The sequence below is a fragment of the Engystomops pustulosus genome, chromosome 5 (genome assembly GCF_040894005.1).
Source record: "Engystomops pustulosus chromosome 5, aEngPut4.maternal, whole genome shotgun sequence".
Classification (NCBI taxonomy): domain Eukaryota; kingdom Metazoa; phylum Chordata; class Amphibia; order Anura; family Leptodactylidae; genus Engystomops; species Engystomops pustulosus.
The window spans coordinates 84,202,777-84,346,955 of record NC_092415.1 but is presented as its reverse complement, the minus strand read 5'-3'; the positions used below and the strand labels follow the sequence as shown (position 1 = coordinate 84,346,955).

Here is a 144,179-nt window from a genome sequence, read left to right as displayed (position 1 = left end):
TTTCCGAGTTTTTTTTTTACGTCGTTCACCGAGCGGGTTCAAGATTGATTTAGATTTATTGTACAGATTGATACGGACGCGGTGATACCAAATATGTAAATTTTTTGTGTGTTTTTGTGATTTATATACTTTATTTGCATTTTATGTGTAACTGGGGACTTTTGGGACTTTTATTTTATTTATTTATTTAATTATATAATTAAATAATTTTTTTCAACTTTTTTACATTTTCTACTTCTTGGCTTGAACAAGCGATCGTCCGATTGCTTATTCAAGCCTTTACACTGCAATACACTTGTATTGCAGTGTATAGTGAAAGTTACTTACAGCCAGGTCCTGCCAGGAAGGCAGAACCCGGCGGGTAGAGGAGCTGGAAGCCCCGGACACTCGTCGGAACCCGGGGCTTCAGCAGGAGGGATCGGATCCCCCGGTAAGGGGGGGGTCCGATCCACGCGGGACACGCTTACACGCCGCGGTCATGGAGTTTTTCTGATCCCGGGTGTTAGTGCCGGGTCTGGGCTGTGATATCACGGCCCGACACCGGCACTTGCAGGACCCGATGTCCCGAAATCTTCTTCTGACACGCCGCCGTAGAAAGGCGTGCGTGTCAGAAGAAGTACCCTTAATGACCGCCGTAAAAAGCCGATCATTAAGGGGTTAATTCATTATGGAAAAATTCCTAAGTTCCACAACGAGTTTAAGAAAAAAATACTTATAAGTAAACTGTACTTACCCTGCTTCAGCTCCCCATTCCAGATTTGTGGCTATTGGCGGACACAGGACCATTGTGGCCTAGCAGTAGCCGCTGCAGGCTTTCATCCTTCTCTTGTGCTGCAGATATCTATTAAATAACTGTCTAAAATTATAGAGCTCATTGCAGAAGTAATGTTGCCTAGTAATGATCTGCAAACAGGTAATAGCAGGATGTATTATTCTATGTTGGGGCGCAATGAACAAGCCAGTATAGTGTAAATCAAAAAACTTTTAATGGCTAACTGAAGTATAAGATGTAATAATCAAGCTTCCGAGATTGCTAAGGTCCCTTCATCAGGCACGTATAACAGCCTTACTGAAGTGACACAGATCTTATACACAATGAACAGAGAAGTAATGCAAAATAATGTAAACAAAAGGACAATAGCAATAACAAAATTGAGGCAAGAGGTCCTTAACCCCTTAAGGACGCAGGGTTTTTTCGCTCATTTCTCGCTCTCCACCTTCAAAAATCCATAACTTTTTCATTTTTACGTGTACAGAGCTGTGTGAGGGCTTATTTTGTGCATAACAAATTTTACATTCTCGTAATGTTATTTATTTTAACATGCCGTGTACTGCGAAGCTGAAAAAAAATTCCAATTGTGGAAAAATCACGTTCTTGTGGGCTCAGTTTTTACGACTTTGACTGTGCGCTCCAAATAAGACCTCAGCTTTATTCTTCGGTTCGGTACTATCGGTACAAATTTATACAGGTTTTATTGTGTTTTTTGCCATCTTCTGACGCTAATAGCTTTTTCATACTTTAGTGCACGGAGCTGTATGAGGTGTAATTTTTTGTGAAATGAGCCGATGTTTTCATTGCTACCATTTTGAGGTCTGTGCGACATTTTGATCATTTTTTATTCCATTTTTATGTCACATTTCGGACATTTTGGCACCATTTCCCGTCTCGTAGGTCACCACCGGCTGTAACCATTTTTATATTTTGATAGATCTGGCTTTTTGAGATGCAGGGATACCTAATGTGTCTGTGATTTTTACTGCTTATTATGTTTTATATCAGTTCTAGGGAAAGGGGGGTGATTTGAATTTTTAATATTTTATTAATTTTTTTATTTTTTAAACTTTTTTTTTCTTTTTTTTTCACTATTTCTTAGACCATTTAGGGTACATTAACCCTAGATGGTCAGATCGCTCCTACCATATACTGCAATACTTCTGCCCAAGTAATCTTCTGTATTGCAGTATATGGCATTTTTGCAGCTCATTCATTACAATGAGCCACTGCCTCATTGTAACGAATCTGCAGAAGCCAGGTAGCCTCGGGTCAAACAAAGACCCGAGGATACCATGGCAACCGATTGACGCCCCCGATGACGTTTGGGGGAGCGACGATCGTAATAAAGATGGCGGCGGCAATGAAAGGGCTAATAGCCGTGATCGGTGCAAGCACCAACCGAGGTTATTAGCGGTGGGGGTTTGCTGCAATATGCAACAACCCCCACGATTAGGTAGACCACATGTTTCATGTTGCACTTCTAATATTCCACTTCTGTTTTATGTTCCACTGGAGGCAATAAAACATTCACATTGCCCAAGTAATCTTATTAACCCCACGTGACTAAGCCATTTTAGGGCTATAGGATTTTTTTAGGATCTCTGTAACACTTTAGCTTTTTCAGGGCATTTTGAGATTGTTTTCTCATCATACATGGTACTTCAAATTAATAGAAAATTTTGATGATATCCTCTGTGTTTGGCTATGAAAACCTAGATTTGACAAATATTTCTAAAAATTATTCATTTTCAAAGTTCTAATTTATTTGATTTTCAGGCAGGTACTCATTGGACACAAATAACTAATATTTTCCAAATGACTCTCTTTCTTTTTTCTAGGTGGTTAGGAGGTTCAGAACTTTTGGTGCAATATTTCTCATTTTTATGAAAATTGACAAAACCCATATTTAGAAGCACCTGCTCGACTTTAAGTGACTTTGAGAGGCCTAAATAAATGTAAACCCCTTAAATTATGCATTTTTAGTAACTAAACCATTTAATGTATGAAAAATCTACTTTAAAAAGTATGTTAACTAGAGATGAGCGAGCACTAAAATGCTCGGGTACTCGTTATTCGAGACGAACTTTTCCCGATGCTCGAGTGCTCGTCTCGAATAACGAGCCCCATTGCAGTCAATGGGAGACTCGAGCATTTTTCAAGGGGACCAAGGCTCTGCACAGGGAAGCTTGGCCAAACACCTGGGAACCTCAGAAAAGGATGGAAACACCACGGAAATGGACAGGAAACAGCAGGGGCAGCATGCATGGATGCCTCTGAGGCTGCTTAATCGCACCATTATGCCAAAATTATGGGCAACAGCATGGCCATGACAGAGTGACAGAATGAAGCTAGATAGCATCTAAAACATCCAATAATTGACCCTGACACTATAGGGGACTTCATGCAGAGGCAGCGGCAGCAGCGGCAGGCTAGAGAGTGGCATGGCGACATACCCTAAATGGACTCAGGCTTAAAACCAATGGGTGGCAGACAGGAACCAAAGGAGGTGAGCAAGAAGCGCTCAAATAATATCGGTACATGATAAAAGTTTGCCAGTATATTTTGTGGATTACACAGCAGGGTGGCGACAAAGTTAACATGGAAGCCATGAAAACAACCCAAAATTCTGCCTGACAAAGCTCGTTTGATAAGGGGACCATGTATGGAGGCAGTGAACTAGTAGTAGATTAAAGGTGCTGCAGTTAAAACTATGTTAGTTGGATCTTGGCATGGAGCTGGCGCTCCGCTGCCAGGCGAGCTTTCGCCAATCCAAGCCCGTGTCTCTAGGCTACTCCCCAAACAGCACTTCTAAGAACCTTTTGTATAAGATCAAGTGTAGTAGCGTTCTTATAAGTTTAGGATATGGCGGGTGAGGGGAATGTAAACAGAAGCGCAAGAAGCGCTGAAATAATATTGGTAAATGATAAAAGTTTGCCAGTATATTTTGTGGATAACACAGCTGGGTGGCGACAAAGTTAACAACTTTGATGTGGAATCCATGAAAACAACCCAAATTTCTGCCTGACACACCTCGTTTGATAAAGGGACGATGTATGGAGGCAGCTATATGGACGACTTTTGGAGGTAGCAATGGAGACAACGTGTGGAGGCTGCTATGGAGACAATTTAATTTGGATAGTGCCTGTATGTGGCAGTCCAAAAAAGTTTTCAAACCAGAGGAGCAGGTAGGTGGCCCTCCAGAAAAATGAAATAGATTGAGTGCCTGTATGTGGCAGTCCAAAAAAGTTTTCAAACCAGAGGAGCAGGGAGGTGGCCCTCCAGAAAAATTGAATAGATTGAGTGCCTGTATGTGGCAGTCCAAAAAAGTTTTCAAACCAGAGGAGCAGGTAGGTGGTCCTCCAGAAAAATTGAATAGATTGAGTGCCTGTATGTGGCAGTCCAAAAAACTTTTCAAACCAGAGGAGCAGGTAGGTGGCCCTCCAGAAAAATGGAATAGATTGAGTGCCTGTATGTGGCAGTCCAAAAAAGTTTTCAAACCAGAGGAGCAGGTAGGTGGCCCTCCAGAAAAATGGAATAGATTGAGTGCCTGTATGTGGCAGTCCAAAAAAGTTTTCAAACCAGAGGAGCAGGTAGGTGGCCCTCCAGAAAAATTGAATAGATTGAGTGCCTGTATGTGGCAGTCCAAAAAAGTTTTCAAACCAGAGGAGCAGGTAGGTGGCCCTCCAGAAAAATTGAATAGATTGAGTGCCTGTATGTGGCAGTCCAAAAAAGTTTTCAAACCAGAGGAGCAGGTAGGTGGCCCTCCAGAAAAATGGAATAGATTGAGTGCCTGTATGTGGCAGTCCAAAAAAGTTTTCAAACCAGAGGAGCAGGTAGGTGGCCCTCCAGAAAAATGAAATAGATTGAGTGCCTGTATGTGGCAGTCCAAAAAAGTTTTCAAACCAGAGGAGCAGGTAGGTGGCCCTCCAGAAAAATGAAATAGATTGAGTGCCTGTATGTGGCAGTCCAAAAAAGTTTTCAAACCAGAGGAGCAGGTAGGTGGCCCTCCATAAAAATTGAATAGATTGAGTGCCTGTATGTGGCACTCCCAAGAATTGTTTAAAACAGAGGACCGGGTCGGTGGCCCTCCAGAAAAATTAAATGCATAAAGTACTATAGCTAGAGCCAGTGGGCCCTGTCAAAAAATAGCCAGTTTCCTCTGCTTTACTGTACAAAGAGGAGGAGAAGGAGGAAAATGAGGAGGAGGAGGAGTGGATAAATTATTCAGGTTGAGCTTCCTTCACCTGGTGGAGATTGGAAATTATGAGAAATCCAGGCTTTATTCATCTTAATAAGCATCAGCCTGTCAGCGCTGTCAGTCGACAGGCGTGTACGCTTATCGGTGATGATGCCACCAGCTGCACTGAAAACCCGCTCGGACAAGACGCTAGCGGCAGGGCAGGCAAGAACCTCCAAGGCGTACAGCGCCAGTTCGTGCCACATGTCCAGCTTTGAAACCCAGTAGTTGTAGGGAGCTGTGTGATCATTTAGGATGATGGTATGGTCAGCTACGTACTCCCTCACCATCTTTCTGTAAAGATCAGCCCTACTCTGCCGAGACTGGGGACAGGTGACAGTGTCTTGCGTACGTGACAGCGTACCTTTGCCAGTGCTGGACAAGCTGCCTGCTCGCCTACTCTCCCTCGCTACTTGTCCCGCAGAACTACGCACTCTGCCGCTAGCGCTGTCAGAAGGGAAATACTGTTTCAGCTTGTGCACCAGGGCCTGCTGGTATTCATGCATTCTCACACTCCTTTCCTCTCCAGGGACGAGAGTGGAAAGATTTTGCTTGTACCGTGGGTCCAGGAGAGTGAACACCCAGTAATCGGTGCTGGAATAAATTCTTTGAACGCGAGGGTCACGGGATAGGCAGCCTAGCATGAAATCTGCCATATGCGCCAGAGTACCAACGCGTAAGAATTCACTCCCCTCACTGGCCTGACTGTCCATTTCCTCCTCCTCCAACTCCTCCAACTCCTCTTCTTCTGCCCATACACGCTGAACAGTGAAGGACTCAACAATGGTCCCCTCTTGTGTCTCGCCAACATTCTCCTCCTCTTCCTCCTCATCCTCCTACACCTCCACCTCCTCCGATATGCGCTGAGAAACAGACCTAAGGGTGCTTTGGCTATCAACAAGGGAATCTTCTTCCCCCGTCTCTTGTGACGAGCGCAAAGCTTCCAACTTCATGCTGATCAGAGAGTTTTTCAACAGGCCAAGCAGCGGGATGGTGAGGCTGATGATGACGGCATCGCCACTGACCATCTGTGTTGACTCCTCAAAGTTACTCAGCACCTGACAGATATCAGACATCCACGTCCACTCCTCATTGTAGACTTGAGGAAGCTGACTGACCTGACTACCAGTTCTGGTGGAAGTTGACATCTGGCAGTCTACAATCGCTCGGCGCTGCTGGTAAACTCTGGATAACATGGTCAGTGTTGAATTCCACCTCGTGGGCACGTCGCACAACAGTCGGTGAGCGGGCAGTTGGAGGCGGCGCTGCGCTGCCCTGAGAGTGGCAGCATCTGTGCTGGACTTCCTGAAATGCGCACAGATGCGGCGCACCTTCGTGAGCAAATCAGACAGATTGGGGTATGTCTTGAGGAAACGCTGAACTATCAGATTTAACACATGGGCCAGGCATGGCACATGTGTCAGTCTGCCGAGTTGCAGAGCCGCCACCAGGTTACGGCCGTTTTCACACACAACCATGCCTGGCTTCAGGTTCCGCGGTGCCAGCCACAGAACAGTCTGCGCCGTGATGCCCTGTAATAGTTCTTGGGCGGTGTGCCTTTTATCGCCTAGGCTCAGCAGTTTGAGCACCGCCTGCTGTCGCTTAGCGACGGCACTGCTGCTGTGCCTAGAACTAGCGACTGATGGCGCCATGCCCATGGATGGTAGTTCGGAGGTGGAGGAGGAGTGGGAGGAGGAGGAGGCATAGTAGGCCTGAAAGACCTGGACCGAGGTAGGCCCCGCAATCCTCGGCGTCGGCAGTATATGACCAGCCGCAGGGTCAGACTCGGTCCCAGCCTCCACCAAGTTAACCTAATGTGCCGTCAGTGATATATAGTGGCCCTGCCCGGCAGCACTCGTCCACGTGTCCGTGGTCAGGTGGACCTTGTCAGAAACGGCGTTGGTCAGGGCACGGATGATGTTGTCTGACACGTGCTGGTGCAGGGCTGGGACGGCACATCGGGAAAAGTAGTGGCGGCTGGGGACCGAATACCGAGGGGCGGCCGCCGCCATGAGGTTGCGAAAGGCCTCGGTCTCTACTAGCCTATAGGGCAGCATCTCCAGGCTAAGCAATCTGGAGATGTGGACATTAAGGGCTTGGGCGTGCGGGTGGGTTGCACTATATTTGCGTTTCCGCTCCAGCGTCTGGGGTATGGAGAGCTGAACGCTGGTGGATGCTGGGGAGGATCGTGGAGGCGACGATGGGGTTTTTGTGGCAGGGTCCTGGGCAGGGGGCTGACTATCAGCTGACACAGGGGAAGGAGCAGTGGTGTGCACGGCCGGAGGTGAACGGGCTTGTTGCCACTGAGTGGGGTGTTTAGCATTCATATGCCTGCGCATACTGGTGGTAGTTAAGCTATTAGTGGTGGAACCCCTTCTGATCCTGGTTTGGCAAATGTTGCACACCACAGTCCGTTGGTCATCCGGTGTTTCCTTAAAGAACCTCCAGACTTCTGAAAATCTAGCCCTCGCCGCAGGAGCCCTCGCCACGGGAGCTTCACTAGTTGACACATTTGGCGCTGATGCACCAGGTCTGGCCCTGCCTCTCCGTCTGGCCCCACCACTGCCTCTTCCAACCTGTTCTGGTCGAGGACTCTCCTCCGTCTCAGAAGCACTGTGTTCACCCGGCCTATCAACCCAGCTTGGGTCTGTCACCTCATCATCCTCCGATCCCTCAGTCTGCTCCCCCCTCGGACTTCCTGCCCTGACAACAACTTCCCCACTGTCTGACAACCGTGTCTCCTCATCGTCGGACACCTCTTTACACACTTCTTCCACTACGTCAAGAAGGTCATCATCACCCACAGACTGCGACTGGTGGAAAACCTGGGCATCGGAAAATTGCTCAGCAGCAACCGGACAAGTGGTTTGTGACTGTGGGAAGGGTCCAGAAAACAGTTCCTCAGAGTATGCCGGTTCAAATGCCAAATTTTCCTGGGAGGGGGCAGACTGGGGGGGAGGAGGCTGAGGTGCAGGAGCTGGAGGAGTGCCGATTTCGGTGACATGGGTGGACTGCGTGGAAGACTGACTGGTGGACAAATTGCTCGAAGCATTGTCGGCAATCCACGACATCACCTGTTCGCACTGTTCTGGCCTCAACAGTGCTCTACCACGAGTCCCAGTAACTTCAGACATGAACCTAGGGGGTGTAGCTCTGCGGTGTTCCCCTGCTCCCTCATAAGCAGGTGGTGTCTCACCCCGCCCAGGACCACGGCCTCTGACCCCTGCAGTAGTTGGACGCCCACGTCCCCGCCCTCGTCCTCTACCCCTAGCCCTCGGGTTAAACATTTTGAAAATGAGAGTTATAACTTTAATTTTTTTTTACCTTTTTTAATGTTTTTTGGGTTTTTTTTGTGTTTTTTAGTTTTTAAAACCAAACGATGCTATCCTATTGCTATGGCTATTTTCTAGCCAAGTATGAAAGCACACTGCTATGCCAGATGAGATGACGCTGAGTTATTAAAAAAATAAACGTAAAATAAAAAAGGAAATGGCAGACTGTGCCTAATTGAAATCCAACCCCTAATAAATTTTCCCACTTCGGTCTTTGCGATGGATATGTGCGTCACTAAGCGCAAAACACAGCGGTCGCAAGTCTCACTACAAATTGCTCACAATTTGCTGGTAGATGCACTGCAGCAAGTACAGCCACCAGCAGATCAACCAGAAATCAAATATATATAACGCTACTGTATGCGTAAGTAAGCCGTTTGGATTCTCCTATGGCTATTTTCTAGCCAAGTATGAAAGCACACTGCTATGCCAGATGAGATGACGCTGAGTTATTAAAAAAATAAACGTAAAATAAAAAAGGAAATGGCAGACTGTGCCTAATTGAAATCCAACCCCTAATAAATTTTCCCACTTCGGTCTTTGCGATGGATATGTGCGTCACTAAGCGCAAAACACAGTGGTCGCAAGTCTCACTACAAATTGCTCACAATTTGCTAGTAGATGCACTGCAGCAAGTACAGCCACCAGCAGATCAACCAGAAATCAAATATATATAACGCTACTGTAGACGTAAGTAAGCCGTTTGGATTCTCCTATGGCTATTTTCTAGCCAAGTATGAAAGCACACTGCTATGCCAGATGAGATGACGCTGAGTTATTAAAAAAATAAACGTAAAATAAAAAAGGAAATGGCAGACTGTGCCTAATTGAAATCCAACCCCTAATAAATTTTCCCACTTCGGTCTTTGCGATGGATATGTGTGTCACTAAGCGCAAAACACAGTGGTCGCAAGTCTCACTACAAATTGCTCACAATTTGCTAGTAGATGCACTGCAGCAAGGACAGCCACCAGCAGATCAACCAGAAATCAAATATATATAACGCTACTGTAGGCGTAAGTAAGCCGTTTGGATTCTCCTATGGCTATTTTCTAGCCAAGTATGAAAGCACACTACTATGCCAGATGAGATGACGCTGAGTTATTAAAAAAATAAACGTAAAATAAAAAAGGAAATGGCAGACTGTGCCTAATTGAAATCCAACCCCTAATAAATTTTCCCACTTCGGTCTTTGCGATGGATATGTGCGTCACTAAGCGCAAAACACAGCGGTCGCAAGTCTCACTACAAATTGCTCACAATTTGCTAGTAGATGCACTGCAGCAAGTACAGCCACCAGCAGATCAACCAGAAATCAAATATATATAACTCTACTGTAGGCGTAAGTAAGCCGTTTGGATTCTCCTATGGCTATTTTCTAGCCAAGTATGAAAGCACACTACTATGCCAGATGAGATGACGCTGAGTTATTAAAAAAATAAACGTAAAATAAAAAAGGAAATGGCAGACTGTGCCTAATTGAAATCCAACCCCTAATAAATTTTCCCACTTCGGTCTTTGCGATGAATATGTGCGTCACTAAGCGCAAAACACAGCGGTCGCAAGTCTCACTACAAATTGCTCACAATTTGCTAGTAGATGCACTGCAGCAAGTACAGCCACCAGCAGATCAACCAGAAATCAAATATATATAACGCTACTGTAGGCGTAAGTAAGCCGTTTGGATTCTCCTATGGCTATTTTCTAGCCAAGTATGAAAGCACACTACTATGCAAGATGAGATGACACTGAGTTATTAAAAAAATAAACGTAAAATAAAAAGTAAATGGCAGACTGTGCCTAATTGAAATCAAACCCCTAATAAATTTTCCCACTTTGGTGTTTGAGGTGGATATGTGTGTCACTAAGAGCTAAACACAACGGTAGCAAGTCCCCCTGCAAATTCCTCACAATATGGTACTAGCTGCAAATAAAAAAAAAAAAGTATAACGTTATTGTAGCCCTAAGAAGGGCTGTTGGGTTCTTGTAGAATCACTCCTGCCTAACAGTAAGCTAATAGAACACCCTAACACTTTCCCTGACCAGCAGCAGCTCTCTCCCTAGCGGCATCCAGACACAGAATGATCCGAGCAGCGCGGGCAGCGGCTAGTCTATCCCAGGGTCACCTGATCTGGCCAGCCAACCACTGCTATCGACGTGTAAGGGTACCACGTCATGCTGGGTGGAGTGCAGAGTCTCCTGGCTTGTGATTGGCTCTGTTTCTGGCCGCCAAAAAGCAAAACGGCGGGAGCTGCCATTTTCTCGAGCGGGCGAAGTATTCGTCCGAGCAACGAGCAGTTTCGAGTACGCTAATGCTCGACCGAGCATCAAGCTCGGACGAGTATGTTCACTCATCTCTAATGTTAACCCTTTAGATGTTTCACAGGGGTTAAAACAAAATGAATGTGTAATTTACAAGCTGTAATATTTTTTAGAGAATACAAAAATTAAACCGTCACAATCTATTAAATGACGAAAAACACCTCAAAAGTCAATTCCTGAATATGAGGATCCCCCATATGTGTTGGTAAACTGCTGTAGGGGCGCACGGCCGGGCATAGAAGGGAAGGAGCACCATTCAGAGCAGAGCAGATCTGCATTATTACATTTTACGGGCTATAAAATGTTAATTTATGGGGATTATTGCGGATGAGATCCACTTTTTAGGTACATCATTTAGGGAGGTTCAATAGCTAATAATGATATTTTATTAACTCTTTCTTGTTGGTGGTTAAAAAAAATCATTAATTCTTGTTTGTGGTTTTTAGCATTTTTTCCGCCCATTCACCGTACCATAAAAATAACACGGAGATACCTCATTTATATAGCTTTTTCTTACAGTATATAGAGCTTATTTTGTGGGAAATTTGCTTGCTTTTGCATAACCATGTATTAATGGGCATAACATTTTTATTTATTTCAGTTCCAAAGCTGTTTTAGGGCTTATCTTTTGCGGTACAAGTTGTACTTTTTTCCTGTCGGGGTAAATGTTACTTATCTATCACTTTTTATCCTATTTTGTCCTGTCAGATCTGACAATTTAATTTTTAAAAAGTGATTTTCACTTTTTTTATGTTGTATTAAATTTTTATATGGGATGGGGCATGAGGGAACTTCTAATCCGTTTTAATAATTGTTTTTATTTTAATAATTGCATTATTTTATTTGATTTTTTTTTTACTTTTTTGACTGTTTTACTTTGTTCCAGGGTGGGACATGAACAAGTGATAATTTGATCACTTGTTCATTGAAATATACTGCAACACTAATCCTTTTTTTTATTATGACCTGCGTTTCCTTAATGTTGGATACCGTTATACAATATTTGTTTGAATTTGCTACTGAATTTGTGTCTCTCTGCACAACCTGAAGTGCTTGAATAACAGTGTTTTTGCAGCAGTGTATTGTAACTGTCAGTCCTTTACTGTAGTAAAAAAGGCAGCAGCACTTCCTGATAAAGATGATAGACAAGAAAGTGTAATTGTTCATTAGGCCTTGAGACGTTTCAACTTTTGAATGTTAAAAAGCCACCATGCTTGGTCTGGAGTGCTGATGCCCGTTCTGATCTGTGGAACCTGGATTTACGTGCTTCCATTTCAATTAACATTGTTACTGGCTGGTGCTGTTTACTTTTTGACTGTGTCAGTTCTTTACTGACAATCTGCCTATTGGACCCAGCTCCGGGCTGCCCTAATAGGCCTTACTTTGCAGACCAACCCTACTGCAACTCATGTCCCCACATTTGTTTGATCAATGTTGTTAAGGGGTTAACTGCCATATCAAGTGTTACGGCTACTATAATAACATAAAACCTTCATTAAGATGGGGATAGAGCCCAAGACAACTTGTTTATTTATTTATTGTGGTCATGGTTTGGTCATTGTTGGATTGAATTGGTTGTTAGTTATTTCAGTGAGCAATTATAGTGTTTGGACTAATTTTCTGAATATGTTAAAGCTTAGCCGTCAGCATGTTGAAAGAAATACGAGTTATAGATAAAGTTATTTTTGCAAGTCAAAGGAATATGTGTTTTATAATGTACTTAAGGAATGTGTACCAGTAGACATCCATAGAGAATTTAAAGGAGATGAATTCTGTATTATGTGATGAATAAAGTATGCCCTTAGGCACTAACAAACAGCACAATGACTTTCTGAAAAATGTCTGCTATCCAGGGACCATTTATTCTTTTATACAGGTACAAGCAATTATTCGAATTTATCTCAGCATAAATGTACAATAATGAATGATTTAAAACGCACTGGCCCACGTTTATTAAAGTGTTTGTACCTTATCCTAAACGTAAAGAGACGTTTCGGTGCCATTTGAACTGGGCGTCAGGTTTATTACTGCAAGTCGTCAGAATTGTGTCACACGCTCTATGTTAAAGGGGCCCCAAAAAAGTTGTTGCACATTTCCTGAGCAGTGCAGGGGGTGCCGGTACTCAATAATCTGGTGCACTCTACACTCTACACTCATGGTGCAAATATACAAAAAGAGGAAAGAAGGAGCACTCACCAAATATCGTGAAATATATTCTTCTTTATTCACACCAAGTGGTACACAGGGAGGCACGCAGTGCCGCTAAGTCAGTCTACACTCATGGTGCAGTTTGCATTACTTTTGATAAATGTGTGTCATTATTTTTGTTCAGTGTAAACAAATACAAAAGGAAGACAGACTTCAGATGGCAAGCAAGAGATAGGTTGGAGAGAAAGAAAAATTTAAAATAGAAAAATCCTGATAGCTTTACAGACAGGAGGAGTGAAAAGAAAGCAGGCCTTCATCTTTATCAACCAAGGCATAAACAGTGCACAGCAAGTTCTCAGCTTTTGGTGAAAACTAAGAGAATAATCTAGCACATTTTGCTTTATAAGTTTTTGTATAAGTGTGTTGGAAGGTATCTTAAGGAAACCAATGGTAAATAGAACAGAATGGAATAATTGAAATCTTTTTCAGACTTGTGCACTTGACCTAAACCAAATAATTTCAAAAGGAAAATAAATTTTACTTGTCACATAAGGGGGAGAGTGAGCCCTAAAAAATGGTCACCCCCCTACTGCTGCCCACTCCCCCCCCCTACTTGACAACCTACCTAATGATGCCAACTGGGTGGTGTTCCCTTTGCTGACTAATGTGATGGAAAGTTAGAAGGAAAAAACAGAATCAAAGCCAGCAAGGTGGGACAATAGAAAATAAAGTAGCCAACTAGTATTCAGGTCAAGCAGAAATAGGCAATAACTAAGGGAATCCCAGTACCTAATGGAACTTTATAGCTGAGTAATGAGCTGTCTGAAAAACCTCTTGCATAACATTGCCAACAGAAGAGCTGCCAGCAATATTGCAACTGTCACCTTGTATATACATGGCTGGTCTTAAAGGGGTTTGCCCATGAAAGAAAATTTTCAAATTAATTCTCACCTAGTGATGTTTACACAATAAAGATAATTTAACCCCTTACAATTTTACTCAGTTTTTTGCTGTTTTAGCTCCTGGTCAGTGTAAAATTCCAGAGCGTGGGAGGGGACTCTCTAACCAGACACTTGATGATTCCTCCAGTTCTGTGTGCCGACAATGTGGTTAGATTATCAGTGTACAGGTTTTTATACAATTTCATTTAGCTTCTGAACATTGTACTAGTATCTGACACTTGGAAAGAGAGAAGTGACAGATCAGAGATGAGAGATGAAGAGATCCATGAGATGCGTATTACACATGAAATTCTCTCCTCGGCTAACACAGCTCTGCTATATGCCTCCCTCCCTCTCCCCTGGAAAGAGATCTTATCTGCCTGTAGCTTCTAGCTTTACTCTCCTCACGATGTTGTCATTTGCCGGCAAGTCTCAGAGTTTTCTGTGTGAGCGCTTCCTGGAATGCAAGGGTGGGGGCTAGAGACAAAGAGCAGCTCAGTGCAGCTTCAGACAGAAGAACAACATGTCTGTCAACCCTAAAGTGAGCAGATCCAGGGTCAGGTCCAGGGGCAACCAAAATTGTGTACACTAGGACTGATAGAGATAAGTTGGAATTAAATCTGTGAAATGCTGTGTTTTTGTTAATAACATTGAATTAGAGGGTATATCCCCTTAACATGTGTTTATACTCAGATGCAAGTAATGTAACAGAGGTTTAACATTGGTTTAACAAACTCACTCTGTTACCACAACATGATAGATATAAAAAGTGATTAAAAAAATCACATGTTCTCCAAATATTTCCAGGTAAAATAAATCATACATCTTTCCGAGGATCATCGACATGACAGCCTTGGCTCTTCCGAAGAGCCGAGGCTGCTTCGGGTTAACCTATTCATTACAATGTGCTATCAGTAAAATCCCCATATACTGCCATACCGTGTTAGTATGCAGGTTTCTTCTACTTTGATCTTTGTTATTCCCCTCTCCATAGAGATGCACGGTCATGCACACAGGGAAAGATAGGAGTTGTTCTATCTTCTCTCCGTGTATGGAGCTTTATGGTGCCGCACATGTGAAGCACCGTATCACTGCATAGCTACATACTATTGCCGTCAATGGGGGATGTATGTACTGCACCAAGCTTTCAGCCTTATATACACTCACCGGCCACTTTATTAGGTATACCTGTCCAACTGCTCGTTAACACTTAATTTCTAATCAGCCAATCACATGGCGGCAACTGAGTGCATTTAGGCATGTAGACATGGTCAAGACAATCTCCTGCAGTTCAAACCGAGCATCAGTATGGGGTGCCAGAAGGGTTGGTCTGAGTATTTCAGAAACTGCTGATCTACTGGGATTTTCACGCACAACCATCTCTAGGGTTTACAGAGAATGGTCCGAAAAAGAAAAAACATCCAGTGAGCGGCAGTTCTGTGGGCGGAAATGCCTTGTTGATGCCAGAGGTCAGAGGAGAATGGGCAGACTGGTTCGAGCTGATAGAAAGGCAACAGTGTCTCAAATCGCCACCCGTTACAACCAAGGTAGGCAGAAGAGCATCTCTGAATGCACAGTATGTCGAACTTTGAGGCAGAAGACCACACCGTGGTCTACTCCTTTCAGCTAAGAACAGGAAACTGAGGCTACAATTTGCACAAGCTCATCGAAATTGGACAGTAGAAGATTGGTCTGATGAGTCTCGATTTCTGCTGCGACATTCGGATGGTAGGGTCAGAATTTGGCGTCAACAACATGAAATCCTGGATCCATCCTGCCTTGTATCAACGGTTCAGGCTGGTGGTGGTGGTGTCATGGTGTGGGGAATATTTTCATATATTTTCATATGTCCATCCCTTTATGACCACAATGTACCCAACATCTGATGGCTACTTTCAGCAGGATAATGCACCATGTCATAAAGCTGGAATCATCTCAGACTGGTTTCTTGAACATGACAATGAGTTCACTGTACTCAAATGGCCTCCACAGTCACCAGATATCAATCCAATAGAGCATCTTTGGGATGTGGTGGAACGGGAGATTCGCATCATGGATGTTTTTGGTTGTGTCTCTAATTTCTACTTGTATATTAAATATATCATAGTAATTACAGCAGATACACAAAAATCCACATCAACAAAGATGGTACAACATTCCCTATCTTTTTAATAGAAAGCTAAGCTTTTTAATAGAAAGGGTTAAAAAGGGGTGAAACAGATAAAAAAATACAAAACAAAAACACCCAAATATTACAATATTCAGATTGAATTTCATTTTATTGTTAAGCAAATGCAACTCATGCAGTCAGTTATATTATTAATAGGCCATTTCTTGCGGATTAGTATATTATTATTATTGTGATAGACATCATTGCTAATATGATTTAAATTGCATTTTCAGTACTTCATACAGTGTAGATTATTGAACAATATCCAAACAATTATGCTAAATATTGTCTACAGTCTATGAAGGATAAGGGTAGGTATGCAAATTTACAAGAAAACCTTTAAAACAAAAAGCTTTATTACATGTAAGTTTAACAGGAAGTATAGGCTGTTTAATATCAGGGAAATAATTAAATAATTAGTAAGATTGTATTAAATAATTGGAATATTTTACAGTACAACTGAAAATAAGAGAACCCCAGAAAATAAGACCTAGTACAATCTTTTCTAGCTTAGAAATATAAAGCCTCACCTGAAAATAGAACCTAGCAGCAGTCATTGCTACAGCTACCCCCAAGCTGTAAATTAATATTTGTGGATATTTTAGATTATGCAAGAGGCTGTGACATGGGTGAAGAATTCATGGAGTTAAATCACTGACAGTTGCGCTACGAGCAGCTACCTGGACAAGAAGGGGTCTTTGAAGGAAAGTGCTATTACTATACATTAGAGATTTGAACATTAGGAGTAATCTAGGGAGTACTGTCTTCTCTGACATTGTCACCACTGATTGGACGGTTTCAGAGAACATTATCATATACAAATGCCCCCCACCCCTGCTGCAGCACCTCCTCTCTGATGATCCGGTACATTGAATGGTCAAAGAACAGTGCTCATATCTCGGTAACTGTGGGGGTTAGGAATACAATTTAAAGTGCCCCTGAATCAGTGAGCAAGTCCCTGCATGGTGTGTTAAAGTTTGGGTGGTGAAAGGTCCTCTATAAGATACAAATAAAGTGCATATAAGAGGTTCCTAAAAGATTGTGGGTGTAATAGGGTTGTTGCTCAGGTCTGGGATCGGGTTCAATACTTGAATTTCAAGTGCCCCTGAATCAATGAGCAAGCCCCTACATTCTTAAAGTAGCATCAATTTCACCTAGGTCACTGGTATTTCATCACCTCATCAGTGCCAGTGTCTTATTGGGCTAAATATGCCCATTCTTTTCTTGACATACACTAATTTTTAATTATTTACAGAAGCTATAAATAAGAGATAATTTACTTACCTATAAAAGGTGATTCACCAGTACCTGATGTGAATATTATTACACCACAAAGAAAAAAAAATGATTTTTACCTTCCTTGGATTGTATATGTGCATTGGCTTAATCTTGAAATCTATTACCTTTGACCCTGTGCACTATAACTATGGACTGGATATGAACATTAATGTATCACAAAGATATTTCCCCCTTTGTACTATTGGATAATCCCATTGTTTTGACCTTTCAACCTGTCAAGGGTACTCCTGTAACCCATGTCCTGGGTCACAGGTGCACCCGCGCTCCTCCGTGCTCCCCAAGACCCCTGCTGGCTTATTCACACGTCCTCACTCCTTTCCCAGTCCAGCGGCCGTGCGCGCTTCAGAAGATTTAAAGAGCCGTTAATTGGCGCTGGATATTTCCCAGAACCCCTTATACTCCAGCCTCTCCCTGCACACCCTGCCGGATCTTTGTGCCTTGTGCCCTAGAGAAAGCTTTATCCTATGCCCTGTGCTATTATTGTGATTTCCCGTTGTGACCCTGGTTCCGTTCCCGACTACGCTCCTCTGCTGCCTGCTTTGACCTATTGCTACATCCCTGACTCTGATCCCGTGCTGCCCGTCCTGACCTCCTGCCTGTCCCCGAATACTAATCTGCTCAATGTCTCTGTAATTTGCCTTGGCTGCCACCGCGGACAAAGTCGCACCTGTGGAACAACCTGGTGGTACCACGCCGCAGTAAGTCCAACCCGCTTTGCGACAGGCTCTGGTGAAAACTGGGTACCACTTAGATTCCGGTCCCAGGTGTTGACTTATGTTATTGTCTGCGGTGGTCCAGTGGGTCCACTACCCCTGGAGCCTGACACCACCTATCACTTTCATGGTTTCGATGTGGACATTTATGTATTACAAAGAATTTGTTTATCCTTTGAGTACTGATAGTCCTATTGATTGGATCTGAAAATATCTTCCATGGTTGAACTCTGGTTGTTGCTTCCTGGATTTCTGTGGCCCACTCTCTTGGTAGAACCTTGCTGGATTCGGCGATGAGTGGATTACTGATCTACTGTTAAGTCATTTTGTGTACTGATAAAAAATTGTGTGTGAACTTGTATTTATATTATGATTGGGATTACTAAATGTCTAATGTACAACTTACTATTTCTGTTTGTATTGTTGCACTAGGTCTGTTCTATTGGGAGACAGCTGTATTTGTTTGCACATCTTCCATTCTCCTTCTCTCCTATCACTCCTGTGTGGCTTTAATGGTTCTCGACAATTTTGAAAAGGGTATTTTGATATCCAAGAGAATGCTCTACCTCTGGTCCCGCTATTGGGGGAATACCCATCCAACAACTAATGCTCTCTTACTTTTATCTATGAACTATATATGGACATACTTACCAATAAATGGTCAGACTATGGATAGTATTGGTATTTTCCCTTTAAATCTATTCATTTATACATGAATTTCAGTCTTTTTTAGTGTGATATTGTTCCATGAAGGAATACTGTGTGGCGTTTAGATGTCTTTGCTGTATTTGCTATGGGGTCCAGCCTCTCCTAGTTAGAGCACTGCATTGCATAGACAGTTTTCACTTAGTATCAAAAGGTTTATTGTAGTCACATGTACTCACATGTAAAATGATAAAAATGCACATATAAAATCCATGATGACCCTAGTCATCACTGCCCGACCCTAGGTTTTGCTCCACTGCTTCTTCTGGGGCATTTATTTATGGAGTTCTTTTTTTTACACATGTGGCATTTGAGTTCCTTTGTTTCATTTTGGAGACTCTTTAAATTTTTGGTTTAAACTATCATATCAGTGTAAGCATTATAGCAGCTGTGATGTTTCCAATATAATATCCAATGTATATACTATCATACTTCTGATGCACTGGAGCAGTCACGGGTATGTACTATTTGCACCAAATGTCTAATCGATAATACTAATCAGCTGACCCGGTTCACATGATTATCTGTTTTAATTTTAACTGTTTAAATGTTGCCAACTGTATTTAAATCAATGCTGCCATTTTCGGGAGGATTGGCACACCCCATGACATTATTGAACAGTTAATGCATTACAAATGGTAGATTGAACCAGATCCGAACCCAGAAAACCGGAACCACCAAAGTTCGGCATTGGCCAGAAATGGAAAATTCAACACTAATAATGACAAAACATTTGTAGAATAGGGAACCTCAAAATACCCCATACAAAACCTAGATATATGAATCCTAGAACCAAACGCCACGGCACGCCTAGTCTGCATTACCCCCAATGCTAAACACACCCAGAGGGGGATATATTTTACCACCCCCAGTCAGGTCAAGAAATTCAGATTAAAAGCTTTTACATTCGTAACGCCATCTATGAAGTTTACTCCATCAAATGTCCATGCTGTCTGCTATATACAGTATAAACAAAATCACTCAGTCTGTCAGAGGTAGGAACGGACAACATAAATCATTAATTCACCTTAGGAATCCATTATTACCAATACCCTACTACTTAAATACAGCTAGGCAGATCTATCAGAAGTGTATGAGAGCAGAACTGCTCTAGTTGCCTTTGGCAACCAATCACCACTGTTAATCATTTTAAAGCCAAGCATTGATGCTTCTGATAAATCTACCCCGTTAATTTGTCACAACTAGAGATGAGCGAACACACTCGTCCGAGCCTGATGCTCGTTCGAGCATTAGCGTACTCGTAATTGCTCATTGCTCGGACGAATACTTCGCCAGCTCGAGAACATGGCATTTCCCGGCGTTTTGATTTTTGGCGGCCAGAAACAGAGCCAATCACAAGCCAGGAGCCTCTGCACTTCACCCAGCATGACGTGGTACCCTTACACGTCAATAGCAGTGGTTGGCTGGCCTGATCAGGTGACCATGGAATAGACTAGTCCCTGCCCGCGCTGCTCGCATCATTCTCTGTCTGGATGCCGTCAGGGAGAGATCTGCTGCTGCTGCAGGGATAGCGTTAAGGTGTTATATTAGCTTAGTGTTAGGCAGGAGTGAGTCTACAAGAACCCAACAGCCCTTCTTAGGGCTAGAATAGAGTTATATTTTATTTTATTTTTATTTGCTTGTGGCTGGGCTTGCTGGCACTAGTAGTGCAGCTAGTACCATATTGTGACGAATTTGCAGGGAGACTTGCGAACGTTCTATTTAGCTCTTAGTGACACACATATCCATCTCAAACACCTAAGTGGGACAATTTATTAGGGGTTTGATTGAATTAGGCACAGTCTGCTTTTTCTTTTCTTTTTTTTTCAAAACTAAAAGTCATCAGGCACAGCAAAAAATCCTGTTGTGTGCCGTCAGTGTAGGTTAGAAACTAGCCATAGCAATAGGATAGCATTGTTTTGTAAAAAAAACAATTTACAATTTACACTTTAATTTTGAAAATGTTGAACCCGAGGGCTAGGGGTAGAGGACAAGGGCGTGGGCATGGGCGTCCAACTACTGCAGGGGTCAGAGGCCGTGGTCCTGGCCGGGGTGAGACACCACCTGCTGATGAGGAAGCAGGGGAACGCTGCAGAGCTACACTCCCTAGGTTCATGCCTCAAGTTACTGGGACTCATGGTAGAGTACTGTTGAGGCCAGAACAGTGCGAACAGGTGATGTCGTGGATTGCGGACAATGCTTCTAGCCATTTCACCCATGTCACCGAAATCAGCACTCTTCCAACTCCTCCACCTCAGCCTCCTTCCCCCAAGTCTGCCCCCTCCCAGGATCAGCCTCCCCATCCCGCTGCTTGGCCTGTTGAAAAACTCTCTGGTCAGCATGAAGTCAGAAGCTTTGTGCTAGTCACAAGAGACGGGGGAATAAGATTCCCTTGTTGATAGGCAAAGCACCCTCAGGTCTGTTTCTCAGCGCATATCGGAGGAGGTGGAGGAGGATGAGGAAGAAGAGGAGGTGAATGTTGGCGAGACAGAAGAGGGGAGCATTGCTCACTCCTTCACTGTTCAGCGTGTATGGGCAGAAGAAGAGGAGTTGGGGGAGGAGTAAATGGACAGTCAGGCCAGTGAGGGAAGTGAATTCTTGCGAGATGGGATTCTGGCGCATATGGCAGATTTCATGCTAGGCTGCCTATCCCGTGACCCTCATTCAAAGAATTCAAAGAATTTATTCCAGCACCGATTACTGGGTATTCACTCTCCTGGACCCACGGTACAAGCAAAATCTTTCCACTCTCATCCCTGGAGAGGAAAGGAGTGTGAGAATGCATGAATACCAGCAGGCCCTGGTGCACAAGCTGAAACAGTATTTCCCTTCTGACAGCGCTAGCGGCAGAGGGCGTACTTCTGCGGGACAAGTAGCGAGGGAGAGTAGGCGAGCAGGCAGCTTGTCCAGCACTGGCAGGGGTACGCTTTACAAGGCCTTTGCCAGTTTTATGTCACCCCAGCAAGACTCTGTCACCTGTCCCCAGTCTCGGCAGAGTAGGGCTGATCTTTACAGAAAGATGGTGAGGGAGTACGTAGCTGACCATACCATCGTCCTAAATGATCACACAGCTCCCTACAACTACTGGGTTTCAAAGCTGGACATGTGGCACGAACTGGCGCTGTACGCCTTGGAGGTTCTTGCCTGCCCTGCCACTAGCGTGTTGTCTGAGCATTTTTTCAGTAGAGCTGGTGGCATCATCACCGATAAGCGTACACGCCTATCGACTGACAGCGCTGACAGGCTGACGCTTATCAAGATGAATAAAGCCTGGCATTTCTCAGGATTTCCATTTTCCACCAGGTGAAAGAAGCTTAACCTGAATAATGTATACACTCCTCCTCCTCATTGTCCTCCTTCTCCTCCTCTTTGTACACTAAAGCAGAGGAAACTGGCTGTTTTTTGCCAGGGCCAACTGGCTCTAGCTATAGTACTCTATGTATTAAATTTTTCTGGAGGGCCACCTACCCGGTTCTCTGTTTTAAACAATTTTTGGGAGTGCCACATACAGGTCCTCTATGTATTTAATTTTTATGGAGGGCCACCCAACCGGTCCTCTGGTTTGAAAACATTTTGGACTGCCACATACAGGCACTCAATCTATTTAATTTTTCTGGAGGACCACCTACCTACTCCTCTGGTTTGAAAACTTTTTTGGACTGCCACATACAGGCACTATCCAAATTTAATTGTCTCCATAGCAGCCTCCACACATCATCTTTATAGCTGCCTCCACATGTTGTCTCCATTGCTACCTCCACACATCATCTCCATAGCTGCCTCCCAAAGTCGTCCATATAGCTGCCTCCATACATCGTCCCTTTAGCAAACTAGCTGTGTCAGGCAGAATTTTGGGTTGTTTTTATGGCTTCCACATCAAACTTGTTAACTTTGTCGCCACCCTGCTGTGTTATCCACAAAATATACTGGCAAACTTTTATCCTTTACCGATATTATTTCAGCGCTTCTTGCGCATCTGTTTACATTCCCCTCACCCACCATAACCAAGCCAATTACTTATAAGAACAGTGCTACACTTGATCTTATACAAAAGGTTCTTAGAAGTGCTGTTTGTAGCCCCCGCCTGCTTTGAAAACTATACTTTTTTCAAAGTAAACGCTTCTGACCCCTAGGCCCATTGTGGGTGGGGAGGAGCCAAGAGACAGGGGCTTGGACAGACAAAAGCTCGCCTGGCAGTGGACCGCCAGCTCCATCCCAAGATTAGGCAGCCTCAGAGGCATCCATACATACTGCCCCTGCTGTTTCCTGTCCATTTCGCCTCCACGATCCTCCACAGCGTCCACCAATGTCTCCATACGCAACTTTCAACTGTCTATACCCCAGATGCTGGAGCGCGAGAGGATATACAGCACATCATCCCCTTATCAAACGAGCTGTGTCAGGCAGAATTTTCAGGTGTTTCACCAGATACATAATGGAACTCGGCCCATCTGTCGCCGTGCTGGAGACCTGAAGTTGCAATCATAGCAGCACAATATGGATGCCCCAGACTGTCGCTCTTAATCATGGAAGTCGTCTCCATGGCTGCCTCCACATGTCGTCCCCTTATCAAACGAGCTGTCAGGCTAATTTTTCGGGTGTTTCACCAGATACGTTATGGAACTTGGTCACTATGTCGCCGCCATGCTGTGTAATCGACTAAATATACCGTAGGAAATCATTTCAACGCTTCTTGCTCACCTCCTTTTGTTCCTCTCTGCCGCCTTAACCAGGCAAAATACTGATACATACAGTGCTACACGTTATCCTTGCAAAAAGGAATTTTTAAAATTGGTTTGAAGCCTGAGTCCATTTGGGGTATGTCACCATGCCACTCTCTAGCCTGCCGCTGCTGCCGCTGCCTCTGCATGCTGTCTTCTATAGTGTCAGGGTCAATTATTGGATGTTTTAGATGCTATCTAGCCTCATTCGGTCACTCTGTCATGGCCATGCTGTTGCCCATAATTTTTGCATAATGGTGCGATTAAGCAGCCTCAGAGGCATCCATGCATGCTGCCCCTGCTGTTTCCTGTCCATTTCCGTGGTGTTTCCATCATTTTCTGAGGTTTCCAGGTGTTTGGCCAAGCTTCCCTGTGCAGACCCTTGGTCCCCTTGAAAAATGCTTGAGTCTCCCATTTACTTCAATGGGGTTCATTATTCGAGATGAGCACTCGAGCATCGGGAAAAGTTTGTCACGAATAACGAGCACCCGAGCATTTTAGTACTCGCTCATCTCTAGTCACAACTAAAATTTCATGTATTTGAGGAAACAGGATCCAAATGCTGAAAAAAGGGAGGCATATATATATGAATATGATATTTGACATTGATTGAAGTAGGATTCCCATCCTGAACAATTGATACCAGAAAGGTGTGTGATCAGAATATTCTTCTCTGTACTGTAGGTAATGTAAGTTGTGATGTCAAATGAGCTAAACTGATTGAAACACACTTGAGCTATTAAGCTGATAGATATGGTATTAGTTGTAATGGATTATTTTTCACAGTTGTCCTGGTATATCTATGCTGACTTTGTATTTTATAGTTTGTTGATGTATTCAATAACTTAAATAGGAAATATTTTGTTTCAAAGTTGAGAGTGCTCGACTCTTCAAAGAAAGATAGTTTTATTGCAGGATAAATCTTGACACAATACTTTCAGCAGTCCGCTCACATCAATATCGCTTTGCACAAAATGTTATGTTACTAAACATCCACTAAGCCCCTAAGGCTGTTGTCAGTTTTAGCCTTGAGAACATTGTAATTTTTTCTGCTATTTATATTCACAGTCTGAAAACCTTAATTTTTAAAGTGATTTATTTTTGCATCACCAAGCTTATCATAGATTAAGGACTTTGACGGTCAGAAAAACATCAGGTTGCTTGCTATGTACTGCTTTTAATTCTGTCTATGTGACAAATAGAGCTAGATGTTGATTTTGCAAAGACCCTTCTTCTGAGGTGTTGTTCATGTATTATCGTGGGACAAAGAGGGGACTGTCCATTTGGTATATGAACCGAGTTGTGAGAAGATATCTTCTGGTGTGTGAATTTAGCAGTGTATAGGAGTAACATTACATTTTTTGAAGCCAGAAAGACACAGAATATTCAGGCTATTTTGCACTGTCAGATGCTCTCCAAGATATCACTCTTGTGGGCAAGCAAAGGAGGAATAAGATAAGTTTAGCAGACTTGTTAAGAGTCAGACAGCCCTGCAGATAAGAGTTTCTCAAGGAGCTATGTATTACACTATCTGTTCTGCACACTGCAAATCACCGGCTAATAAACTACTTCTAGCGAAAAAGGACTCTCAATTATGTAACTTCTTCTCCTGCTGACGCATATATCTCCATGACTGAATTAATTTCACATGTTTAAGTCTCTGTGGAACACGGGAAATGAGAAATGATTCTTACATTATAGCCATAACCGCAGAATGATTATAAATTATAAAGAAACAATTAGAACCATATTTTACATTCAGCACATAAGAATGCCTTCTGACAAATTGATGTAGAGGGCCACAATAGAAATATTTTCATACTAAATGGTATAATGTGTCATTGGATGAAGTATATGGTTCAAAAGATGTATAGCGTTCAGCCCTAACATTTTCTTTGCTGCTACAACTAATGTCACTTCAAATGTCTACTTACTGAGTCACACTTGTTGTATACGCTTTCAGCATTCGACAGCTCCTTAAAGTCCCTGTAAAATTATAGAATTGACTTCTAGCTAGTGGCTTCTACTAGAACTTGTATAAAAATGTCAGGCTGTATAAGCTTGAGTAATCCAACTGTGCAACCAATAAAAACATGTAAAAAGTTCCAAAAAACTTATATCAAGGATTGAAAGGATTAAGGGGTTACTTCTGTCGCCATAAGGGGTCTCCAATTCAACGGCTGGATGTTAAAGCCGAATTTGTAGATCCTGGGAGAACCAGGGCCAGTTATTGCTGTTGCTGCACTACTGCATGTTTATGGCAGCTTCTTAAGGTCCTGTAAGGTCTGCATACCCCAATATTCTTATATAAAAATGAGGAGTAATTGAATGCTTAGTGGTATGGTCTGCTTTAAAGGGGTTATCCGGGTTTTAAAAACTAGTGAGGGCCAGGCTGGGGAGGGCTATTTAAACATAATAAACATCCACTTACCTCCTCCGGCGCCGCCGATGTCCAGCACCGCAGTCCCTTCGATCCGTGCCCTAGTTTGTTTACAGGGGCACGGAAGCCGCGCACAGGGAGCTTCCGGTCCGCAATGTGGCCGGTTCCTCCCATCCGTCCCTATCTCTCAGCGTTGTAAGCGCTGGGAGATGTTGTCGGATGGGAGCTTCCGGCCAGACGGAAGCTCCCTGTGCGCCCTTGTAATGTAACCGGCTCATAGAGAAGACCGGCCGTGGCGCTGGACATCGGCAGCGCCGGACGAGGTGAGTACATGTTTATTATGTTTAAATAGCCCGCCCCAGCACTGCCCTCAGTAATTTTTAAAACCTGCATAACCCCTTTAAAGACTCTCTAAATTCAAAAAGCATTGTTTATATTTTTCTTATTTTGTTGTACAGCAAAATGGTTCAGGGAAGAGAACTACCAATAATTCTATTACAATAGATGATGATAATAATAATAATATTGATAATACTTTTTTTTCTACAATATAAAATGCATTTGGAAAGTCTACTTGCCCTTTCACCTTTTACAATCTGTAGCACTTAGCATCCTGCTTTTGCCAGCAATTGTAGCTTCCCGTATTTTTAGGGAGCGATTCCACAAAGTTTGTACTTCTGGGTGGGAGATGTTCAATAAAGTTAAGTCTGGGATCTGGTTTAGCCAAATAAAGACATTCACATTGATGTCCTCCAGTCCTGTGTTGACTAAGCTGTGTGCTTAATCCCTTAAAGGAAATCTACCACTATAATATTCTAAAACTAAATTAAACATACTCACCTAACTTCCGCTTCATCTTGAAAAAAAGACTTGTAAAAAGCAGGCCAGAGTGCTGGGACATGATATCCGGTGCTCTGGGCTGCTTATTATTCATGCCTTCTACGTGACATCACGGCCTCTCCAACATCAGAGATGTTGGAGGGAGGTGGTAAGGAGCATGAATAATTAGCAGCCAGGAGCATTCCCGCCGTCCGGCCTGCTTTTTTAAGTCTGTTTTTCAAGCAATTCTAGTGTGTCAAGCTTGAAGAAAACCACCGTCGGGATGGAGATGAAGAGGAATACTATAGGTATTTTTTGTATTCTCCATTTTTACTCTACACATTCCAAAAGCCATAACTCTTTTATTTTTCCATTAACTTAGCTATTCGGGGGCTTCATGTATCTATGGAATAGATTGCAGTTTCTTCTAGTACAATCTAATATACCATGCAATGTACTGAAAGCTGGAAAACAATCCAAGTGCAGCATTAATTGAGAAAAAATGCAGTTATATACTATTCAAGTGGACTTCATTTTTGTGGCAGTTTAAATGACACATCCCCTTTTTTCTTTGCATCAGTAAGATCAAAGGGATACTAAATATACTTAGTTTCTGTTATGTCTTAGTTTCTCCATTTTGTGGAACTCATTCAGTGTCTAGAGCCATTTTTGTGTCATTTCCAGCAGGACATTTACATTTACATGTACATTTTCATTTATTCCATTTTAGGGACTGTTCAATCTTTTGTTCAATTTTTGTTTAAATTTTTATGGTGACGAAATGGTGAAAAAGTAGCAATTCAGCCATTTAGATGTTTTTATCTTTCAATAGATTTTTGGACAGGGGAATACCCAACCTGTTTTTATTGTGCTACAACAGCACTGTCAAATTTACATTCTGCTGCTATTGTATACTTTTTCTGTCTTTCTGCTTTGCCATCCTGTTCCCTGCAGAAATTTACAAGAATATTCTTGAAGGACCCTAATCAATCAGGATGTGGTCTTTAGGGTAACTTTGTAATTCCTTTTCTAGTTTGTGCAGTTTATGTGCAGTATCTGCCTGTACACATTGCTTTCCTTACTTTTTATAGATCAATGAGTTGTCTGTGTTCTCTAGATTGGAAAATGTTTGCTATCATTTCCCCTACACCTTCACTTAAAACTTCCTTTCTTGTTAATTTCTGCATTATACATTAGATGGAATTTCACAATATTAATGTATTTGTCAATCAATTATATAATGTAATGAACATTCTAATAATGCATTGCATTACATACACACTGTGAAGATCATCATCAGTGAATAGCGGAATGCTCCTTTAAGACCTTTTGAGAATGTAATTTTCTAATGTCCTGATATGTAAGCTATAAAATTGAAGAGATGGTTTACTCTTTTTTCCTGATGTGATATATACATTTATATAGTCCTCTCTTTAAGTTTGCATAAATTGTATATACAGTGATTTATAAAAGCACCATCCATAAATTGTATAGCAATAAATGTGTACAGCAGTAAGGTTACCCAAACAGTTTTGTTACTAGGTGACTCCAACAGATCCAACAAATTATACCACTGACAAAATAATCTCATTTCAAGCAAAAACACTATGTTTTTTTACTTTTTTATGATCAGTGTTTCCTTTTTACAGATTTTCTGAAATTGGAAATCAAAATTACCAAGCAAAATAAGATGATATTTCCAGATACTACAATAATTGACAGATTGCTTTCAAATCCCAGAACTTTTTAAACCTTTCACAATTGATGATATTTTTCAACTTTTTCCCATATAACATTATTCCAAATGTAATTTTATTATCTATTTACTTTATTACATATAATGAATACATTGGTGCGCACCAGCAAGCTATATAACTGGAAATTCCACAGCAGCAGACAGTAAGTTAATATTATTGAAAAAAGTAGCAGCCATGTGTTAAATTGTCTTTCTGTGGAATTTGTTATTCCTCATTCCAGTTGTGAAAATGCCATAAAGCTCTATCATTTATGCCTAAGAAACAAAGATTAGCACTAAATATACCCCCGCTCTGGTCGTGAATTAGACCTGAAAATAATGGCAGCACTGTATGAAAGTTCTGAGTTCTAGAAACATTTTCATTTTCCTTCATCTGTTACAAGAGTTATAAGTATCGTTAAATGGAGTCTGTCAGCAGGTTTAACTCTTTAAAACTGCTGGTCTGGCCGCTTTGCGTTCAATGTCCTGTTCTCTCTGCAAACACTTCAGAGCTGTATCCTTTGCCCTAAACAATGGCTTTTATGGTCTTTCAATACTCCAAAAGTGACAGTCTGGACACTGTTCAGCACAGGCCTCTGAGCCTTGCATATGGAAACCTCCTTTTCTTTACATAGTGCAATTAGCTTTTTTGAAGGGCCAAACTGAGGGGATCCTTAAAGGGTACCTGTCACCAAGTTTTTTCACAAATACAGCTAGTGGCAGGTTCCAATAGAGCCCTATTAATCAACTAACACCCTTCTTTAAGCTAAAAAAAAATTCCTTCACATCTTCATAAAATCAGAGTTATAAACTTGCCTGGTATCAAGGAATATCTAGAGCAAGTCAAGGGTGTGGCCTAATGTCATGTGACCAGGGTGACATAATATCAGGTCCTTTAGCCTCATAACATTAGTAAACTGTACACCATGCACATATCTGACTACATAAAATCACAGCAAGCCTGCATGAACTTCTAATCCTCTCAGTGCAAGCTGTTGTGATTTCATGTGCTCAGATATGGTGTACAGTTTGGTAATGTTAGGAAGCTAAAGGACCTGTGATGATGTCACCCTGGTCACATGACATTACTGCTGCATACTCAGAAAGCATGGGGATGAGCTGCAGTATTCATCCTGAGGAGGACACGCTCACCTTGACTCGCTATAGATATCCATAGATAACAGGTAAAATTATAAAGTTGAATATATGTGGATCTGAGGGAAACAGTGTTTAGCTTAAAGAAGGGCATCAGTTAGTTACTAGGGCTCTATGTGACACTAGCTGTATTTGTGAAAAAATGTGGTAACAGATTTCCTTTAATACAAGATCTAAACATTATGTTTGGCTGATTATTATAAGTTCTCTTTAGATCACCCAAAAAGTCTTATTGGTTACCCAGAGTGGAATTTTATCCTCCTTGAATACCTACTGTTGATATGTAACAGTGTAGATGATAACACTAGCTTATGATGAGAAGAGCAGACCTGATTCTGATTTTAAAAATCTGTTGGGGTCCAGGTAATGAAACGTGACACCCACCGGTAACACACGTATTGAGTAAATGCCTTAAATTATCTGGAGCGCCGCGCTGGAGCGACTTCACCAGCAGCATTTAAAGATTTAACGTCCCATAATCGGTGCCAGCTGGGGGAGGAATTGGGGATTGAGCTGAAACCGAACCTGATCATAAGCCTTTTCTTAGTCACCAGTGTCCATCTGCAACCAGAGCTTATGAAAATACAAATTGTGCCTAAAGTAGTACAAGACACCAGACAAAGTGGTGATAAATCCCCCACAATGTGGTGATAAATCCCACACTTCATATTTCACATTGCAACACCAAGACAAACAATTTAGAAAGATCATGAAGAAGAATTAAGTAACAGGTATCTCTAAAATCTGCAAATAATCACATTTTCAAATGTGTGGTTTTATTTTTGTAGCCACATAGTAGCTCAAAAATCTCCTGGCATTATGTTTGATGCTTCCTGTTGGTTAATGTGTCAGTTATCAACAATTGTTGCAAACCGAACAGGGACAGAAGAGAGATCTTGGTGTATCCCTCTTACAGATCCACAAGGCCTGTAAGATAGCAGCACTGCTCAATGTTGGGTGTCCCAGTGGGAGAACAATGATGAACTGGAATTACATGAGGCAAACATGTTTGATGTTTTTTTTTTGTTTCTTTATGTCCCATCCCTTCTTTCTCCTTTTATCTACTCTAAACCTTTGTGGTATTCAATCAATCCGTTTGCTACACTTGTTTTTTTTTATATAAGAAGATGTAATTTGCTGGCTTCCTGGTGAATAGTTGTCTCCCTTTTAGGTGGAATGATACCAAGTGATGATGAGCAACATCATGAAGAGGTTTTAACATTGGCTTATCATGAACATGTCTATTAATGTCTATTAAATGGTAAAATCACTCCATTTAAAAGCCATCGAAAAATAATGGAATAAAGCTTGAAGGGAGTCAATTTTCCCACAGATAAACAGTTATTCTATACTTATTTTTTTTGCTTACTTCTTTTCTATGCTTTGATTGTATAATCGATGTGTTTTAATCAGGGTATGACAAACAGTCTAACAGTACTTAATTATTATTCTTTCTATCTATCTATCTATCTATCTATCTATCTATCTATCTATCTAATATCTATCTAATCTGTCACTGCATTAGTGATAAGTAAGTATGCAGAAAGCACAGTATGTAATGCTACATGGTATCCATGCATTTATTCTATTAAACACAAACCTCTAAAGTATTTACAAGTGAAACAACAGTTTCTTTGTTTGTGTCCTATAATTATCATCTGTTTCTTCTTTTCAGGCAGGGACCATCTTTAATGGAAGACTATTTTGTAAGCTGCAAGCCATGTGATACTAATTAGTCATCTGGAATGGGTGGAGATCACAGAAAGGAGAAGCCAATGAAGCCATGGTGGGTGTAAGGGGTAGGAAGGGGAGGTTTCACTCATAAAGAGAATATTACAAGACAGTGTTAATTCTTATGGGAGCCAAAAACTAAAGCTACCAGTAGAAGACAAGGTATGAGCACTCTTTTACTATTAAAGTCAAGATATTAGAAGTTCATTAACTGCCACTAATTGTACTGACAAATATAAATGAGATTTTATGCTTTCTATTGTAAATTATTAAGATATAAAAAGTCACGGCATATTAGGAGGCCACAGACATGTGCATTTGTGTTCTTAGTTAACACTGCATTACCACAATTTTCTCCCAAACACTTTGTGATGAAGAACTCGGACACAATTCACCATTCATAATCATTTATAGCATAATTTAATAATAATAATACGGCATTACCAGCACTGTAGGATCTATTTTTAAAAGTAAGATTCTTTTTAATATTTGATTCATATGCAATACCCTTTTCTTTTTAAAAAAAATGATGTGTGAGGTATATTTAGCCCCTGGTTTGCAGTGAGAGGGACTGTCTTATCATCAGGTTGCATTCAGTTTTGATGGTGCTTTGGGTACAGATTATGATTTTTATCAATAAAACCGGTTGTGTTTCATGTTTAATTAAGAAATTGCACATTGCACCACATGTAAAAATAAATGCAGCTTTAAGGAATTAGAAGAGCCTTGTGTGAATGTGCCTTGCATTAAAATATTCAATTGTCCATAGATCTGTACTACCACAGAATCTTACCTAGAACAGATATAGCTCCCTAAAAGTCTCAGTAAAGATCAGGACTACCTTGAAGTTCAGCAGTCTCTGCATTTAAATGTGTTCTCATTCACTGACAGCAAACTGATATCTTGAAAACAAAGTTAAGCAGAAACATGGGGAACTTTTCATGTGTTGTCCAAGTTTTATTTCTATTAAACTATAGATGTCGACTAACTTTACTGCTTTTATTGATTTATACAGAAAAACATTCCCTTATTTGTCCGACTTTTACAAATTTAGTCTTTATTATGTTTCTATCCCAAATTGTTCTCATTCTAGCAATGTAAGGGTCATCTCCAGAATTCTAGAGGAAAGTATGCTCCAATAACCTTAAGCCTGAATGTTCCAGTCCAGTTTCCTGTGCTTGATGTGGAAGCTCAGTGACTGCTGTAGCCTGAATTCTTGGTTTATTAGAAGCTAGTTTCTGCTGTTTATTACCAGAGCAGTTTCTTCTCAGCTCACATGTTTCACATGAAAAGTTTAAACAAATGGTTCGGAAGGCTTTTATATAGTTATATACTGACACCGTGTTAAGTGAATGCATTCTGTAATTCTGAAACACACAGGAAATTTATGTGTCGAAATATTATTAAAATAAATTGCGACACAACCTGTTTGCTGCAGAATATTTGTATGTTTGAACTACAACCCACATTCAGAATGTATTTGTAGCAAATGCATTGACATTTCGTAGTTTGAAGTTATCACAGCTGCTGACAGTAAACGCTCTGAACAGTTGTCCTTCATTTTAGGCTCTGTTCTGACCTATGTTGTTTTTTTCCATTTTTGCTCAGTCATAACAATGAAACAGATGGCAGTAATGGATCCATTAAATGAATGTCAGTAAACTGTACCCAATGCACTATAATGGAATCTCATAATAATTTCCATCAATTGACGACAAATACAAAATACTTATCTGTAGCAGAGTCCACAAATGCAATCTCTGATGCAAATCCACACCGGCTTTATTTCTTTAAATCGTAACCACCACTTTAGATCATTTTTAATTAGTGTGTGGTGGGATGTCATGAACATTTTTCTAACATACCTCATCAACAAATTCTGCTTAGATAAAAAAAAAGCTTCTCCCTCCCATAGAGATGTGTGTTCCAGACTGTATAGTTTGGGTCTATGGAGGCCACATGAGCTCACATCTAATCAACCTGTGTGTGTTTTTAAACAGCTCTGGCAGCAATGATTAAACCTTTTTACTTTCAGCTTGATGTTTGAATATAGTGTTCATAGCATACTACAGTCAGGAAGAGAGCAGGAAGGGTTAACACTCACTCACAGCTGTGCAAACAGCAGGAGGAGAGAGACCTGTCTTCAATCCTGTAGATAGATTTGCCATAGCAACGTAGAAGTAACATTGTAAGGGGCACTTAACAGTCTGTTTCTTTAGGAGAATTTCTCAATAAAGTATATTTAAAAAATGTTCACAACACTCCGCCCACACACAGAATATCAAAAATCACCTGAAGCAACGGTTATGCTTCAAGTAAAAAAGTAAAACTGCTGTCATGCAAAACATATAAAGGTTCAAAATATGAAGTAGAAGGGTGCAAATAGGGATGGTGAATATGTACAAGCAGAAAGTGGAAATGGAGAACTTATGTAGTATCAATCTAAATACATAGAAATTTCAATTTTTTTAGGATCTCTAGTAACAAGTTTCAGGGGGTATCCTCCCTCTCTCCAACAGGGAGATCAAGTATTTCAATAATCTGGCGCAAACTGCATATAGTGCATTTTTCTTCACTAATAATAAATCGGGCCATATTTAAAGGGGTATTCCAGGAATCAGTATAATTCATATACAAATGGGTACTCAAAATATAAGCTAATGTGTAATTAGTTGTTATTTAAAATTTTGCTCCCCTTAGCAGAAAATGCTCATGACATAGACTATAATGAAGAATTAAAATGTTACTGGCCCTTTAATCAGTCCGTTAATTTCCTCCGCGCGGTCCTTTGCAGAGCATACACAGGACAGAAGATGGCCGCTGGTCACATGTCCACATCACATGTCCTGCACTTGCCTGGACAGGTCATGTGATCACCACTATGTTTGGCTGTAGTTGGTTGGTTGCAGTGCATCCAGTATGGCCAGTGTTGTGGTGATGGCAGTTACACATCATTACTATGGTAACAGAGCAAGAAAATCTGTTACATCATCTCTGGGAGCAAAGCATAAGATGGAGGAGGAGTTACTGAGAACTAAAGGATCATGGAACTTGTAGTTTTCAGTGGCGGCCATCTTAGAGATAACTCCACCTACTTTAGAGAGGCGATAAATTTTGTAAATCATAAAATCAAACTATTTAAGCTCCTTTTTGTGACTAATGACATTGATTATTGTTGTGCTCATTTATTTAAATCATCATGGGTTTTTGTGTCAGATGTTCATATTCCCGGAATACCCCTTTAAGCATTCCTCCAGAGTCCTATGCAAATGAGCAGGGAAGAGTCACTTTTTTCTTGAAACAAATCATTTTTAGTAGTCACTTTTAGAGGTTTTTTTATACCGCTAAATGGGTAAGATTTAAAATATAAGTGAGAATTCTAAAAAGGATATTTCATACCTTACCTAAAATATCAATACACTCTAATAAGAAATCCTTTTTTAAGTCAGACATACAATTCAAAATACAATTGCATTGTGTAATGCATTTTACAATTTGTTTTACTACACCTTGTGAAATGCCTATGCTTAAACAGAGCGTGGATTTGGTGGCAACAGATATACATGCATCAGATGACCTGGCCTTTTTTTGCATAAGCATAAGTAGGTCTGTATTTGTCCTAGAAAAAAAGTTACCAGGTAACTTAAGTAATGTATTCAACATCTGTGAACATTCTTATGAATAGAAAAGATTTTCTAGTGCTTTCTTTGCCTTAAGTGTAAAGGTTACTTCCAAGATTACTTACTAAAGAATCATTTAGGAAAAAATAGCAATACAAAATTACTAAATTAAGAAAAACTTATTTTACCTAATCAAGGATACGGATGAGAGCAAAGTTCACCTATACAAGCGGTCCCCTACTTAAGGACAACCCCTAGTTAAAGACGGACCCCTCTGCCCACCTTTGGTGAAGCTCTCTGGATGCTTTAATTTAGTCCCAGACTGCAATGATCTGCTGTAAGGTGTCTGTAATGAAGCTTTATTGATAAACCTTGGTCCAATTACAGCAAAAAATTTTGAAACTCCAATTTTTGTCCGAAATTACAATGATAAAATATACAGTTTCGACTTGCATACAAATTCAACTTAAGAACAAACCTATGGAACCTATCTTGTACATAACACGGGAACTGCTTGTTTACGCCTAGCATGAATGAGATTGGTCAAAACTCAGCACCTCCATCAATTAGCTGATTGCAGAGTCATAGGCACTGTACTGTGCCAGACTCAAAAAGATCCTCTACGTAGAGGCTTTTCCTTCCTATTGTGAGTTAGAAATATTTTTAGGAAATGTTGTAATAGATCAACTTTTTCACTTAAAGGAGCTTTTTTTCTTTTTATGGAGAAGGTTTCCTCCTGATAAGTATATAAATGTTATTGCTTGTAAAATAAAAAGTTATAAAATTTTCCAATGAACTTTATCTGCCAATTTCTATATGTCATTCTACAGGTAGCTTCATTGTGTACTACCAGTGGATAGAAATCTGTCCATGGTCATGTGATGTCACACAGGTGCACGACTCATTATAATACACAGCTCTGATTACTCTCTGTGATATACACAAAAGAGCTGTGCACCTGTGTAACATCACATGACCACAGAGATTTTTATCCACAGGAAGTAAACAGAAGTTACCTATAGAATGATGGCAAGCAGAGACCTACAAACCACTAAGGAATTAATACAGAAGGTATATTTGTTTCATAAAAGTTTCATTACACCTTTGATAACTGTTATATCTGTTAATTGTAGCCCAAGGGTAAAGTACAGTAAATTACCAACATCCAGAGGTCCATTTGTATCTAGGATTCTTCTGTAAATCGAGTGTTCTTAAGTAGGGGACCACCTGTAAATGAATGATCATAATATCTTTTTCAGATATGGTAGATTACAGGAACATTTGTTAGTTGTATGATAACTTTAACTAGTGATCACGTTTCAGAATTATGTTTGATGATTATAAAATGCTAGGACGGTCTGGAACTTGTGACCCTCACGTTTGTAGTGTCCAATATGATCTTACAGAAGTATAAAGTAGAAAGTTTTAAAAACATTTTGTCTTGAAGCCTGCATTCATTTTACAACGGTTTTTTAATAATAATCTTAATTTAATTCTACAGTGTCTGCCACAATGTCACAGCCAACTGAGACTAATACGGAGAAGGCAAAAGCTACAGCAATTAAAGGACGTTTTTCAGTTCCTCCCAACATATCCAATGCAGATGAAGATGAGATCCCCTTAATGGAGACATTTGGGGTCGTCCCAAGGACTTTTGATAAGAAAGGTGGGAACAAAGTTCTTATGTTTGAATGTGGGATTCTGTAGACTATGTAAGAAGCCATAAACCAATACTTGGAGTATGTTACATACATAATCAGAGTTCTTATGCAACTGCAGAGCACAAATAATTGCTGTTATTGAGCATGTCTTAATTTTTTCCATAAAATCCTAAATACTTGTGATATAAAGAACAAAATATTTACACAGCTGGCAAAAAGCAAAAGAGGAGCACAGATCACTAGATCACTCTTTCCAATCATTAGGGAAGTACAACATATGACATAGTGCTATTAATGGTGGCCACCATATGACATATGTGGAAAGTTTCTGTGCAGCTGGCACACTATACATGTAACCAGTGATTGCCGTATACCTATTACTTCCTGATATCATCATTCATATGTCAACAGTACTTACTTTGCTTCTATTTGAGATGTATTTTTGAAATTAGACATGACTCAGTTTGGAAAAGATACAAAGTTGAAAAAAAGTTCACAATCTTATAGTAGGCAACAAAATATAATGCAAATGTTCCATATATCATTAACCAATGTAATACAAACAAGAAAATAATACCATTAGAGATGAACCAATTCCTCAAGATTCGATTTAAAACAAACCAGGAAGATGGGAAAGCCATACAAAAAATTGGAGAGGCAGAGATCTGGACTGCACATCCATACATTATACAATCTATTGCTGCAAGGCTACATTAACAAAATAAAGTCATGGTTCTTTTGATTAGACCTGTCATCAGGTCTCTGCCACTAGTCCTGTCACTACTACCTGTTGGAGCAGCTCACAAGGATCCCAGCCTTTATCTAGTCATTTCATACATTAATTATTGTAAAATCATAATTTCTTTATTATGTAAATGAGGCTGGTCACATGGTCAGAGGCAGTGATGTCACCCCTGTTCCCCCTCCCCTCTCCTCCCCCTGCTCATGTCTGTGTGTAATGTATAGCAAAGCATAGTTAGTGCATCTGCTGACATGTTGCATCCTCCTAATACATATGTGTAATACACAGACATCAGCTACACAAGTACCTGACATGTTCTGCTATAACATGGCTGCCTGGAGCTGTTGTATCTCTCCTACACACACACACACAGGCTGCAGGGGGTGTGGCCACCAGCAAGCACATGTAGCAGCCATCACAGCGTTACACAGGCTGTCAGTCAAGCACTGGGGGTGTGTCTGTGCCTCCCACTCATGAATAAGCTGGACAGCTTGAATATGCTAATGACTCATTGGACATTTCACAGGTCATTTGCATACAGCTTTAGGACCTCATTGCTTAGGTTTACAGGCATGTAGAGGGACAATGAAGGGATAGAGACAATGCTTTCTAATGGTAGTTTATGAAAATCTATTTAGATTAGAGGGGTTATTTTACATGACAGGTTCTCTTTAAATTGCATAAGCCCACTAACAGTGACCTTATTTTACTGGATCCCTACACTAGTGTGAGCAACATTACATGGTGTCAAATGGATGCCGAGTTGTCAGACAGCATATAAAAGGTGACGCTATTCCTTGAAATCTGGAAGCCTAAGCACCCAGTTCCCCCAGGTAGTGTAAGTGTTTCAGAAGTTCTGGCAAGACTATGATGAAGCGCCATGCCAGAGACTTCTGGGTCTTGCCACGAAGCTTCAATGTTGTCCCATTTCTCTTGCCAAGTCCATGCTCAGGGTCTCTGCTGGTAAGTCTACAGTAGGCTAGATAGGTGAAACCGGGAGGTTGTGGAGCCCTTTCTATCATGGTCTAGTGCAGTGATGGCGAACCTTTTAGAGACCGAGTGCCCAAACTACAACCAAGTCCCACTTATTTATCACAAAGTGCCAATGCAGAAATTTAATTTGTGATTTATGCTCCCTGTCACAGCTTTCATTCATATCAGCACCCTGAGGACAACAATTAAGCAGAAGCTAGAAGAAATTTGGATGATCATTGTAGCTTCCCTCCAGGGTCCCATAAACAGGAAGAATTGTCAGGGCCGGAGCAGGGGCTACATAATGGTAATCCAGATCTGTTCACACCATCCAACTCCTCCAGTAGTCCCAGGTAGCTCTGTGCACAGCAAGCCCTGAGCTGTTTGGGACTGTAGGAAGATTCCTGGAGTCCTCTCTGGTGATGGCCTGGGTACCCACAGAAAGGGCTCCGAGTGCCACCTCTGGCACCCGTGCCATAGGTTCGCCACCACTGGTCTAGTGCCTCACCTTAGATACAACAATGGAATCTACCCCTAAAAGGTATGGAAAGAGGGATCTGTATGCTGCACATATGCAAATAACACATGAGAAGAGCACGAGGAACATATGTCAAGCAGCCAAAGATAATTGACAATATTTTATTAGAGTACAAATACAAACAGAAAACTGAAATAGACAGAAAATATAAAAACATTTAAAACATGAAAATGCATATCAACTGCCTTCGTGACTGAACATAGCAGGTGATGCCATACAATAGTGTCAAACCACCTGCAACAAGGCCCCCCAGAACACACCACAAATGATAGACCAAATTAATGCCACATACTGCACTCAAGCTGTAACAAGAAATATACTACACAGTGTAGAGGTCTGAGCAGAAGAAGCCCAGGTATGAGTCAACTCCATATGAACGTCACCAGGGCAAAAAAATGGTCAGCCCTGACGGTATAATATATAGTCCACAGAGTGAGAGATCACTCAGAATTACCAAATGCAGCAAAAAGACCCGGATAGCTATAGATAAAGCTCAAGGCAGAGTATTACCGAGTGTGTGGAGGTGGTCCAAGGGAGCCCAGGCATTGTTTTTATATTTTCTGTCCATTTGAGTTTTCTGTTTGTAGTGCCTCACCTTATCACAGTACGTCTAGAAGCAGGTGTTCCTGCCCCTCCCAGGGCAAGTCAGAGCTCCAAGAGGGCAGCTCCTTTTTGAGAACCTCCTGATCTTTTTCCTTAAAATTTTCCATAACTGGGTCAGCATGCCAGACCATGCTAGACAGGGCTTCAGATCAGTCACAGCTTCCCGAAACTCTCAGTTTCCATCCCGGAAATTGTGATTAGTGCAGAATCTTCATTTTCATGAAATTCAGATCAAATTCCACTTCGCACACTTGAAATCACTCATCTCTGATTACCATGTTAGCTCCTGTCAACAGGTAAAATGTACTTACCTTTTTTCTATGCCAAATTAAGTAATACATCCAATTTAATTTCCAACAAGGAATATTAAATCCAGTTAAGCTTTATAAACCTTATTTCAACTTCTGAAACCATGTAAAATGATTCCTATAATGCTCAAGCAAATAAACTGAGCAATTCAACTTGCCATTCCTAGTCTAAAGTTTTTCAACTAGTAACTGTAATTAATTAATTGACTGACTACAATCCATTTCATTCTCTTAATTTGCATAGATTACCTGGAAGTTGAGAATGTGGAGCTGTTCAAGCAGCAGTATGAGAAGAATAAGAGAGAACATCACACAGATAGATACTTTAACAACAAACTCATCATAAGACGTGGACAGACCTTCCAAATTAGAATCGACTTTAACCGTCCATATAATGCAGAAAAAGATCAGTTTTGGGTGGAATTTGTTATTGGTAAGTAACCAGAAAGTGTATATGTGTTGACATTAATATTTAAAGTATTTTACAATGCTAAGTTTATGCTATTAGTATAAGAAATGATGCTGCTCTGGATAAATCCAGGGCAAAGTGTATGCTGCATATTACTAAGGACAACATACCATTTTTCAATGCATCCAAAAGTAATCTAGTCAGCATGCTATTAACATATAGAAAAATCCTTTAATAGAATACAGTTACACAGGACCCAAGGTCAGCTTTGTACCAGTTGGCCTGTTTTATAGTTTTTACTTGTCACCAAGTGTCTTTGTCCTTGCCAGTCAGTAAGCAATTTTAGTTTAGCTGCTGCTTTACGATGAAATAGAACTTTTTCCATTATTCTCAACAGCTAAATAAACACAATGCATTAAAGGTTATCTATAAATTAGCCGTAGGCAGCTGAATTACCATATTTCCTATGATTTGGCCACATATATAATGAAAAATATCACTTTAAAACTGCCACTTGATCCTCAGAAATATATAACATATAGTTATATACACTCACCGGCCACTTTAGGTACAGCATGCTAGTTACGGGTTGGACCCCCTTTTGCCTTCAGAACTTCCTCAATTCTTCGTGGCATAGATTCACCAAGGTGCTGGAAGCATTCCTCAGAGATTTTGGTCCATATTGACATGATGGCATCACACAGTTGCCACAGATTTGTCGGCTGCACATCCATGATGCGAATCTCCTGTTCCACCACATCCCAAAGATGCTCTATTGGATTGAGATCTGGTGACTGTGGAGGCCATTTGAGTACAGTGAACTCATTGTCATGTTCAAGAAACCAGTCTGAGATGATTCCAGCTTTATGACATGGTGCATTATCCTGCTGAAAGTAGCCATCAGATGTTGGGTACATTGTGGTCATAAAGGGATGGACATGGTCAGCAACAATACTCAGGTAGGCTGTGGCGTTGCAACGATGTTCAATTGGTACCAAGGGGCCCAAAGAGTGCCAAGAAAATATTCCCCACACCATGACACCACCACCACCAGCCTGAACCGTTGATACAAGGCAGGATGGATCCATGCTTTCATGTTGTTGACGCCAAATTCTGACCCTACCATCCGAATGTCGCAGCAGAAATCGAGACTCATCAGACCAGGCAACGTTTTTCCAATCTTCTACTGTCCAATTTCGATGAGCTTGTGCAAATTGTAGCCTCAGTTTCCTGTTCTTAGCTGAAAGGAGTGGCACCCGGTGTGGTCTTCTGCTGCTGTAGCCCATCTGCCTCAAAGTTCGACTACCTTGGTTGTAACGGGTGGCGATTTGAGTCACTGTTGCCTTTCTATCAGCTCGAACCAGTCTGCCCATTCTTTTCTGACCTCTGGCATCAACAAGGCATTTCCGCCCACAGAACTGCCGCTCGCTGGATGTTTTTTCTTTTTTGGACCATTCTCTGTAAACCCTAGAGATGGTTGTGCATGAAAATCCCAGTAGATCAGCAGTTTCTGAAATACTCAGACCAGCCCTTCTGGCACCAACAACCATGCCACGTTCAAAGGCACTCAAATCACCTTTCTTCCCCATACTGATGCTCGGTTTGAACTGCAGGAGATTGTCTTGACCATGTCTACATGCCTAAATGCACTGAGTTTCCGCCATGTGATTGGCTGATTAGACATTAAGGGTTAACGAGCAGTTGGACAGGTGTACCTAATAAAGTGGCCAGTGAGTGTAGATTTGATAAACAGGCCATGGTTTACCCAAGCACTGTCATCCCACCTACCTTCTAGAAATATGGAGTTTGTGCAACTCTATACAAGCTTATGTATCATTTCCTAAAAAATACATTATTTTTGTATGTACATACATATAATGCTGCTTTCACACAGCCGTTGTAGGGGTGTATATCAGGCAACAAGTTTGCAGCCTAGAGATGGCTATGGCGCCCGGCAGTGGTACGATGGGCACACACGTTTGGCACTGTACCATGCACATGGAAAAGATAGGGAATGACTTGCTATGGAGGGGACGTAGCCAAGGCAAACATATAGCAGTGCACTGGAGAGGAGCAGCCTAAATGTATAGAACTATACAAATATTCATAACATACATTTTTTGCTTTTTTTGGCCTGCTATGTGTGACCATGTTGGGTGTGAGAAACATGTGGTGACCACATTTTTCAGACAAAATATTGTGCAGACCTGGGGTGGTACTTGGCCTGAGTGTTTATGCATTTCCATGCATGGGGCTGAGCATTGTGCTCTTTGCATTTGCATTGTGTTTTTAAATGCAATGTAAACTTATTGGGGCATATTTATTTACTTACCCATCCCATTGACGACACCGATCCGTCATGTCTGGCGAGGATTCGGAGCTGTCACGATTCACTAAGATCGTGTGTCAAATTTCCTGCATGTGTCGCTTCCCCGCTGAGATCCGCCGGAGTTCACCTTCTTCTTCCCGGTGCATGTGAGTGCTGATCTTGCGCCACAATTTGGTTTTTAAATTCCCCAGTTTGTCCGAATTAGTCGGGTTGTCCGACCGTCACGCCCCCCCCCCCCCCCGATTTGTGTTGCATGAAAGCCGGCACAATCCGATCGCGTGCACCAAAAACCCGGGGCAATTCGGCGCAAAACGGAAAAATTCGGGAAACCCGGCGTAAATGTGCCCGACGGACCCTTAGTAAATGTGCCCCATTGTGTGAACACAACGCTAAAATCAACCTCAGACACTCATTTGATGTCTTATGGCATTGCTTAATTTGAAAATGTCAAATTCCTGTGTACTTTCTTCTCCTCTCCTTCTTGGAAGATGTACACTTAGTTGAAATATAATGGGGCAGATTTATCAAACTGTTTACAGCAGATTTCTGCCATAATTTTCTTTGAAAACCATCCTCAATTAATAGTGCTGCATGTTTGAAGGTTTTTTAGTTTTTAGATATTTTCCGACTAGAACGACAAAAAGGGTATGGGTTTATAGGAAAAAGAGTGTATTCCATAAATTATATAAATGCATCAAAATAATAGTGGAGTTTTCTGGCATGAGTCCAATAATTAAAAGGAGATGCAAAGTAGAACCAGGCAGTTTTAAAAATGACTACACCAGATTTATCGACCAGCATAAGTCTAACACTTTTCAGAAATCTGCCCCATTATGTTTATGACATAGTCTGGTTGAACATTGGCCATGCTTTAAAACAAGAAATAGATTAGTCATATGTGCCTTACTAAACATTAAAGAATTTCCAAGTCTTGTTTTCATTTCCTGGCCATTTACTTTATACTGCATGATTGCTTGTTCAATTGCTTCTAAAATGACTTAGGGCAGTCTGACCTGTTGCATTTCTTATTCAAATTGCCATAATGTGTGGCATCATAAATAAGATACTATTTCTACTAATACATTTTTGTTTAATGACTAGCGATTACTCTATGTTGAGTGTGGAGCTGTCATGTATTGAATTGTGAAATCTATATGAAAATTATGCTTCATATCAAGCATATTAAACATATTAAAACATTAAATGAAGTTATGTAATTGAGTAATACAGTGCAACAACCTATTCTTACAGAGCTGTAGATTTTCCCTTTTGAATATAAATGTCCTAATAATGACAACAGGGAAATTTAGCGATTAGAACTGATAATGTAATTATCAATCTCTGTTCTAGTGACAGGCTGCTACAAACATTCATAAATAAATCCATAGCTGGTGTTCTTAATGGTAATATACAGTATCTGAATAAATCTTAAAAACAGCAGAACACAACACAGCTGATGTATAAAGAATGTATATATTAGTTTAGGTATAAAATCATTATGAACCACTTAGCCCTTGGTAGAGACCCAAATGCAATAGGCTTTTCTGAAAAGAGAAGATTCTGTGGTTGTCTTTTTGTTCGCTTTGTTTTGACTGAAGCAATACTTTGTAATATGATTCTTGTGGCCAGAGGAAATGCATTCCAATTGAAGCTCCAGTAGATAAATACCCTTAGTGATATTTTACAGCTGTCCATCTTTACTCCAACAATATTGACCAGCCTGTCAAATTCTAGAGAAATCCTGCATTGTCTGAAAATATATTAACCTGTTGAGGCTGAGGGAATCTGTGCAAAATGAGAATTCCCCAATAGAATTGATATAAAAGTTTTGATCCTGCTGTAAAGTATAACAGTCTGGAGCCACACATTATTAGTAAACGCAGTATTCAGGGGGATTTACGCCTCTGCCAACCCCTGTTCATCCCCTTCCCCACCAGAGATTTACAAGGCTTCCATGGCTGCCAAAAGCTGGGGGAAGGCATAATGAATATCCCCCAATGTTTACGGGTTTAACAGAGACAAGCACTGCACTCTCTTCATCTTTTTGCACTCTGTTCCCCTGTATCTCCCTGCATTGGCGCTAAATACAGATTGTAACCATATGTCAAAACAATCTCATTCCATCCACACTGGAAAAGAAATCAAGCCATATATGTCCATAAATGAAGTTATAGGTAATGAAGAGAGGTGATACAGGGAAAAGTATTGAAAAAAAGTCATGACACCAGCTGAAATCTGCAGTAATTAGAAAGCAATCCACCCACTAAGTAAAGATAACATCAGCTGGTTCACCCGATGGCCTCCAAAAGGGGTTTGTCATTAACAAAATAACATATGAGAAACATGTCATGATAGATAAAATCAGTGAGATGTCTCCAGTCTTTCACAACCTTATTGGTCTTGAGACAAGCATTGAACACATGATGAAAGAGAGTTGCAAAAAGCCATAGAAAGTCATGACCTCAGCTAAAAACAGTAATGGAAAGTAATCCTGCCACTTGATGAAGATAATAATGTCACTTAATGAAGATATTTTTGATGGACTCCAAAAAGTGGTGTGACATTAACCAAAATGCTATACATGTCATGATGAGTAAAATCAGTGAGATGTCTCAAGACCTTCACAAACTTATTGTTGCAAAACATATGGATGTCATTAGTTACAGAAACTACTAAAGGTTCCAGTGAGTGTTGGGGACATTGTTGGTTTACCTTTAAGAGCAAAAAGAGATACAGTTTGAATTGCACAGGAATACAGAAATGAGACTTGCTTGATAAAACTCTGAACATGTGTAGTGGGGTGAGACTAAAACCCCTCTATCTTTGCTAAACCTAAAACATGTTTGCATATGCAGGCTGCATTATTGGAATCAAGTCAATCTATACACGTAGTCCTTCACACCATGATAATTCTTTTTTGCAACTTACAAAACAATGAAGGCATATTGCAGACTTTTTGTATATATGCACAGTAAATACCCTTAAGAGCCATTTCTATGTCCATTGATGGGTGAATATAGTAAGAATCCATGCTGTACATTTATTCACACTGTATGTACAGTAAATAGTAAAGTGGTTGTCTGATCAAAAATTAAACCAAACTATTATAATTTTACAAGGGTTCTCCAAGAGACCAGTAAAACATTAATATTTAAAACAATAATATTTACTAACTGTTCCTCGGTCTTCAAACACACAGGTAATGTTCCTGTTGCTGCTTGACACTACACTCCATTTTCTGGGTATGTCCTAGATCCACTGGAAACAGTAGCAAAGACCCATTTGGTCTGATCCCTACTAAGTGGAGTGTATCAGGAGAGAATAAGTAACAATGTTTTATTTTACTGGTCCCTTGTAAAGCTTATTTACATTTATTTGACCACCCCTTTAGCTTTAGCAGGAGCAGGACTGCGTTTTGGCACAAGTCACCGGTGCCTAGTAGTGATTCAGACGTGTTACTTTTTTTCTCTCACTCACTTGCTTTCACTTCCTTATTTCTCACAGATTAACCTATGGCAGAAATAATACAAAACAAAGGTTGTGCTATATTGAACCAAAATTAAAAATATCCCATCAATATTTCAGTGTTATTGCTGTTAGCATATTAAATTAACTCTGATGGGATTCTAGAATGCTTCACTTATTTTACCAGTTTGTACAGTTTTGTGTTGTGCTTAATAATGAATGAAAGGTTCCTAGGCTTATGGCTTGACACAGTACTTATCTCCAGTTTAATTCTCCAATATTCCAAGATTTACACATCAGTGCTTGGCTTACGATGCAGTAGGCTCTGTAAACAATTCATAAAAAGTGCTTTAGGATGTCTGCTCAGTGCAGAATATGAATTTAGACCTTCTCGTAATGTGTTTCATGTCCACATAGGGTCTTACCTTCAAGTCTTGCAGATGCTTTAAAAATTTGATCAGATGCCATGGCCCTGTGGAAGATAACTTATCATTAACTAAATCCAATGTTTGATAATACATATCAGGGGGGTTGGCAAGTAGGATTCATTTCTGTCAGCCAGTATTTCCTACTCACAGTGATTATCCATCTTAGGGTGGATTTATCACCAAGTTGTCTGGTTTCTTCTTCTAGTTTTTGAGACTTTTCACATTCAAAATACAAAACAGATACAATTTGTCTTTTTTACACATGTTCTTTACATGGCTCTAACTGTTTCATTTTTCAGTGACATTTTTTATGAAGAAATGTGGGATTCTTAGTATATGATTTCCATGTTTGTATAAAGTGTTGATCCAGAAGAAGTAAAAAAACATACAAGGCTGATGCTAATTGGCCCAAATTAGGGAAAAAATCATTCACAACCCAAATACAGCAGTCACAATGACTCCCTGAATCAACATTAAACTAAAAAAAAGTTTTGTTCCCACTGTTTCACTGCCCTTACAGTAAATAAACCCTGTCTATGTCTACAGTAGAACCTTCTCTAAGTATGGATGATGCCCCCTTCTAATGGGAACAGCCCTAGGTGTAATAAGATCTGTGGAGAGATCTCGATATTTCCCATTCAGTAATGCAGGTACATTGTAATGAAGTCTCCCCTTTCCTTTTACCAAGCTGAATAACTCCAAGTTTAGTAATCTATCTACTTCATTTCTGCAGTACCCAGTGGTATATACCATCTGGTACTGGTGAAGTGTCTATTTTAATTGATGTGATACAGTGCTTTACTTCTTCCTGGCTTAAAGGGGTATTCCCATTAAGACAAGTTTCTTAAATTTACTTAGGGTAACAAAATAACACATTCTTTAATTCAATGTTAATAAAAATACAGCATTTCACAGATGTAATCCCAACTGTCTCTACCAGTTCTGGTGTACACAATTTCAGTTGCCCCTGGTTTCCGACCCTGGAACTTCTGACTTTATGACGGCAGGCATCTCTCCTGATGCTGTGGAGCAGAGCTGTTCTCTCCTTTCTGCAGTGGCCCCTCTCCCGGCATTTAAAGACGAGGTCTCACTGATACACAGACACTGACTTCCTGCCAGCAAACAACAGGAGCAGCGAGTGGAGAGTTACAAGGTACAAGCAGATAAGTTATTTATCCATGAAGGGGGAGAGAGGCACATCTGATCTAAAAGTGTGATGTGGAAGAGCAGAGATGTAGTAGAGCTGATTTTGTGATTATTTGTAATATACATCTCATGGATCTCAACATCTATGATCTGTTTCATCTCTATTTTTCTATGTCAGATACAAGTGCAATGTTCAAAAGGTAAATGAAAGTGTATATAAACCTTGCACCATGATAATCTAACCACATTGTCAGCTCACAAAACTAGCTGGATCATGTAGTATATTTATACACAGTCCCCGCCCATAATCTGGAATTTTACACGGACCATCACTGAGTTATAGGAGCTAAAACAGCAATAAAACTAAAATTGAGTAAAATTGAAAAGTAAGGGGTTAAAATTTATCTTTATTGTGTAAACATCACTAGGGTATTAACATTTGAGAATTTTCTTTTGTGGGTAAACCCCTTTAAGCAGCTGACAATTAACAAAGGATTTATGTGATTCCTCATTATGTCATTTACCATGGAAATTACATTTGAGAAGGCAACATTCAATATACTGGGGCAGATTTACTTACCCGGTCCATTCGCGATCCAGCGGCGCATTCTCTGCGCTGGATTCGGGTCCGGCCGGGATTTATGATGGTAGTTCCTCCGCCGTCCACCAGGTGGCGCTGCTGCGCTGAAAAGCATCTGAACGCGCCGGAATTCACCGAGGCCGTCTGAGTGCAGGTAAGCGCGTCCCGAGCGACACATTTTCCGTTTTTAAATGCGGCGGTTTTTCCGAATACGTCGGGTTTTCGCCCCCCGATTTCCGTCGCGTGCATGCCGGCGCCGATGCGCCACAATCCGATCGTGTGCGCCAAAATCCTGGGGCAATTCAGGTACAATCGGCGCAAATTGGAAATATTCGGGTAACACGTCGGGAAAACACGAATCGGGCCCTTAATAAATGACCCCCACTGTCTCTTTACCCCTCCCTACACTATCACCTCAGTTTATTCCACAGACATGAGCCCCTTTCTAAGTTTGTTAGATTTTTATTTATGGTTTTGAAAAATTAATTGGGATTGTTTTTACTTTCTTGGCAATAATTATTTCAGTCTTTATTTTTTTCTGCCTTAATTTGTTTTTTGCAAACTTTATTTTTTATCTTTTCAAAAGGTGCCCACCAGCCTTGTGACATTGCCTTCAATGAATGTAGTTCTCATCTCTAACTGTCCCTTCAGCTTGTTTGACCCCTGGTTTCAGAAATTTTAATCCTCTCCTGATGAACCTCTGACACATCTCTCCTGCCTGGTCCCTATAGTCCTCTAATTTAACACAATAAATGCACAAATTGCAATGGAATGTATGTCACAGTTTATTTCAGGTACACTTTTGTCTGTATGTGGCCATCTGCTATTTTCATGATCCTTGGGTCAAGAAAGGATAAGTCAGTTTTACCAATATCGCAGGTAAAACTTAAATCCAACTCATTCACATTGAGGTATACTACCAAAAGAATACAGGAGTTACACGTATAAATATATACCAATTAATTAAACTTTATTGAATATGTTAAAAAATAAAACAGGCACAATTGATTAATCAGAGAATCCAATACTATGGTCAGACTGGGTCGAGTCACATGTACAACAAATCGGGTATATCAGCCAACTCTACAAAAATATTACCCAAAAAAACCATCTCATATCCATATCACATTACACAGTGACTAGTATACATACTAGCGGCAGATATATATGTCATAAACAAGTGTCTCGGACTCACTCAATGTGCGTTTCTCCCATGCTTCCTCAGGGGGTATGAAACACAAGCTGGGGGATCGGAACTTATTGCCGGACAAAAATGCAGGTGGATGACAATGGCGCATGTGCTTCAAACCGACATCCGGTTTGCCGCTTGCCCCACTTCCGCTGTCAAAGTACTATTGCGCATGTCCAAGGTCTGACAGCGCTATCAGACACCAATTATGCCTGTTTTATTTTTTTAACTTATTCAATAAAGTTTGTTGAATTGGTATATTTTTATACAAAGAACAGTGTAACTCCTGTATTCTTATGGGAGTATAATTATGTCTTTGGAGTAGTTCTATAATTTTGATGGTGGAAGCTTACATACCTGGTCCCGTAATGTAGCATAATGGAGATAAGGTATTTCATTCACATTGAGGGTTGCAACAAAGTCATAACAACCAAACACAGAAAATGTCCATCTAGAGTGAAGTCTACTGCACTCTTCTACCAGCCGAGGTACAGATTTGAATATATAGGGGCTTCAGGGCTCCCCATAGCTGTACCATGTTGCTGGTGAAAGAAGCTGTCTTCAAATTTGAAAATGTTTCTCTCAAGAAAGAACCTCAACAGTTTCAGCACAAAGATGTTAGGATTTTTATAGTGATTGCCTCTGGACTCAAGAAATTGTCACACCTTGCATAGACATCCATACTAGCAATTACTGTATCCAGTTAAATTACCTCAAAATCAGGTCCAGATGCAAGCTCACGTATTGTGTGAGATTGTTTATTCCTGAAACTATGGGGCATCCCCGCAGTGGTAGGTAGCCTTGGACCTTTGGAGGCCCAAATTTTGGAAGGAAAAGTCAACTCTAATTTGTCAATGAAGCATTGTTCCAAATTCCCTATGAACTGAAGTACAGGATTCATTGACAATGGGAGGTAGCACTGTTTATCAGGATGGATAGCTACATTGTTACCCCTGTCGAACAGTTTTATCACGATACCCTTGTTCTGTTCAAGGTTGACGAGGGCTAGACATTCCTCAGATGTCAAATTATTCCTCATATCCTGATTACACACAGCTAGGTTTTCAAGCTCAACTGTCATCAGCTCAATGAAAAGATCAATATGGGTGGTATCACTCACAGCTGGGAGCTTAGTGCTTTTGGGTCAAAGGTTAGTCATCTGGCCCTGTCGTGATGGCCTCTTCTCTTTTTCCCGTAGGCCTTCCAAAAAAACAAAACTTGCTAGGTCTGCCGTCTCCAGTTCCAATTCAAGACATTCAGCTAAAAAACTTTCCTTGCAAAGAGGTTGATATGTTTGATCCACATAAGGAGGTCATATCTAACAGTCGGTACAATCAAGAGCCATCTCTTTAATATACACATCTCAGTATCATTCAGATGGCAGTCATAGATATTAATAAGCTGTAAGTTACATTACAGGATACAGGATGAAATAGTGATGAAAGAGTACTACTGAGGCCACCATTCACCATTTGGGTTTGTCAGAAACAAAGCACAGTACCGAATACTGTAGTTGGTAATAACATTTTGGTTGATTATGAAGAAACTTTAGCAGTGAAGTGCTATTTGTACATTTTATATACATATCATACTATCAAAGAGGTAGTACAATGCAGAATTACACACATATCTATTTTAAATCTGGTTTCTCTTTCTTTGTACAGTCTTGAAGAGACTTTGGGCCATTGCAGATCTCTTTGAAAGTCCTCAAACTTCTCAAGGGTTCCTGCATAAATCTACTGTATGATGTGAGGTTAAGGATAGATGAATGCAGAGTTAAGCAGTAGTGTGTAGCAGGAACTTATTCTAACCTCCATCTTTGTCATTTATTGTGCAACCAAACACAACATTAAATCTGGCGAATGGTTCACATAGACACAAAATGCACATGAGCTCTAGGTCCCTATGGGTTGTCTGAACTGCCTATATTATAATGGACTATTGTGCTAAGGAGACCGATTAGCATGTTATACCTATATCTGGAAGTGGGATTGATGAAGAACCTGGTTAAGCTACATGTTACTTCCATAATTTCTTACTGTGATTATCTGGGCCTGATGAGCCAGAATTTAAAGGTAACAAAACTGACAATTCATTCAAGTGGACTCTGCATCCTTAACAATGACTTTCTTGAGGCTAATAGCATGTTATCTGGGTATCTCTCAATTTGCAATATTAAAACACACCTTTGTACCCGACAAGTAATATCATACCAATCTCTAATCTACTGACAACAATATGTAAATCTGTTACATTGCAATCTTTAAGTCTACAGTTTGTGGTATACAGTTCTATTCCACTGATATATTGCAGTAGTTATTCTGGCAATAAAACCAACCCATACAGTATTAAAGGCTTCTCCCAATATGAATACTTATTCCTACTGTGTTTTTATGGTTGTTTGACTGTATTGCAATCGTTCTTGACAAAGCTCACTTTTTAACGATGAATGTCTTCTAATTTAATTCTATACGCAATGCTTTGCATTACTTTCAAAATGCACACATTTTTCCACAACTATAGAGATTTCGAGATATTATATTTATCTGGCTTCATGATGCTATATTATTCATTTCCATTTTCAGTTTCTCCCTGTGTACTTTCTATTCTCAAATTATTCTCTTCTACTGACACAACCCCTGAATGCTAAGATGCTAAAGCCAATAGGCTGCATATTTTCTGGTGGAAGCAGCAAAATGAAATCATTCCTTGGTAAAGTAATCCACCTAAAATATGCACAGAAAATGTTTTACAATATTCTAAACTCCATCTGTACATTTAATGCCTATACCTAAAATAAGCACAGTATATCACAAATGTTTTAATTTTCTTTGCTTATTGAACTTCTGTTTCAGAAACGTTTGCTGTTAAATAGCTTTATTAGATGTTCATATTGTATAAATGCAAAAAAAGAATAAAACTGCAAAAGACATTTTAAAGAGCATTTTTAATAATGAAATTAAATAATTTAAATTAATAAGTGCACACAAGTCTTCCATAAAAGAAGAATAGTATAGGCAAATTCCCAAGACAAGGCTACAAGCATAGTCATAGACCAGAAACTATTGTTTCAGTTTATTTTCAATGTATATGGGTGACAAATGACTATATTGTATATGTATTACATGCCACCTATTTTTCATGATTTGCACATTTTATTGAATTTTACACAATTTGTTTTCTCCCTGCCTTGAAATGCTTAGACGCCAAGTTACATTTTTGTAAGCATCTGTCTTGTGAAGTAAGGTTGTGCTCATCTTTTGACAAGACTTCTTCCATACAATCGCGGCTATTTTATCCCATTATATCATATTTCTTTCACATCCATGGGAGATGATTTATTTCCCTTTTATCCACAAATTGTCTCTTTAATCTAATTCATATTGATGCTTCTGGGAGGAAGTGATATATACAGTGGTACTAGCTATTTTTAGGCTATATTGTGTAAGAGGAATGTTAAAATCCATCATTATTGATCAGGGTCATGTGCATTTCTTAATGCACCAAATATAATCATGAATGAAATAACCACTAACCACAGAGAAATACTGTAAATGTGTTTCTAAATATACTTGAATATTGACTGTATCGTGTGAATATAGATGTTTATTTTGCTAAAAAGCTATCTTCTTATTACAGTCCCTTTATTTCTCCCATCGCGATTAAAAGCCTTTAGGAGGTCTTACAATTAAGTAAAATAACACACAAAAGATTTCAAAATATCATTATTTGATTTAAAAATGTAAATCTAGTTATATATTTCCATTTTTTCATGGATCAATTGTTCTTCCTTGCTTGTTACTTTCATACCCAATAAGCAGTCCTTCTTTTGCTATTCCACTCAGTGCAGCCTGTGATTCCATTAGAGACCAACCTGATATGAGCTAAAATGTTCAAGCATTTATTGATAATTGGATTTTAACTCATCATAGCTGTTTGCAGACTTGTTTTTTGAGAGTTGAGTTAAAGTTTTTAATTCCACCATATTGGGGTTCAAAACGTTAACAATAGAGATGAGCGAACACTAAAATGCTCGGGTACTCGTTATTCGAGACGAACTTTTCCCGATGCTCGAGTGCTCGTCTCGAATAACGAACCCCATTGAAGTCAATGGGAGACTCGAGCATTTTTCAAGGGGACCAAGGGTCTGCACAGGGAAGCTTGGCCAAACACCTGGGAACCTCAGAAAAGGATGGAAACACCACGGAAATGGACAGGAAACAGCAGGGGCAGCATGCATGGATGCCTCTGAGGCTGCTTAATCGCACCATTATGCCGAAATTATGGGCAACAGCATGGCCATGACAGAGTGACAGAATGAAGCTAGATAGCATGTAAAACATCCAATAATTGACCCTGACACTATAGGGGACGGCATGCAGAGGCAGAGGCAGCGGCAGCAGGCTAGAGAGTGGCATGGCGACATACCCTAATTGGACTCAGGCTTCAAACCAATGGGTGTCAGAGAGGAACCAAAGGAGGTGAGCAAGAAGCGCTCAAATAATATCGGTACATGATAAAAGTTTGCCAGTATATTTTGTGGATTACACAGCAGGGTGGCGACAAAGTTAACATGGAAGCCATGAAAACAACCCAAAATTCTGCCTGACACAGCTCGTTTGATAAGGGGACCATGTATGCTTACAGTTCATGCCAGTCGCTGCACTGGCTGCCAGTCTCCTTTCGAATACAGTTTAAAATAATAATAACCCTCATCCATAAAGCTCTGTATAATGCTGCACCCCCCTACCTCTCCTCTCTTATCTCAGTCTATCGCCCAACCCGTGCTCTTAGATCCGCCAGTGATCTTAGATTAACCTCTACCCTAGTGCGGACCTCCCACTCGCGTCTCCAAGACTTCTCTAGAGCTGCACCAATTCTATGGAATGCTCTGCCCTGGACTATCAGACTAATACCTAACCTCCAAAGTTTCAAACGTGCTCTTAAAACCCATTTCTTTAGGCAAGCCTATAACACTCATTAACTGCATGAAGTTTTAACTCTTCTACTAACCCGTCCTGTGTCGTCCTCCCATCTGTTATCCAGCAACCAACAGGCACCAGACTTCTCTGCAGTCCCATTCACCCTGGACCTGGTATATAAGATGACGGCTGAGTGGTTCAAGCGACAGCAATTCCATTTATTATATTTTGTTCTATTCCCTAAGAAGAATGGCTTGACCGTTAAATATTCTTTTACCTCGTGTTACCCCATCATCTTCATAAACCGTAAGCTCTGGCGAGCAGGGACCTCACTCCTGTTGTTCCATACAAATGTTGTGCTCTGTTACAATACATTTGTATTTGTTTCCTATGATTTGTAAAGCGCTACGGAATATGATGGCGCTATATAAATAAAGATTATTATTATTATTATTATGGAGGCAGTGAACTAGTAGTAGATTAAAGGTGCTGCAACTATGTTAGTTGGATCTTGGGATGGAGCTGGCGCTCTGCAGCCAGGCGAGCTTTTGCCAATCCAAGCCCCTGTCTCTAGGCTACTCCCCAAACAGCACTTCTAAGAACCTTTTGTATAAGATCAAGTGTAGTAGCGTTCTTATAAGTTTAGGATATGGCGGGTGAGGGGAATGTAAACAGATGCGCAAGAAGCGCTGAAATAATATCCCTAAATGGTAAAAGTTTGCAAGTATATTTTGTGGATTACACAGCAGGGTGGCGACAAAGTTAACAACTTTGATGTGGAATGCCCTGTAATAGCTCTTGGGCGGTGTGCCTTTTATCGCCTAGGCTCAGCAGTTTCAGCACCGCCTGCTGTCGCTTAGCGACGGCACTGCTGCTGTGCCTAGAGCTACCGACTGATGGCGCCATGCCCACGGATGGTAATTCGGAGGAGGAGGAGGTGGAGGAGGGGTGGGAGGAGGTATAGTAGGCCTTTGAGACCTGGACCGAGGTAGGCCCCGCAATTCTCTGCGTCGGCAGTATATGACCAGCCCCAGGGTCAGACTCGGTCCCAGCCTGCACCAAGTTAAGTGTAGTAGCGTTCTTATAAGTTTGGGATATGGCGGGTGAGGGGAATGTAAACAGATGCGCAAGAAGCGCATGATGCGCATGGAGCTGGCGCTCCGCTGCCAGGCGAGCTTTCGCCAATTCAAGCCCCTGTCTCTAGGCTACTCCCCAAACAGCACTTCTAAGAACCTTTTGTATAAGATCAAGTGTAGTAGCGTTCTTATAAGTTTAGGATATGCCGGGTGAGGGGAATGTAAACAGATGCGCAAGAAGCGCATGATGCGCATGGAGCTGGCGCTCCGCTGCCAGGCGAGCTTTCGCCAATTCAAGCCCCTGTCTCTAGGCTACTCCCCAAACAGCACTTCTAAGAACCTTTTGTATAAGATCAAGTGTAGTAGCGTTCTTATAAGTTTAGGATATGCCGGGTGAGGGGAATGTAAACAGATGCGCAAGAAGCGCATGATGCGCATGGAGCTGGCGCTCCGCTGCCAGGCGAGCTTTCGCCAATTCAAGCCCCTGTCTCTAGGCTACTCCCCAAACAGCACTTCTAAGAACCTTTTGTATAAGATCAAGTGTAGTAGCGTTCTTATAAGTTTAGGATATGCCGGGTGAGGGGAATGTAAACAGATGCGCAAGAAGCGCATGATGCGCATGGAGCTGGCGCTCCGCTGCCAGGCGAGCTTTCGCCAATTCAAGCCCCTGTCTCTAGGCTACTCCCCAAACAGCACTTCTAAGAACCTTTTGTATAAGATCAAGTGTAGTAGCGTTCTTATAAGTTTAGGATATGCCGGGTGAGGGGAATGTAAACAGATGCGCAAGAAGCGCATGATGCGCATGGAGCTGGCGCTCCGCTGCCAGGCGAGCTTTCGCCAATTCAAGCCCCTGTCTCTAGGCTACTCCCCAAACAGCACTTCTAAGAACCTTTTGTATAAGATCAAGTGTAGTAGCGTTCTTATAAGTTTAGGATATGCCGGGTGAGGGGAATGTAAACAGATGCGCAAGAAGCGCATGATGCGCATGGAGCTGGCGCTCCGCTGCCAGGCGAGCTTTCGCCAATTCAAGCCCCTGTCTCTAGGCTACTCCCCAAACAGCACTTCTAAGAACCTTTTGTATAAGATCAAGTGTAGTAGCGTTCTTATAAGTTTAGGATATGCCGGGTGAGGGGAATGTAAACAGATGCGCAAGAAGCGCTGAAATAATATCCCTAAATGGTAAAAGTTTGCCAGTATATTTTGTGGATAACACAGCAGGGTGGCGACAAAGTTAACAACTTTGATGTGGAATCCATGAAAACAACCCAAATTTCTGCCTGACACACCTCGTTTGATAAAGGGACGATGTATGGAGGCAGCTATATGGACGACTTTTGGAGGTAGCAATGGAGACAACGTGTGGAGGCTGCTATGGAGACAATTTAATTTGGATAGTGCCTGTATGTGGCAGTCCCAAACATTTTTCAAACCAGAGGAGCAGGTAGGTGGCCCTCCAGTAAAATGGAATAGATTGAGTGCCTGTATGTGGCAGTCCCAAAAATGTTTCAAACCAGAGGAGCAGGTAGGTGGCCCTGCAGTAAAATGGAATAGATTGAGTGCCTGTATGTGGCAGTCCCAAAAATTTTTCAAACCAGAGGAGCAGGTAGGTGGCCCTCCAGTAAAATGGAATAGATTGAGTGCCTGTATGTGGCAGTCCCAAAAATGTTTCAAACCAGAGGAGCAGGTAGGTGGCCCTGCAGTAAAATGGAATAGATTGAGTGCCTGTATGTGGCAGTCCCAAAAATGTTTCAAACCAGAGGAGCAGGTAGGTGGCCCTGCAGTAAAATGGAATAGATTGAGTGCCTGTATGTGGCAGTCCCAAAAATTTTTCAAACCAGAGGAGCAGGTAGGTGGCCCTCCAGTAAAATGGAATAGATTGAGTGCCTGTATGTGGCAGTCCCAAAAATGTTTCAAACCAGAGGAGCAGGTAGGTGGCCCTGCAGTAAAATGGAATAGATTGAGTGCCTGTATGTGGCACTCACAAAAATTGTTTCAAACAGAGGACCGGGTAGGTGGCCCTCCAGAAAAATTAAATGTATGAAGTACTATAGCAAGAGCCAGTGGGCCCTGTCAAAAAATAGCCATTTTCCTCTGCTTTACTGTACAAAGAGGAGGAGAAGGAGGAAAATGAGGAGGAGGAGGAGTGGATCAATTATTCAGGTTGAGCTTCCTTCACCTGGTGGAGATTGGAAATTCTGAGAAATCCAGCCTTTATTCATTTTAATAAGCGTCAGCCTGTCAGCGCTGTCAGTCGACAGGCGTGTACGCTTATCGGTGATGATGCCACCAGCTGCACTGAAAACCCGCTCGGACAAGACGCTAGCGGCAGGGCAGGCAAGAACCTCCAAGGCGTACAGCGCCAGTTCGTGCCACATGTCCAGCTTTGAAACCCAGTAGTTGTAGGGAGCTGTGTGATCATTTAGGACGATGGTATGGTCAGCTACGTACTCCCTCACCATCTTTCTGTAAAGATCAGCCCTACTCTGCCGAGACTGGGGACAGGTGACAGTGTCTTGCTGGGGTGACATAAAGCTGGCAAAAGCCTTGTAAAGCGTACCCTTGCCAGTGCTGGACAAGCTGCCTGCTCGCCTACTCTCCCTCGCTACTTGTCCCGCAGAACTACGCACTCTGCCGCTAGCGCTGTCAGAAGGGAAATACTGTTTCAGCTTGTGCACCAGGGCCTGCTGGTATTCATGCATTCTCACACTCCTTTCCTCTGCAGGGATGAGAGTGGAAAGATTTTGCTTGTACCGTGGGTCCAGGAGAGTGAACACCCAGTAATCGGTGCTGGAATAAATTCTTTGAACGCGAGGGTCACGGGATAGGCAGCCTAGCATGAAATCTGCCATATGCGCCAGAGTACCAACGCGTAAGAATTCACTCCCCTCACTGGCCTGACTGTCCATTTCCTCCTCCTCCAACTCCTCCAACTCCTCTTCTTCTGCCCATACACGCTGAACAGTAAAGGACTCAACAATGGTCCCCTCTTGTGTCTCACCAACATTCTCCTCCTCTTCCTCCTCATCCTCCTCCACCTCCACCTCCTCCGATATGCGCTGAGAAACAGACCTGAGGGTGCTTTGGCTATCAACAAGGGAATATTCTTCCCCTGTCTCTTGTGACGAGCGCAAAGCTTCCGACTTCATGCTGACCAGAGAGTTTTTCAACAGGCCAAGCAGCGGGATGGTGAGGCTGATGATGGCGGCATCGCCACTGACCATCTGTGTTGACTCCTCAAAGTTACTCAGCACCTGACAGATATCAGACATCCACGTCCACTCCTCATTGTAGACTTGAGGAAGCTGACTGACCTGACTACCAGTTCTGGTGGAAGTTGACATCTGGCAGTCAACAATCGCTCGGCGCTGCTGGTAAACTCTGGATAACATGGTCAGTGTTGAATTCCACCTCGTGGGCACGTCGCACAACAGTCGGTGAGCGGGCAGTTGGAGGCGGCGCTGCGCTGCCCTGAGAGTGGCAGCATCTGGGCTGGACTTCCTGAAATGCGCACAGATGCGGCGCACCTTCGTGAGCAAATCAGACAGATTGGGGTATGTCTTGAGGAAACGCTGAACTATCAGATTTAACACATGGGCCAGGCATGGCACATGTGTCAGTCTGCCGAGTTGCAGAGCCGCCACCAGGTTACGGCCGTTGTCACACACAACCATTCCCGGCTTGAGGTTCAGCGGTGCCAGCCACAGATCAGTCTGCGCCGTGATGCCCTGTAATAGCTCTTGGGCGGTGTGCCTTTTGTCGCCTAGGCTCAGCAGTTTGAGCACCGCCTGCTGTCGCTTAGCGACGGCACTGCTGCTGTGCCTAGAGCTACCGACTGATGGCGCCGTGCCCACGGATGGTAGTTCGGAGGAGGAGGTGGAGGAGGGGTGGGAGGAGGAGGAGGCATAGTAGGCCTGAAACACCTGGACCGAGGTAGGCCCCGCAATCCTCGGCGTCGGCAGTATATGAGCAGCCCCAGTGTCAGACTCGGTCCCAGCCTCCACCAAGTTAACCCAATGTGCCGTCAGCGATATATAGTGGCCCTGCCCGGCAGCACTCGTCCACGTGTCCGTGGTCAGGTGGACCTTGTCAGAAACGGCGTTGGTCAGGGCACGGATGATGTTGTCTGACACGTGCTGGTGCAGGGCTGGGACGGCACATCGGGAAAAGTAGTGGCGGCTGGGGACCGAATACCGAGGGGCGGCCGCCGCCATGAGGTTGCGAAAGGCCTCGGTCTCTACTAGCCTATAGGGCAGCATCTCCAGGCTAAGCAATCTGGAGATGTGCACATTAAGGGCTTGGGCGTGCGGGTGGGTTGCACTATATTTGCGTTTCCGCTCCAGCGTCTGGGGTATGGAGAGCTGAACGCTGGTGGATGCTGTGGAGGATCGTGGAGGCGACGATGGGGTTTTTGTGGCAGGGTCCTGGGCAGGGGGCTGACTAGCAGCTGACACAGGGGAAGGAGCAGTGGTGTGCACGGCCGGAGGTGAACGGGCTTGTTGCCACTGAGTGGGGTGTTTAGCATTCATATGCCTGCGCATACTGGTGGTAGTTAAGCTAGTAGTGGTGGAACCCCTGCTGAGCCTGGTTTGGCAAATGTTGCACACCACAGTCCGTCGGTCATCCGGTGTTTCCTTAAAGAACCTCCAGACTTCTGAAGATCTAGCCCTCGCCGCAGGAGCCCTCGCCACGGGAGCTTCACTAGTTGACACATTTGGCGCTGATGCACCAGCTCTGGCCCTGCCTCTCCGTCTGGCCCCACCACTGCCTCTTCCAACCTGTTCTGGTCGAGGACTCTCCTCCGTCTCAGAAGCACTGTGTTCACCCGGCCTCTCAACCCAGCTTGGGTCTGTCACCTCATCATCCTCCGATCCCTCAGTCTGCTCCCCCCTCGGACTTCCTGCCCTGACAACAACTTCCCCACTGTCTGACAACCGTGTCTCCTCATCGTCGGACACCTCTTTACACACTTCCACTACGTCAAGAAGGTCATCATCACCCACAGACTGTGACTGTTGGAAAACCTGGGCATCGGAAAATTGCTCAGCAGCAACCGGACAAGTGGTTTGTGACTGTGGGAAGGGTCCAGAAAACAGTTCCTCAGAGTATGCCGGTTCAAATGCCAAATTTTCCTGGGAGGGGGCAGACTGGGGGGGAGGAGGCTGAGGTGCAGGAGCTGGAGGAGTGGCGATTTCGGTGACATGGGTGGACTGCGTGGAAGACTGACTGGTGGTGGACAAATTGCTCGAAGCATTGTCAGCAATCCACGACATCACCTGTTCGCACTGTTCTGGCCTCAACAGTGCTCTACCACGAGTCCCAGTAACTTCAGACATGAACCTAGGGAGTGTAGCTCTGCGGCGTTCCCCTGCTCCCTCATCAGCAGGTGGTGTCTCACCCCGCCCAGGACCACGGCCTCTGACCCCTGCAGTAGTTGGACGCCCACGTCCCCGCCCTCGTCCTCTACCCCTAGCCCTCGGGTTAAACATTTTTAAAATGAGAGTTATAACTTTATTTTTTTTTTTACTTTTTTTTGTTTTTTTTTGTGTTTTTTTTTTTTTTTTGTGTTTTTTGTTTTTTTTTGAGTTTTTAAAACCAAACAATGCTATCCTATTACTATGGCTATTTTCTAGCCAAGTATCAAAGCACACTACTATGCCAGATGAGATGACACTGAGTTAGTGCCTAATTGAAATCCAACCCCTACTAAATTTTCCCACTTCGGTCTTTGCTATGGATATGTGCGTCACTAAGCGCAGAACACAGCGGTCGCAAGTCTCACTACAAATTGCTCAGAATTGGCTAGTACATGCACTGCAGAAAGTACAGCCACCAGCAGATCAACCAGAAATCAAATATATAGAACGCAACTGTATGCGTAAGTAAGCTCTTTGTATTCTCCTATGGCTATTTTCTAGCCAAGTATCAAAGCACACTACTATGCCAGATGAGATGACACTGAGTTAGTGCCTAATTGAAATCCAACCCCTACTAAATTTTCCCACTTCGGTCTTTGCTATGGATATGTGCGTCACTAAGCGCAGAACACAGCGGTCGCAAGTCTCACTACAAATTGCTCAGAATTGGCTAGTACATGCACTGCAGAAAGTACAGCCACCAGCAGATCAACCAGAAATCAAATATATAGAACGCTACTGTATGCGTAAGTAAGCTCTTTGTATTCTCCTATGGCTATTTTCTAGCCAAGTATCAAAGCACACTACTATGCCAGATGAGATGACACTGAGTTAGTGCCTAATTGAAATCCAACCCCTACTAAATTTTCCCACTTCGGTCTTTGCTATGGATATGTGCGTCACTAAGCGCAGAACACAGCGGTCGCAAGTCTCACTACAAATTGCTCAGAATTGGCTAGTACATGCACTGCAGAAAGTACAGCCACCAGCAGATCAACCAGAAATCAAATATATAGAACGCTACTGTATGCGTAAGTAAGCTCTTTGTATTCTCCTATGGCTATTTTCTAGCCAAGTATCAAAGCACACTACTATGCCAGATGAGATGACACTGAGTTAGTGCCTAATTGAAATCCAACCCCTACTAAATTTTCCCACTTCGGTCTTTGCTATGGATATGTGCGTCACTAAGCGCAGAACACAGCGGTCGCAAGTCTCACTACAAATTGCTCAGAATTGGCTAGTACATGCACTGCAGAAAGTACAGCCACCAGCAGATCAACCAGAAATCAAATATATAGAACGATACTGTATGCGTAAGTAAGCTCTTTGTATTCTCCTATGGCTATTTTCTAGCCAAGTATCAAAGCACACTACTATGCCAGATGAGATGACACTGAGTTAGTGCCTAATTGAAATCCAACCCCTACTAAATTTTCCCACTTCGGTCTTTGCTATGGATATGTGTGCCACTAAGAGCTAAACACAACGGTAGCAAGTCCCCCTGCTAATTCCTCACAAAATGGTACTAGATGCAAATTAAAATAAAAAAAGTAGAACGTTATTGTAGCCCTAAGAAGGGCTGTTGGGTTCTTTGAGAATCACTCCTGCCTAACAGTAAGCTAATAGAACACCCTAACGCTTTCCCTGACCAGCAGCAGCTCTCTCCCTAGCGGCATCCAGACACAGAATGATCCGAGCAGCGCGGGCAGCGGCTAGTCTATCCCAGGGTCACCTGATCTGGCCAGCCAACCACTGCTATCGACGTGTAAGGGTACCACGTCATGCTGGGTGGAGTGCAGAGTCTCCTGGCTTGTGATTGGCTCTGTTTCTGGCCGCCAAAAAGCAAAACGGCGGGAGCTGCCATTTTCTCGAGCGGGCGAAGTATTCGTCCGAGCAACGAGCAGTTTCGAGTACCCTAATGCTCGACCGAGCATCAAGCTCGGACGAGCATGTTCGCTCATCTCTAGTTAACAAGTTTTCTGCCAGTTTCTCCTACCAACCTCCATTCATAGCAATAGCAAAGGAGAGGATTCTGCTAGGATTCATTTGTGATCTTGGGGAAAAAATGGTGCACTGCCTATTCCAGTGGTGGCGAACCTATGGCATGAGTGCCAGAAGTGGCACTTGGAGCCCTCTCTGTGGGCACCCAGGCAATCACCAAAGAGGCCGCAAGCTATCTTCATGGATTCCCAGACAGCCCAGAACTTGCTGCGCTCAGTGCTGAGACTACAGGAGGAATGGGAAGGGGAGAGCAGATCTGCTTTATCATTGTAGCTCCTGCCCTAGGCCTGAAAATTCTTCCTATTAAGGGGAACCTGATTTTTTCACTCCTTCTTTCTACTGTATTAGAGTTCTCAGGATACTGATAAGATTGAAAGCTATGACAGAGAAGGGAGAAAGAAGTTACTGCTTAAATTGCCATGTCGGCACTTTGCGATAAATAAGTGGGGTTTGGTTGTAGTTTGGGCACTCTATAAAAGGTTCTAATCTAATTAGATTTGGGCACAAAAAATTGGATATAAGTAAGTGCAATGGAGCCAGGTAGTTATAGAAGCTGTCCAGGCTGTGCAAAAACTAGACAACCAGCCTGAGAGGGTGGCTATAAAAAAATAAGTTATTAGAGATGGGCGAATTTGTTGAAATTCGATTCACAGAATTATTTGAAAAAATTTGATTCGACCCAAATTGAATCATGACGAATCACGTAAAAAAAATAAACAGGTATTTCCTGGCTGCAGAGAGCCTGTAGGGTGTTGTAGAACATTGTGCCATGCTTAAAAATGCATAGGGAGCATGGTTTGGTCTTCAGTTGTGTTTTAGTATGACACGCACATGACAGCCGCCGCTCTTAGAATCGCTTCCCTCTTCAATTCCATGGGCACTTACAGAGGTGAACTTCACCAAATCTCATGTGGCCATGAGATGTAGTCGCCACTTCTCCAGTACCCTGACCAGACAAATTTTGCAGCATCTGTTCCAGGACATGAAGCAGTGGAATGACATTATTCATCAACTGACAAATAACGTGGCCTCTTCAAAGGGCCTCAACATGCAGCAGGTGTCACGCATGAGCTGCCAGTGGCTGACATCAAAGTTACACAGGGGAGTATTCCTGTCCGCTTGCATCATCAAAAAATCATTAATGGCTTCTCTCTGCTAATACAGATTGTCTAACATATGGAGGCTGGAATTCCAATGGGTGGAAACATCGCACATCCGCCTATGCTTGGCTTTGTAAGAATGGCTAAAGTGCATGCACAGCTTCCTGGCCATTTTTAGAATGTCTTGCAGATGGGTGGAAGACCCCGCGGCCATTTGGCTCCCTTCTTCATAGTGCTGCCACCCTGCTGACTCAGTAGCGACTTGTTGCCTGCTCTGCTGCCTGACAAGCAAGCTGACACTCTCTTCGCCTGACAATGATGAATCCCTCGCTACACCCGGCTCCCTAGTGCGATCAGCTACATCATTGTCAATTTGCATTTCCCTGTCACTGCAATTCTCCTCAACAGTGTCAGTGTGCACAGCCTGCCTACTGGAGGAAGCAGCGGATGTCTGCCACACCTCTTCACTAACAAGCAGCTACTGACTATCATCAAACACTTCATCCTCACTGCATAGTGGTGCTGAGCCCAGACCACCTAATAGCTCTCTGGCTGAGGAAAATGAACAGGACAGAGGCTGGTTAAGGACAGGTGAGGGACGCTGACCTGCTCCTGGGCCATGCCAACTAATTGTTGTATCTGACAAACCCACTGACATTGGCTGAGGTTGTCAGATGTTATATTTGAGAAATTGGATGACCTAGTCAACCAATCAAGAACCTTTGGGTTGTTGATCAACACACTGCCGCTAGATGACAACGGCAGTTCTGGCCTCACAGAGTCACCCCTGCTGCGACGTCCCGTTACAACTATGTGAATTTGACATGTATTTCTTGCTCTCAACTTTAGCAACAAAAAATTGTTGTAATTTTCATTATACAGATACCCTAAAACAGACACCCTGTAATTGGAGCGAAAATCACTCTATAAACTACATGGATTTAACACATATTTCTTGCTCTCAACTTTAGCAACAAAAGAATATTGAAATTTGTGTTATACAGATGCCCCAAAATGCACTCCCTGGGAGAGGAGCAGAAATCACTACAGCAGCTGTGTGGATATGACACAGATTTCTTCCTATTCCCTTCAGTAACAAAAAATACCTGCTATTTGAGTTATACAGATCCCCCTAAATGCACACCCTGGGAGAGGTGCAGAAATCACTACAGCAGCTGTGTGGATATGACACAGATGTCTTCCTATTCCCTTCAGTAACAAAAACCCCTGCTATTTGGGGTATACAGATCCCCCCAAATGCACACCCTGAGAGATGAGAGGAAATCACTACAGCAGCCGTGTGCATATGACACAGATTTCTTCCTATTCCCTTCAGTAACCGAAAAAAAACCTGCTATTTGGGGTATAAAGATCCCCCAAAATGCACACCCTGGGAGAGGAGCAGAAATCACTACTGCAGCTCTGTGGATGTGACACAGATTTCTTCCTATTCCCTTCAGAAACAAAAAAAACCTGCTATTTAGGGTATACAGATCCCCCTAAACGCATACCCTGGGAGATGAGAAGAAATCACTACAGCAGCTTTGTGCATATGACACAGATTTCTTCCTATTCCCTTCAGTAACAAAAAAAACTGCTATTTAGGGTATACAGATCCCCAAAACGCACAGCCTGGGAGTGGAGCAGTGAAATGCGTTTCAGGCCCACAATTTGATCTTGACATGGAAAAGTAAAAAATAAATTAAAAACTTAATTCTCAGGTGACACATTGATCTACATTTATTATACTGGCTGCGACAATTTTCTGTCTGTCTTTGCACTGAAAAGAACGTCTTTGGAGCCTGCACATGTATTTTAAAAGTGTCTACAGTTTTATGTGCGGCTGCATTGTGCCGACAAGACAGAAAAATCTGCACCTAAAGGGCCTTGTCAGTTGAAGTTTTGGCCTGTTGTCAGTGCTTAGTTGGAGTTTGTGACACATTTAATACAGCGACTCATTAGAATTGTGACGTACGCTGTATGTTAAAGGTGCACCTAAAAAAGATTGCAGTTTTCCTCACTTTTGACAAATCTTGGCCATTATATTCATATTGGTTCAGGTTGAGGCATAGATTTATACTGTCACATATTCTGCTCTCTTATTTTGAATGGAGCTTATAATCTTGATCTATGTTATTGGTCTACCTTTAGCCTAGGCCTTTAACCCACCACTAATAGCATTTGACCTACAGAACATAACTTATTTTATTATTATACACAAATCTAGTTAGAACGCTTGAGATATGTTTTGTGTTTGGTAGTTTGGTAATTATTATGTAACCGATCAACTTTCATTACTTTTTTTTTTCTTTTTAAGGTCGATATCCACAACAAAGCAAAGGCACATATATACCAATTCCTATTGTGGATGAACTGGAAACAGGAAAATGGGGAGCAAAAGTGATTCACAATGATTACAACTATGTCACTTTATCAATATTGTCTTCTCCAAATTGCATCATAGGCAAATTCCGCCTATATGTTGCTGTTCTAACCCCTTATGGAATACTCAGGACACCCCGAAGGTCTGATACAGACACTTATATTCTCTGCAACCCTTGGTGCAAAGGTAAGCGACAGATTGTATTTTAAACACGTTAAAAACACAGGCTAGAGGCTCAAGTAGTAATAAGAAAAATGTGAAAACAATGGGGCAGATTTACTTACCCGGTCCTGCCGTGATCCCCGCTGTGCGTTGTCCGACAAGGATTCGGTTCTGCCGCGATTCATTAAGATCGTGCGTCCAATTTCCTTCATGTGTTGCTTCCCCACTGAGTTCACCTTCTTCTTCCTGGCACATGTAAGTGCTTGATCTTGCGACACAATCTCGTTTTTAAATTCTGCGGTTTGTCCGAATCAGTCGGGTTGTCCGACGGCACGCCCCCCCCCCGATTTCTGTCGCATGCAAGCCGGCACCGATGCGCCACAATCCGATCACGTGCACCAAAAACCCGGGGCAATTTGGCGCACAAAGGAAATATTTGGGAGACCGGACAGAATTGCGGACCCTTAGTAAATGTGCCCCAATGTATCCAATGTATTTTACTCATGGGAGTAATCCTATTTAAAAAAAAAGGAGATAAAAATGATTGTACTGAACTGAATTTCCATTATAAATAATATAAAACATCAAAAAGTGTATTTTTTTGTTTTTAGTTTTTTTCATGAAAAAACTATTTAATAAATGGTTAACAATTCTACTGTTATAGAGGATGCGGTATATATGGATGATGAAAAAGAGATAGAAGAGTATGTTTTGAATGATGTTGGTGTGATTTATCACGGTGAAGTAACCAATATAAAGACAAGGAGCTGGGAGTATGGACAGGTGAGGAATCTTTTAATTACCTGATTTATGGAATTAGGATTTATGGAAATGGGTTGTGGTCTGAATTGTACTAAAATAAATTATTATTTATTATTTCTAAGCCAGCAAATAAGATAGGAAAATTTAAACGAATAGTCTTAAACTGCATGTCATTTTTTAGCTGGTGGCAGGTTCCAATAGCCTATGCTATGCTGATTTTAAAAATGCCTTTTCAGCTTTCTGAATAATTTCAGTTGTTTATAATAGTCTAGTTTACATTACCTGGCTCCCTGCCAGTAGTGTGTGGTGAGTCCCAGGGGAAGCAGCTGCAGCCTGTGAATGTTTCAGTCTTCTCTCCTTCTGCCACACACCTCCCCCCTTCCTGGCATGAGCATTGATCAGACAGGAGAGGGAATGGGATGGTGTGTAGAAGATTGCAAGAGAAAGACATCGGCACACACAGGCACGTAGACAGCTGCAGCTAAAAACTCTTTCTGAGCATACCTAAAGTGGGCACTTTTTTAGGGGGATAAGCTTTGTTCCCCCTATCACTGACTGAAAAGTGACAGCAGTTGCCATCGTGTTATATTACACCATTAAATTCAGTGATCTATTTAGAACGAACCATTTATAAAGAATTGCTTGTAAAGATGGGCTACATAGCTTAGGTATGAATTTCTGGAACATTTACCACATACAACTTTCTGGCAATGAGATATTGTCATCACTATAAGCCATACATGAATGGATAAAAGGGGACCTAAGAGGGCTAAATTATATAAAACCTATTTTTGGCACAAAGGAAAGCTAATTATAATGGTTTTATTTGTAACATATTGTGTGCTAATGTAATGCACAATCCCACCCACTGTAATAAGTACAAATCACCTCCTTGCTTGTGCTTCTAGTTTGAAGAGCAGATACTTGATGCATGCCTGTTTTTAATGGACAAAGCTCAGCTTGATCTTTCCGGCAGAGGAAATCCTATAAAGATCAGCCGTGTTGGATCTGCTTTGGTATGTGAATTTATTAATTTATTACACTTTTCTAGACTGCTATTATTATTACAGTGTCTTCTCAATATTTATTCATTATGGTGATAAAATTAGCTTATGATTAAATGTATCTTTAGTAAGCTGTAATAGGTGTACAAAGATGGCAGACTTGGGAGCTGTAATTACTGACACCCTATGACCATGTCACACAGGTGGCGCAGGACTAGATTATCTCTGATCCTAGATTTTGGTGCAGTGTGATACAGTTGTTTATGGTTCTAGATTATATTCTCATCTGGTGCCATCACTGTTTTATACCTGCACCATGGTGTTTGGGAACAATATTGTGCACTATGGAATAGGGTAAAAGGTCAAGCTACAGAATACTACTAGTATTAGAAATTGAAAAGAGAATGTGGGGTCTTTTAAATGATTTTTAATCAGAGCACCATAGTTTCCACATGATGGGGTTGTCCAGGACCCGAAAAACATGGTTGCTTCATTCCATTAACATTGCCACCCCTGCCCGTAGAGAGGGCTGTATTTAGTGTTGATGCTGCCCTAGGCACTCTCAGTGCTTACGCCCCTTATTGGAGCCATCAAGCTAAAGCCTCTGCTCATAACCCCTAAATAGAGCAGAGCTGGACCCAGGAAGCGTCTCTCCAATGATCCACTGCAAACATTAGATTAAAAAACTGTTTCTTCATGCTGCGTTCACATGATGCGTTTGCATTGTGTTTATTAAATGCATTGGGCAAAATGCTTCATCACATGTAAATACATTTTCTTAGAACTATCATGCATGTAGTATGTGTCATTGTTAGTCAAAAGTTAAAAGACAAAACACATGTTGCTACTTACATGACACTCATGCATTTGATGCCTTTTGCCCAATGTATTTGAATTGTAAACACATCATTAGAATGCGGCTATTGGCTGCGTTCACACTTGAACTTGCACTTGAATTGCATTTAGGAAGGCAATTCCAGCACGCAGGGGAGGACCTTCTCCCTATCGCATCTGCGATTACACTGAAACACCACGTGCACCACGTGTTTTGCATTGTGGACAATGCAATCAAGAGACACTCCTCCCTTCTGTGCATAAATTGCGTTGCTAACTGTAACTAAAATATAGTGTAACCACTGAGAACCTAAGTCACCACTATCCCTAAGTTACTGACCCACTAACATATAGAGTGCCCTCTATTTTATCATCATCTCCTCCACCTTCTTATGACAAATGTGTAGTGTACTGTTGTTACCCTAGAGATCACAGTTATGCCCCTACAGTGTCAACTGTCACAGCACCTTCCCCTGTGCCTAGTACTGCCCCCAAGTAGTCGCAGGGCTGCTCCCAGTAGTCAGTGCTGACTCCAAATAGTCACAGTGCTGGCCCCAAGTAGTTACGGTACTGCCCCCATGCTACAGTAGCCAGTGCTGCCCCCAAGTATTCACAGTGCTGATTCCTTGCCCCGGTAGCTAGTGCTGCCCCCATGCCCCAGTAGCCAGTGCTGCCCCCATGTACTCACAGTACTGCCCCATGCCCCAGTAGCCAGTGCTGCCCCCCAAGTAGTCACAGAACTGCTCCCTTGTCCCAGTAGCCAATGTTGCCCCAAAGTAGTCACAGTGCTGCCGCCTTGCCCCAGTAGCCAGTGGTGCCTTCAAGTAGTCACAGTTCTGCCTCCAGAATCAGTGCTGCCACTAGTAGCCAATAAATTTAAAAGAACATACTTCCCTGTTCCTGTGCTCCGCTACCTCAGGTAAGGGTTGGGACTGAGTAATGTGTCAGCTTTGACAACACCTACCCAACTCCCCCTCTCATGGAGCCCAATTTATGTCCAAGCCAAATTCAACTTAGATCATGAAGAAACTTCTATGTAAAATAGTAACATACAACAACATTTTCTCTTATATCTTATGTTGACCAATGAAAAATTATTGAGGATGTCTTTTTTTTTATAAGAAGTGTATTATTATGCTTTAGTGTGATGGATGGTGGCAGACCAATATCTGATGCTCAGCAATAAGTTAATTATAGTCATTGACTGAATAATAATAAAGTATAATTGCCCGTGGCATCAAAAATACAGCAAAGCTCTTGGGAAGCCATAAAACTTGACTTAAGACCTAATTGAAGATAGCATCTTAACATTGTTTCAAACATATGCAAAATGGTAGACTATAATAGTGACAGAGAATGTAAAATTATTAAATCAATTGGGGAGACTGACTCTCATAGAGAAATTTATGGCTTGGATAACTGTACATTTTAATATTACATGTATACATCAGTAACTGATCATTTGTACAATTTAATCACAGACAGAATAAATTATTTTCATGTGCTAAAATGTCAGTTTGAGGCCAACCTTAATAGAAGTGAAATGAAACTACTAAAAAAAAGGTACAGGAACAAAAGAGTCACTAAACCAGTGGTTCTTAACCGGTGTTCTATTGTCTCAGGGGTTCGGCAGAGCCTCTGCCATGGAGGACAAGACACACAAAAATTAGATTTATCGCTAAAAAAGGGTATATGAAACTGGTGGGTTTGGTACCTCAAACAAGGTTAAGAACCACTGCACTAAACCTTGTCTAGATCAAGACAAATGAAAGTGCAAATGTTCCAATATTTTTATTGCCTTTTTTTTAACATAACATGTAACCAAAATATAAAAACATTATTGTAACCATGATAGTAAAATATGGTGACAGAAACAGTGCATACACATAAAGATAAACATTACACCATGCTTGCAATATATTTCAATGTCTTACAACAAATAAACACTTGAACGATTTACCTAATGCTAAGTAATATGAAATGCTCTTGAAAGAAGAACAAAGGGGCTTATTTACTAAGGGTCGCTGATCGCACTTTTCGTGGACCTTTTTCAGGATTTGCGCAGCTTTGACAGGTATTTAACATGGGTCTGCACTGGGATTGTGTTGCACGCGATCGGATTTTGGCACAGCTGCGCTGGTTTCCATGCAACAGAGATCGGGGGCGGGCCGTTGGTCGATCAGACTGATTCAGGCTGAGAACAGGATTTAACTTTCAAATTGTGTTGCAAGACATTGCACTTACACAGGGCCGGCTCCAGGTTTCAGTGGGCCCTTGGGCGACAGAGCCTCAGTGGGCCCCTTTGCAGTAAACTGGCGTAGCGGCATGGATTCATTATATACAGCCTCCTCACCCCCATAAATTAATCATAAGCAGCCCCCCCCATGGATTAATTATATACAGCCCAGGCCCCCCTCACCACCCATAGTTTAATTATATGCAGCCCCTCTCCCCCCCATGGATTATATGCATCCCCCTCACCGCCCATTATATGCAGCCCCCTGCACGCACCCCCGATTCATTATATACAGCCCCTTCCTCATCCCCCCATTCATTATATACAGCCCCTCCTCATCTCCCCATTCATTATATACAGCCCCCTCCTCACCCCCCCTCCATTCATTATATACAGCCCCCTCCTCATCTCCCCATTCATCATATACAGCCCCTCCTCATCTCCCCAATTCATTATATACAGCCCCCTCCTCACCCCCCCTCCATTCATTATATACAGCCCCCTCCTCATCTCCCCATTCATCATATACAGCCCCTCCTCATCTCCCCAATTTATTATATACAGCCCCCTCCTCATCTCCCCAATTCATTATATACAGCCCCTCCTCATCTCCCCAATTCATTATATACAGCCCCCTCCTCATCTCCCCAATTCATTATATACAGCCCCCTCCTCATCTCCCCAATTCATTATATACAGCCCCCTCCTCATCTCCCCAATTCATTATATACAGCCCCCTCCTCATCTCCCCATTCATTATATACAGCCCCCTCATCATCCCCCCCATTCATTATATACAGCCCCCTCCTCATCTCCCCATTCATTATATACAGCCCCCTCCTCATCTCCCCATTCATTATATACAGCCCCCTCATCATCCCCCCCATTCATTATGTAAAGCCAACTCCACATTCTCCCCACCCCCCATTCATTATATACAGCGGCCTCCTCACCCCCTCCCATTCATTATATACAGCGGCCTCCTCACCCCCTCCCATTCATTATATACAGCCCCCTCCTCATCCCCCCATTCATTATATACAGCCCCCTCCTCATCCCCCCATTCATTATATACAGTCCCCTCCTCATCCCCCTATTCCGTATATGCAGCCCCCTCAACCTCCCACCCCAGTCATTATATACAGCAGCCTCCTCACCCCCCATGCACTAGTGAATGTGACCATTAAAAATAAAAGAATAATACTCACCTCAGTCTTCTGGTCCGGTCCGGAGCTTCCCCTTCGCCGTCTTCCTCCTCCTGCCGGCGGCCTCACAGTGCTTCACGCGCAGCATCCTGCAGCAGACGGAGCACCACTTTACGGCGCTAGAACCCGGCACGGCACTTCTGCTTGGGACGGGGGTTTTGCTGCACGGCACCGGCAGCGGTAAACGGAGCGCCGCTTTACTGTGCTAGCACCCGGCACGGCCTGGCTGCTGGGGGATGAGATCTTGCCACGAGTGGGCCCTCCCAGCAGCTGTGGGCCCCGGCACTTGCCCGGGTTTGCCGGGTGCTGGCGCCGGCCCTGCACTTACATACACCAGGAAGAAGAAGGTGAACTCCGGCGGAGTCAACAAGCCAAGATCAGTACCAAGTACCAAGAGATAATCCAAGTACACTCCAACAGTCACAACCAGAAGATTATGTCAAAGTCCAAATCAGAGGTCCAATAATTTGTCAATAACAGCCAGTCTAAACAGAGATCGATCCTGCAGCCTTCAAACTCACAGTCAGGAAACTGGGAAATGATGAGTTCTGGTAGGAATATATCAGGTTACTAATCAGCTGGAGACAAGTAAAGGGCCTATCATTGGCTTTTAACCCCTTCCTGCCTCTCAGACTGCCAGTGTGAGGCATGGTAGATAGATTTGAATTGGTTTAAAATTATTTAAGAGAAATACTACAGAAATTGGGGCACATTTACTTACCCAGTCCTGCGCGTTCCCCGATCTGGAGTGTCCGACGAGAATGAACTACGATTGTGCCCTGATATCCTGTATGTAACGTTTCCCCGCTCAGGTCCGCCACAGTTCACCATCTTCTTCCCGGTGCATGTAAGTGCATGGATGACGACACAATTTTAAAGTTAAATCTTGCGCATCCGAATCAGTCGGATCGTCCAACGGCCCGCCCCCCAATTTCTGTTGCATGAAAGCCGGCCCGATGCGGAGGGAAGAGAACAAAAGAAAAAGGTATTGTAATAAAAAAGGTAAAACCCATTATTAAATGCCAAATCAAGACGCTATCAGTTAACAGAGGGGACTTTTTACTTTGCACATAACAGAAGCATCCTGGTCTCTGGCAGAACAAGAAAATCTAAATATTGCATTAATTGACATTTATTTCAGTGAATTCAGTGTAATATCCCCTATGGCTGCGCTATAAGGCATTTGCTGTTAAATGTCTTGCACATTATAGTTGGAGGTCCATGCAGCAACACAGAGTCCTAAGATTATTTTTGTGGTTACTTCTTACCACTTTATGGTAAATTCAACATTAGACTACCATTTTATTTCCACATTGCAGCTAAATATATACTGCTTTTCTTCTATTTTATAGATAAATGGCAGAGATGATGACGGCGTGCTTGCAGGAAGCTGGAATAATGACTATGCTTATGGGGTATCACCTTCTGCTTGGACTGGAAGTGTAGAAATTTTGTTGGAATACTATAGTTCAAAGTTGCCGGTAAAATATGGACAATGCTGGGTGTTTGCTGGTGTATTTAACACTTGTAAGTATAATATTGTATAGTTCATTGAATATCTCAACAGAATCCAGTATGCAGATTTTTTAAAAATATATCAGATAGCTTTTTTAGTATTTTGTAAATCCACCTATGGCATTCAACACTGCCTAAAACCTTCTGGGAATTCTTTAAGGTTCAGATATGTCTCCACTAATATCTGGTCTCTTCTACATGTTTCCAATGTTTAACAGGTTTCCTGAACTGAACTTGACAATTTATCCCCCTTTATCCCCCTTTTCCCTTGATTCTTCCAGACTCATTTGCCCCCCTTAGAGCCCAGTTTATAGATATATGTCTCCAAATAACCATTTCCAATCTTCTACTAACCACTTTGTATACTATTTTGAAAATTTAAGTCAATGCTTTTCATGATGAGATTAAAGTCGAGGCTTCTTCACCTTTCTTCGGGTCACCATTCCAGACTTGTGTAATGCATGCTTCAGGTGCTTACATGGACATCTGTGGTCTCAGCATTACAAATCATATGTGCTACCTCCATCGGTGTGTTTGTTGCAGCATAATTGACAGAGATTATGATGAGCTGACTTGTTGTCTCCAATATTTTGCGTGGACATCCACGTCATGGGAATATTCTTAGTACTGTCATAGCGATTACATGTTGCAGTTTGATAATTTTCTTGTCTCAGAGACAGTTATCAATGGGTTGTTTGATTATTGTTACTCTTTTCTTTGGAAATTTTCTACATGGCTGCTGGTCAATTTGAACCAGTGACCTTTTACTTGAGAATAAACTTAATAACACAATGAGCTATAAGGGAATGTGAGAAAACGTTGTAACTTGTAATACACAAAAATAAAAAGATTATTCCACCACAATTTTCAAAGGAGCAACAATTTAATTACATGACAAACATCTACATAATTAAGCATTCACTACTCATTTGCAAATCACATTTATGGATGAGATGGCAAAAGATTATTTTCTATAAAATAATGGTAGTCTTACCTTCAAAGCTGTAGTGGATGGTGAGATATGAAACCTGAAATTCTGAAGTTCAAAACATTGTTGTCCTTTTGCGCTTTGGTTTGGTTTTATACATCAGGCATTTTGGGAGTTGGATATACCTAATATGTTATTGTATACAGTATATAATTTTTAGAGAATTTTAACTCCTTTTTAAGTTTATTTTTTAACAAATTTTTCAGATCTCTTAGGGTGTTTAACCCTTGGGGATATACTTGCTAATACAATCTATTGCACCACCAATATGATACAGTATTATGAAGATATATTGCTTTTCTATTGCTGAAGTAGAGAGTGTAGAGAGGGAGCCTCTGAGATGCTTTTAACTGTCAGAGAACTGGCAACACCCTAGATGATGTCACAGGGCTGCTGTTTGGCCTAAACATAGCGGTGCCCATGCACTGTAAAGGTAACATAACAGGTAAAAGCTGGAACCCATTGCAGTAGTTGACGCAGGTGTCTGCTGTATAATAAAGTAGACAACCTCCCTGTATGAAAAAATACTATGATATACTGCTACATCATGCTGATTTAGGAGCTGAAAGTCTTGAGCTCAGGTTTTTCCAATAATTGTCAGAAGTCACCTTCTATAAACCAAAAACTGGAGAATTTGACATCATAATAAAAAAAATGATTTTTTCTCATTGCTTTAAAAATACTTCTGACTCCCAGGTAGCTTGTGTCCCTGGGAAGTGTTCAGCACGGACGCAGAGTTCCCCTTCCTCCTTTGTAAAATCTGTGAGTTTTTAAAAAATCCCTCCTGCTCCCAGACACCTCATGCCAGCACAACAAAACTGTATCTGCAAGTGCAAAAAACAGAGTAGAGGGCAAGAAGTGACTGAAAGGAGGAGGGTTCTTTTTCAAACTCCCAGATGAGCATTTTGCAAAGAAGGGAAGGAGGGAGCTTCTCCATGCTGAACACTCCCCAGGGACACAGGATGCAAGCTAGCAGGGAGACAGGTAAACTTAAATATAAGTTATTGTTTTAACCACTAATGCCAAAAGTTTTATAAAAACAGTTAGGGGATAAGCTATATATTGTCTGTGGGAACGTGGAGGAGACCCAAAAAGGGTGCCTGATGACCGGTTCCCATTAAAGACAGATCCCCTGCTGAGCAGGTGAAATGAATATGTTTGCCTTATTTTATGAAGTCCATGCCATGCTATCTAGTTAGATGCTGACATCAATCATTTTATAAAATTTGCTTCTTTGATCAAATTTTATCTCTTCGCAAGTCAATCTGACTAGGACCGGGGAAAGCATGTGTTATATTATATACTCATATGCTCATATCATATACCCAGACAAAATTATTTTATAAAGTATTTTTTTCCCTTCCAAATTGGCTGCATTATGTAAAGGTTAGATACTGCAACCTTCACACAGATACTATTCTTCAAAATGTATTTAATTTTTATTTATCAAAATCGTAACACCCAGTTAAGTCATTCATAGCTTTCTGGGATCATTATTAAAGAAATAAACTATTAAACAGAGTATGAAATATACTAAAATATACTAAAATGAAAATAATTGCAGGTCCTTTTAAAGACAAAATGATTGAAAACTTAGGAGAAATTCTGCAATACTACCTAAAAATGCTAAAATGTCTTTTACATAGACACAACAGCATGGCTAAATTATCATCATTCCAGTAAAAGTACAGTAAATGAGCTCCAATTCTTTTCTTATGCAACATGAACCTGTTTCCCAGGAGATCTTATTATTAGCTGCATGAAAGTCTTCATTCTCATTTGTAACCTGCTGGGAGGTTGGTGCGGCTGACTAGGAACTGTCAACAGACTAGGCACATTATAATGCAATGGCTACTTAGTGACCCCACAGTACATTTCATGCTGTAAGAGCAACATAAGTAAACAATACTCAATAAATTGAATGACATTACCGCCTACTCGCTCTTCATGTCATCTCGCTATCTTTCCAATAAATATGCTGCTATGCCTGACTGCTGACCCTGCAAAAGAATTATTAGCTTCATGTGTGTTTGGGTTATCGCATGACATAGTTGTCCTTCTGCGTAAACAGAAAGACATAAGAAATGGAAAGTTTTATAAGATTACTAATCATGCAACATATTTCATTCCAATCATGAGAAAAAAAACCCTGCAATTGAGTTTATTTCAACGCATAGAAGGATAGTAGTTGGAATATAAATGTATATAACTACATAGTTTGACACACAATAGTTAATTGGATTTAAGATGGAGATATGTGAAGTCGTTGTACATTTGATTACAAACCAAATCCAATGATGGTCTGCAAAATATACTCATTGTTATCTATATTGTTTCAACTTATCAAGCTAATTAACTTCACCTTAACATCACTTGCATGTGCCTTACACTCTGGATTTGGTGTGAATGGATCCTGGACTTGGCATGCCCTCCATGGGGATGATCTTAGTGAGATGATGCAGAAACTAGATCTTGAATAGGTGTGATTTGTGAGAAGCCAGTATCAGTGTGATTGTGTTTCGACCCCTCAATCTTCCAGTTTCCTGTTGTAGACATCAGCTGCTACAAAATGGGCAGTTGTTGAAGGATTCCTTGGCTATTGTTGTTGCTTTATCTGTCAAAGTTTTGTCATATCAACTTTTTGGCAGGTCCAACACAGTAGCTGTGTGCCAAAATTTGCCAAGCAATTTGATATCTGTACCAGGACAGATGGGTAATTTGCAATGACTTAGAGATTAGCACAGATCTCTGTCATCTCCTTATATGTTAATCTTGCCATATATTTGTCAGTGACTCATCTTTGTGAATATATTAATATGGATTAACATGGATTTTTCATGGAATTCAAATCAGATACCTATGCAAAACGCACCCCTTACCATTTGAAAATATTGACTTGGTTTTAAGAAGCAGCTGCGTTGGACACCACCCTTCATAGACTTCCCCTTCCCCATGTTATATACAAGATACCGTTCTCATCCACCATTTTTAATGGTCAAATAATTGCCATTTTATGTTCATATCTACATTTCAATTTTGACTTTCAAGGATAACTGAAAAATGGAAATGAAAAGGCTTTTGTGAGTAAAGATTTTGTTCAGCAGAGATCAGTCTGCTCTCTGTAGTTTTTTATTCTCTCTTCACCAATGCCAGGAGAACTGGCAAAGGAATACACAGCTATAAAAAAAGGGTTTTTTTAAATCAGTTTTCAGACTTTAGTTTTTGAAGTATCTCCTAGAACTGACACCAGCAGAGGGAGCTATGTAATAACAGTAATGTATAATAACAGCATTATAAAGTTGATACAAATTTATTTACCATTCTGTTCACTGCCCTCTGTGACACCATAATAAGGTTCCCAGATAAATTGAATATTTATAAGGTTTACCATTTAAACTAAATTCATTTTTATGTAATATTTCTCCAATACTCACACAGATACTAATCCTTGGCCCATGACACTCAATTTTTTTTAGAATAGTTAAAACATTTTATTGAATGAACACACAAATAATACAATTTACAGAAAATAAAAAATGCATTCACCATTCAATACTCTATCATTCCAAGTATGACTAACTTAGGCACCCAAATTGCCCAAATCTCTAATCTGCAGCTAAGAAAGCCATGTGGATTTATATCTATCATTAGGGCATCCATTTATCTGTTGGTTTATCCAATCACTCCACTAAGACTGTCCTGACCAAAGTCTCTAATGACCTAAATGACCAGGTTTCTGTAGGCCCCAGTGCGCCCCTTTGCAGTGAACTAGTGTGGCATTGAAAACACAGTAGCATTAAAACACAGAAACTACAGCCACTTATAGTTTTTTTTTTATATAAAAAGCCCCTATGAATTAAATATATACAGTCCCCATGACATGGAATGGTAGTGTTAGTACAAACAGTCCCCCTAGGGCAGGCGAGGGGCTGTGTGTAGTGTGAGCGCAGTGGGTCCCTCTGTCATTGATGGGCGTTGGCCCTAGCCAAACACAGGCCAAACATACGCTACTCTGTTCTCATCTTTTTGATCTACCCTCTGCCTTTGATACTGTTGACCATTGTTTCCTGCTGCAGTTGATGTGTTCCCTTGGTATCACTGATCTGGCTCTATCATGGATCTCTTAATACATCTCCAACCAGACATTAACTCTCATACCACCTCTCCCACTCGCTGTTGATATCCTAAAGGCTCTGTTCTTGGACCCCAATCTTTATCATTTACACCACTGGCCTTTTAATACCACTCTTATGCTGATGACACACACATCTATATCTTGGCCTGGATATCCCTTCTTTTATTGCATACTCGAATCTAGTAGTTGATTGATAGCTATTTATTTAACGCAGCTCTCTGACTAGAGAAATGTATTACAATGTATTATGTTTATCAGGGGCATTGCTCGGATCATGGGGCATGGGTCCCAAAATTTATGTCTCAAATTTTTTATTAAAGTCCTCTCCCCTCAAATGTGTTTGCACCAAATACACCAGTTTTATCATATGCACAGGAGTTTTATCATAAACACAGGAGAATTATCTACCTATTACATCCACTGAAGAGAGCAGAGCAAATTTTTCAGTTCATTTGCCGCCAAGTCTGCAGGAAGTCTCCATAATGGTAACTTTCCTGTATGAATGAAGGGCCCTGCACCCGCTCCTAATGCTGATTATCAGGAGAGTCCATGAGGCCCAGGAGCTTGGAATGGGACCTGTGTTCTGAGCTGAGGAAATTTCAGGAAAGTTGAGTGGCCATGTAAAGTTACGGGCCAACAAGCAGCAGGAGGCAAGTCTCGGCAGAGAATGTAAACCTGCCTGGAGACGTCCAGGGTTTCGATCAAAAGATCCGGGGCCCATGCAACGCCACCGATGCTCATGTAGAAACAAAGTACGGCACACTTTTTATTGAAGTGGTTATCTAGAGAATTCCACTGTAGGAGGTACAGCATTTAGTATAACATGGTGACTACTTTGATCAATGGAAATAACAGTTAAAATTTTACACAGAATTTTGTATAGATTTCATATTTTCTCTACCGTTCAGTTTTAGGTTGTTGTTTTTCCTTTTGTTATTGTGCTATTCAACCATTTACCAGGTATAAATACTTCAGTTATGTCTCAGGCAGTCCTCTCTATTCTCACACTGGATTTTACATCTATTATAGAACTTAGCTCTAATATTATGAATACAAGTAGAATAAGCTTTTCCATTATTCCCATTATCTACCTGCAAGATGTGTGAGCAGGGTAATGTGACATCTCTGAATATGTCATTTATTAGTCACAAATCTTTACCCTCCTTTTGCAGTCCTGCGATGTCTTGGAATTCCTGCACGACTCGTTACCAATTATTTTTCCGCCCACGACAAGGATGCCAATCTACAAACCAATATCTATCTGGACGAAGATGGTAAAACAAACACTGTGCAGACAAAGGACAGTATCTGGTAGGTGTGGACCTAATATTTATGGGATTTTTCTCAATTAGTTTTATAAATTATTCTTTGTGGTCAGATAATTTATTTCTAAATATATCCTGGGACACAAAAGTTTACACCTCAAATCTTAATTAAAAAATTTGTAAATTTAAGGCATCTTTAAATGTGAGATGCTACTCCTTTATTGGAGTGACTTGTTTGTTATATTGTTTTGAAAATATCTAATTTCATAAAACTTTCTAAACATTTCTCAAAATCGAAATGAGTGGTGTGAGCATATAAATGAAACCAAAAACTTTCAAATGCTTCATTTTTCAAATTGTTGAAGTTAGGATTCTGGATTTCAGGAAGGGTAGATCTGTTAAGAACTGATATACAATTCGCTTTATAATCTCAGGTCTCATTTTTGTTGGACTAACTTGATTTCTAATCTACTTGAACTTGATATCTTAAATTAAGATTTGAGGCCCATTTTAGAGCAAAATAGCACCTAGGCAATAAGTTGTTTCCCACAATTTTAACTATCTATCTTTATTGATGTTAAAGAGATTATGTAGTAGAACAGATGTGTTCTGGGTTATAGGCATACACTGCAGCAAGTGCAAAAATGAAACGTAAGTCCACACAGCAGATCCCGGGTGACCAAGCCTGGTCTTCATTTTAAGTTGCCAGTTTTAGGTGAATGGAGAATTTGTTAGTTATTGTTTTTGTACTTCTACTAATAATCTTGAAAAAGATTACTTCTACTAAAATCATGAAAAAAGTTACAGTGAGTACTTGGGAGTAAATTATTTACTTTAGATCTCATGCACACAACAGTTTTTTTCTGTTCTGTATATATACAGTGGGCTAGCAAATAATGGATGGCATATGACAGAATGCACCTCCCACTGGATACTACATATATATACGGCAGCATTTTTTCTCGTAAAACACATTTCAACTTCGTTGAAGGCCTGCCTTAAAAGGAGCAGCTAACATCATTTCAGTGATTGCTCCATTAACACAGGTGTGGGTGTTGATGAGGACAGGGCTGGAGATCAATCTGTCATGATTAAGTAAGAATTACACCACTGGACACTTTAAAAGGAGGCTGGTGCTTGGCATCATTGGTTCTCTTCTGTTAACCATGGTAATCTCTAAAGAAACACTTGCAGTCATCATTGCACTGCACAAAACTGGCCTAACAGGGAAGAGTATCGCAGTTAGAAAGATTGCACCTGAGTCAACAATCTATCGCATCATCAATGAATTCAAAGTGAGAGGTTCCATTGTTGCCAAAAAGGCTCCAGGGTGCCCCAGAAGGATCAGCAAGTGCCAGGACCATCTCTTAAAAGTGTTTCAGCTTTGGGATTGGGCTACCAGCAGTGCAGAGCTTGCTCAGGAATGGCAGCAGGCAGGTGTGAGTGCACCTGCATGCACTGTGAGGCGAAGACTCTTGGAGCAAAGCCTGGTGTCAATGAGGGCAGCAAAGAAGCCAATTCTCTCCAGAAAAAACATCAGGGACAGACTGATATTCTGCAAAAGGCACAGGGAGTGGACCGCTGAGGACTGGGGTAAAGTCATTTTCTCTGATGAATCCCGTTTCCGATTGTTTGGAACATCTGGAAAGCAGCTTGTTCGGGGAGAAGACAAGGTGAGCGATACCACCAATCTTGTCTCATGCCAACTGTAAAGAATCCTGCAATCATTCATGTGTGGGGTTGCTTCTCAGCCAAGGGAATCGGCTCTCTCACAGTCTTGCCTAAAAACACATCCATGAATAAAGAATGGTACCAGAATGTCCTCCAAGACCAACTTCTCCCAACCGTCCAAGAGCAGTTTGGTGATCAATAATGCCTTTTCCAGCATGATGGAGCACCTTGCCATAAAGCAAAGGTAATAACTAAATGGCTCAGGGAACACAACATAGAGATTTTGGGTCCATGGCCTGGAAACTCCCCAAATCTTAATCCCATTGAGAACTTGTGGTCAATCATCTAGAGACGGGTGGACAAACAAAAACCAACAAATTGTGACAAAATGCAAGCATTGATTGTGCAAGAATGGTCTGCTATCAGTCAGGATTTGGTCCAGAAGTTGATTGAGAGCATGCCAGGGAAAATTGCAGAGGTCCTGAAGAAGAAGGGTCAACACTGCAAATGCTGACTTGCTTGCTGCAACTCTAATTATTGCACTTGTATTTCTGTATGTGATAAAAACATCTGACAAACACACATAAAAACCAGAGGGCAACAGATCATGTGAAAATATAATATTTGTGTAATTCTCAAAACTTTTGGCCATGACTGTATACTGCTGTTTTCACGCATTTGTGTGCATGAGACCTTTGATTTAGAGTTGTTGTATAAAAACACTGCCTTAAAATGAGATCAGTTGGGTCCTTTTGTGGCGGCTATCATCTTGACTTAAAATATAGCACAACATGTAGCACTGATCTCATCATCAAATTTGCAAGGACTGCTAACAGAGGTTATGGAAACAGAGCCTTAAAGGGGTAAACTGATCCTACTCTCTTCATTCACTTAAAAGATGGTTAGTCATTCTGCATGCAGGACTGCTGGCAGATTCCAAGGATCCCTTGAATATGTCAGAAAAGTCTGAAACAGCAATACCAATTTAAGCCTTTTTTATCAATTCTATAGTGTACAGTATGACTTGTTTGCTTTCCTTTATTCATATATAATCTCCACAACATTGTGGAGGATGCAAAATACATGCCACTTACATAAATTAAACCTGACTCTATCTCTCAATGGGTAACATCTTATAATATTCTTTCTCATGCATTCTGAAGAGTTATTTCCAAGTAAAGCAGTGTTCTTGCACTGCTTAAAAAATGCAAGATTTGTAGATGGTTTCCTTGAATAATTCTTTACGTATGCTTGTGCCTCATTATATTTCTCCATTGACAAGTTTTCCTTGATCCGAGATTTTATTCTTGCTTTGAAATGGCTTGTTAGACAAGCTTTAGATCCTTTCGGCTTCTTTCAGTTTCTGTTTTTGGGCATTATTAATGAAATGGTCAGAGTTTAACTATTCCTTTCTTTTTTACTGTCATTTTATTTCTGGTAAGATTTTATAGATCAGGAATGCGCAAGTGGCTACTTGAATGAAATCGGTTTCTTCACACAGGATGCTGATCGTTTAAAAAGCAAAATTAACCAGAACCTGTAATGGAATGTTGCATACATTTATTGTATTACAAATGAAGATGTCTTGGGAACTTAAGACATAAGACAAATGAATGCCACACCTTTCATAACCTTTGTACTGCCCTTTTTTTTTTGTGAATCCTCTGTTATTTCATATACCATCTGGCATGCACTATGCACATTTTAATATTTATTTTTTTATATGGTTTTGTGGTGGGGATATGGGGCTGAAAAGTGCATGTATAACTAATTGTTCTATTATCTATAAAAATCACTAATTTTTCACAGCAGTGGGAGCTTTTCCTAACACAGAGCTCCAAATCCCCTGTCTACTTTGACATAGCATCCAGTTGAAATGTAATATTCCATCTCCGAGCAGCTACCACTAGGGGTGCTCACTGCATAGACATGTATACAGCCCCAATGAACTGCAGTGAACAGTTCAGATGTGGGTTTCCATATTGTTGAAAGGAGGAGCAGAATAATGCAAATGAATGTAAGAAAGAACAATATGTGGGCTTTATTACACTGGAAAACCGGACTCCAGATTTATGCTTTATTGCAGCAGCTCTGATAAAGTGGAGTCCTGATACTCCACATTTTACATCCAGAAAACAGTGAACCCATTACAATTGAGCATTGCTAACTAGTGATGATCTGGGGTAATTATTGGCTTAATAAGGCCATTGGTTGTGGCACTAATTCGATTGACAGAAACATCCTTAAGTGTGAACAGGAGAATAGATCCTTCCTGTGCCTTGGCCAAATGTTCCAGTAGAATGGCAGTTTATGGCATTTATTTTAGATGGAAATAGTTCTCAAGAAAAGCCAAGTTAAAGGAAATATCACAATTAGTTTTTTACTTGTAATTATATTAATAATGATAATGATGATGTTAATAACAATATTAAAAAAACATTTATATATGATACTACCACCACTGATAAAATTACAATGAATTGCATTTGTTTGTTTGATTAAGGAATTATCATTGCTGGAATGAGGCCTGGATGACCCGACCAGATCTTCCAGTTGGGTTTGGAGGATGGCAGGCAGTAGATGCAACACCACAGGAGGCCAGTGATGGTGAGTATCACTTTTCAATGACAACCAGAAACATGTTTTGTTATTAATATGTGTGATATTAACATATGTACACTATTTAGAAATGAAACATCTTCCATTGTATCACATTATTTTATAACAAACATCCTCATACTGAAACTTACTCTGAAGGCATCTACCTATTTGGTCTCTCAATGTTTTATTTCTCTTTTTCACATTTTACTTGACTTTATAATGGAAGGCAATGTTAGAAGTAACTGGGAAGCAAAAAACATAACCAAAATTTTTTTTCTTTATTTCAGAAATCAATAGTAAGATGAGAAATGTAAACTTTGTTACATTTTTGTCATATCTTCCGTTTTCTATTCTTCCCTTCTATTTACCCCTGCAGAAAGCATTTTCTGCACATGAAATGGATAAGATGGAGAGACTTAAACTCAACTCCCTAATTGCCTAGATAATATTTCACCTGATTTGTCTACGTTCAACTTTGTGAATATAACAAACAACAACAAATAGTGACCAACTGTTCTATCTAACCAGTTTGATCTTGGACCACTACTTAGAATATTATCAGGGATTGAAAGGCTGCTACCTCATGTGATGGTCCCATTGTGTACTGCAGCTGGCCCTCGGTTTAAAGGACAGCGGTGACAGCACCAGGGAACAAGCTAGATACACACAGTCCTAATTTCAGGGCAGATGATAATGCAGCAAAATTTAAATGACAAGGCAAAGGGTAGGGGCAGGCAGCAAACAGAGAAGGTCTAAGACAGTCCAAGGTACAAGCCAGAAGTCAGGACAGGTAGACAAGGATCAGAGTCCTGTAAGAACAGGGTCTTTAACGGAGTAGAATGCAGTCACACTCACCAGAAATGGACTTAGGAACTGAAGCTGGTGTCAAACAAAGGTGTGCACTTGTTGGCCTAGATTGGTTTGCTTGGTGCACAATGACTCATCAAATATCAGGACATATGCCTTAGGTCCCTGGAACTGACTGCGAGGAGCAAGTGTCAGTTTGTGTGTACGAACCAGAGGACATAAAAGAGCACATTGAGCAGCAGGAATAGCAACTGAACTGTGTCTATACAGGCAACGTGGCGGCCGCCACTGTTAGGTCACTAGAAAATTACCTAGGTAAACCAATTCCCTACATTGTACTGACGAGACGCAACCACATCAAAACAGTGCCGTCTACAGTTAAGAATCTGTTCCTTCTTGAATAGATATACTTGTTTGGCATTAATCCCACAACATGTCATTAGGCTTCCTGTAAGTCATGCTTCATGGTAAGGGGGCTGCTTTACAATGTAGCAAAAGAGGTGTGGTTTTCCTTGTTGAATCTAGGAAAACTTATTTGCATATTTCCTACAAAATTCAAGAACTTCTCCTTAGCTATCTGTGTGAGTATGATTTTGCTTATATACACTGCTCTAAGTGCAAGAAGAAAAGGAGAAAAAAAGTAAGAAAATTACATAAATCAGCAGTACAGATGAAAACAGTAAACTTTGTAATATAATTTATTAAAGAAACATTTTTGCTGGTCCTTTCCTTGCCTTTTTTTCCTGCTTTTTGCATTTTTTTAATCAGCTTTCCCTCCTGTACTAAAACTAACTGATGATAGATGAGGAAACTGAAAAGGACTAAACTCTAAGAGATTCCCCGGATAGGTTAATCTCCTGATTAGAGCAGAATTCTGACTAATATGCTCTAGGTATTAAAGAAGTTCATCTTTAGCCCCCTCTCCTTATCTATCTCCTGTTTAGGGACTTGACAAGGCTTTCAAAAACACTGCCCAATGCAAGAAAAGAAAGGATCAAAACATGAAACTATTTTTTTTCCTCAATTAAAGGAAACCTACCACTTCTGATGGTAGGTATCAGATGTAAACACCGCGCTGCGCGCCCCGCTACCTCAGGGCTGTAAATCAAAATGTGTTTAAACCGCGATATAGCGGTTTAAAACACTAGTTAAGGTAAGCTCCGGCACCAGCTCACCCTGAGCTGGTGCCCGGTGTTTACATCTAATACCTACCATCAGAAGTGGTAGGTTTCCTTTAATTATATTACAAGGTTTACTATTATGACCTGCACTATTCATTTCTGAAAATGTGCTTCAAAAGTTTCGTTATGCTTCAATAATATGTGAGAAAAATCATCTGCTATATTCACTTCTGAAATGTAAATAATGATTTTATATGTTTAGTTTAAGCAAGGAATATTTAATGAAACTTTTATTAAACAATGCAACCTGCCCTTCAGTCTTATTCTTATTATACTCTTGTTGTAGTATGACAACTTATTGTGAATTTGATTAAATTGGTGATAATGTTCTTTAAAACTTCATAGTTAAATGACTTATGTATTATGTTAATTGATGTACACAATAATGTATGCTATTAATATGTGTCAAGAAGAGAATCTTCATTTTATTGTACAGCAATAAATAGTGGTTGCCTGTGACGGTTGTATATGTATAGACAAACTATACTACTACACAAATCTAAAACTAAATCTAAATGACACGTAACAAGAGGTTTGGGCAGATTTTTCTAGACCCTAGAGTTTTAACACATTTGCTGATATGGCACTACATCAAATACCTTCCTCCATATCATAATACATCATATGACATGCATTAGCCAAAAGAAGCTTGCAGGTTCTTCTTTCTTAGACTCACATACACACAGTTTTGGTTTTCAACAAGACAACATTTCATACCATAAACTTCTCCACAATTTGGTTTTTATTATGACATGGGAAGACTATAATGCGCGGAATTTTTGCAAGGAAGGGGAGTAGGGAGAACTTTAAAAGTGGGAGTGATAAAAATGAGAAGTTATACACTTTGGTTACTGTGAGAATAACAGACTATAGCTTCTATCTGTAGCTCTCTAAGGTGTACATGTTCCAATGCCTCTGCATTCTCCAAATACCTCAGTTATCTCACTGACTGCATTACCCCAATACTGTCAATGTGCACCTGCAAAAACAGCTAGGCGTTACATTGTTGAAATGTTATTTTAAGGAGACAGCTAAGCAATAAAGGTGGGCCAAGAAATCACCTCAGCTTTTTAATTTTAAATAGACCATATATTTTGGGAAAGAGAAGAAGTGTCTGTATATCCTTCAAAAAGAATCTGCCATCAAAATAAAGCATGATAAACAATGGACACCTACTCATTGATCCAGGCACTGTGACTTGATCTTCTTATATTTGTTATCAATCGCCTTCTTCAATCAACTTTTAGAATTATGCTAATGAGCCAGAAGGGATCTGTGGGGTGATACAAGAGCTCCTTTGTGCTGTAGCTTCACAAGCTGTTTCACTGTCTCATTCATCCCCCTGCTCCCTCAGCACTTCTCATCATTCTTCCAGAGTGCAGCAGAGGAAGTTTCAGTTCACAGTTGGAGGGAGATGAGCTCCTTGCACACTGTAACATCTTGTGAATCAGCAGCATAGAAGGACTCTGATAACCCCACCTCAACCCCCCGCAGAGCCCTTCTCATTAACATAATTTATCGAAGCCATCAATAACAAATATAAGATTTTCACAGTCACAGTGCCTAAATCTATGAGTGTCCCTGAATTATCATACTTAATTATGATGGTAGATTTCCTTTAAGAAAATCTTCATAAAAGGGAGTCCCACTCTCACTATCCTCCCTTGCATTAAAGAAACTTTTACATTATAGCAGCTATTAAAAATGAATGAGACACTGTGACACTTGTGACATTAGATAAAGTCCACTAACATTTAACATTAATTGCCATTCCAGGGATGTATAGATGTGGCCCTGCCTCTGTCCAGGCTATTAAGCATGGTCATGTTTGCTTCCCATATGACACACCCTTCCTATTTGCCGAGGTAAGATTTCATGTTGGCCTTATGTTTTCCAGAATGGCTTATAAAATGTTGTGAATGAAATAGCAGCATTTCATTTTATTACAAAAAGACTTGTTGGGCTACCAACATAATAATTTACTCTTATCCTGTTATATCTTTGCTTCCACACCCAAAAAAAGTAGTGCATAGAACTATAATTGATATAGTAAAAATTCCAGGAAACCCTGGGGAATATTTGATATCCACAACATGCCATAAAATGAACCAAATGAGCATGACACTAGATTTCTCTTTTGATGTTCTTTGAGGACCTGTGTTATGTAATTACCTGAGCCGTAACGTGAAGATGCTTGACCCCAAAGCAAAAGTTGACATCCCAAATAAAATTGTTTATAGTAATGGCCTTTTCAAATGGAAAAGTGACACCTCATAGGTCCTCTAAGAATTCTAGGTCTGAATGCAACTCTTCAAGTTAGGTCCCAGGCAATGCAGCATTTTATTGTACCAGGCACACCATAATTCTGTCATCATTTGTGCTAAAATTATGCCCTGCATACTGTGCACACCTGTTTAAAGGGCTACAGGAGTAAGAGTTTAAGAGTAAGAGTATGGAGTAAAACGTATTTACATATTTCCTAGTAGAGTTACATATATGTATATGGGTAAATTCACACATTCACACAAACCTATGGCAAACAAACTCAAACCTAAGATAAATTTAAAAAGCCCAAAACATAAAAGAAAAAAAATTAGACCCTCTTTGTGTTGCTTTTCAATAAAAGACAATTAGGTTTGTGGCTGTAACATTTTGAAATGAGGACAATTTATTTTTTATGCCATACCTGCCTCACTCTCATGAGCCCCCTGTGTTTTGTAGGATTTTGTCTATACTCAAAAAGGTTACTCATAGGTCACAGTATGAGAGCTATGGAATACATAAATATAAGATGTGCTATGTACCATGATCTACATGAGCACATGTAAATAGTAAAGCATTTATTTATGGGATGATATATTCCAAATTTTATCTTTTGCAGGTAAACAGTGACATTGTGTATTCCAAGCTGATGAAAGATGGAACAAGAGAGGTGCAGTATATTGACAAAACTCATGTTGGACAGAAATTATTAACTAAAGAAGTAGGAGGAAATAGACCACTTGACATAACTGACCTTTACAAGTTCTCAGAAGGTAATAACAAGTTTCAGCACTTTCTTGTAGGTGACACATCTGATTGTATTTTAACTAGTTGTGTAGATATATCATGTCAATCTTCAGGCTGCAAAGGAGGGGCTTGCCTGATTGCAGATGCATTTCTACTGCAATTCCTGTAATTGGGAACATGTTCCAAATGTTTTTTGTGTAAAAAATGCAAAACACATGGTGCTTGTTATGTTATGGAGCTTGTTAGCATTTCAGGAGAAAGACATCTGCAATCAAATCCTATGCGTTGTGTTTCAGAATCCAAGTGAGTGCAGCCTTAGCAGTTAGCAGGTTTTTATTTTTTAAATTGCATTATAGAACATGTTTGAAATAGGGTGAGTTTTTTTAAGGTGGTTGTTTCTATAAGAATCACAACACAGTAAGACTGCAGCATTTATGTTGTGCACTTAAAATCATTATTGCAGGTAAGTATAGGAGGGTTTCATCATGTGCACTATGCTGGTACTGTACAATAGTATAACAGTGGCAAGTGGAGCAGACCACATCATTAAGGAAAAACTATCACTACGGATCTACCTATAAGGCATCTAACGAATGTAAGGATAGCCTTTTTTTAGGGCTAATCCTTTACTTCCCTCTATCTTTTTTTAATCTTTATTCAGGTTAATATGCAAATTTTCTAAAGAGGATACTGGGGAGTGGAGTAGCTGGAGCAGATGCTACAAGGTGAGGCTACTCCACTCTCCAGGAGCCTCTTTGATCCTCCTACGCAGACATCTTCAGCGCACGGCTACGAGGTGCTGCACGCACTTGTCTATGAAGCCAGAGTTCTGTGCATGCACAGAACTCCGGCTTCGAAGACGAGTGCGCGTAGCTCCATGTAGCTGCGCTCTGAAGATGTCTGAGTAGGAGGATCACAGAGGCTACTGTGGCGTGGAGTAACCACCCCGTGTAGCCTCAGCTCCGGCTACTCCACACCCTAGTAGCGTCTTTGGAAAATTTGCATAATACCCTGATTAAAGATTAGCAAAGATAGAGGGGAGTAAAGGATTAGCCCTAAATAGGGCTAGATGCACCTACCACCGGATCTACCTTAATAAGTAGATCAGAAGTGGTAGGTTTAGTGACCTCAAAAAAAATAACAAACCAGAACAAGGTACTCTGTGGTAAGTGTAGGGTGAAGAGGAAGGATGTAAGGACAGACTGATGCCAGGTTGAAGCAAACACCTTCACCATATACCCCTAGTAAAGACTATGGGAGCCAGAAATTTAGAGGACAGAAGGTCCATATATGGTGAAGGTGTTTGCTTCAACCTGGCATCAGTCTGTCAAAGTAGTTGGATGAAACAGATGCAACCATTTCAAAATCGGTCCAACAGTTGAAAGCTAGAAGAGAGACTCATGAGATTATATGATGAAGGTGGTCCACATAGTAGTTTAGGGTAATGTCCAGCAAGCTTAGAAAACCTTTTGCCACAGAAGCTGATTTGGAAATTTGATGTCCCTTGGAGGGCCAGAGGAAATAAAAAAAACATAGAATGGATAGTCTGTAAAATTGTCACTGGAGCCCTAATTGGCAAAGTCTCAAAAAGGCAAAGAAACCTGGTGAGCACCACCATTTTAATGGCAACATTTCTACCTTACAAAGAGAGGAATAAAGGGTGCAAAGGGATACGGGATATGGGGTTCTCTAACATTATTATATTATTTATTTATATATATATGCTTTCTGTGCCTAGGGGGGATGCCAGTTTTTGAACTCCAGTGGTCTAGTCATTTATACAATTTACCCTGATACTACAGTACTTTAGTATATTGTGAATACGCGGTTATTCTAGTACAGCTTTAAGGTGTCAATGTGGCAGTATACATGCCCCAATGTTGTTTGGGTTCTGCTATTGGGTTTGACCACTTCACCTAACACGTAACTGCCACTATTGGTGCGTGAAGGTGTTAGGCCCGCTCCACACTTGCGAGTGTAATGCGATCAACTTGCATCACACTCGAAACGCATGCTGCCGGGAACGCACGGCCTGAACGATGCCCCGTGGGAGTGAACTGACATGCTGAGTTCACTCCCGCGGTGCAGCGTTCGGGCCGTGCGTTCCCTGCAGCATGCGTTGCGAGTGTGATGCGAGTTCATTGCATCACACTCGCAAGTGTGGAACGGGCCTTAGAGGGCAGAAGGGAAAGACCCAGTGTCTAAGACCACACCTGTATTCATTTACAGTTCTATATGCTAAATTCTTATTTCTACACAACTGTCAAGACTCAAGCTGGGCAAGGTTGGCTGGTGTCTTCAGATCCTGTGTGTAAGTATCAGCTGTAACTTGAGTGATGAACAGCTGAACCAGTTATCTGCTGTTGTCGGAGTCCAGGAACTCTTTTATATATCTGCCCAATTCTGACAACAGATTGCTTTTGCATTTCTTTGACACTTTGGGGGAGAGTTATCAGTAGGCACATGTAGCTTCTTGGCATATAATTTTCGCCAATTTTTGTGCATATATCATTTTTGCAGCAGTTTTTTGTGAGAAAAAAAGCAACTCTAAAGTCATGCAATGTCTGAAAAAATATTCACCACAGCAACAGAGAGTTTTCAAAAGAACACAAATTCAATAGCAAAACTACACCACATAGGAGGTGGTGTATGTGGGTCCATCGCTACTACATCTGGTGCAAGTTAGTGATGTATGTTGATACTAGCACTTGAAATTCTTGAAATTTGACAGTACTCATAATGATACATTGTAGTTAGCGCTGGTACACATTGAGAATTGGAGCCCGGTAACTTCAAATTAGCCACAATTTTTAATAACTTCATACTGCCTGCTCAAAGTTTACTATGTATCTACATATAAGCCATGTTTACTAAATGTGGAGCATGTTTCCCTACAACAAGACCCAATTTATGATTAATGCTATTACATGATAAGACTGATATTGTGCTGAACAGAACACACTGGCCTTGAGCGGTAGCCTTGGACAAAACATTTCCACTCGGTCGTAGTGGAAAATATACAAGCACCTAAAATAAAATGACCAAACAGGAAGGTGGCGGCAAGCGATCTCTCCATCTACATACAAGGACGCGTCTGGCACAGAAATCAAAAATGAAATCATGGGATCTAAACGCTTGAAATGATTTATCGTGGACTGAAGAAAAAAAGGTCCATAAGGAGGTATCATTAGTGTGCTTGCAGTGTGTAGTATAGAGCCATGTCATGGTCATGGATGGGTGCCCGGGGCCTTTGGTCTCCAAACGGCCCATGCTCACCCATCAGCGAAATGTCAGCATTATGCTGACGGGCCACCGCACCCTGTCCTCATCGTGTTATAGAAGAAGAGCCTGTTCCACGTGCCGGGGGAGCAGGGGAAGGTAAGTACAGATTTATTATTTATTTTTTTATTAATGCCGCACTGAAGCCCTACTGAATACAATATCCGAGGGGTGGTGGGGTGGTGCTATAAAAACTTGGAGGAACCAGCTCACCTTGCTCCTTAAGTGTTGAGTGAGGCACGGGCCACCCCTCTGCTGGGGTATACGTATACTTGTAGCACCAAAAATCCAAGGTACAGCCATGCTCCAAACACTTGAAAAACTTTGTTCTTTATTGAGGCATTAAATAGCAGTACAGAAAATCCACTTGTAGCAGACACATCACGGATTACGCGTTTCGGACAGGTATACTGTCCTTATACTGGTGCTATATACTGCTGGGGATCTGCAGCTAGATACTAGTTGCTTGGAGCTATATACTGGCAGCTGGGTAATGAATGGGGAAGCCTGTGGTGGTAGACAGCCTTCTCCAGGGATCAGACAGAGGCAACATTGTGCAAATAAACTTACGGCTCTTTATTGAAGAACAGGTAGTAGGCAACAGGCCAAAACGGTCAAACAGCTTCAGTTCTGGAATAGAACTCAGTTCCTGGGATTGGTTTCTGTGACAGCACTAAAGGTGTGTTCCACACTGTTTCTCTGTTAACTCAGACCATGATATACTGGAAAAAGGTGGGAGTACAACAACCATGTGAACAATAAGAACTATCAAAATTTTATTAACCCCTTATCGACATGTGACGTAATAGTACGTCACATGTCGGGTCCCGGTACATGGAGAGGGCTCGCGGGCCAAGCCCTCTCCATAGCCGGTAAGTCTTTGCTGCATATTGCAGCAAAGGCTTACCGGTAACACCCGCGATCGGTGCCGGCACCAATCGCGGGTGTTTTACCGCTGATCGCCGCATGCGCCGCCATCTTTCCGTGGATCGTCGCTCCCCGTGACGTCATCGGGGAGCGGCGATCCGTCACCATGGTAACTTATGGTCTCACGAAGACCCGAAGCTACTTCGGGTTAACCCATTCATTACCATGTGCTGTCAGCACATGGTAATGTATGAGTAGTAAAATCCCCATATACTGCCATACTGTAGTATGGCAGTATATGATAGGATCGATCAGACAACCTAGGGTTAAAGTACCCTAGGGAGTCTGAAAAAAAGTTAAAATAAAAAAATTATAATAAAAAAAACTAAAAATTCAAATCACCCCCCTTTCACTAGAATTGATATAAATATAAATAAACAGTAAAAATCATAAACACATTAGGTATTGCCGCGTCCGAAAATGCCCGATCTATCAAAATATTATAACGGTTTTTCACTGCGTTTAACCCCGTAACGGAAAATCGCGCCCAAAGTCGAAAATGGCACTTTTTTGCCATTTAAAACATTTTTTAAAATTATCTAAAAAGTGATCAAAAGGTCGTACAGTCCTAAAAATGATAACATTGTAAACGTCATCAAAATTCGCAAAAAACGACACCACCCACAGCTCCATACACCAAAGTATGAAAAAGTTATTAGCCCCAGAAGATGGCAAAATCCCCCAAAAAAATTTTGTACAGGAGGTTTTAATTTTTTTAAATGTATGAAAACATTATAAAACCTATACATATTTGGTATTCCCGTAATCTTACCGACCCAAAGAATAAAGTAGACATGTCATTTGGGTTGCACAGGGAAATCCGTAAAATCCAAGCCCACAAGAATACGGCACAAATGTGGTTTTTTACCAATTTACTGCATTTGGAATTTTTTTCCCGCTTCCCGGTACACGGCATGAAATATTAAATACCACCATTTTGAAGTGTATTTTGTTACTCAGAAAATAAGCCATCACACAGCTCTGTACATGGAAAAATAAAAAAGTTACAGATTTTTGAATGTGGGGAGTGAAAAATGAAAACGCAAAATCAAAAAAGGGCCGCTGCGGGAAGGGGTTAAAGCATGATAATAGTACAAGAGCATAAATGTAAACATAGAAATCACAAAAGCACATATCATAAGGAGAGACCGTGAGACAAATCACACTTACAATGACTGGCTAAAAATGTGTAGATATAGAAGCTACCACAGCGTGAATGTGTAACTGGCAAGAGACTGAGGCCAAAGGACTATGAGGGCAATACCAGTTATAACATGTCTTCATAGGCATGCCTCCTGACGAAGCCGCAGGGTGAAACATACGTCGAGGTTTTTGGACCGCGGCGTGTCTGTGTTCCTTCTGGCAAGATGATGGTGGTAGTGTTGCATTCTATTGTCCTATGCTTTACCTTTGCCATTGTTATCCATTCACTTTTTACCTATGAAGACATGTTATAACTGGTATTGCCCTCATAGTCCTTTTGGCCTCAGTCTCTTGCCAGTTACACATTCACGCTGTGGTAGCTTCTATATCTACCCATTTTTGGCCAGTCATTGTAAGTGTGATTTGTCTCACGGTCTCTCCTTATGCTATGTGCTTTTGTGATTTCTATGTTTACATTTATGCTCTTGTACTATTATCATGCTTTAATAAAATTTTGATAGTTCTTATTGTGGTGGTTGATGGTTGTTGTACTCTTGCCTTTTTTTGGTATGTAGTAGTGGCTTTGAGCCGAGCAGGGGGGTTGCATTTGAGTGCTGACCCCCCTCTTTGAGGTTTCTTTTTTGGTCGGTTAACTCAGACCATGATGTCAGACTGGACTGGACCATCTGCTCCCACTACACAGGGGTTTTATACTCACCCTGGTCAGGTGGTAGCACATCTCCAATCACACTCCTGTCTACAATACAGCCAACTGATTGAATAACACTTTTCACCATTTTACTGCTGCCTTGCCAGGCAGAGTCTACAGCTGCAATTAAATAATGTCTCAGTGCTAGAAACTTACTAGAGGGTCCATGACTCCCTCTGACAGCTCCTAACCTGAAGAGGGCGCTATTCGCAACTACCAGCCTGCCTATGTATTGGCAGGGGTGTTGTACTTTCATAGACTTGAAATAAAACCTCAAGATTAAACATCTCATTTCCTCGTCTACAAGTAGAAGAATAGACAGACTCCCTGCAGTGAAAACCTTTGTGACTGGCACATATGACCAGAGCTGTGCTATAAGATTGGGTTGTCTATAGTAGACAACCTTCTGGCAGCCCCCTAAGGTTCTAAGTCCAAACTAAGATGACAATAAACCTCTGCAGTTGTCTAAGTTGGTTCCATAGCATAGATGTTAAAAAGTGGTGTTTGTGTCTCCCGAGAAGACATGCTAAGCCATGGACCTATGAACCTCTGCACATTTTTTATTCTCTCATGGGACCACTTACATCCTTACTGTAACAAACTCTTCATCTGAGACAATTTACATTTAGAATGAGAAGAAAACATAGAATACATGCCAATTCCAAGAATATGTAAATAGGTGACAATTGACCCTTTTTAACAAAATTGACAAACCAAAATGTAACAATTTGCCAGTTCTAAATAATTTTATGTAAAAATCAAATACAATCTAACATGTCCAAAGCTATGTAAGGAGAGACCTGAATTTAAGCTATAGATGCACAAAGACCAATGTTGAATAATTCAGCTGCAGACCACTACTACTCTCTAAGGGCAATAGGCTTCCTGCACTGAACCTCTAGTAGGATGGATACTGCTAAATTATGTATAATTTCCTCAATCAATCACACTATTATATTTCAAAGCAAACATTAACTGATCATTAATGTCACTATTTATGCTTATGTTTTAATTAATACACTAATTACAAATCCTTTTTTTACTGAAGCCGTTATAAGAGCCTTTCTGTGCAGAATTCATTTTCTTTGTGTGAAATTTTTTTGTTATTATTCCTCCAGCCATTTAGACAAAAAAAATGCATTTCTCAAAAGCCCAAAATGCAACTCTGTGACAAAACATATGCTGTTTTCCTACTAAAATGAATTCAGAGCCAGTGCTCTCAGGATCATTGAGAAGTAGCCAGTGTGTGTCTGGAAGAACACGTTAATGAACGGTATAGTAAATATTTTAGCATTTATTGCAGTTTTGGACTGAAAGTAAAAAGGAAAGGAAATTGGAAAAAAGTCTAGTAAAAGAAAGCATGTCAGTGATCACCATTAAGGTTTTTCAATATTTAATGGGAGGGCTATTTGCCATGCAATCCCTGGGAGATTTGTAGTGTGAGTACTGTGCGGTTGCTTAGTTACTGGATCCCAAGAGGATGGATGTGAGGAAAGGTTGTAGAATGAAAACCAAGCAGTTAACAAGAGAGTGGAGCAGTGACATCCAACACGAAAGCACAAAAGTGTCACACACAATCCCAGTTCCTAATAAACACTAAGCTGAATAGTGTGTAATATTACTGTGACGTCTGAGTCAGAGGACACAAGGAAATATATGAAAGAAGCAGTCATCCCAACCAGCAAGCTTGCAGGATTGTGTTATATAGTTTATTCACTTTCATTTTTCACTCCCCAGCTTCAAAATTTTTTATTTTTCCACGTAAAGAGCTCTGTGATGGCTTGTTTTATGTGTAACAAATTGCACTTCATAGTGATAGTATTTCATTTTCCATGTCGTGTACTGGGAAGCGGGAAAATTCCAAATACAGTAAAAATGGTAAAAAACGCATTTGCACAGTTTTTTTGTGGACTTGGATTTTACATCTTTCACTGTGCGCCCCAAATCACATGTCTGATTTATTCTTTGGGTCAGTACAATAACGGGGATACCAAATTTGTATAGGTTTTATAATGTTTTCATACATTTACAAAAATTAAAACCTCCTGTACAAAAATTTGGGGGGGGGGGGGTTTGCCATCTTCTGGCGCTAATAACTTTGTCATACTTCGGTGCCCAGAGCTGTGGGTGGTGTCATTTTTTGCAACTTTTGAAAACATTTTAAATGCTGCCATTTTTAGGACTGCACGATCTTTCGGTCACTTTTTATAGATTTTTTCATTTTTTTTAAATGGCAAAAAGTGTCATTTTCAATTTTGCCCACTATTTTCCATTATGGGGTTAAACGCAGTGAAAACAACTTATAATATGTTGATAGATCTGGCATTTTCGGATGCCAGTTTTAGGGAACACCAGGTAAAGTACATTATGGCAGTATATGGGGATTTTCCTCCTCATTCATTACAATGTACATATGACAGGAAGTCCCCCTGTAAGTTAAAGTAGATAATGGCTCTACATTAAAGGGGTATTCCCATGAAGACAGGTTTCTTATATGTACACAGGATAGCAAAATAACACATTCTCTAATTCACTGTTATGAAAAAAAATGCAGCATTTCACAGGCCCAACCTGTCTCTATCAGTCCTGGTATACACAATTTCAGTTGCCCCTAGACACGACCCTGTAACTTCTATATGTAATAGGCATCATGCATCTCATGTATCTCTGATCTATCTAATCTCTCTCTTTCTATGTGTCAGTGTGTTAGTACAATGTCAGAAGCCAGATGAAAGTGGATATACACTTGCACCCTGATAATGTAGCCACACCACATTGTCACCCCACAAAACTAGATGGGTCATAATGTGTCTGCTAAGAAAGACCCCTCCCACACCCTTGAATTTTGCACTGAGCAGCCTAGAGAGTGATAGGCGCTAAAAAATCAATAAAACTGAGTAAAATTGTAAAGTAAGGGGTTAAAATGATCTTTATTGCGTTAATATCACTAGGGGATTGAAATGTGAGAATTTTATTTTGTGAAAAAAAGCTCTTTAAGGGCCCCTGCATATACTACTTTACTATATAGATTTGGGTGCAGAAATTAACTGTGGATAACAGTAACTCTTGAAATAGCTGTAATGTGAAAGCTACCATGTATACTCTAAGGATTGATATCCCATGGAAAGTGACATGCACTATGGTATATGAATATTCTGGGAGCAAGCTTTTTATGGTACAGGAGAATGATAGTATAAACAGGGCACTTCATCAGTGATCCTCAGGAAATCTGTCCAGCAGATTGGCAGATTGGCAGTCCTGGCCTGAGTAGAACCCAGAATAATAAAAAACAGTTTGAACATTGAGGCCCTATTACAGGGTTTACTTCTTTAAAATATGTATTTGCCCTCAGACAAAATATAGGAGGCCTGATTCTACTGAAACATTTGGAGAATGACATAATTTAATTGACCACTAGAAGCCTTTATGGCATCCCTTATATATTATTTAAGGAATGGCATAATAAATATTTCAATTGTAGAGATCAAATTTCTTTATTTTAATAGGAATGATGTTACTCATTTTCCAATGTAAAAATGAACATATACCTTAAGAGGTCCTAATCAAATAATTTGCAATCACAATAAGTAGATCTTGCCTTTGGCATAGACAACATGATACAAGCATCAAACTGACTTCTTAATTTTGTTCAAGCAAAAGTCTCCTGAGATGCTGAGAAACATTTGCTAAGACTTTTGCTAAGTAGCCAGAGGTCCTCCTTTAGGTGCTAGAGATTTACAATTGTGGCAGAGCTGATACTGTCTGTTGTGACAGGGATGAGTTTTTGCTTAATTTTTAAAAACTTTTGATCTTGATTGTAACAGGTACTGAAGAAGAGAGATTAGCACTTGATGCTGCACTCATGTATGGTGTCAAAAAGGATTTTCGTGATGAGGAACAGTTTTTATCCAGTCCGGACACTACAATGGAATTTCAAGAAGATAGTGCAGTTTTTGGCAGTGATTTCAAAGTCACTTTAACATTCAACAACCAAAGTTCTAATCGCTATACGGTTTCAGCCTTCCTCACCGGACATGTGGTGTTTTATACTGGGGTCCTAAAATCCGAATTCAAGAATAAGACCGTGCAAGTGACTTTGGAACCATTATCCAGTAAGATATTGAGACTTCTTAATAAAAATTGTATTTTATTTTTGAATTGATGTAGATATTATAGAGATGTTTATGAACTGGTGTTGAATATATTTTTGTAAGGCTAATTTCGCGATTCTGTCAGGATTTCCGTTTATTTACCTCGTTACATAAAGATAACGGATGTTAAATAAACGGTAATACAACTGAACATAATGGATGACAGTGTCCGTTACAGCAACAGACATTTTACTTTCACTTTCAGTGCATCTATTTATAGCTTATCTATCTATCTATCTATCTATCTATCTATCTACCTACCTACCTATCTTTCTCTCTGTACCTCACACTTATCTATAATCTATCCATCATCTATTTTTCTATCTTTATATTAACTATTTTTGTCTATCTTATCTGTATATTTCTTCATGTTAAAAAAAACTGTAAAACCTGACACTTCCCCATGGACTTTAATGTAAAAGATAACTTAAAGGGGTATTCCAGGAATCAGCATAATTCATATGCAAGTGGGCACTCAAAATATAAGCTAATGTGTAATTAGTTGTTATTTAAAATTTTGCTCCCCTTAGCAGAAAATGCTGGTGACATAGACTGCGATGAAGAATTAAAATGCTACTGGCCCTTTAATCAGTCCGTTAATTTCCTCCGCGCAGTCCGTTGCAGGACAGAAGATGGCCGCTGGTCACATGTCTACATCACATGTCCTGTATCTACCTGGGCAGGGTCATGTGATCAGCACTACATTTGGCTGTAGTCGGTTGGTTGCAGTGCATCTAGTATGGCCAGTGTTGTGGTGATGGCAGTTACACATCATTACTATGGTAACAGAGAAAGAAAACCTGTTAGATCATCACCGGGAGCAGAGCATAAGTGGTAGGAGGAGTTACTGAGAACTAAAGGATCATGGAACTTGTAGTTTCCAGTGGCGGCCATCTTAGTGATAACTCCACCTACTTTAGAGAGGCCATACATTTTGTAAATCATAAAATCAAATTATTTAAGCTCCGTTTTGTGACTAATGACATTGAGCATCGTTGTATTCATTTATTTATATCATCATGGGTTTTTGTGTCAGACATTCATATTCCCGGAATACCCCTTTAATGTCATCCGTTATGGTCAGTTAGGGATCATCAGTTATGAATCAGTTTTTTCTTTCAAAAGGAAAAAGTGCATTAAGGTACAGCATTTTTCCCGACCAAAAAACTGAAGAATGACGAATGACATAAAAAATTGCATTGATTTCAATGGATTTATAACATATCTATTCAATTTCTGTTTTTTTACTTTTTTAAGTGGACGCTAGAAACAGAAATCTGCACGGTAGTGTGAACTTAGCATTAGTGAAACTATCACACTCTTCACTTTCATTCTTTCACCAAAGTCATTTAATCTAACCTCAGAGGCACTGAATGACTCTGATTGTCACTTTAGGATTAAGTTAACATTCTTACACATTAAAATGACATGCCAACATAAATTCCAAGCTATTATTGTAGGACAATTCCACAATCAATTTTTATTGCATAATATGCAATGCATTTCCACTAAACAGCTACTGAGTTTCTGCTCAGATGGATAAAATAGTGCTCACCTCCTTGTGACCCTCAATCTCTGTCATAGAAAATCCCTTTTCTGATTACCTCAGGGAGACAGGGTTGCGGGCAGGTCTTGTTGGGTTTATAGCAAATCCTACAATGTCTCAATCATTAAAGTTACAACAAATGTGGTAAATTATCACTGACATTCCATGGAAGTGTAAAAGTCATTGTAACCTTAAATATTGGAGGAACACTCATTCAAAAATGTTATAGAGGATCTTTTTCCACAGATTATTATATTATCATCTACAGAATGAAACACACGTCTGAGCACAAGACTGTTCTGGATGCCTGTAGCAACCAATCAGAGTTCAGCTTTCAGCTCTTTATAAACTAAAGCCGAGCCCTGATTAGTTGTCACTGGCAACTAGAAGAGTTCTGCTATCAAAAACGTCTGATAAATTTCTTCCATAATTTATAGTAGATTGAAACAACATACAGGTCCACCCAGGGGCGTTGTTAGGTCAAAAGATCCGGGGCACGAGCCCCGGATCTTTTGACTGGTGCCCCGAATATTGTCAGCTGGCTCCCTCTACTTTCATCTCTATTTGCATCCTCTGGATGCTTATAGAGATGATTACTGTAGTGGAGCAGGGTGCCGTCAGCATCCTGCTCCACTACAGAGTACATACAGCAGTTCTGTGCTGTAGTGAGAGCTGCAGGAGACGATGACATCGCGTCTCCTGCTTCAAGCAGCTCCCTCTAGCAGCCTGGAGCCGGAGGCGCTGTGTAGTGACGTCACAGCATCCTGTCCTGCAGGTGGAGGGGAAGAGGAAATCATGAGTGAAGAGAGGTAAGTTTAACTCTTCTTTTTTAATAATACAGTGTGCATATGGGGTTTTGGGGTCATTACTTTATGTAGAGGCTATTCCTGAGTAGTGGGAGGCTATAATATTACTAATAATATTACTAAGTGTGTTTGTGGCTATTAGTGTGAGGGGGATATGTGGGGTCTTTTAGTGAGTGTAAGGGGACTATTACTGAGTGTGGGAGTTATAAGTAAGTGTGGGGGGCTATTAGTGAGTGTGGGGGCTATTTTCTGTGTGTATAGAAGCAATTAGCAAGTGGAGAGCTATTACTGAATGTGGGGATCTATTAGTGTGATGGGGCTATGAGGGGTCTTTTAGTTAGTGTAAGGGGATTATCACTAAATGTGGGGCCTATAAGTGAGTGTAGGGGGGCTATTAGAAAGTGGAGAGCTATGTTACTGAATGTGGGGGCTATTAGTGTGTATGGAGGCTATTTTTGAGTGTAGGGGGTTATTAGCAAGTGAAGGGCTACTACTAAGTGTGGGGAGTATTACTAAATATGGGGGCTTTTAGTAGTGGGGTTATAAGTGGCTGTTAGTGGGGGGGGGGTAATAGTGAGGGGGCTGTTACTGGATGTGGGGGCTATTTGTTAGCATGGAAGGGCTATTGCTAAGTGTGGGGGGGCTACTAGTGAGTTTGTGAGGTTATTACAAAGTGTATAGGGGGTTATGAGTGAGTATGTGGGGCACTTACTGTGTGAGGTTCTATTACTGAGTGTAGGTGGCATTGTTACATGTCAGGCCACATTTAGGGATCATTATTAGGTGGGTGGCACAATGTGGGGGCTTTAGTAAGTGTAAGGGCCACAAGATAGGGGTGTGGTGGTATACAGAGTGGGGCCATAATTGTGGCTTAATTGTAAAATGTGCGGCTTAGAAAGGTGGATTTCATAATGTGTTACACTGCATTACTAGTATTTTTTTAGGACTTTGTGTGCGGCTGTATTACATTATTTAGTTGAAGAGTTTTAGGGGTAGAAGAATGATAACACTGTTAGGGGACAAAAATTTAGGGACGATAGAAAAGTGTAGAACATAAGATGTGGTAATCTCCATAGGCACAGCGCATGGCTGCATAAAGAGAAATGATGGCGGCTTAATGGAGAACATGAAGAACAACTACTGCTCTGGATATAATAGGTAGCATTTCTACTGTGTTTTTTGTAACGCAGTTTTTTCAGGTGGAAGCATATAGGGGGGGGGTGTACAAAAGGGGACTCAACTGAGAATTTGGTACGTATGCATTGGGGCCCGTGCCCCAGATCTTTTGTGACCCTAGCAACGCCACTGGGTCCACCCAAACTGACTTGAAATCCTACTGTTTTGGTCCGGGTAAAGGCTAAAACAAGGTATTAGTAGATGCTTACTTGAATGTGTTTACTTGGATAAAACTTGCATAATGGATCCCAAGATTAGCCGTTCCATAGTCTCACTGTTTTTACAATAAAAAGCCATGTCCAGGGTGATGTGAAACTGTCATTCCTTTCGGCATAGAGGATTGCCCTTTGCAACATTATAGGTCTGATGGTCCAAAGTTCAATGGAGGAGATTCATCAGTTCAAACCAGAGTAATTAGTACCTGAAATGCCATGCACCACATTTACTGAAGGTGTTAGACCAATTTTAGGTTACCTTCCAGGATAATCAGAGATCTAAATAAAGGACCAGAGGCTTGAGCCAGAAAAACAAAGGGATATTTTTCTCCCATCATCCTGCTCTGCCCTTTCTGGGGCTTCTGGTATAACTGGAGAACCCCCTTTGATGCTATTTTTTTTATAAACTATGATGGTCTTAACCATGTGATTTCTATAAAACCTGATAAGTGCTGCTGTGAGATGAATTGGCACAATACTATCCTAGTGCTGCTGCCAAATAGATTTAATGATTAACACAGCTCATAGTAAGCTTGTAAGATCAGAGAGACACCACACATTGGAAGGAGCTATACAGTTTATAGCTATGGCAAAGTGGATAATAATAGACTCAGGCCCACATTTATTAAAGCGTTTGTGCCACTTTTCTATGTTACTTTGCACTGAAAAGAATGTGAAAACTGCTTGCACATGTATTTATAAACTGTCTGCGCCAGTTTTGCGTTGTGGCTGTGCGTTGCCTGACAAGACAGAAAAAATGTTCAGTTAAAGGGGCGTGTTAGTTCTTTGTCGGAGTTTGCACCACATTCATTACCACAATTCTACCGCAGTAACAAAGTGCACCAAAAAAAAAAAAAGATGCACACTGCCCGAGCAGAGCAGTGTGCACCAGATGAATGAAGATGTGCGCCACTGATTAATCTGGCGCATTCTGCACACTCCACAGGCAAACTGCACACAGAGCCCCCAACCAGTGGTGTAACAAGACTCCTGTGGGACCCGATGCAAACTCAGTGGCCCCCATATAACTACACCCTCACTGCCGGCCCCATCCCGCACATAATACTACAGAGTATACACACTGTGGGGATTTGGCCCAGTAGAGACCGTGGTAGCGGGGTGCTGGGATGCAGTTCAAGACAGGGACACCAGGGTACAGTCCAAACAGGTCTCGCCTGCGTTTATTGCAGCAAAATAAAACCAGCCTTTACATTCAGGTATTTGAATAAACAAAAGAAAACCTACCCGTCAGGGTGCTAACTATACAAAATAGTCCACTAGCTCACACTAAACAAAGATCACGTGGCTGCTCCAGACACACAAGTCAGAGCTGTGTCCTCTCAGCCTCCTTCCACAGAGAGACAACCAACTCAACTCTGCTGAGTCATTTTATCCAGGCTAATTAGGCTGTTCCCATCACCTGTGTCCAAGGTGCTGGACAAACCCTCCTCAGCACTAAGGCCTTGCATAGAAGCAAAACCTAGGGGAAACATACCGCCCATCCACAGTTAACCCCTTCAGTGTCTCACATACCCTCCCCCTCTGTTTGACCCTGTGGGGACGAACACTTTTGGCCATCAGACAGTGGGTACGGGATAGGGCATCGGCATTCCCATGCAATTTTCCTGCTCGATGTTCCACCGTGAATTTAAAATTCTGGAGCATTAGGAACCACCTTGTGACCCTGGCGTTCCTCTCCTTGGCCTGACTCATCCAGGTTAGGGGAGAGTGATCGGTCACCAGTGTAAACTGCCGCCCTACCAAATAATACCTCAGGGATTCCAGAGCCCATTTGATCGCCAAGCACTCCCTCTCAACTATACTATAGTTCTTTTCAGGAGGTGTGAGCTTGCGGCTCAGGAATGTTACAGGATGTTCCTCACCCTCCACTACTTGGGACAGGACAGCCCCCAAGCCCACGTCAGAAGCGTCAGTCTGCACAATAAAGGTCTTGGTGAAGTTAGGGGTGATCAGTATCGGTCCCTCACACAAAACCGTCTTAAGTCGCTGAAACGCCCCCTCAGCCTCTTCACTCCACTTTACCATCACCGCCCTGCTACCCTTAGTCAGGTCAGTCAGAGGTGCCGCTATTGTCGCAAAATCGGGGATAAATCGGCGATAATAGCCCACTATGCCCAGAAAAGCCCTCACTTGCTTCTTGCTCAAAGGTCGTGGCCACTGCTGGATCGCCTCTACTTTATTTACTTGGGGTTTGATGACCCCTCGCCCAATACGGTACCCCAGGTAACGGGCCTCTTCCAGACCCAGTGCACACTTTTGGGGGTTCGCTGTCAGCCCTGCTGCCCTCAGGGAGTCTACCACTGCTTGTACTTTGGCTAGATGACTCTCCCAGTCGTTACTATAGACTATAATGTCATCTAAGTAGGCCGAGGCATAACTCCGGTGAGGTTTTAGCACGAGATCCATTAACCTCTGGAATGTGGCGGGAGCCCCATGTAGCCCAAAGGGGAGTACCACGTACTAAAAAAGCCCATCAGGGGTAACAAAAGCGGTCTTCTCTTTAGCCCTGTCAGTCAGGGGTACCTGCCAATACCCTTTCGTCAGGTCAAGGGTGGAGAAGAACCTAGCCTGTCCAAGTCGTTCTATCAACTCGTCAACCCTGGGCATGGGATAGGAATCAAATTTGGACACCTCGTTCAACTTCCTAAAATCATTGCAGAACCGTAGGGAACCATCAGGTTTGGGAATCAACACAATAGGACTCGACCAGTCACTTTTAGACTCCTCGATAACCCCCAGGTCTAACATCTGCCTGACTTCTTCGGATATGATGTCATGCTTGATGACTGAAGTACGTCCCGGTAACTTAGAGAACACCTCCATATTTCGGAGCACAAACTCCTTCGCTTCCTGAATCTGGGCCCTGGAGAGGGACTCCGAGATCCGTACTTCAGGCACCTTGGCATTGGGTACACCTACCTCCGGTGTCCCCTTCTTGGAGACAGACGCCTTCTCTACTCCCATGGCCATCAGGGACTCTCTTTCCCTCCATGGCTTTAGGAGGTTCACGTGGTATATCTGTTTGGGTTTCCTCCTCCCCGGCTGAGATACCCTGTATGTTACCTTCCCCACTCTCTCCATGACCTCATATGGCCCTTGCCATTTGGCCAAGAACTTGCTCTCCACGGTGGGCACCAGAACTAGCACTCTGTCGCCTGGGTTAAAGGTCCTGAGTCTGGCTGACCTATTGTAGACCCTAGACTGGGCCTCTTGTGCCCTTGTCATGTGTTCCTTTACAAGGGGCATTACCGCCGCTATGCGGTCCTGCATAAGGGAGACGTGTTCTATCACACTACGGTGGGGGGTCCTCTCCTGCTCCCAGGTCTCCTTGGCTACATCCAAAAGCCCACGTGGGGAACGGCCATATAACAGCTCAAAGGGTGAGAAACCCGTGGAGGACTGGGGAACTTCACGTATGGCAAACATCAAATAGGGCAACAAACAATCCCAGTCCTTCCCATCTTTGCTGACCACCCTCTTAAGCATCCCCTTCAAGGTCTTATTAAACCTCTCGACCAGGCCATCTGTCTGAGGATGATACACAGAGGTGCGGAGCTGTTTTACCTGTAGTAACTTGCACATCTCCTTCATTACCCTAGACATGAATGGGGTACCCTGGTCAGTCAAGATTTCCTTGGGGAGGCCTGTGCGTGAGAACACCTGGAACAGCTCCCTAGCAATATTTTTGGAGGAGGTGTTCCTTAATGGAATCGCCTCGGGATACCGCGTAGCGTAGTCTAGGATAACTAGGATGTACTGGTGCCCCCTGGAGGATTTGACTATGGGGCCAACCAGATCCATTGCAATCCGTTCAAAGGGCACTTCTATGATCGGTAGCGGGACCAAAGGACTCCTGAAGTGGGAGACCGGGGCAGTAAGTTGACACTCAGGGCAGGAGCTACAATACCGGTTTACCTCCTCCCATACCCCGGGCCAGAAAAATCGCTGCAGGATCCTCTCTCGGGTCTTCTCAGCACCTAAGTGCCCTCCCAGCACATGTTTGTGTGCCAACTCTAGCACCAGCCTACGGTGAGATTGGGGTACTACAAGTTGCTCAACCTCCTCACCCCGTATCTGGTCGACCCTGTACAACAGTTCCCCAATGATCACCATTCGGGGGTATATTTTATCAGCCCCTGGTATTTGGAGTACCCCATTTATCACCTTGACATTCTCCCGTGCTTTAACCAAGGTAGGGTCCTGTAGCTGTGCAGCCCCAAAATTGTCACAGGAAATCTCAAGGTCCAGCATGTCGGCCACTTCCTCGTGGCCCTCGACCTCACCAGCTAGGACCTCTAGGGGAGAGAATTCATCACATGGGGTCACCCCTACTGCTGGTGTGTGTACATCGGCCTCAAAGGGTTCAGGGGCCAAGGCCGGACATACCTCATGTCCATTATCTGCAACAGCACCTGAGGTGGGTCTTCGTCTCCAGAGGTCCCAAAACACCGGTAAGTCTCTACCGATAATAGCCTCATGAAAAAGGGTCCCCACCACCCCCACTTCATGGGTAACAGTACCACAAGGGGTATGTAGGTTGATGACAGCAGTGGGATATTCGCGAGTGTCCCCATGTATACACAACACTCCCACTCTCCGCCCACTGTATAGCCCAGGATCAACCAAAGTTCCCCGCACCAGGGTGACCAGACTCCCTGAGTCTAGCAAGGCTTCCACTGTGTGACCACCGATTGTGACCATGCATACTTGGGGTTCTGCATCCGTGACTGACTCTGCCGCCAGAACTGGCCGGGCAAACAGTGACACTCGCCGGGTCTGGTTGCAGTCCATTGGCTCCACTGACAGTGGACAGTTGGCAGCAATATGGCCCATTTCATGGCACCGCCAGCACTGGATACGGCCATGACCTCTGTCACGAGCCTCACTGGGTTTGTGGGTATCCACGCCCCCCAATGAACCCCCTCCCAACCTGACATGTCTCCCCTTTTCCGCAGTAGCAGTCTTACCAGCTGGTTTGGTGACCCTGTCACTGGCACTGCTTCGTGTGGGAGAGGTAAGTAGAAGGTCCTCCGTAGCCCGATACCTCTCTACAAGGGACACAAGCTCCTCAGCTTTCGTGGGACCGGCCTGTCCAACCCACCGCTGGAGCCGAGAGGGCAGAGAACGGGTGAACTTGTCGAGGACCACTCTCTCTACCATCTGTGCTGGGGTGCAGTCCTCTGGTTGTAGCCACTTCCGGACAAGATGGATCAGGTCATGCATTTGGGAGCGTGGGGGTAATTTTTCTGAGTAAGCCCACTGGTGGACCCGGCTGGAGCGAACTTGAACGGTGACCCCAAGACGAGCCAGAATCTCCGCCTTTAGCTGGGGGTACTTACGGGCCTCCGTTTCACTCAGGTCGTAGTAAGCCTTCTGCGACTCGCCGGTCAGGAACGGTGCCAGGACATCTGCCCACTGCTCAGCCGGTAACTCCTCTCCTTCAGCTACTCGCTCGAACACAGTGAGATACGCCTCCACGTCGTCGGTCATCGCCATTTTTTGTAAAGCCTTTTGTACTGCAGCCCGTGCGGAATGCTGGACAACCGGGTACCCTTGCAGACCAGTATGGGACCCCTCAGTAGTCGTCGCTTGCGGTGCTGCCATCATGCCAGAAAACTTCTCCATCATCAGCTGGAACATGGCTCGGGATTCTTCCTGCTGCTGGCGGGACCTCTCCTCCTGCAGCTGGAGCATGGCTTGCTGCAGCTGTCGATTAGCCTGGGACTCTTCCTGCTGCTGCTGCCGATTAGCTCTGGCCTCCTCTTGCAGGTATTTAATAAGGTCCTCCATCTTGGCTTTATCCTGCACTTTGCCTGCTGCTTTCACCCAGGCCATGCAATGTTGCAGGATGTATCAAGCCTTTCAGGTGTATGTCTTTTTGAACTGCCCGCAATCCGAAGCACCATATGTGGGGATTTGGCCCAGTAGAGACCGTGGTAGCGGGGTGCTGGGATGCAGTTCAAGACAGGGACACCAGGGTACAGTCCAAACAGGTCTCGCCTGCGTTTATTGCAGCAAAATAAAACCAGCCTTTACATTCAGGTATTTGAATAAACAAAAGAAAACCTACCCGTCAGGGTGCTAACTATACAAAATAGTCCACTAGCTCACACTAAACAAAGATCACGTGGCTGCTCCAGACACACAAGTCAGAGCTGTGTCCTCTCAGCCTCCTTCCACAGAGAGACAACCAACTCAACTCTGCTGAGTCATTTTATCCAGGCTAATTAGGCTGGTCCCATCACCTGTGTCCAAGGTGCTGGACAAACCCTCCTCAGCACTAAGGCCTTGCATAGAAGCAAAACCTAGGGGAAACATACCGCCCATCCACAGTTAACCCCTTCAGTGTCTCACAACACATACACATATATATATATATATATATATATATATATATATATATATATGTCCACAGACATATGTGCACATACACTATACATGCGAAAAAACACATATATAAACACAGCACTGTGTATACTCTACACAAATACAGATACACTGACAGCATATATATAATAAACTTCTCTTCCTGCAACGGCGATCGTTACGCCTCTGCCCTCAACCAACTGTGGACTGATGGTTCAACATGCATTCTCAATAGTTCCACCATTTCCAGATCACAAAAAAAAACCATGGAAAAATCCACATATATACAAGGTAACCTTTTATGTGTAAGCTTCCTAACAGGGACCCCTGGAATTCAGAAAAGTGGTGTTGTATATATCACAAATATATTGTAAATTCTTTAGACATGCAATAAATGTCAAAGATGAATACTCATTTGATGTGAAAACAAACTTTCACATACCTTAGTAAATAGACAATGTAATACTAAAGAGCATAGATTAGATACTATACACCAGAGAATTGTTTCCTTCGTGGAGGTTTTATATACCCTTTAGAAACAAATCAAGACAAAAAAACTTTACACTTGAAGCAAGATCACTAAAATAAAAAATGACAACAAAACATTTTATGTTAACAATCTGTTTGCAATATCATAAAACACAAATTGCAAATTGGATTTCCATTTTGGAGCTATCATATCTCCTTATATTATCTTTGCGTCTTTGTGATGTTACCATCTCTTGTTTCAAGTGATTTACATTAAAGTCTTTTTATTAACTGCAGATTACATAATTGTAGGCTGGAAGAGCTCCAGCCCTAGTAGATACTTGAGTCAAGCACGTGTATTCCTTGCTGGTCTAGTAAGTGTGAAGAGGTGCAATGTCTGCAAATTGCTATTTTGTTACTTGCAAGAAACAAGATGAATGTACACACTATGTGATACTTGTAAATGTAATCCAGATGACCACTTCAGAATGTAAATCACTTTTTCTCTCTTCCGTTTCATTTTTCCATTAGCAAAAACTGTAGATGTTCAAATAAAAGCCGGAGAGTACATGAGCAATATCGTGGAGCAGGCATCGCTCCACTTTTTTGTCACGGCTCGCATTAATGAAACAAAGAAGATAATGGCCAAACAGAAAGTTGTAGTATTGCAGGTTCCAGAGTTACGCATTAAGGTAAGAACCATATCACTAAGGAAACCTTCCCTTTCTGGTACATACTTCTGTATTAATAGCCATCTCAAGCATCAGGCTTTTCTAGATATAGTTATTACTATAAGCTTATTATATAGTTATTACTTTGACAATGCTTGTGATGGGGTTAGCTGTGTGAAGTTCAATGACATTCTTTTGAGAAACCCGGCTATCATATTTCCCAGAAGTGTGTCCTCTCCATTGGTGAATTTGTCTCACTGGATAAGACATTAGCATTTCCAAGTTTTAATCTATTTGTTCTGTTTTACACATTTATGATGTAACACGGGATCTATTGCAATTTTTTCCCATTAAATGAAGTATAGAACATGATGCACATCAGCAAATATAATACATTCAATGAGAGTCATGTTTCAAATGTAGAATATGTTGCAGAGCAGGATTTGATTAGCATATTGACAAATAGTTTAGTAGAAAAAAATAGAACTGTATAGTGATATTTTATTCAAGTTATATATGATGCAAGGATTCAACCCAATCCTGCATAACATGCACGGTACTGAAAACATAATAATGGTATTGAGCTGTTGTCTGATCGGGATACAAATCTCTTTGCATTGTTTGACACTTGGAGTTCTATCCCTGCAAAAGTATTTGGTTAGTGATATGGACCATGCACATGGTCGGTACATCATGCTGGCCTGAAATTAGACTTAGTTTCAACTATGAAAAGGTAACATGGCTACAAATCTTCTTACATTTACTTTTAATGAAGACACAACCCTGGCACCCTTACATTGCGTTTACTAAATGCCCGAATATATCTGCATTTCCAGTGAAACACATGTGACTGGTAACCAGCACCAGGTGTGATTGCACCCTTAATATTCATTTTATAGAGCTTTTGGCTCTGCCTAACTATAGAAAGTATAAACTAAGACACTTTTAGTAACACAATAAGTCATGTCTCTTTTTGCACAGTTATGCCCCTTACAGTCAAAAACTGTACCAAAATTGTCAAGTTCAGTAGTATATCTGCCCCAATGAATACATCTACATTGGGGCAGATATACTACTATATAATACATATACAATCAAAATCAAACATGATAAACTAGTGGTAGTTACTCATAGATCCAGGCACCATGACTGTGGTAATCTTATATTCGTTACCCCCTTATTATATTTGCTATCCCCTGACCCCTCTTTGCTGCAGCATCATAGGCTGTTACATAGTCTCCCCTCTGTATGATGTAATTTCATTGCAGCAGAGGAAGTTTCAGCACACAGTGAGAGGGGAAAGTGCACATTGTAACAGCCTGTGAATCTGCAGCACAAAAGGGTAATACGCTCAGGTAACATGACCAGTAGCTCTTCAGGTTAACTAGCATAATTTTTAAAGTTGATTTTAGGAGGGAGGCCATGGATAACAAATATAAGAAGATTACCACAGTTACGGTGACTGGATCTGCAACATCCCCCACTGGGGCCTAGCGTTTATGGTTTTGGGGGCAGCTGGATTCCCTTTGCTACCCGAGTGGCTGCCTGAGCGCAGCCTAGACAAGGTTACTGGGCCTCGTCCACACCGCGCAGGTATCCAGCAGGTAGATTTGCAAGAAAAGCAAATGTGGAGACAACTGATGGCAACCATAAACTTACAGTTCCTTTATTCCACAACATGGCAACAGCAAAAGCTTAAAGGAAGCCTACCATAAAGTAGATCTGATGGCAGATTCCTTCTGCCTGCCTCTGCCCTAATCTGTAATTCAACCCCTACGGGACTCAGCCTCTTTTGGCCTTAAGGACGCGGTTCCATTTTTCAAATCTGCCCTGTGTCACTATAAGCTTATGGTTATAGCTTTGGAACAATATAAGATATCCAGGGGATTTTTAGATTGTTTTCTCGTGACACATTGTACTTCAAATTAGTTTAAAAATTTGGATGATAACTTTTGTGTTTAGTTATGAAAAAAAACTAAATTTGGGAAAAAATTGGAAAAATTCTTTATTTTCAAAGTTCTAAATTCTCTACTTTTGAAGAAGATAGTCATAGCACCAAAATAAATCCATAACTTGCATTTCCTAAATGTCTGCTTTATGTTGGCATGGTTTTTTAAGATTCCACATATTTTACTAGAATGTTATGAGGCTCAGAATTTGGGTACCATTTTTAAAATTTTTGGGAAAATCACCAAAACTAATATTTAGATGGACCTGCTCAACTTTTAATTGACTGTGAGAGGCCTAAATAATAGCTAGAATTGTGAATGACCCCATTATGTAAACTACACCCCTCAATGTGCGAAAAACCACTTTTAAGAAGTTTGTTAACCCTTAAGGTGTTTTATAGGGGTTAAAACAAAATGGAGGTGTGGTCTACAAATTTGAAATATTTTTTAACAATACATTCATTTTGGGTGGAAAATTAAACATTTGTAATGGATTAAATGAAAAAAGGCTCCCCAAAAGTTTGAACCCAATTTCTCCCGAGTACTCTGATACCACATATGTGGTGGTAACCTGCTGTATGGGCGCACAGCCGGGTATAGAAGGGAAGGAGGCGCCATACAGATCAGATTTGCTATGTCACATTGTACAGGCTATAATTTTTTTAGTTTTTTTATTGTGGACCTATAGGGGCTTATTTTTTGCCACATAAGATGCAATTTTCTGGTACATAATTTTGGGGCATCTATAGCTAATTGGTGAGATTTTATTAACTCTTTGTTGGCGGAGGAAATTAAAATCATAAATTTTTAGGAACATTTTTTTGTGTTTTTTTTTTTGCCGTTTACCATACCGTAAAAATAGTATATTATTTTTATTCTATGGGTCACCATGATTACGAAAAGACCTCATTTATATAGGTTTTTTTATTTTTTTCCCATTGTTACTGAATAGCATCACCGACTTTCATATGCATAACTTTTTTATTTTTCGGCTTACAAATCTGGTTAAGGGCTTATGTTTTGCGAGAAGGATTGTTCTTTTTAGTGGTCTTATTTTAGAGTATGTAACTTTTTAAAATTACTTTTTAGAACATTTTTTAAAGGGTATTAATTAAAAATCATCTTTTTTTAGGAGAGTTTTTTGAGGTTGTTTTTTACGAGGTTCACTTTGCGGGTCCAAAAATGATTCTGTTTTATTATGCAGAAATTATGCAAAAATGATTCTGTTTTATTATGCAGATTGTCATGGACGTATCGATACCAAATATGTGGGGGTTTTGTGTATTTTATTAAATTTTACTAAATAAAAACAAATTTTTGTTTATTTTAGCATCACCATCTTTTCATACGCAGAACTTTTTTATTTTTTTCGGCTGACAAATCTGATTAGGGGCTTATTTTTTGCAAGAAGAGTTGTTCTTTTTAGTGGTCTCATTTTAGAGTGCGTAACTTTTTTAAATCACTTTTTAGACCATTTTTTTAAAGGTATTAATTGAAAATTATCTTTTTTCGGAACGTTTTTTGCATTTTTTTCCCCTGGCGTTTACCGTGCAGGTCTAGTAATTCTGTTTTATTATACAGATTCTTACGGATGCGGCATTACCCTTTATATGGCGTTTTTTTGTGCATTTGCGTTGATCGCTGGTTCAAGTCCAATACACTGCTCTACAATACTATTTCATTGTAGAGCAGTGTAAACTGTCTGAGCATGCAGGCGCATGCTCAGACAGTTTACAGTCAGACCCGGAAGGGATCTGACTGCCTCGGACATCGGGCAGCCCCGGAGCACATGGCAGACTTCGGGGCTGCCCAGAAGAGGATCGGATCCCCCTGTAAGCAGCGCGGGGGATCCGATCCACAGCAGAAACACCCTTACACTCCGCGGTCATGCGGTCATGCATGAACCGGTTCCGATCGTGGGTGTTACAGCGTGGTGTCAGCTGTACTAGACAGCTGACAGCCGTTGCTTCTGGTACCGGCTCCGTTCGTGAGCCGGTGCCAGAAGCAGGATGTTATAGTGTGATATTTTTCATGAAGGCTACATTCACATTAACGTGTGGCCCCTATAACGTACTATGGTGGGTACATGCCAGCCCCCGGGGGGAGGAGGAGGGGAGGAGCGCCGCTCACTCCCACCCCTCACCATAGTAATATATATGGCGCACGCCGTCGTATTCCGGTGAAAGATAGGACATGCCCTATGTTCCTCCCGGCTATGGAACGGCATGGTGCAGCACATGTGCTGCACCATACCGCTCTTGTAGGGTGCCGCGCGCCCATTGCTGTGTATGGGGGACGTATATACGCCCCCCCCCCATATGTTCGTGTGAATGTAGCCTAAGGGTAAAATATTAGTTCTTAGAGGTACTGTCCTACGGAACCTATAGGATGAGTTGGCCATACTCCTCCCACATCTAGAGGGCATTGATGGTTTACAAATTTCATAACGTAACCCATCCGGCGGGACATTACAGATCTAAGAGTAAGTGCCCCTGGTTTATCATGATTTTGATAGATTTCCTTTAAGGTTTGAATGGAAGGAAGCAAAGTTGTGGCAGCAATCCATGGGTGCTGGTGCTTCTGTCATAGTGGTTAGCAGACTAAATATTGTCACTAATCCAAAAAGTAATTATATCATGGAACATAATATTTAGGATATTATTATTTTGGATAGAGACTTTGTACCTTCATTAGGGGAGTGTGCTAAAATACTTTGCTTTTTTTTATAAAATACAAAAAACTTTAATATAGAGCATTAGGGATAGGTACTTTTACACTTTCTAAGGTTAGGACACGCATGAAGAGTATGTATATTCTTTTTATACACCTTATGCACAGATATAGGGGGTTACATTAAAAATGCCTTTATCTTTTTTATTTACATAAACACTTCTCTGTTATTCAGCATTTTCATAATTTAACATTTAGTCTGTGAAATCCCCATAGGCACAGTAATGCGTCTTTAAATGCAAGTCTGATGGACGGATCTGTCACTCACTAACTTAATAAAAGAGGACATCAACTCCTGCTAATACTGATGTAATGCATCTCAGTGCAGTAAGATGCAAACAGTCAGGCAGATGAAAATTCTCCTGCTAGTAATTATGATAGAAATGATGATGCCGTTCTTACTCTGCACAGGTGATATTTAATAAACAAATCATAAAATATAATAACGTATATTAAGTAGGAAATTAAGTTTCTACCCAACTACAATTAGCATTGATATTATAAAAATTAATTACAGTATATACTCGAGTACAAAAAATGTGCTGAAAACCCAAACTCGGCTTATACTCGGGTAAAAAAATATATCAAAACTCACCTTTACGGCTTCCCCGCTGCTGGCTATATACTGGGGCACGGGGCAGGCTATATACTGGGGGATATGGGCTGGCAGGCTATATACTGGGGGTCAGGTGCTGGCTATATACTATGGGGCAGGGTCCGGCAGGCTATATACTGGGGAGGTTGTGATCAATGCATTTCCCACCCTCGGCTTATATTCGAGTCAATAGGTTTTTCCAGGTTTTTGTGGTAAAATTAGGGGCCTCGGTTTATACTTGGATCAGCTTATTCTCGAGTATATTCTCATCAGAGAATCAGCTTCATATATAATTTATTTTATACAGAAACTGTATAGATCAAAAAGCAATAAACAACCTCTTTAATAGTATAATATTAACCAGAACAGAAAGTCTACCAGCAGTTTTGCCCATACAAAGCTATATAAAGTGCTAGGTAGCAGCTCTGGGAGTCAGTGTAATCGCACATTTGTATGTGTTGTAGAAGCAGGAAAAAATGTGAAAAATGCCCCCAGTAGATAGATAGCCCCAATACACACTGTCCCAGCACATAAAAAAAGAAATCATTGCTCACCTTCTGGCGCTCCCATGCAGCTCCTCTTCTCAGCAGTAGAGCAGAAAGAGCGCTCCTCCTAAGAACACACTTTTATGCAACATGATTTTATAGTGAGTGCATGAGCAGAGAGCAGGACCTGTCTCTACTTGCTCTGCTGCTGAGAAGAGGAGCCAAATGGGAGCACTGAAAGGTGAGTAATGATTTTATTTTTATCTGCTGGCTGAAGTTCATGTTGGGACTACCTGGGGACAGTGTGTGCTGGGCTACCTATCTACTGGGAGGCATTATGTGCTGGGATACTTATCTACTTGGGGGGCAGTATGTGCTGGGCTACCTATCTACTGGGGTAGTGTCTGCTGGGCTACTTAACCACTGGGGGCAGTGTGTGCTGGGCTACCTATCTACTCGGTAAGCAGTGTGCACTTGGCTACCTATCTACTGGGGTGCAGTGTGTGCTGGGCTACTTATCTACTGGTAGGGCAGTGTGCGCTGAGCTATTTATCTACTTCGGGGGCAGTGTGTGCTGGGCTACCTATCTACAGGGGGCAGTGTGTGCTGGGCTACTTAACCACTGAGGGCAGTGTGTTCTGGGCTACTTATCTACTGGGGATAGTTTGTACTGGGCTACTTATCTGCTGGGAGGGCATTGTGTGCTGAGCTACCTATCTACTGGGGTGTAGTGTGTGCTGGGAAACTTATCTACTGGTAGGGCAGTGTGCACTGAGCTACTTATCTACTTAGTGGACAGTGTGTGCTGGGCTACCTATCTACAGGGGTTAGTGTGTGCTGGGCTACTTATCTCCTGGAGGGATAGTGTGTGCTAGGCTACCTATTCTCTTGGGGCAGTGTCTGCTGGGCTACTTATGATGGTCTATTTAACTACTGGGGGCAGTGTGTGCAAAGGCTACTTATCTATGGGAGGGCAATGTTTGCTCAGCTACTTATCTACTTTAGGGCCTGTGCGAGCTGGGCAACTTATCTATTGGGGCAGTGTGTGCTGAGTTACTTATCTGCTGGGGGCAGTAAGTGCTGGGCTACCTATCTACTGGGAGAGCAGTATCTACTGGGGGCAATGTGTGCTGATATACTATTCTACTGGGGAGCAGTGTGTACTGGAGCTACCTATCTACTGGGAGGGCAGTGTGCTGGGGCTACCTATCTACTAGGGGCCAGTTGCTGGGACTACATATCTACTGGGGAGCAGTATGCTGGGCCTTCCTATCTACACATCCTTAATTAATTAGGGGGTGCAGTATGTGTAATAAATTGGGGTACTGTATTCGCTATAATTCATTCCCGGGAACAATATGCAGGATAATGAATTTATGAAGAATTTATTTGAAATGTGGCATAATAGTATATAATGAGAACTAAAGTGTGTGTGTGTGGGGGGGGGGGCAAAAAATCTTGTCAGGGGCCCCAGAATTCCTAGTGGTGGCCCTGAAGTCCCATGTATAGGATGATGTAAACTCTTGTCTCACCTCAAATGCTCTAAACAAGTTGTCCTAAAAATATGTAAATGAAGTCTAACATTGCTGGCTGATTCATAAATTTTAAGCTTTGCTTCAAGAAAAATGTACTGCAGGCCAGGAAAAAAAACACAAAATTAGGTCACGATACTTTTCATGCAACCTAAGGCAAAAATTAAAAAGCATAAAGTTTGCTTAGTTCATTTCTCATTACCTTGCTTAGTTTAAAGTTTAAAAGAATTAGGTTGGGGCAATTTTCCAAGGATAGTAAACATGCCTTTAAATTGACTGTTTATTCCATTCTCCTGCAGCGTTGCCAAAAACAGAGACTGAAATAAACTATGAAAAGATTATGCAAAACATTTGAGATTACAAAACAGAGAACACTATTAGATGAGATGTACCTGCTGACATGCTGAGTTTCAGACATCAGTGCCAGTGTTTTTGTATTTTCATCAATAGGTTTTAGCTGTAGCATCTAGATCTCATTACAAAAAAAATGGAATAAAAAAACAAGAATAGAAAGAATATAATAATACTGTGAATTAAAGATGTGGCCCCAGTCTCCAATTTGCAGAATGGAAAGTAAAGGCACTGGATTTTTTATCAATTAACAAAATGTAAAGTGAACGAACAAAAGAGATGTCTAAATCTAATAATCTATGTTTGACCACTCTTTGCCATGAAAACATCTTCATTTCTAGGTGCACAAGCACAGGGTTTTTCACCCCTTAACAACCCATGATGTACTATTGTCATGGTGTTGTTAAGAAGATGTTGAGATTGTTCATGGGCTGTGTCTCCTCCATTCATTGCAGATGTTATGCAGCTAACATCCATGGTTAACGACTGGGTGTTAGCCAAAAAATGCCATGGGCAAAGCACCTCCGTGAGGTTTGGAGGCGGGGGGGGCACTCCATTGCCATGACACCCGTAAAGTCAGCCTGTCATTGTTTAGGATAGTATTGCAATATTTGGTTGGGATAAGCAATCACACCCCCTAGGGTTCAAGCACTGTAGCAGGCCTAAAAAAATCTAATGATAATAAGTAATTATTTATATAGCACCATCATATTCTACAGTGCTTTACTAATCATGGGGTACATGAAATATATAATAAGAGCAATAACATACAGCTCTATACACAGAAGAGCAAAAAAAAGATTTTAGATTTTTGAAGTTGAGGATTAATGGCCAGGTTGTTAAGGTGTTAATGGGACCTGGTAGGGAAGCTGTCCCACCGATCCTGTAGAATTCAACACATTTGTTCTTTGGAAAGCATTCTGTGGTCTACTACACAAGAGACTGCAAGAGATGATACAGCAAGAGAGCTGTATCTGAGTACGAGTGTGCTGTTAAGTACACAGTTATGGAAAAAAAAAAACATAGTTTGGGAAAAAGACTTGTATTTCTTATCGATAATAAGGTTTTTTGTTTATCTGTGTACATTCTCTTGACATAGATACTCCATGGACATGGCTACCAAGTGTGTGTCTTGTGAAATGTAAACAAGCCTTAAACAGCCGCTTGAGGGTGAATATGTTTGCCTCAGATGCAAGCAATTTGAGTATTTGGAAGCCCAGGTCCTGGATCTAAATAGTCAACTGACAACACTCAGGGGCATTTTGCTCCTGGAACCGGGCCTAGGTCAGACACAGATGGCACTGGCTGAGGTTAGATGAGGTGGGTGGAGCGGGACTAGCCAAGGTCTTACAGGCTCGTAGCTGGATAGCAGTTAACAAAAGGGGTAGAGGGAAAAGTGCCAGGGAGGCCAGTACTGTGCTGACCAACCCTAATAAATATGCATGTTTGGCTGATATTAGGGATTCAAGCCCAGGAGCGGCATCACTACAGCCGGATGTTGCTCCTTGCAACCAGGACGATGACTGTTGTAGGAAGTCTGGAAATAGGAGGGCAGAAAGATTAAGACAGAGTGTGGTGGTAGGGGATTCTGTAATTAAGCAGACAGATAGGGTTATCTGTCACTGGGACCATGAATGCCAAACTGTATGTTGTTATCCGGGTGCTCAGGTGCGGCATGTTACGGATCGGATATAAAGATTGCAGGGTGGAGTTGGAGAAGATCTAGCTGTCATGATCCATATATTACCAATGACTGTGTGAGTAAGTGGGAAGTGGGAAATAAGTAGGAGATGGAAGATCCTTAAACATTACTTTAGGGAACTAGGTAGAAAGCTTAAATCTAGGACCTCCAAGGTGTTTTCAGAAATACTACCAGTGCCACAAACGTCACTAGAGAGACAGCAGGAACTTATCGAGTTAAATAAGTGACTAAGAAAATGGTGCAAGGGTTTGGGTTCATGGAGAACTGGGCAGACTTCTCTGTTGGCTACAGCTTCTTTGTTGGGACTGGCTGCACCTATTACTGCAGCTGTGCTGGGGGAAAAGATGGTTAGTCGGCTGGAGAAGCTGGAGACTGCAGACCTGTGAGACTAACATCGGTTGTTGGGAAAATATTTGAAGGTTTTATGAGAGATGCTATCCTGGAGTATTTCACTGTGCATAACCTTAACACAGCATCAACATGGGTTTGTGTTGTATCGGTCCTGTCAGGCTAATCTGATCAGCTTCTACGAGGAGGTAAGTTCTAGATTGGACCTGAAGGAGGCTGTAGATATTGTATATCTGGACTTTTCCAAGGCATTTGACACAGTGCCGCATAAAAGGTTGGTACAAAAAATGCTGGCACAAGGAGAAAATCTGTGTATTTGGGTAAGCAAATGGCTTAGTGATAGAAAACAAAGGGTCGCCATTAATGGCACATTGTCCGATTGGGTTGATGTTACCAGTGGGGTGCCGCAGGGGTCAGTATTGGGGCCCCTTCTTTTTAAAATTTTTCTTAATGACCTCTCTATCAATTAGAATTTCTATATTTGCAGATGAGTTGCTGCTGACAAATGGCAGATGAGGTTTAATGTAGATAAAAGTAATTTTATGAACTTAGGTCGAGGAAATGAAAATTATAATTATGTGTTAAACAATAAAATTCTTGTTAAAAAGACTTGGGGATATTGGTGGATAATAAACTCAATTTCAGCGATCAGAGTCAGGCAGACCAGAATACAATGATAGATAGAAAACTTGGGATTATTCAGTTTGAGGGGAGACCACATTACAATGTACAAATACCTGAATGGTCAGTACAGGGATCTCTCCAAAGATATTTTTATACCTAGGTCTGTGACCAAGACAAGGGGGCATACTTTACGCGTAGAGGAGAGGCGGTTCTACCATCCCATAGACAAAGATTCTTTACTGTGCGAGCAGTGAGACTATGGAACTCTCTGACAAGATGTTGTAATGGCTGATAATTTGAACATGTTCAAGAGGGGCCTGGATGCCTTTCTAGAGAGAAATAATATCACATCATATGGGAATAAAACTTTTTGTTAGTAGATTCTGTTGATCCAGGGAATTTATTCTGACCGCCATATTAGAGTTCGGGAAGCAATTTTTCCCTGCTTTGGGCCAATTGGCATCAGCCTTGCAGGGTTTTTGCCTTCTTCTGGATCAGGACAATATAATATATAGGTTAGACTTGATGGACTGATGTCTTTTTATAACCTCTTTTACTATACTTTGAATTATTTTTTTCAGACCTGCCTAAAACATGAAGATTGCCACAATCCAAAATTGACATTATCACCACCATCCACAATGTGGTCCAAAGATCATATTAATTATGGCCTTTCAAGCTTAAAACTGGCGGTGTTTTTTTTTTCCTCTCTGCGCCTCTTATGCCTGAATTTATGAAGTGTTGGCACCAAATATTGGTGTTTTCCAAAACACTCTATTTTTGGGTGCAAAATTTTGTTGCCACTTACAAATCCAACAGTTTTCTTGCGGTTCTATTCTTCCAACACATTTTTTGTCACAATTTGTGCTGCAAAAAGAGAGCAGCTAAAAGCTGGTCTACAGAGTTCTAAACCCTTTAGTCCGTGCGTCAATTTATTAAAGAGGAATTCCCATTTGGGCATTCACATTTAATTAAATTCATTTGCCATATGTAAACATTTCTTCAATTGGATGTTATTAAAAAAAATGTTCCTGTGTGAAGATATTTTCTCATAAATGTAGCCTTGCTGTCCCTTAGAAATGAGAGAGCTTCCTCCGATATGACCGCCCCACACCCTGGCTGCGGTGGCCAGACATGCGCTATTGAGTCCTGCCACAGAATGGCTGTGAGATACAGTTAGGGCCAGAAATATTTGGACAGTGTCACAAGTTTTTTTATTTTTGCTGTTTACAAAAACATGTTCAGAAATACAATTATATATATAATATGAGCTGAAAGTGCACACTCCCATCTGCAATATGAGAGTTTCCACATCCAAATTGGATAAAGGGTTTAGGAATCATAGCTCTGTAATGCATAGCCTCCTCTTTTTCAAGGGACCAAAAGTAATTGGACAATGGACTCTAAGGGCTGCAATTAACTCTGAAGGCGTCTCCCTCGTTAACCTGTAATCAATGAAGTAGTTAAAAGGTCTGGCGTTGATTCCAGGTGTGTGGTTTTGCATTTGGAAGCTGTTGCTGTGACCAGACAACATGCGGTCAAAGGAACTCTCAATTGAGGTGAAGCAGAACATCCTGAGGCTGAAAAAAAATTAAAAATCCATCAGAGAGATAGCAGACATGCTTGGAGTAGCAAAATCAACAGTCAGGTACATTCTGAGAAAAAAGGAATTGACTGCTGAGCTTGGGAACTCAAAAAGGCCTGGGCGTCCACGGATGACAACAGTGGTGGATGTTCGCCGCATTTTTTTTTTGGTGAAGAAGAACCCGTTCACAACATCAACTGAGTCCAGAACACTCTCAGTGAAGTAGGTGTATTTGTCTCTAAGTCAACAGTAAAGAGAAGACTCCATGAAAGTAAATACAGAGGGTTCACATCTAGATGCCTTAAGTTAAATTTGCCGAAAAACACCTCAAGAAGCCAGCTCAGTTCTGGAAAAGTATTCTATGGACAGATGAGACAAAGATCAACCTGTACCAGAATGATGGGAAGAAAAAAGTTTGGAGAAGAAAGGGAACGGCACATGATCCAAGGCACACCACATCCTCTGTAAAACATGGTGGAGGCAACGTGATGGCATGGGCATACATGGCTTTCAATGGCACTGGGTCACTTGTGTTTATTGATGACATAACAGCAGACAAGAGTAGCCGGATGAATTCTGAAGTGTACCGGGATATACTTTCAGCCCAGATTCAGCCAAATGCTGCAAAGTTGATCGGACGGCGCTTCATAGTACAGATGGACAATGACCCCAAGCATACAGCCAAAGCTACCCAGGAGTTCATGAGTGCAAAAAAGTGGAACATTCTGCAATGGCCAAGTCAATCACCAGATCTTAACCCAATTGAGCATGCATTTCACTTGCTCAAATCCAGACTTAAGACGGAAAGACCCACAAACAAACAAGACCTGAAGGGTGCGGCTGTAAAGGCCTGGCAAACCCAGCATTTGTTGATGTCCATGCATTCCAGACTTAAAGAGAACCCGTCATGCAAAATAACCCTCCTGAACTAAATATATTTTCATAAACTGCCATTAGAGAGCATTGCCTCTATCCCTTTATTGTCCCTCTACATGCCTGTAAACCTAAGCAATGAGGTCCTAAAGCTGTATGCAAATGACCTGTGAAATGTCCAATGAAGCATTAGCATATTCAAGCTGTCCACTCTATTCATGAGTGGGAGGTACAGCCACACCCCCAGTGCATGACTGACAGCCTGTATAATGATGTGAGGCTGTATAATGATGTGCTTCCTGGTGCTGGTGGCCACACCCCCTGCAGCCTGTGTGTGCATGTGTGTGTGTGTTTAGGAGAGATACAACAGCTCCAGGCAGCCATGTTACAGCAGAACATGTCAGATTCATGTGTAGCTGATGTCTGTGTCTCTCACCTGTATATTAGGAGGATGCAGCATGTCAGCAGATACAGCACAGACACTAGCCATGCTTTACTATACATTACACACAGACATGAGCAGGGGGAGGAGAGGGGAGGGGTAACAGGGGTGACATCACTGCCTCTGACCATGTGACCAGCCTCATTTACATGATAAAAAATAGATGATTTTACAATGAATAATGTATGAAATAACTAGATAAAGGCTGGGATGGATCCTTGTGAGCTGCTCCAACAGGTAGAGGTGACAGGACTAGTGACACAGACCTGATGACAGGTGTCCTTTAAGGCAGTGATTGCCTCCAAAGGATTCACAACTAAATATTGAAAATAAAAATATTTTGTTTGGGTTATGTTTATTTGTCCAATTACTTTTGAGCTTCTAAAATGTGGAGTAAAGAAATGTGTACAATTCCTACATTTTCTATCAGATATTTTTGTTCAACCCTTCAAATTAAACGTTACAATCTGCACTTGAATTCTGTTGTAGAGGTTTCATTTCAAATCCAATGTGGTGGCATGCAGAGACCAACTCGCGAAAATTGTGTCACTGTCCAAATATTTCTGGCTCTAACTGTATGCAGTAACTCCTGGACATTTCATATACAAAAACCTTTTGTTTCTTTGTGCAATCACTCCAGCAGAGGTGGTTGTATCCAAAGACACAGTCTTATTTCTAAGGGACCATATCACTACATTTATGAAAAATTATTTTCACACAGGTAAAAAAATTTTTTAATAATATCTAATTGAAGAAATGTTTATATATGGCAGATTAATTAAACTGAATGTGAATACCTTGCGCTACAAACTTACATCCCACTGAAAAATATAGCGCCAATCTGCGCCATAAATAATAAATGCCACTCTGAGAGTTTTTTTGGGTATCATCATTTGGGAGTGTCTTTTCATTACAAATTCACAATCAAAAAAGGGTTAGATAATAAATAAGGTGAAGATATTTTTTTTTACTAATATATTTTTTAATGCATTAAGTTACTAATGTTATAATAATGTATTAATGACATTGGTAACATGGTTTTATTTTTTACTGAATTATATAAAATGCTGTAAAAGTAACATTGTTCTGCCATTACATACATTTTAGACAACTGGAGAGAAGATGGTTGGGAAAGAAATGAGAGTGGTTTTAGAGTTTACTAATCCATTGAAGAAAAAACTCCAAAATGTTGTCTTGCGTATTGGAGGTCCAGGCCTTATGAAAACCAAAACTCAGATTTACAGGTAAGTGATATACTCATGATGTAACACACATTTTTTGAACTCAGTGTTTTACACCAACAGAACCTGCAAGTTTACAGGTTACGTCGTAGATACCTAGGTAAATTTATCATAAGGCAGCCACCTTGAAACAGGATTAAGAGCCTTGCTGCACATGAGATGTATCATAGTGGCTTAGACTGCCTGATAGAACTGGTTTATGAGGTGTTGTGATTTTGTAACTTTTTCTAAAAAGTTGTATTTTTTTTGTGTAACCCATGCTAATGTGATTGCAATTCCTAATGGGAACTGGAAGATTTTGGCACAAATTTTTGCGTCATATTAGGCACAATACAATTGCAAATCAAAACCCAGGCAGGCAAAATACAGAAACAAATAAGATGCAAACCAAGTGTATTGGTATGGGGCAAATACACACACGGCATTCATTAATTTTGGCACAGGACCCATGTTTTTGATGCATTGTGTGGTAATTTACACTGAGATGTTAGATTGTGGGGAAAGGGGTTAATAAATTGGTGCACAACTGCCAATGGTCTGAACTAACTCGACATTCATGAAGGTGAAATAGAACTCGGTAATCCAGCTTTTTGTAGCTTTATCTGTGTGCCAAAAAAGCTAATTTAAAAAGGCGTGCCGGAAAAGCAGTGATTCATTAAACTGAACGACAATGAATTAGGTGCTTTCTAGGTTACATCCATAGGAATTAGGTGACTTTTTTAACCAGAGGTCTTTTATAAGCTTAGAACCCCTGTAAGTTTCCAAGTTCTCTCTTTGGTAAAGCTTTAGACACTTTCAATAGAAGAAGCATAAGATAGTAAGATATTTAAATAATAATCCCACTTGTGACTAGGTATTCGAGATGATAAATAACATCTGCCTTGTAATGGCTCAGCACATAATTTGGAAGTATTCATCACTATGTTTTTTTCCAGGAAGAACATTTTTTCATATAACTAAAATCTTTTTATGAAAAAAAGATTAAATATTTTATTATGTCTTTCTTTATATTTATCTTAACTTGACATTTTTTGACTTATTTCTCCTTTATGTTCCCCTTCTTTGCTATTAGTATATTTTTATTATGTTACTACCTAAACAAGCAGTTTTGAAATAGAATACCTTCTGATATGGACCTACAAAATAACTTCTGTTGATGGTTTACTTGTAAGAGAAATCCATTTTGAACTAAAGGGGTTGTCCACTTTATGCACATTACAGCAAATAATTATTATTGTTTGTGTAATGAAAAATTATTTAATTTTTCAATATACTTTCTGTAAAAATTCCTCACAGTTTTTTATAACTCTGGTTGATGTATTTCTATAGGAAGCTTCATCGTTTACTGTCCATGGTCATGTGATGTAACATAGGTGCACCTGTGTGACATCACATGACCATGGAACAATGTTTATTTATAGAAAATAAATGATGACGCTTCCTGTTGAATAACAGCAAGAGGACATCAAGCAGAGATCTTGGAACCTGTGAAGAATTGATACAGGAAATATATTGAAAAATATGATAACTTATTATTACTCAAAGAATATCAATTATTTACTGGAATGTGCTTAAAGTGGATAACCCCTTTAATGTATAAAACCCCCTTCAAAATAGTTCAAGAAAGCTACTGTAGTTCTTGCAAAACAGTGTTTCAGAAATATAGACCTTCTGAAAGGAAGCAGGTTTAGAAAATTTTTTAAAATGTAGCAACTACCTCCAATTTTCACATTCTCTGCTGCCCTGCCTCTTACAATGATCTTTTTCTATTACTGGACTGGAAAGATTCATCTTCAGAGAGAAGGAGTTGAAGACAGGTTATTGTAAGCTTCTTTAGCTGGTTTCTTCTATGGTCGGACATCTGACATGCGCCTGGATGCCTGTCCTTCTGTTTGTATTCTGGTTTGTGCTCAGTTACCTCCTGCACCTGCATTTTTGCCCTTTTACAGTGCCTGTCTTGAATGTCCTTGCTATGGCCTGTGTTTCGATTTCTGTGACTTGTCTCAGTAAATGTTTTGGCACTCTCTTATATTACCGTATATACTCTAGTATAAGCCGACCCCTAGTATAAGCCGAGACCCCTAATTTTAACACAAAAAACTGGAAAAACCTATTGACTCAAGTATAATCTGAGGGTGGGCAATGCATTGGTCACAGCCTCCCCAGTATATAGCCAGCCCCTGTAGTATATAGCCAGCCAGCCTCTGAAGTATATAGCCTACCAGCCACCTGTAGTGTATAGCCAGCCATCGCCCTCTAGTTTATAGCCTGCCAGCCCCCTCTAGTATATAGCCTGCCAGCCCCTGTAGTATATAGCCTGCCACCCCCTGTAGTATATAGCCTGCCAGCCCCTGTAGTATATAGCCTGCCTTCCAGGGCCGGCTCCAGGTTTCAGTGGGCCCCTGGGCGACAGAGCCTCAGTGGGCCCCTTAGCAGTAAAATGTGGTGGCATTAAAAACACGCAGAATCTTAAGATACAAATATTAATATACAGCTACCCCCCCCCCCACTGCTTCATTACACAGCACTCCAGGCTTTATTTATTAATTAATATACACCCTCCAGGCTCCATTAATTAATATACACCCTCTAGGCTCCATTAATTAATATATACCCCCCAGGCTTCGTTAATTAATTAATATATACCCCCCTCCCCCAGGCTCCATGAATTAATTAATATATACCCCCCAGGCTACATTCATTGATATATATCACCCAGGCTCCATGAATTAATTAATATACACCCCCAGGCTCCATGAATTAATTAATATACACCCCCAGGATCCATTCATTAATATATACCCCCCAGGCTCAATTTATTAATTAATATATACCCCCCAGGATCCATTCATTAATATACACCCCTCAGGCTCCATTCATTAATATATACCCCCAGGCTCCATTCATTAATTAATATATACCCCCCAGGCTCCATTCATTAATATATACCCCCAGGCTCCATTCATTAATTAATATATACCCCCCAGGCTCCATTCATTGATATATACCCCCCAGACTCCATTCATTAATTAATATACACCCCCTTTAGGCTCCATTAATTAATATATACCCCCCGGGATCCTTTAATTAATTAATATACACTCCCCAGGCTCCATTAACTAATTAAATACACATTATTAGTGGCTAGGAAAAAAAAATAAACACTAACTTACCTCAAGGGCTGCATGCGATTTCTTCTTCATCTCTTCTGGGGCTTGCCGCTCTTCTGCTACATCTTCAGCACAGCGTCTACTGTGCAGCACCAGGGACGCTGGCGGCGTGAAGTCATCACGTCCAGCGTCCTGCACAGCAATAGGCCCTGTGCAGCAGAAATACATCGGCGACGCCGATGCAATTATTTTCTGCGGGGGTCCGCTTGCGGTGCCGCCTCCTGTCAGCTGCGCCGGCAGTGTGAATGAGGCGCATCTCTCAATTACATCGGCAATAAGCATGCCGACGTAATTGAGTGTTCTTATCTTACCAATGTGTGATGTGGGCCCCTCTGAGACCTCTGGGGCCCCGACACCTGCCCGGGTAAGCCGGGTGCTGGCGCCTGCCATGCTGCCTTCGCCCCGTAGTATATAGTCTGCCTGCCCCCTGTAGTATATGGTCTGCAGCCCCTGCCCCCAATATAATTCCTGTAGGAAAAAAGCAAACAGTGTTCTTACCTTCCAACACCCAACAGAAGGCCCCCTTTACAGCGATGCTCCGGCATCGGCTCCATGTCCCCTTGCTGTCTGTCACTAGGATGCCGGCACACATAGTAGAATGTCAGCAAGTGGCTGGCGTCACTATCCCTGCAACGGACAGATGGGGACACGGAGCCGATGCCGGAGCATCACTGTATAGAAGAGGACCTACCATGGGGCGTCGGAAGGTGAGTACACTGTTTGTTTGTTTTCTTGACTTGAGTATAAGCCGAGGTGAGGTTTTTCAGCACATTTTTTGTCCTGAAAAACTCGGCTTATACTCGAGTATATACTGTACTCCATATCTGCATTACCTGAGCCCTTGGTGCCATGCACCAGTGTTACCTGCCCTGTTTGAGTCACCAACATTGTAACTATTCCCAGAAGAAGCATAAAAGCACTTTCATGTAGCACAATCTAGATTCCTATGAGTGTTAAAAGGTGAAACCATGGGATCACTTGGCTAATGTCCTCAGAAGTAGCAATAATGTAACCAATTAGTTAACACAATGGTAAAGGGATTTAATATATCGGTCTACAATAGAATTACATTGTGATTTGCACATTTATAAAAGGTTACAGTTTCCATGTTCTTCTACGACTAGTACAACAAAAAGGGCCTTTGCAAAGGGCCTTGGCTTTTTGAAGTAAATATGTGTATAATATTGACTTGTAGAAAAAATGTCCTTAAAACTAAAAATACACTAACAAATTTAATTTTTACCTTCTATTCTTTCAGAGAAGTTCTTGCAAATGCAAACGTGGCTTGGGAGGAGACATGTATTCCACTAGTGGCCGGCACTAGAAAACTGATTGCAACCCTTGATTCGGAGACTCTGCGGCATGTGTATGGAGAGATGGATTTAGAGATCTTACCTGGAGACAATTAGTAAATACGTTTTGTATCCTCAGGTGTAATTCCATTCCATCTACTTACCAAAATGGAAGTGAAGAAACAGCAGCAATGAAAGCTGACTCACTCCAAGATTTATACAAAAGTAGGATTTAAGCAGTCTTGTACTAAAACAAGGGTCAAATGTAAACTGTAGATTTTATACTACCATCATGTTATTCCAAGTTCAATTATTTACCATTTGACTTCATACCCATAGCAATTATTTCTTGCCCATAATGCTGATATTTTGCATGCCTAGATTCTAATTAGAACTCTACAGATAAAGCATTTCATTTATTTACCTTCTTCTCTAGTGCACTTCCATTTTGAAATGAAATGTATAGACAAGCCTAATCTTCTATATAGGAATAAAAAGGTTCACAGTTTTTTTAATGCACACAAAAGCATAAATATGAAAAGTTCACTTTAAACATATGGAAGTGAAAGAAAGGTCAGATATATTTCAAAGCATATAAATGCAGGTAATTATACTGGGTATAAACTGTGTGTTGTGAGCCACAAGTCACTAGGTACCCATTCCATAAGCAAATACCAGACTGGTGTATATGACATAGCATCATTTACTCTAATAGATCATATTAAAAGTAGTTCAGGCAGAAGTCTGGGGCCTATGGATTCTATGTGTCTCATAGTAACATATACCACCAAGTTTGATACTGTCATGTAGAGTTATCCAGTGCTGAAACTTCATACAAATATGCTTAACACACATTCCAGGACCTTTGAAGGACCTACAGCTCCCTATACTGCAGGACTGAAATCTCACAGAGGGGACAACCCCCTTCTTTTCCAATGGTTCTAGTACTGTATTTAGGCAGTAAATATCAAAACATTAAAAAAATACTTGTGGTGGACCCACAATTTGCATAAAGCCCAGGGACCATAGCAGTCCAGATCATTTATAGTGGAGATTAATCCACACAGTAACAATAAACAAGAAATACCATTCAAATGGATATGCACCAAATACAATGAAGAACAGCAGAAAAGTGCAGTTAAAATTAATTCTCTAATAATTAATTTTTTAAAAAACACTTTATTTTGACACATAGAAAGCAAATTGTTATACCAAATACAGCTCACAAATACAAAAAATCAGTATCATCTGGACTACTCAAATAACCTGGTCTGACTAACTGTATAGAAGATTATTGGGTATGCGCTCTACAGTCACAGACACACATATTCCTGTACAGCCTATAATATACCCTATAATCCCTTATACAATTATGTTATATCAAAAAGGAGACAAAGTAATAGATGGATGGGTAACATGCAAAGGGGTGGGGGGCAAGGGGATTTGCTTGTTGGCTAGCTTAACCCTAGTTCCCCAAATCCCCAAATATCATACGCCTTTCAAAGGACAGTCCCAGAGACTAACCCTGATACCTATACAGCCCACACATCCCTTAAAGGGGTATTCTCATTTGGGCATTCACATTTAATTTTATTAATCTGGCATGTATAAACATTTCTTCAATTAGATGTTAAAAATTTACCTGTGGGAAGTTAATTTCTCATAAATGTAGTTGTCACGGGTGCCCCCGCAATCCACGTCTTGGATCGGTGGCACACCCGTGACCCTCTCTGTGGCGTGGCGCCTTCCGGCCTTAACCCACCTCTCCACGCTCCTGCTCCCATCTGGTCTAGGCCGGGTGCGCGCTCCTGCTCCCACTCCCTCGGGCACATGTCGGCTCCCGAAGATTTAAAGGGCCAATGCATCACTGATTGGAGCTGGCACTTCCGGGTTCCTTTTAAAGGCCGGCTGTTCCCATGATTCTCTGCCAGATCTTTGCTCTCATTGCCATTGAGAAAGCTTCCCTGCGTTCCTTGCTGTGTTCCTTGCTGTGTTCCTGTTTCTCGTTGATCTCCTGTTGGGACCTCTGACCTTGACCTTTGACCTCTGCATCTCTGCTGCCTGCCCTGACTGCCTGTTTGTGCCTGACCTGAGCCTGGACTCCGATTCTGTACCGCGACCTTGACTGCCACCGTGGGCTAGTCGCACCTGTGGAATGACCTGTTGGCACCCTACTACAGCAAAACCATCCCACTTTGCAGCGGGCTCTGGTGAAGACCAGGTACCACTTGGACTTCGGTCCCAGGTGTCGGCTAGTACCATCTCCTGCAGTGGTCCGGGGGGTCCACCCCGAACCCTGACTGTAGTCTTATGGTCCCTTAGAAAAAAGACTGTGTCCTTGGATATGGCCACCTCTGCTAGAGTGATTTCACAAAGAAACAAAAGGTTTTTGTATATGAAATGTCCGGGGGTTACTGCAGGTCTCACATCCGTCCTGTGGTAATGATTGCTGAATCCAGGAGGTCAGGCAGGACGCAATAGCGCATGTCAGGCCACTGCTGCCAAAATGTGAGGTCATATCCAAGGAAGCCATCTTGTTTCGAAGGGACAACATGGCTACATTTATGAGAAATTATCTTCACACAGGAACATTTTTAACATCCAATTGAAGAAATGTTTACATATGGCAAATGAATTCAATTAAATCTGAGTGCCCAGATGGGAATACCCCTTTAAGCATTTCAACTTTATTTGGTGTCTCATCAGAGGGAAGCTGGTGTTTGAAGCATATAAGCTCTGACATCTAACAGTATAGGATGCAGGAGCTAGTGTTCATGAGATAGAGAACACTAACAAATGTGAGACCCTTGGTGGGCCAAGTACCCCCAGGGCTCCCAGGGGAGCCAGGAGTGTTCAAATTGGTAGGGAGCATGCAACCAGCAAGTCAATATAGTGTTTTTAAGAAATTAATTATTAAAGAATTCATTTGCATTCAACTGCACTTTCCTGATGTTCTAAATCCGTTCCTAAACAGTGGATTTGGAATAACTTTCTTTCTACAGTTTCCCCACCAACCTGTTTGCATGAATTAATATGAAACTTTGCTTTGAACTCTATGTAACTTTTTAAATACTGATTATAAAGCATATTTCAATACAATACATGTTTGTGTCTATTACTTTTCCTGGATATTTTTGCTCTGCATAGTTATTTCAGATACAAGCTGTGGGACATATTGCAACCTCTGGATCATATGTGTAAGGAGTTCAGCTTGTGATCAATTAAAAAGTTTTATTGTCAGGCGTTATTGGAATCAATATACATGCTTAATATAATGATTATCCATTAGCATGTTTACTATGCTGTTTTTATTTCCCCATAGAGTTAACTGGAGAGTGACTGCATGTGCAGTCACAATCCACCTATAGGGGTATCCAAACCTGCTGTTGTATGAATAGTGTGTATTCTCAATGTTCTCCAATTAGATATTATGGCATTGCCAGGGGAAAGTCCTTAAGAGGCTGTCATTAGAAAATTTCAGGGTGCTGTAATTATTCATATCTGGCTATATTTATTAGGTAATGTACAGAGATTGATCATGCATAATGAATAATAGGATTATGTTATGCATTATCAATAGTATTATTGATTAATATTTACACACATATTTGGTTAATATTTACATTACAATGTCGTGCTCTGGTTATTGCACCCTGATAAATGATTGAAATGTTAGCTGAGGCATTTTTGTGCTGCAGCAAGGATATGGTACTATACATCACATTCAAAACTAGGCTTTTGTTTATGGTTATATTTTGTCAGTTATTGGCTTTAATGAAGAAGAACTAGAGAAGACATCTACCAAATGAGAAAAAGCTAGAAAAAAGATTGTCACTGTGAGCTTTCTTTTCCATTGAAGAGAAACATTGCATGCCAATTAGAAATGGCAAAAACTAGAAATATAACTAAAATGAATGGTGTGATGCCAATCTGCCTTATGTCTGCTGCAGTTTTATGTACATTAGCATTCTAAACAGCTGTCACATAATGGTAACTAGTCCAGGCTTCCCGCTCATTCTCCATGCAACACCAATAGTTAAACACACAGCATAACCATAAAATGACAGAGCGGTATGTTTTTATTTACCTAAATATCATTGATAGTTCTATGTTTGTTCTTTCTTTTTAATGATATATTGAGGCTTATCTAGGCTACATGTTCAGCATGCAAAGGCACTGCAATGAGCCAGAGCAGGAAGATGTCACTGCAGAAGTAGACCATAATAAAGATGAATGAGGCTGAAGTTTACAGAGGGATAACTTCCATTTATAATCAGCACAAAGAAGAGCTATCTCAGTTTTCAATCTTATGAAGTTGGGTACTGTAATCCTGAGACCAAAAGCAATTCAGACTGGTGAACAGGTGAAAAGGTGTTGGGTCCCTAAGATAGCTGGGCCCCCCGCTGCTTCATGAGTGGTGCATGGCAAAGTACACTTACCTTAATTCATAGAGATATTCATCATACATTATTACAACCATCGAACCCTTTCATTTGTATAATGATATGGGTAAATTATTTCACAGACTCCCCAGTTTACCTTTAGATTGTAGATGCACAAGGTGAATGAGATGGTACCTAGGCGCAGGGTAGGGTGGGGTGTCCATGATTTAGGAATTAATGAATGATTATCATTAGTGAAAGGCGTATTCCCACAAAGACAAGATTCTTAAATACACTCAGGATAACAAAATAACACGTTCTCTAATTCAATGTTATAAACAAAAATACATCATTGCACATATATAGTTCCAACCTGTCTCTAGGCTATCAGTCCTGGTGTTTACAGTTTTCGTTTCCCCGGGATTCAACCATAAATTTTGTGTCGATGGTCGGGCAGGACAGATTCTTCTCATGAATAGTTTCTCCTCTAAGCCTCCTGCCCCTCCCAACTCCATTACAAGACAAACTCACACACAAACACTTCCTGCCGGCAAGCAGTGGTCAGAGTTTACTCTACAAGCTACAGATAAAAAAGATTTTTATCCAGGGGAAGGAGGCACTTTGTGTGTGTTATAGCTGAGATGTAGCAGTGCTGAGAGTGTGTCGTTGTGTGTTATGTCAATCTCATGGATCTCATAATTTATCATGACTCTGATTTCTCATCTCTCTTTTTCTATGTGTCAGATGCTTTTATGAATGGTCAGAAGCTAAATAAAAGTGAATATAAACCCTGATAATCTAACCACTTTGTTAGCATACAGCATCTCACAGCACAGTTGAATCATGAAGTGTCTGCTTAGAGAGTCCCGGCCCTGCAAACATCACTAAGGGATTAAAATCAGAGAACTTTCTTTCATCTGCAAACCCCTTTAATATTTGCATATACTTGCTGGGTGTTCTGTGTGTCTGTGATAGTGGTGCACTGACACTCTGTCTCTGGTCACTCACTGTGTGTCCTAGAAGATGAGCTGAGGCTTAGGAGACCTGTGGTCAGAGCATGCGCTTTGAGGTCTATCTGGTGAGAGAGCTGGATTCCAAGAGCACTGGATTCCAAGCACTTGCCCCTTCCTGTCCAGGGTTTTTGTTACTACTTGGTAAGGTGGTGCTCACTCTCCAATCAAACTCCAGCTTACAGATTGGAACTTCACTGGATAACAATATTAAAAACAGATTTAACCCTTGCCTGTCCAGGCAGTATCTCCAACTGCTATTTACCTCTAGATAGTTGTATAATCCTTGCAGGTTGTGCAGGCTCACCTACTGGAGCTTATTCGCAAACACTCCATTGCCTGCACATTGGCAGGGGTGTTGCCCATGTCTCAATGTTATCACCAGGCTTCCTGTCACATCCTCAGCTATGAATCTTAAGTGGTTCTAAATATATATGTTATGGATCAGCATTTAGTGCTTTCATCATGTTCTTTAAGCTACAGTACTTTGCAGAAGTCTATTCTTATTTTGTTCTTTTGTTATTCGTGCTCTATGCCAAATATTGAGCATTATGTGTATTTATTTTCTTACAATTTGCTTGTTGTTACACCATTTTTTATCATGACCTGTGAAACTCTCCTTCCAATAAATTTTCTTGGGACACCAAGTGCATACAAGATCTTGGTATGTTCCACCCCCGAACAATAAGAACGCAGAAAAAAAAATCTTAATATAAAGCTCTTCCATTTCTTCTTTACAAATGAACTGCTTATGTGATAAATTGGTAGACAGTTTTGAAGTTTGGAAACGCATGTATTATTCTAAAGAGCAATCCTATAATAACACTTTTCTCAATATGTTGTTATTTGATCATAAGAAAAATTGTTACAAGAAATCATTATTTCATTTCATGAAAGTTTCACTGCGGCACAAGTTTATTAAACCTGCAGTTTTCTTTCCATCAATAGAATTTAACAGAAAATATTTTCTGAGTGGAAATTATTACATAAAATGGTTTACTAAAGCGTAGCTTTCACTAAAGGGGTTATCTGGGTTTTAAAAATTACTGAGGGCAGGGCTGGGGAGGGCTATTTAAAAATAATAAACATCCACTTACCTCCTCCGGCGCCAGCGATGTCCCGTACCGCTGTCCCTTCGATCCGTGCCCCTGTTTGTTTACAGGGGCACAGAAGACGCACACAGGAAGCTTCCGGTCCGTGATGTGGCTGGATCCTCATATCCGTCCCTATCTCTCAGCATTGTATGCGCTGGGAGATGGTGTCCGATGGGAGCTTCCGGCCGGCCAGAAGCTCCCTTTGCACCCTTGTAATGAAACCGGCGCCCAGAGAAGACCGGCCGCGGCGCCGGACGAGGTAAGTACATGTTTATTATTTTTAAATAGCCCTCCCCAGCCCTGCCCTCAGTCATTTTTAAAACCCCGATAACCCCTTTAAATGTCCATATCTGTATTAATCTGATCTACTTTTGATTCTGTTAACCTTGCTCTGGTTCCTTAAAATTAAGGGATTTTCTGACGGCTAACAATGGTCAACATTTATCAAAAACAGTGCATTATGTGCAGTTTGCCTGTGTCATGTGCAGAGTGCGCCAGATTAATGAATTCTGGTGCATGGTCTTCATGAATCTGACGCCCCCTGCTCTACTTTGACAGATTGCACCATTTCTTTTAGTGCATTGTGTTCCTGATGCAGAATTGTGGCGCACGATCTGAATAAGCACTACCACGCCACTTTTGCTGCAAATTTTTTTGTCTTGTCGGTCACAATGCAACTGGCGCAGACATTAGACTTTATAAATACATGTGTAAGCAGTTTGCACATTTTTTCTAGTCAAACAGCAAACTGGGGCAAACATCTGGGCCGATAAGTTTCAATTTTGCAATGTTCTGGTATCCTATTATGGGGGTCATTTACTAAGAGCCCGATTCGCGTTTTCCCGACGTGTTACCCGAATATTTCCGATTTGCGCCGATTTCCCCTGAATTGCCCTGGGATTTTGGCGCACGTGATCAGATTGTGGCGCATCGGCGCTGGCATGCACGCGATGGAAATCGGGGGCGTTGACGAACAAAAAACCTGATGGATTCGGAAAAACCGCCGCATTTAAAAAAAAAAAAATGTGTCGCGAAAATTGCACTTACCTTTACTCAGCCTGGCCCGGTGTATTCCAGTGCGTTCCGATGCTCTTCAGCGCAGCAGCGCCACCTGGTGGACGGCGGAGGAATTACCTTAATAAATCCCGGCTGGACCCGAATCCAGCAAGAGAACGCGCCGCTGGATCGTGAATGGACCAGGTAAGTAAATCTGTCCCTATGTGTCTTAATTCGGCTACTGAGGTCACAAATATTTACATTTATCATTGATGCTACAATAAGACTTTGTATACAAAAATGAGCAATCAGCAAACATGAAGGATTTCCATCATTATATCACACTGTTTGAAATAATTAATGAAAGCTAGCCTAATGAATTCCTACTATACACTATACTTAACGGAAATCTATCATCAAATTCAAGTATGATAAACCAGGGGCACTCATAGATCGAGGCACCGTGACCAGAGGTCGCACTAACATTTTTCCAGAAGGGTAAAAATACTCCTCTCACCATTTTTGAGGAGTATTTTTACCCGAGGAGGAGTATGAAAATTTCGGTAATACACATAGCACACTCACACAACACACACACTCAAAACTCACAGCACACACTCCCCACTCACAGCACACACTCACAGCACTGCACACACTCACGGCACACAACACAACAACGCACACACTCCCCACTCACAGCACACACTCACAGCACACACTCCCCACTCACAGCACACACTCACAGCACACACTCACAGCACACAACAGCGCACACACTTCCCACTCACAGCAGAGCACACACTCACACTGCACACACTCACAGCACTGCACACACTACACTCACAGCACACAATTCCGCACACACTCCCCTCTCACAGCACACACCACAACACCGCACACACCACAACACCGCACACACCACAACACCGCACACAACACACACTCACAGCACACACTCTGCACACACTCACAGCACTGCACACACTACACTCACAAGACACAACACAACACATAACACACACTCACACTGCACAGCACACACTACACTCACCCGGCACTGCTCTTAGGCCCCGTTGATCACAAACGCAGGCAGCTGCGGGCAGGTAGAGATGGAGCAGGACGGGGAGCAGCAGCTTCGTGGCCCACATGCAGTGGCGTAACTAGAAGAGGCTGGGCCCCATGACAAACATCTGCATGGGGCCCCCCTTCCCCTTAGGGCGACGTGTGCGCCGTCGTGTGCACGACGGGCACACGTCAGCACGCGGGACAGGAGGAGGGGGTGAGCGCTGCTTACCCCCTCATACATACAGCATGTACACACATACAGTATATACAGACACGCTGCATACACAAAACAAATACGCATACGTACAGCATAAACACACACAGCACATACACCCACACAGCATATTCATACACTCACAGTGCACACACACCCGCACACACCATACACAAACAGCACTCACTCACACAGCATATTCATACACTCACAGTGCACACACACCCGTACACACCATACACTCACACAGCATATTCATACACTCACAGTGCACACACACCCGCACACGCCATACACTCACACAGCATATGCATACACTCACAGTGCACACACACCATACACTCACACAGCATATTCATACACTCACAGTGCGCACACACACCCGCACACACCATACACTCACACAGCATATTCATACACTCACAGTGCACACACACCATACACTCACACAGCATATTCATACACTCACAGTGCACACACACCATACACTCACACAGCATATTCATACACTCACAGTGCACACACACCATACACTCACACAGCATATTCATACACTCACAGTGCACACACACCGTACACTCACACAGCATATTCATACACTCACAGTGCACACACACCATACACTCACACAGCATATTCATACACTCACAGTGCACACACACCGTACACTCACACAGCATATTCATACACCCGCACACACCATACACTCACACACCATATTCATACACTCACAGTGCACACACACCCGCACACACCATACACTCACACAGCATATTCATACACTCACAGAGCACACACACACCGTACACTCACAGTGCAACTGCACATACCATGCACAAACAGCCCATACTCTCACACAGCATATACACTCACAGGGTACACACACACACACCATATACACAACACAGCACACACACACCACAGCGCACACACACCACAGCACACGCACACACCACAGCACACACACACACACACCACAGCACACACGCACACCACAGCACACACACACACCACAGCACACAAACACACAGACACAACACAGCACATGCACAACACATACACACAGCACATACATAGAGGGACTTACAGTCGGCTGTCTGTCGCATTCGGGCGGAGGAGCCGGGAAACAGAGAAGCCAAGTGGAGCGGAGGAGAAGAGGAGTCGAGGGGAGCAGAGGAGCTGAGCAGCGGATGAGGGGGGAGGGGGGAGAGCGGAGAGCGGAGAGCTGGGGAAAGAGCGGCATTAGTGACAGCCCCGCCCCCCTCCCCCCCTTCTGATGGGCCCGGTCTCAATGGCGACCGCGGACAGTACGCCACTGCCCACATGTCTCCCCTGGGGCGCCCTTAGTCACGTGTCCCGCTGAGCGGCCCAGCGCGCGTTGTGATCGCGCTACTGACATTTCCCTCATTTGCAGCGCGCGCTGAACCGCTCAGCCTGCGCGCTACAGGGAATAATTGCCAAGCGTAACTTTACGCATGGCAATTATTTTGGGGGGTAATGGCGCCTCATCACGTGTCTATGACGCGTGGTGAGGCGTTAATGCGACCTCTGACCGTGACTGTTGTAATCGCTTTTTATTATTTATTCTTAGTTGTTTAGTTAAAAGCTTTCAGGATCTTTCTTTTTTCTCCACAATCTGGCTATAAGTTCTTATCTCATGGATTGTATTTATTACATTGTAAGTGAAAGACTTGTCACACAGTTGATTAAGGCACGCCACTGGGGCACATGTACTTTTGTTTTGGCTTGGTTTTTATTCTGCTTTTGCAACATTTTGTAACATGCACTTTTGCAACCTCCCTTCAAAGTTTGCCGTGGTGTAGTTTTCTGCAATGTTCCCAGAGTTATCACTCTTTTATTTGTGGAAATTGCAACTTTTTGAACAATTTGACACAAATCCATACCTTCTCTTGCCAGGATTAGAAAATAGCTTAGATCTGTTTGTGACTTTTGGGGTACCATTTTTGTGACTTTTTTTTTCAAAAGTTGCAAATTTACTAAAGACCTAAACTAACATGTATTAAAATGGCAAAATTCATAAAAAACATCTGAAAAGTAGAAAACATCCTAGTGAAATCGTTCCCAAAACTTTTTCTGCCTCTATCTATGTTGGCCTCACCCACCGCTGCTTGGCTCCATCACAAGGTGCATGAGATGATGAAAAGATCTGCAGTTTCCCACACAGTGCTCACTGCTATATTCACCTTGCAGTGAGAGGGACAGCAATCTGTTAAGGACAGGAAGTGGACAGGAAGTGGACAGGAAGAGGACTTCCTGTCTGCTCAGGCTGAGATATAAAGAGACACTAAGCTGTCAATCAAAAGAATGAGGCATAGTTCACTAGCAGCCTGGAGAAACATTACTCTTCTATTCAGATTTTTTTTTGTCTTCTAATTTGCATATCAGATAACATTTGTAATTAAGTAACAATGCCTCAGATAATTTTAGGTAATGACTGTTAACCCTTTACCTGCATGTATTATTGGTGTGAGCAGTAAAATTTTTGGTCACTAAGGATCATGTTTTGGTCATAGAGTTATAGAGTTGTAGTTATGGTTATAGAGTAACTAATCTATTCAGTTTCTATTAAATATTGTGTAGGTTTGGGGACAGGGTATGTCATTAGGGTTTATTTTATATAAGTATACTTTTTTTCATGCTCATAAATACCAGGAAAAACCTGTTATCCCTATTTAAAACATTTCTGATTTTAATTTGCTAGGTTCATGTTGCTGAAAACCCTGTGATAAATCAGTGGAGTTTGGCCTATTAGAGTATCTGCATATGGATTTGCGGAGCATCATTTCCGTGCTGTAAATGTGCATCGTAATACAGTAGCAGTGATTTATGACAATCCCATGCACACACTGCGGAAAAATACAGTGGAAACATCTTTCCATTTCAGATATCTCAGCCACATATGTGACATGTCACTTAACGCTACCAATGCCGTTGTGGAAATTAAAGGTGGAACTTCGCCCCTCGACTGCGGCTTAATCACGACTGTATATTAGGAGATTACAGAATGGTGGTGGTTACCATGGCTGTAAATCCTGCAGCCATTCTGAGACCATTTGTATTTACCAAATATCATGCTCACACATGATAGACATAGCTAGATGTCCTAGTCCTAGTCTAGTCCTATTGGGAGAGATTTATCATTCCTCTTTCTAGTTTTCTAGTTGTCTACTTCCTTTTTTGCTAGTTTCTTAGTTTTATTTGTCTTAGGTGAATTTTCCTTGTGTTAAATAGCACCTGTACCTGATATTATTACCTGTCTAATATTGCTCTCTTGTGTGGAGGATGTGGCTTTTTAAAAAAAAGTCTCAAATTTTTGTGCAAAACAGTCTCACAGACAGATAAATCTCCTCCTTTCTTTATATAATGCATTTGGTTATATTGTCTGCATATTGCAGCCAAAAGACTGTTCACCTGCAGGATTTTTGTTTATGTTTAAAATTAAAAATGTCTTTCAATAAAAAAAAGAATTGCAATCAGCAGTTATGTCCCTTTGTCAAAATTTTTTGATGTTTCCAAATAAAGCATTTTAGTTCCAATTTTTTTTTTGTATTGCATTTTTACATTGCTGTCTAAAATTAACTTTTTACATTTGTTTTAAAGTGAATTTTTTTTCAAGCTGGTGAAGTTAGACAGGCCAGTGCTATCTAGCAGTTTCGACTTTTTAACCCCTTCAGGACGAGGATCCCATTTTTCAAATCTGCCCTGTGTCCCTACAAGTGTTTATAGCTTTGGAACGCTTTAACATATCCAGGGGATTTTGAGATTGTTTTCTCGTGACATATTGTACTTCAAATTAGTATAAAAATTTGGATGATATTTTTTGTGTTTGGTTTTGAAATTTTGGCAAACATTTTGAAAAATTCTTTATTTTCAAAGTTCTAAATTCTCTACTTTTGAAGCAGATAGTCGTAGCACCCAAATTAATTCATAACTTACATTTCCCAGATGTCTGCTTCATGTTGGCATGGTTTTTTAAGATTCCTGTTATAAGGCTCAGAATATGCGTGCCATTTTTTACAGTTTTTGGAAAATCTCCAAATCCTGTATTTAGATGGACCTGCTCAAATTTTAATTGACTGTGAGAGGCCTAAATATCAGCTAGACTTGTAAATAATCCCATTAAACTACACCCCTCAACATATAAAAAAGCACTTTTAAGAAGTTTTTTAACCCTTTAGGTGTTTTATAGGGGTTAAGACAAAATGGAAGTGCGGTCTACAAACTATAATATTTTGAAGCAATACATTTTGGGCAGAAACATTAAACATTCGTAAAGTATTAAATAAAAAATGGTTCCACAAAGTTTGATACACAATTTCTCCTGAGCATACCGATACCTCATGTGTGGTGGTAACCTGCTATGCATAGAATGAAAGAAGGCGCCAACCAGAGCAGATTTGTATTGTCAAATTATACAGGCTATAATTTTTTTCTTTTTTTAATGTGGTCATATAGGGGCTTATTTTTTGCCACATGATATAATAACTTTTTACAGCATTTTTTAAGGGCATTTTTTAAAAATTATCTATTTTTGGAACCATTTTTGGGTATTTTTTTCCGGCATTTACCATGCGGGCCCAGTAACAATTTTTTTTTATTATACAGATTGTTATGGACGTGGCAATGCCAAATATGTGGAGGCGGGGGGATTGTGTTTGCAAGTGTTTGTATTTTTTATTTATTTTAATGTTTCAAACTTATTTTTTGAACAGTTTTTACTTATACAAACTTGAACTTGAACCAGCAATGCTCTGATTGGGGCATGCTCTGATTGGGGCATTCAGCAAACCTGGTGGCTGCCCAAAATTGAAACGGATCCCCCTCTTAAATGCTCTGGCATGGGGAGTCCAATCCTTAGGGGGAACACCCTTACGAGCGCAGTCATGCAGACAGCTGACACCCACTGCTTCTGGTGCCGGCTCAATTCGTGAGCAGTGAAAAGCAGTGTACAATGAGTTGTGGTGCAAATGTAGAAAAGTTGCAAAAAAAAGTGTGCAAAAAAGTCATTCTAACATTTAGAAGAAAGGTAGTGATGCATCTCCCCCAATGACTTTAAATTGAGTATCCACTTGCATGAGTGAACACTGCCCAGAGGGAGGACATATGACACCTTTATGCTCTGTTGGAATCCAAGTGGTTCGGGTCTCAGTGATACTATTCTCTTATCCTGTAGATAGCTAATAAATCGTAATCTAACTAAATGGCTACTTGGGATTTTGGAGCTAAAAGCATTGATGGTTAAGTATCAAACATAAACATCCAAATATTCCAATTCTAGAGATATCGCATGGTACTACATTAACACAGCAGCCAGAATGACAAGCAAGGAAATCTCTTCATTATTGACACATTGACAAGTATTTACAGCTGCCTGACCAGCAGGGATTAGGTACGGTTCTGATACACACAGGTTAAAACGGTTACATTTGTTTTCCCACTTTATCTGCCTGCTTGTCAGCAAGGATGAAAAGTTCCACCGTACAAGTCAAGAGCAAGAGTATAGGAAATCAATGAAATTTCTCTGTTCAATTAGGTTCATTGTGATGCTGAACC

The 144,179-nt window shown here is 41.4% G+C and overlaps 1 protein-coding gene across 3 annotated transcripts; it reads left to right on the top strand.

Moving 5' to 3' along the window:
* The first annotated feature begins 31,158 nt into the window (after positions 1-31,158).
* F13A1 (coagulation factor XIII A chain) lies at positions 31,159-129,982 on the top strand. Of its 3 annotated transcripts, none has more exons than XM_072152525.1 (15): positions 31,159-31,238; positions 36,305-36,469; positions 39,872-40,060; positions 66,007-66,258; positions 66,899-67,017; positions 67,905-68,012; positions 73,628-73,802; positions 80,086-80,224; positions 84,353-84,456; positions 88,215-88,303; positions 89,320-89,473; positions 99,330-99,617; positions 110,786-110,946; positions 125,249-125,385; positions 129,811-129,982. In XM_072152525.1, the coding sequence occupies exons 2-15, from the start codon at positions 36,316-36,318 to the stop codon at positions 129,959-129,961; spliced, it is 2,220 nt and encodes a 739-aa protein (XP_072008626.1). In that variant the 5' UTR covers positions 31,159-31,238; positions 36,305-36,315; the 3' UTR covers positions 129,962-129,982. The 3 variants fall into 3 exon arrangements, with proteins under 3 accessions (XP_072008626.1, XP_072008625.1, XP_072008627.1); XM_072152524.1 differs by lacking the exon at positions 31,159-31,238 and adding an exon at positions 31,249-31,345; XM_072152526.1 differs by lacking the exon at positions 31,159-31,238 and adding an exon at positions 35,775-35,874.
* Positions 129,983-144,179: the final 14,197 nt, after the last annotated feature.

What these genes read in the sequence shown, in the direction of transcription:
- F13A1 (XM_072152525.1), top strand. Translation starts at nt 36,316, where the DNA reads ATGTCACAGCCAACTGAGACTAATACGGAGAAGGCAAAAGCTACAGCA. An exon ending in CTGCAACCCTTGGTGCAAAG is followed by an intron (nt 66,259 to 66,898) that starts GTAAGCGACAGA and finishes CTACTGTTATAG; the next exon opens with AGGATGCGGTATATATGGAT. An exon ending in GACTTTGGAACCATTATCCA is followed by an intron (nt 99,618 to 110,785) that starts GTAAGATATTGA and finishes TTTTTCCATTAG; the next exon opens with CAAAAACTGTAGATGTTCAA.